At 50.6% G+C, this 121896-nt stretch overlaps 3 protein-coding genes across 6 annotated transcripts; 1 reads left to right on the top strand and 2 right to left on the bottom strand.

Moving 5' to 3' along the window:
• The first annotated feature begins 1266 nt into the window (after positions 1-1266).
• FAM184B (family with sequence similarity 184 member B) lies at positions 1267-80640 on the top strand. 4 transcript variants are annotated; one of them, XM_045834273.1, is made up of 18 exons: positions 1267-1306; positions 39605-40366; positions 41140-41275; positions 42662-42801; positions 43291-43497; positions 48708-48818; positions 50366-50473; positions 57797-57963; positions 62681-62810; positions 63584-63796; positions 65415-65568; positions 69155-69318; positions 69943-70118; positions 71980-72126; positions 74061-74178; positions 75781-75885; positions 76690-76889; positions 78473-80640. In XM_045834273.1, the coding sequence occupies exons 1-18, from the start codon at positions 1301-1303 to the stop codon at positions 78564-78566; spliced, it is 3138 nt and encodes a 1045-aa protein (XP_045690229.1). In that variant the 5' UTR covers positions 1267-1300; the 3' UTR covers positions 78567-80640. The 4 variants fall into 4 exon arrangements, with proteins under 4 accessions (XP_045690229.1, XP_045690228.1, XP_045690227.1 ...); XM_045834272.1 differs by lacking the exon at positions 1267-1306 and adding an exon at positions 9294-9907 and having other exon boundaries at positions 57797-57903; XM_045834271.1 differs by lacking the exon at positions 1267-1306 and adding an exon at positions 9294-9907.
• Positions 80641-84423: 3783 nt separating this feature from the next.
• On the bottom strand, positions 84424-90464 carry MED28 (mediator complex subunit 28). The gene is made up of 4 exons (XM_045834270.1): positions 90284-90464; positions 87069-87135; positions 86227-86339; positions 84424-84944 (listed from the first exon to the last, which is right to left on the bottom strand). Exons 1-4 carry the CDS (start codon positions 90440-90442, stop codon positions 84747-84749), a joined length of 537 nt encoding a protein of 178 aa, XP_045690226.1. The 5' UTR covers positions 90443-90464; the 3' UTR covers positions 84424-84746.
• A 6321-nt stretch (positions 90465-96785) lies between these two features.
• LAP3 (leucine aminopeptidase 3) lies at positions 96786-115608 on the bottom strand. The gene is made up of 13 exons (XM_045834269.1): positions 115414-115608; positions 112795-112910; positions 111770-111824; positions 111205-111310; positions 109709-109868; positions 108674-108838; positions 105827-105985; positions 105573-105697; positions 104334-104422; positions 103384-103486; positions 99724-99803; positions 97819-97928; positions 96786-97351 (listed from the first exon to the last, which is right to left on the bottom strand). The coding sequence occupies exons 1-13, from the start codon at positions 115513-115515 to the stop codon at positions 97162-97164; spliced, it is 1560 nt and encodes a 519-aa protein (XP_045690225.1). The 5' UTR covers positions 115516-115608; the 3' UTR covers positions 96786-97161.
• Positions 115609-121896: the final 6288 nt, after the last annotated feature.

The following is a 121896-nucleotide window of genomic DNA, read 5'->3' as shown; positions in this document are numbered from 1 at the left end:
GATTTGAAGCACAAGTTACCCTGGAAGGTGGAAATGAGGAGCAGAGTTGGAAACAAGGGTAATATTTGAAAGTTTATTTGTGCCCTCATTTTGTAGCTAGGTGTCTGTCCCTCTTTCTAGCCAAAGATTGGAGACTTAATATCTGGGGAAATTAAAGCAAAGTCCCAGTGAGACTTAGGACTGGGCTGGAGGAGAATGATAGTGAGGTGCTGTACTGAAGACAGGAAGATTGAGAGACTGAGTCGTCCAAACATTATGAGCCATCAGACCCTTTTGTCCACCCAGTTACATCATCTGACAGCCAGACTTACGCCCAACCCTGTCTACCCCATCCACAAAGATGAACAATTTAACATAAACAGCTGCCACTTGGTTATTTGTTACAGTGGAATCCAGAACCCACAAGGCCTGCTCATTCATAACAGCTTTCAGTCACCTGAACTCACCATAAACTGATAGCCAGGAATCATTAGGTATTTGAGGATAACTTCAACGAGGAAAGATGAATACTGAAATGAACCTGGAAAAAAAATTGGAACTAATGCAGGAAACAAAACTTCCAAAGAAGCTGTAATATGCTCAGAAACATAGGAGAATATATTGCATCCGTGATGTAACAGGATTCCATTAAAAAACAACAATCAGAAAATAAGAAGATTGGAAAAGTAGAAGAGCCAAAATTAAACAGTCAACAGATGAGTTGGAAGATAAGCAGGACAAAAAGGCAGAGATAAGGAAAGAACGAAAAGGAAAATGAGCAGATCAGAATTGGATACAACCAACATCTGATTAATAAGAGCCTCAAAATGAGAGAATAGAGAAAGGAGGTGAAGAGACAAAACAAAATTAAAGAACATTGCCCAAAAATACAAGACGTGAGTCTCCTAAAATGATCCACTGAGTGCCCGGCACAATGAATTAAGACAAAAAGCACATCACTATATTTCAGGATATACTAGGTTTAAAGATCCTAACAGTTTCCGAAGGGGAAAACAAGGTTTACATAAATGGATGTTTTCGGAATGGCATTTAGACCTTGGGAGCAGCACGGGATGTTAGAAGACTGAAAGCAAGACCTTCAAATGTAAGGGGAAAAATTAATTCTAACCTACAATTCTATATCCAGACAATCCAACCAAGTATGGGGCTAAAATAAATTTAGATTTGCATGGTCTCAAAATTTTACCTTACCATGTACCCTTTCTTAGGAGGCTACCGGAGGATGTGCGTCAACAAAACAAAGGAGTAATCCACATAAGAAGGCATGGGATCCTGAAAACATATCTCTCAAAGGAACACAATGAAGGTAGGTCCTGGGATGGCAACTGTGTCAAGTAAGTAGGGTGGGGTTTCAGGAAGTAAGTCTCTAGGAAACGTGGGACAAAGTGAGTATATGGAGAATGTGAAGAAGAATGAGACAGATGTTGGGAAATGAGGGGAAAAGAATAAGATAATTACATAGGGAACTAGGTTAATAAGACAACAAGAAGGACACCGAACACACATTTTTGGATGAGTGTCACTGTCACAAAAGTAAACCTGAAATTTTGTTTTTTAAATGTCATTACAGTTTTAGCAGTCAGATTTAGTAGTCAGATTAAGAATATAATACCATTGTAGTAATATCAGCAATTCGATCCTTCAGGCATCATACTCCACAATTGCAACAGGTAATCACTTTCCATAAGATGTGCGCTGTAGAAAATGTTTTCAGAAAACAAAATTATTCAATAATTTGTTTTATAAGAGAAACAATGTCTCTTGCTTAGGTGAATCTCAAAATCTTGGTCCCTGAATTTTTGTTGATAGAAATGATGCATAATTTACAGAGTAATTTCAACAAGGTTTTCATTTAAATTTTAGCCTTTGTGAGCTCAAAAGTATAAGGAATTATCTACTTCTTTAAAAACAGTATTTTGAAATTTTATAGTTTTTCATCCTCCATACTGTTTTGCTATCAAGACATAGTTATATATCCAGTGACAGAGCCATTAGACCAGGGGCGTCAAACTCATTTTCCCTGGGCGCCGCATCAGCCCCACGGTTCCTTCAAAGGGGCCGATGTAATTTCAACTCCTTAACATTTATACAGTCCTAAAATTATTTCGGCTCTTTGAAGGCAACCGTGGGGCTGATGTAGCCCCCAGGGAAAATGAGTTTGATGCCCCCGTATTATATACAATCCTACGTAACACGGTAGACTTTTTTTGTATGAGTTACAGTTGAGGGGTTTTTTCCCTACTTTGTTTCTGTTACTATTACGTATTCTCAGAATAAATTTTTATTTAATTGCAAACGATTGTGTGGTGATGTGTTTTTTCTTTGTCATCAAATCCATTGAGTAAACCATGCCAGACCAATTTTTTTAAAGTAAGGGATAACAACATACCTACATTGAAATACATAAAGTGCACTTGATGATTTTTGCATATGTGTACCCTTATATCAAGATGTACACACTCAGCCCTGGCTGGTGTGGCTCAGTGGACTCAGCATCGGACTGTGAACCAAAGGGTCACTGATTCGATTCCCAGTCAGGGCACACGCCTGGGTTGTGGGCCAGGTCCCCGGTAGGGGGCGCATGAGAGGCAATCACACATTGATGGGTCTCTCCCTGTCTTTCTCCCCCTCTCTAAAAATAAATAAATAAATTCTTTAAAAAAAAAGAGAGATGTATACACACAGATCAAAGAACAAAATTTCTGATTCCCTAGTGCCCTTTCCCAGTCTATTTATTCCTCCCCCCAGAAATATCCACTCTTTTACACATCAGTTAGTTCTGCTTGTTCTCAACTTCATGTGAATGGGGTCATGTATTGTTTTATGCTTGGCTCCTTTCATCAACATAATATATGTGATTCATCCAGGTCTTGGCATGTATCAGTGGTCCATTTTGTTATTGCTGTAGACTGCTCCATTGTGTGAATTCCATGCTGTAATTCATTTATCCCTTCAGCTGTTGGTGGCATTTGAGTTTTTCCAATTTAGGGCTGTTATACATAAAGCTGCCTTAACTACTCTTGTCCCTGTGTTTTGGTGGGTATGTGCACTCACTCCTCTTGGGTATAATACCTAGGAGTCAAATTGCTGTGTCATGGGGTAGGTTATAAAGCAAAAAGACATCAAGTGAACTGATGAAGCTTATTTGTGCCTTGCATCAATTTGGTGTCTGGTACCATCCACAACAGCATCACTGAAGGATTATTTCAAGTGCCTGACCCAGACCTGGCTGGTTTGGCTTAGTTGGTTGGAGTGTCATCCTACAGACCAAAAGGTCATGGTCATTTGATTCCTGGTCAGAGCGCACAACCCAGGTTGTGGGTTTGATCACCAGTTGGGGTGCAGATGAAAAGGCAGTCAATTGTTGTTTCTCTCTCTTTGATATTCTAGATGACACTTAGATTTGTATTGCAGAGACACCATAAATGATTTAAAATTTAAAGAAAAAAAAGCAGTGGTCAGTTCCAGAAAGGGAAATTAAGAAATGGCTTTGTTGAAATATTGATACTCATCCATACATAGATCATCCATATTACCAATACTTAAGTTAAAAACGTTTGAGTTTCCACTGAGTATAGAGCACTCTACTGCTTTGTAAAAAATGGAATTAAAAGCTTTAGTTCCTCCCATTCCTTTTTTGTGTGTTGGAGAGTTCTGTGGTTTAATTGACTAGGAACACCAGAAAAAGACAACAGTATCAAGCTGTCAGATTCATTGCCTGCCTGTTTACCCTAAGGTGAAGTCTAATGCTCTTTGCAGATGGGTCATTAAATTTTTCAGGTGTTGGGAGGAACTACTTACTAGTGCCATTGACTGCTCTTAGCCCTTGTACTCAACTCCCTGTTCCTGGTTTCCTACCTTTGTTACCACTAACGATTTTGGGTAGGAGTACCAAAAAAATGACTGTCAATGCTAGTATTCCTAGACTCGCATTGCCCCCAAACTGTTTTTCCACAAACAATTCGTGGAGCTCATGGTGATCATATTACTGTTTACTGTAAGCTGGCTATGGTTTTGCCACACAGCATTTTACTCCAGACCGTCATGTTCCATGGTGTTATGTCGATGTAGCATAGTCTCAGTGCAGATGCTGCTGTTTTGTTTTGTTTTCTTTTCTTTTGTTTTTCTCCTGTGGGGATGAGAAGAAGCCTTGATACCAGGCTGCCGTTAATGAAGCCCCAGGACTGGTTAATGTGGGTTAGGATTATAATAAAGCATAGTGCCAATTATAGCTATGTGTTTTCTTGAATTGTTCATTCAAAAAGGGAGATGTTTAACAGAAAACTGTAGCTTTCAAAAATAAAGGGATGTAAGCACTTGACAGGAATGCAGAACCGTAAGACCACGGGCCATGCACACTGGCCTGAAAGACGAGCAGGACTAAGGCAGAGAAGGGAAAGAGCCGCCCAGGTGCAAGGCTCAGAAAATACTCAAGAATGTGATCTTGTTTTCAGATTAGTAGAAGTTTATTACCAGTAATAACAGTGATGGAGTTACTCATGCTGCTTAACTGATGAGAGGAAAAAAATGACTAAGCAAAAGCTAAAAGATTACCTTAACAAATTTCTACTAAAGAAATCACCTAAGGCAGCACTTGGGCTATCAGTCTGGTAAAGATGAATTATTCAGTACCTGTTGGGACAAATGGTTAGCCATCTGGAAAAACATAAATCTGGATACGAGCCTCACTCCATAGATCAACCTAAATCCCAACTATATAAAAAATGTAAATACTGTGTTCTTAAAAATGAAACCATAAAAATGCTAGGAGAAATTGATCCTGAATGAAGAAAGCCTTTCTAAGTGTTGATGCAAAAGCCAGAAAATATAAGAAAAATGACAATACATAAATTTGTCTATGTAAAAATTTAAAATATCTATAGAACATAAGAGAGTTAAATTACTAACTGGGGGGAGGTCTGCTTGTATATTACAGGCAAAGTGCTAAAAGCCCCTACAAAGAAAGGGCCTGGATGCTTTAAAACATGATTAAACATAATTTAGGGCATAAAAACAAATTCTAGCCCTTCATGAAGGAGACAGTCTCCATTCAGAGAACTACAAAATGGAGCAGAAGGCAGGAAGCTTTTATAGGATAAAGAATAAACAAGGGAGAGACAGACAGCAAAAGACCTGGCTGTCTGGAGCCACAGTGTCAAGCTTGTTTGGGCTGAGACGAAACAAGGAAGTGTAAGGACAGAACCCAGAGTTGGCTTGGCGTTCGGGGATTGGCTGCCTGGATACGCAACATTTCTGGTCAAGCGGAACAGTTACAGGAACACAAAGTCATCTACGCTTCCATCTGCTGACCTGGCACCTTGGGCAGGAACAGCTGCATCTTAGGTCTGAAGTTATTTCAACAGAGAGAAGAAAGGCAGGTGAAAGCAGGATACAAAAGGTTTAATTCCCATAAGTGATCAATTTGTAGAAATGTGTTCCAGCAGCCCTGCTAGCAAACAGAGGGAGGCACTCTTCACCTATTGAAGATGTTTGAAGATCAGTAGTGGCTTGTTTGGGCAAGGAAATGGGAAAATGTACATTTTTGTGCGCCATTAATGAGTGTGAATTGGAACAACTTCTGGAGAATGGTATAGCAAAATATATCAACATTTAAAGTTTACTTATCTTTGAAATTGGTTTACTCTAGGATGGATTCCTATGGAAATACTTGCACATCTGTGCAAAGATCCATGTATCCTCTCAAATAGGAAGTTGTCTTGATGCAATAATAACCCCCAAACACACTCAGGCAGGTTATCCCCAATGTCTGAGACAGGAAACTTGACATCCCAAGTTAAGATGCTCCAGTCACTTGGTTTATTGAATCACTCTTAAGTTGAAGTCCATTGGAAAGGGTAGTGAAGGTTAAGACATGGAGGTGAGAGGTCCACGTTATTGCCTCAGTCCTGTGTTACGCAGTGACGTCCATTCTGGGGTACCTGCCTTCACTTCTGATGGTGTGGTTATGAGAACCGCCGCCGAAACTGCCGGGGGCTGGGCAGAGGGAGGATGCGCACATCAGCGGTACGTGCTGGCTCTGTCGGAAGTACACAGGGGCAAGCGTGCCTGCTTAGCGGCCGGCTGAGAGCCGCGTTTTCCACCTGTTTCTGGGCTGAACATGCATGGGGCCAGAATGGGTGTCCGCCATGAATGGGCGTCCGCAGTTTTAGGGGTGATGTAGCCGTCCACCTGAAGGTGGCATCATTTGCACCTTACAATTTATTCTTCCCATCTTTTTCAGTTAGTAACACTCGTGTCTCTTCCATCCTTTTTACATAAATTCCGTTCTGTCTTTATCATGTCTCCCAGTGTACTGTCTGTAGCTGACACATCTTAGGAACTGTTTCTCATGTGTGTCGTAGATCTCTTTTGTTTTCCCTGCTCTTTAAAGCAATTCAATATTCTCATAATACAGCAAACACAAACTATAAACACATGTTCAAATGTGCCTAAAAATAAAAAAAAAAAAAGAATTGTTCTACAGAGGATAGGCCAAATAAGTCATCATTGTGTGTAATAGAGTACCGGCTGTTGGAAATAGCAATGATCTTTATTGGCAAAAGAAAAAATTGTATGTCCATTTTTATTGAATGAATAGTGTTCAGAAACATTTACAGCGCCCTGTTTATGTGTTAAAGTACATATTCGTATATAAAATTTCCTAGGTTGTGCACTGAGATCCTTCCAGACATTTCTCTCAAAGTCTGGAGGATCTCAAAATATTAACAGTAATTTTCTTAGAGTTGGGGGTTTGGGGTGATTTTTGTTTATTTGCACTCATTCTTTATAACAGGTGAGATGAGGAGGTACTACAAAAAAAAAGCTTACATTTTTATAAGCTAAAGAAAAAACAAACCAGTGTTGGTTTTTAAAAGTTTCCCATGGCCAGCATTTTGCTCTGGGAAGAATAGCCTTTGCAGTTGGATAGACAGATCCATTTACCAGCTGCATGAGAGCGGTTTCGTAGCCTTCCTTAGCTTCGGTTTTCCAGTCTGTAGAATGAGATAAAGAATGCCTTAGTGGAGATGAGAACGTTTGCAAAGGGCATAGCACAATGTCAAGATGACCTTAGTGGGCTAATAAATGTTCTTCCACCCCTGTATTTGATAACATGCTGAATCCTCGTCTGCCCCTCTGTTTCATTCCTGGTGGTGTGAAAGGACCAACCAAACGTGGTGCTAGAAAATCCCAGCAGCTGCAGAAGACTCTTTCCAAGACAGGCTAGCTTGTGGCACCCAGATTACAGTAGCTGTGGCCCAATAAAGCTGGGAAGGGAATCTGGTTTCCCTACTGCCTTCTGGCTACCCCACTACGAAGCTGGAAGTATAATATAATATTTTCTATTGCAAAACACATTGGCCCCTGGATCTAATAACACTGCATTTAAGGGAGTAAAACTTGGGGTTGGACTGTAGTACTACTAAACTCTGGTGTGCACAGGGTCATCTGGAGCGGTGGTTCACGGTCCTGTGCAGACCCACCATCACCTTTTTTACAATGTTCATGTTGCTATCTTGAAATTCACGGATAATTTTTTAAATCATTGTGCACCCTTTTAAAATCAGTATAATTTCTTGACAGTAAATAAAGGAGAAATAAGAGGAAAGATTATAATCATGCATTTCAATATAGAAATTCTCCGGCGTGATTAACTTTATGACGTTGCACTGCTCACATGTTTCCACATTGAGGCAGACTCACCGTGAAACCAGCAGTTAAAATACAAATGTGTTGGATTCGCCACCAAATACCATGAGCCAAATGGCTGCTGATGGTACCTTCCAGAATGGCCAACAGGGTTCGGTCAAGTTCAGGACCAAAAAGGCAAATTTCCCTCCAGTTTATACACTGGTTGAATTCTCATAAACATTCAGTATGTGTAAACGCTCTGCAGAAAATACTCTAAATATGCGATGTGGAATTTACTAAGTAGAGAACTTGTGTGAAGTATAGATCCCTGAACACCCCACTCCAGGGAGTTTTGACTCGGGGAGTCCAGGATAGGACCCGGAATCCACATCAACCTGGTAGTGGTTCTCACTCGGGCATTCTGTTTTCTTTTCTTTCTTTCTTTTTTTAATGTTTGTTTATTTTTAGGGAGAGGGAGAAGGAGAGAGAGAGAAACATCTATCCATTTTTTGCATGCCCACAACCTGGCAGGCAGGGATCTGGCCCACACACCCAGGCCTGTGCCCTGACTGGGAATGGCATTTGCAGAGCAGTGCCCAGTCCACTGAGTCACACCAGTGCTGGCCAGGCATTCTGTTTGCTAAATGAACTGGGGGAAGGGGTGGCTGTTCTAGAGAGGGAACCTAAAACGATAAACTAGGAACCAAAAACTCAAGATTGGTCATTCCTATGTAGTGTAATGTACTGAGATGAAACTAGGAATTTAGAATATCTCAGTTTCGGACATAAGTCTGCTACTTGTAATTGCCTAACTTGGTACAACTTTTTTGTGTGTCTATTTACTCATCTGTAAAAAAATAGTTATTGTACCTGTAGAGTGGAGGGATGGGATTGTGGTTTCTGAGACTGAAGCTTGCTTGCTTTATTTGTCAAGATTATTAAAACTCGATGACGCTAACTCCACTTTCAGAAAATCTGGATGGGGTGCTGTCACTTTCCTAAAAGCCCACTGAAACCAGAAAAAGCAAGCCACCAAAAAAAAAGGGGGGGGGATTAGCCCACTCACCAAACAGACAGACACCAACTCACAATCTGGGAGTATGGATAAGGACGAGTCGCTTCACTTTCACTGGCTTTGGCTTACTCAGACTTGCAGCTCCATCTGCTACTCAGTTACTCCTCAGTTCCTCCTCCTCTCTCCCACACCTGCCACTGTCCTAGCCACCTATTTTCTTTGCGCCCCTTCCCCCTTCCCGGCACTGTGCGTCGTCGTCCCCGGTTTCAGTCACCAGCTCGTGGGCCACCCCTTTGGCTTTCCCCTTCGTTCGGTGATCGGGGCAATCCTCCCGCCCCATCTGGCTCCTCTCCAAGATGGGGAAAGTGGGGACTCCCCGTTGCAGACCCTACGGGGCCCACACTGCGCGCCCCGGTCCCCCTCACCTCCTCTCGTCCTCGACACTCGCTCTCACCTCCCTGCCCCCCTATCAGCATCCCACCCTCCCACCCCAAACTGGGGGTCCGAGGCTCCCGAGCTGCCTGCTGAATAAGCTGGTGAAGGTGCCGGGTTCCCCGTCACTGCGTTCACCCTGAAGCATATCCCAGGGGCTCCTCCCCAGATCTTGCGCACCGGCTGCGGGAGGCTGAGGCCAGCTCCTCTTCCTCCTTAGCCGGGATGTCCACCACGGGCGGGGGCCGTCGCCACTGAGTCTGGAGCCCGGCACCACCCACTTGTCGGAGAGCGCCGCGCGGGGCCAGCGCAAATCTCTCCACAGCCAGTGGCTCCTGCTCTCGTAAGCCCTATCATTTCAGGCAAACACACGCGCCGGCCGGGAGCAGGGCGTAGGTCACGAGCAGCACGTGCGGGTCCTCGGCGTCTCGCTGCAGGGTGAGGGTGCCCGCAGTGCCAGCGAGAGCGCCGGAGGGGGGAGAGTGGGCGCACGGGCGGCCGGGAGGCGGCAGTCCGGGGGAGCAGGGGCCACGCGGCAGTGCGGGCGGCGGGACTGCAGTGCCGCCTCTCCAGAGAAAGCCCACACGCTCACACGCCCGCGCGCGCGCGCACACACACACACGTGCACACTGTAAGCAGCGAGAACACGAGCAAGAGCCCATACGCTCTGGACACGTTTTAGCGATGGCTTCTGCCCTCAACAGCAAAATTCACGCGCCCGGGACTTGCCTGGGCTCCAAAGCTGAGGCCCACGGCGGCGCCAGCTGGAGAATGGACTGCGACCCCGAGATGCACGTGAAAATGTGCAAGAAGATAGCCCAGCTCACCAAGGTAAGGTGAGGTGCAGCGAGCAGGCTCGCTGCGCTCCCGGGGTTCCCGGGCCAGGGAGTGAGTGCGGACGCGCGCGGGGGGAGGCCCAGGCCAAAGCCAGGCTGAAACTTTGTCTCAGAGGCCAACCCAGAAGGAACGCGGTGCCGAGTCTTGGTGGCTTGACCTTCTGGATGCACCATGCTAACGCAGCTGAGCCAGAGGATCCTTGACAAGGAAACTGCTCCAGCCTGCGTGCTGAGCAGGTGGTCTGTGCTCCCCAGGTGGGGATGTGAATCCAATTGGAGCAGTGCTAGTGTGTGTGTGTGAGTGTGTTTTGCTGGCTCTGCTCAAGTGATCGTGCTTGGAATGTTGTGGTTTCATTCATCGAGGTACTTGACAGTCAGGGAGGTGGTGTGCGCTCTGTTTAAACACTTGATTCATTTATTCCTTCCTTGAACAAATATTTGAGTCATTTGTTCAGTGCCAGCAGCTTGCGTGGCACCGTACTAAACCTGGAAGGCAGCCCGGAGGACTTGCTAACACATCGGGTGTGGACGTGTGCGGGAGTGTAAATAAGCAAGCGCAGGCTTCACCGTTTAATTATGGGGTTTACAAAGGACCTTGGGAGGTCAGCCAGCCCGTCGCCTCGCCTCATCCCAGGGCCCAGACTGAACCTCCAGAGACTGTGGTATCTTCCTTAGGAGCATCAGCAAGGAGACACCACTCTGCCCTTTATTAGCCCTCTGTGGCTTCCCAGCTAGGCGCTCCCCGGGTTCGGTTCCCCGGTGTGCCTTGTGGGTAGAGGAAGAACAACAGCCTTCTGCGCCTGGATTGGGTGGTTTCCCCTGGGCTTTCCTTTGGATTTCATAATAAACTCCGGGTCCTGGCTTGGTCCAGTAGTGCACGAGACACGCTCTCTTCCCTGTTTCCCTCCAATTTCCCTGCCCTGGCTGGGTGGCTCTGTTGGTTGGAGCAGCATCCCATGCACCAGAGGTTGTGGGTTCAACTCCCGGTCAGGGTTTGATCCTGGGTCTGGGCACTGTGGGAGGCAATGAGTAGATGTTTCTCTTTTACCCTCTCTCTTCCTCTCTAAAAATCAATAAAAACATGTCCTGGGGTGAGGATTAATAAATAAAATAAGAAGGAACTCCTTAATTTATTCACAGTACTTTGTACCTGCTAAACAGCTAATGTATGTTAGTAGAGTAAATAAATATTTATTTACACAGTGGCCCAAAGTCCAGGATGCACATTAAATCCACCTGGAGAGCTTTTAAACACACACCAGTGAGAGGAATGTGGCGATAGAGAAAATACAAATATTTGTATCGATGTTAAATTCACAGGCATTGACAACTACACTGAGGCTATGCGAGAAAGTATCTTTATTCTGAACAAATGCATGTTGAAATGTGTCTTTTAAGAAAGTAAGAGTGATGTCTTACTCTCAGAGCATTTTCTTTTAGAAATAAAATAGAGAAAATAAAATAGAGAAGGAGAGCAAATGATGAAACAAATGGTACCAAATGTTAAGACTAGATGAATCTGGATAAACAGTTTGTGGATGTTCACTGTATCTCTTTTTTGGCATTTCCCCCACCCCTACACTTGAAATATTTCTAAATAAAAAGGTAAAAACAAAAGGCATACAAGGCCCCAGTCCCCGTCTTAGGCGGGGAGGGGAGAGTGGCGGCGGGCGTGGCTGTGTCCCCAAAGCCCCTCGAGACAAGAACGCGGGGTTAAGAACCCCGGTGTTAGAACAGCTGCGGCGCTGAACTGCAGAGCGGGCACAGAGGAGCTACTCGGGACCACAGGAGTCCCACCTCCATTCCCACCCATCAGCCGCTCGGGAGCCGTGGAGGTGTTCAGATCCACCGTGCCGGGGGTGCTGGTGTTCAAGTGACCCTCATTTTACTTCATAATGGCCCCAAAGCCATTCACATAACTCTCCTTACAGTATATTGTTGTTATTGTTCTATTTTATTATGGTACTGTCATCAGTCTCTTACTGTGTCTAATTTATTAATTCAAGTTTATCATAGGGTATGTCTGTATGTGTAGGAGAAAACATAGCTTCTATGGAGTTTGGTACTGTCCTCGGTCTCGGGCATTCATGGGAGGTGTTGGAACACCTTTCTGTGGATATGGGGGGACTCCTCTGTCTGTAGACACTTCCTTTGTTTCATGGGGCGTTCTGGAGGTCAAAGCCACTGTTTCCAGCCCAACCAGATCAAGGGAGCTGTTTCTCGTCACGTTCCAGAACCTGACCAAGGTCTGTCAAGACACACGAGCAGAAACAATGATGTCGGATGGGAGCGGGTGGGATCGGGGTGGGGAGGTGGCAGGGATGGGGGGGAGGGACGCTGTCCTGGAAAACAGACACTGGGGACAAAATTAGAAATATTAAGGAAAAAGAATTACACTTTCTACATGCTGTGATCTTTTAAATGAACTTGAACTTGATTTATTTCTAGAGGGATATTTCCTCCTCTTCTTTGCACTCACACGTGTAGATTTACAATGGACTGTGAGTAAAAGCGAAGACACCTGCAGAACACACGAACCACGTGGGGGTTACCCTTGGGATGCGCTTCCTCCCGCTAAGAGGCCATCTCTTCAGAGAGGCCTTTCCTGACCTTCCGGTGCAAAGGGACCCACTGTGCTCACCTTGTAATTGGGAAAGATAATTCCATCTTCCTTGGTGATTTGCTGTGAGGTTTCGCTAATTTAACTTACGTTCGTAAGTGGGGCACCTCACCCAGGGCCAGACACAAAGCGAGCTTGACAGATGTTGCTTTGCCGTTGCTTCCCGAGCTAGAAGACCTTCGGAGGGATAGAACTGCTGTCCAGTCGTCAAAACGAGCCCCCTAGGGCAAAGCCAGCCCTGCTCCGGGGCTAGAGGCCAGGGCGGTGTCTGAAGGCTGCGGCAGTGGTGGCTGTTGCCACAGGCGTCCTCAGCAACTGGCTGCCACGTGAGCCCCATGTTTACAAGGCTTAATGGTGTGGGAGTTTTAGTGCACCCACTGACTCCCTCGGCTTTTCTGGAAAACCCTGCTGCCTGCAGGAGCTCGTTCTGGGAGCCGGTTAAGCAGCCCCACACCAGTCTGCCTTAGGGTTCTAGATTTGAAAACGGCAGGTCTGTTTTAACAAGACCTCTCCGATGGAATCTTTTAATTTAATGATGTGATCCGTGATGTAAGGGCCGCTGTCTCACAAAAACCGTTTCGCCATACACAGCAGGAAGAACACCTTCAGTTGGGTGTCCTTGAACCCTACTGACATGACGCCACTTCTTCGTAACTGTTCAGGCCTCTGCGTGTCTCCCTGGCCTTCTTCCAATCCGCCCTCCACACAGCAGCCAGGACGACCTCAAAACTGACGCCGACCCTCCGACACGGCGGGTGGGAATGTGCACGCCGCAGCCACTTTGGCAAAACCGTCGGGCCGCTCCTCACGCGATAAACACAGTCGTCATATAAACCAGCAGTTCCGTGCCTGGGTATGTACCCAAGAGAAATTAAAACATACACCTACACAAAAGCTGCTGCAAAGTATTCACAGCAATGTTATCCACAATAGCCAAAATGCGAACAAACTAAATGTCCGTCCGTTGAAGAATGGGAACGTAAAATGTGGTACAGAGTGTGGTACAGTGGGGGGTAGTGGTTAAGGGGTGCGGGGCTTCTCGTGGGGTGATGAAAATACTCCAGAGTCCGGTGTAGTGATGGCTGTGTGACTCTGTGAAGACACTGCAACCCGCTGATTCGTGACTTTAAATGGACGAATTGTATGGCAGAGGAATCATAGCTCAATACATAAAATTTAAACACACCAAAACAAACAAGCTGAATCTTGTCTTTCTCCTGTTTAAAACCGGGTCTGAGGGCAGTTCTGGAGGTCGAACCGATCAGTGCACCCCCATTCTCCCTTTGCACGTCGCCCTGGTCCCGGCTGCCTGGCTCCACCCCCACCCTGCCGTGCCCTCCCAGCAGGCCCTGCAGTCGGTGCGCCCTTGCCTCTCCCGCACTGGCCAGAGTGAGCTTCTGAAATACAAACCAGAGCACCTCATTGTCCCGTCTAAGCCCACCAACGTTCCCCGTTTCACTCGGAAGAACATTGTTCACGTAGAATGAATTCTCTGTCGCAGTCCCTGGAGGTGGCTGCTGCGGGCTTCTCGGCGTCAGCTCCGCGGCTGCACCCGCCGTCCTTCAGGGCCTTCGTATGGGACCGGTCCTTGCTGCTTGGAACCTTGTCCTCCGGGTTCCTTCTGCCTGACCCTTGCTCGGATGTCCCTCCAGACAGGGCCCCTGCTCCTTGGACGCTGTGCCGCGCCCCTCCCTGAGACCCCCTCCGCCCCATCTGCCAGTCACACACTCTCCCTCCATCTGCTTCTTGCTTTCCCTTCCCCCCACGGGAAGGTCGGCAGGGGGCAGAGGGTTCTGCCTGCTTTGTCCTCTCCTGTAGCTCCAGTGTCTAGACAGTGCCTCGTGCGTGATGGGGGCCCAGTTCACACACAGACTAATGAACAAAACGCTCCCTGGACCTCCTACTCTCCTAGGGTAAAATGTCACGTTTGAGCATGGCCTGCACGTGGTCCTTTAGTGGGAGTGTGGGGAGGCCCCTCTTTCTCCCAAGGCCAGAGCTCGGGAAGCGCTGGCATCGAATTTCCGGTTTTCTGAGCGCGGTGGAAAGCTGGACTTCTGTGACAAGTGAGTGGGCTTCCCATCCGCTCCCAGGCTGACAGCTGCCTCAGTCGCTCCCAGCCCCTGACCCCAGACACAGGGTTTGACCGAACTCGGTGCTCCCATGGGGTCAGATGCAAATTCCTTCAGGACACCAGCACTGCAAGGAAGAATAAAAATAACAATGACCCATTATGCAAAGGAAATGCCTATTTTAGAAAAACCAAATATACAGAGAAGCAAAAGAAAAAGATTTAAAGACATCCCCCTCCAATTAGAACTATATTGATATAATAAACTTTCACGTATTCTGTATTTTTACATATTCTACTACACTGTTGCCCATACAAATATAGACACCTAGTTTTTAAAATAGAGTTATATCATAAATACTATTGTTACTTGTTTTTTTCCCCTTCACAATAAATCTTGAACTCTCTGGCATAATTTTTAGTGGCTGAGTTAGTACTCTGTCATAGGAATATTGCATAATTTCACTTCATTCATTTAAGAAACACGTATGGAGTGCCTATTCTGGGCCAATTTAAACCTTTGTCTCATGGACCTGACAAGCAAGAGAAGTCGAAAGAGTATGAACAAACAAAATAGAAGGCTCTTGCTCAATGTCATTTGCATTTTTGAATAATTAAAAACTAAAATCATAAAAGAAAAAAACCTAACATATATAATACATAATACACTGAGTCTGGCACAAATAATGCCCCCTTTTCTTACATACAAATCTTTTATTACAAAATCATAAGCATGTAATTCTGTAATATAACAATATCACACTCAAGCACACCAAATGACATTTTAGGTGAAACGTTCAAAGTGCTGTCCATCTCGTGCGAGACATCCGTGTACCCACCAGCCACGCTCAGTGGCAGTACTTCTGCCGGACCCTGTATTGTTTTTAACATAAAACAGTGTCAGCAAACTATTGCTCACAGGCCAAACCCAGCCCACAGCCCATCTTTGTATGGCTGTTAGTCAAGAACAGTTTATACAATTTTAAATGCTTGAACAATATCAAAAAGAAGAATATTTTGTCACATGTGAAAATTACATGTGATTCAAAACTGAGTTCCAAGTCCTAAACCTTTAAAAATGTTTCAGTTCCCTGTCACACCTAATTTGATACCAGGTTTTTTTTTTTCTTGAATAACTTGCCTTTATTCAGTCTTTGTAAGCATCTAGCCCAGTTTTCCTAGGAGCCACAACTTACTTTTGACATGCATATATAGTTGATTTAGTGTGGTGTTAAACTACATAGTTAGAATAGCAAATGCCACTGGCATTATCAGGGGACAATTAGCGTGAGCAGAAGTGTGGTGGATTTCCAGTGGAAGGATAGAAGGTAGTAAGTGATCCTCATGTTGCCTGAATGGAGACTGGTGTAAAGAGCTTCTACTGGTTTTATACAAAAAGTGAATTGCCATTTTGAGACCCTCCCAAGTGAGAAGTATGAAAACACTGAAGGATCTTAGGGACTGAGGGAGGTTCCCTGAGAGAGGCAGGAAATATTACTGGTGGACATTGATTGATTCCAGCCTTTCATTAGTATAATCGATACGGTGATGGGCGTTCTTGAGACTGCATCCCTGCACACTTGCTAGATTATTTCCTTGAGATAGATTTCTGGGAGCAGACCTCACCTGTTACAGGTAGACTCCCATGAAAAACACAGCAAGACCTGGAGAGAGGAATGTGTAGCAGTTGGTTGAAAGCGATCTCACAGACAAGATGTCCTGAGGTTCCGGCTTGTGAGCTGCACAGCTTGCCATTTTAAAAGCCATTTACTACAACTCGCTTCTCCCACAGTCCAAACACTGGCACGGTTTTGTGGGAGCGACACTCGTAGCTACAGAGACAATGGCATAATTATTTTCAAACTACAGTGACATAATCATGGGCTCGGGCTGTCAGCTCACATTATGACGGTTTAATGGGCCTATTGGAAGGTACACACTCTATTCTGAGCCTCCAGGGCAAAAGGATGTAGCTGGAAAAGGCTCCCACGTTGCTCAAGGCATCAGGGAAACCAGCAGCTCTCTCCCAGCCCAGGGTCCAGGGGAACAAATAGCATATGGGTGGTTCTCCCGGTCCTGTCCCCGTCCCACGAGAAGCCTTTTTCTTAGCTGTGGAAACTTCCTCACCCAGAGCAGAAAGGCCTACTGCAAACCTCTGATGTCATCATCAAAGGCTGTTGTTGTTCCCAGTCTTCTGCGGCAGAACGGGTATCCATTTTTCCTGAAAGGATGCGCCCCTGCCTGCAGAATCCCGGAGCAGCTACCGTAATAACTTGACTCCCTGCACTTCAGGCTCTTGTTCTGTTAAAATTGCAAAGCCCAAGAGACCGTTCCATCTTTTACTGCTTTGTACTAATTAGCAGATGCTGTCTTCTCTCGATAGTAGCTGTGCTAGACCAAAAATTGGCTCCCCAAAGGTATCAAGTCCCCGGAACCTGTAAATGCCGCCGTCTTTGGGAAAGGGGTCTTTGTGGATATGATTAAGTTCCGCGTGTTGCCATGAGAGTGCCTGGTGTTATCTGGGTGTGCCTGTAATAAACAGAGAAAGGCAGAGGGGGCTCTGAGACAGAAGAGGAGACGCAGGAGAGGCCAAGACCGTGGGAAGGCGGAGGCGGAGATTAGAGGGTCACCGTCAGGAGCTATGGACACCCGGAGCCACCAGAAGCGGGAAGAGGCACAGAACAGATTCTCCCCCCCGGGGCCTCCAGAGGGAATGTGGTGTCACAGTCACCTCGATTTTCAACTTCCGACCTCCAGGACTGTGAGGGGACCCAGTTCTATTGCTTTAAACCGCGAGTTTGCGGTGCATTGTTATGACAGCCACGGGAAACAAACACACTGACTTTCTATCACAACGCGCTCTTGATCATTACCGAAGTCCTCTTTCTTAGATCCCTACTGAGACTCTTTCCTGTCACGATTGACAGAATCAACTCAGGAGCATTTTTAACAAGAACTAAAACCAGTGAATTACAACCTTTCAGCGGAGCTCAAGCAATAATGCATTTTTAAAACTCCAGTGGTAGCTGTGGCTTTAGCCTAAAGCTACTGCAGCAGGCCCATGGCCTCCGGTCTGCGTGACAGGTCCCGACCTGTCGTCCTCTCCGCTGGGAGCGACTGTGTGTCTTACTTCCTCAGCTTCCCTAGGAGTCCTACAGGCCAGGTCCACCCACGTGTTAAACACGAGCGGCTAGGTCCACCTGCAGCGTCTGTCCTTTAGCCCCTCGAGGGTGAGGCCCGAGGATCTGCACCCTAAACGCGCTCAGGCAACGCCGCAGACAGACTGCAGCTTGTACGAGGCTTTAAGATAACCCAGACTCTGTCTTGCCTGCCTCATTTGGGAACTTCTCACGGCTCTTCCCATAGTGCCCTGCTCTCAATAACATTCCGTCATATGAGCTGGATTACTGTGAACTGTTAAACCCTTCAGGACAAGGACCTCATCGTATACCCAATTTATATATCTTTGGCACCTCCATTAGTGCCAGATCACAGGGGGGCGCTGCTGGCAGGAGACATACTAGAGGGCGGGAGCGCCCACAAACCTCCCATCTGTGAGGCTGCTAACACATCGCCGAGTGCCAGCTCATCCCAGGAAGCGCCAATGTGCTTCAGTGAGCCATTCGCAGTTGGAGGTGGGACTTGGAAGGGCCCCTCGGAGTAACGAGATGAGCAACAAAGTGCTTTGTGAAGGAGAGCACCGCTGGTTAGCCGGAGAGCTTCTGTTTTGCTGAGTTTGGGGCCAGAGCTGGACGGCTCCGGGAAATAAAAGAAAGAGTAACGTGAAGAGATCAGTCTTCATGCTCCCACCCATCCTCCGTGCATGCTCCTACTCTGCTGTTGTCTGCAAATGCTCCTCACCTCCCCCTGGGAACACAGGCATCAGCAGAGCGCACGCCACACCATGGCAAGCGGGTAAACGGGCGGGCTTCCACTGGCCGCCCGTCGAGCCTGCAGTTGGCCAGCGCCTGTTAAGAAACTTGAGTGTGACGTGAGGAAACCCGCTGTGGGAAGAGCAGTCTGTCTTTTAACATGCGTCTACATCACAGTTTCAGTTAAGCCAAACCCGTTCCAAGAAAGTGAAACAGAAGACCTGTTTCTGGTCTCTGTTCCTTCTCCTGCCACCGTGGTCTCCCCTTGAAAGGCAGGCCCCTCAAGTGTCCGCCGTTCCTTGCTCTTGCAAGCTCATTAATGGCATTTTCTAGGAGAACCAGAAATAGCAGATTCATTAAAGGGCTTATCCTTAAATACAATGCAGGCCTTTATGTGGGAGAAGGATGGCCTCTGAATAAAGAGTCCATTAGAGCTGTGGGCTGGAAAAAAAATGGGTCAGCTGCCTTTCCGAGGACGAATTAGTACAGCAGGCCAGCGCCAGCGACACTGCCGACATTCATGTCGCCACGCTCTTCCTCCTCGGGCTGCCAGGCCGCTCCGGTCCAGGCTTGCTATTCCTGTCCTCAGTCCCCTGGAGCAGGGCCCACTTGTCCCAAGGAAGCCTATCAAATTGTCCGGCGACAGCCTAAATAAACATGAGGGAGGAGTTTAGAGCCCAGTCTAGGGTTGTGCTTGTGCGGCGTGTGCGTGCCCTCTGCACGTAAATCTAAACCAGACCACAGGAAAGCAAGAGCTAATGAGTGACTCATTCGCTGACCTCTCTCTCCCCTTTGGCAGGTCGTAATGTCAGTCCCCAGAGAGGTGGCTCATGGCAGAGTCCGTGTGCCGTTGTCCCCAGAGAAGAGCCGACACAGAGAAGCTGGTTTCCAAAGTAGGAGCTGAGGGCTCAAAAGGACTGTCCGGTGTCGGTCTCCTCTTTGTGACCTAGGCACGCTGCAGCGAGGGGCATGGAGGGCCCTGGGGAGGGGGTTGGGAGTTGGGGAGAGAAGCAGAACCAGACCAGCAGGAACTGGGAAGTGGGTGTCCCCCAGAGAGTAGCCGGGACCCCGGGTGTGAAAAGCACAGACAACACGGGACTGAAGTAAGCACAGGTCTGCAACGGGAGAGAGCTCAGCTGTCTCCCGAGCAGCGCGCCTTCCAGGAGGTGGCTGATTCTGAATTCGAGAGAGTTGGCAGTTAGAAGTAGGTGCTCCGTCCGGTTCCAGTAAGATCCCCTGCTCGTGGGATGTGGACCAGAGGACCCAACTCCACAGAAAGAGGGAGTCGGCAGAGTGTCGGGCGCGTAGCAAACAGCGTGGAGAATTTAAGGAGTCTGTAAGACATTCAAGTGGGGGGTGTCTTATAGGAAATTTGAGGTACAGGTGTGCTGGCTTGGAGTTTGCATTGTTGTTCCGTGGACACTCGCTCACTGCTCTCCCCCTCCCCCACACCATGCGCAGAGAAGACCGCCTCATCCCACTGATGATGAGCAGCTGCTGGAGAGGTGCTTGGGTCTGTGCAGGGCTGGGGGATGGGAACAGGAGCGGGGGCCTTAACTGCATTGTGCAGTTGGGCGATCGCCACGAGAAAAGCACGGGCTGAGCGGCCCCTGCCCTACAGCCCGGCCCCAAGGGAGCAGACCCGAATCCAGCTCACGGCCTGGAGCCAGGCCCGGAAAACCTGAGCCCCGGACCCTGAGCAGATCTCAGCCCCGGGCAGCTGCCGCACAGTTAACCTGCAGGAGGATGCAGGTGCTTCTTGTTGCAAGTCCTCGAGTTCTGGGGGCAGCTTGCTATGCGCCATTATCGTGGGCAGTCCCTGACTCAGACAGTGGGGCTGGAACTCAGAAGAGACGTTTAGACCAGAGATTCAGTGCCAGGAATTCTCAACTCATAAAGGATAGTTTGTTTATTTGTTCACTCATTCATTCTCATTCATTCGGCAAATATTTACTACAAGCTGACTCTACCCTGGTGGGTACTTCCATTCATTGGTATGGAGGAGATTGTCCGAGATCTTCATGGAAATAAGTCTCTTGGCAACTAACTCTCCCAGGGAGGATGTGCAGAGGGAGGAGAGAAGGCTGTCAAAGCCCGGGCCTGTGGGGTTTCCGGCCCACGAGAAAGCCTTCAGAGGGGTGCCGGGAGACACAGGTGAAGGTGCCGTTCCAGAAACCGAGGGGGGAGAGCCTTCAAGAGTGAGCGTGGGCTGGTGGCAGGTGGTACAAAGAGGGGAGGAATGTCGCGCCCTGAAAAAAGTCATTACAATTGGTCATCGATGCCCTGGGTGCCGGTAGTGACGGGCCAGGGTAGGGAGCCGCAGGTGCTGGCATCTGATGAGTCAGCTCTGGCTGCCATAACAAAACACCACTGTTTTGGTGTCTGGATGGCTGAAGCAGCAGGATTTTGTTTTCTCACGGTTCTGGAGGCTGGGAGTTCAAGATCAAGGTGCTGGCAGTGCTGCTTTCTAGAGAAGGGCCTCTTCCTGGCTCATAGACACCGCCCTCTCGCTGTGTCTTCACGCAGCCTTTCCTCTGCATGCATGTGCAGGGAGAAAGATCCCTGGCGTCTCCTCGTCCCCTTATAAAGGACACCACTCCCATTTGATTAGAGGCCCATCCTTATGGCCCCATGTAGCCATCATTACCTCTTTAAAGGAGTCGCATGGTGGGAAGGCCTACAACGCATGAATTTGCGCAGGGGCCCAGTTCTGCCCTTAACAGCATCAGAAGCCTTAGTTTTGGTTCGGGCTTTACCACTGCCTAGATGACCCGTGAACTTGCCCCAGGGCTCCCTGTCCCGGTCTGTCCAGTAGGCACGGCACCCTCCCCGCCACCTGCCTGCCTCAGGGTGGCTGTAAGAAGAGAGTGTGTCCAGGGCACACCCACGAGTACAGCCACAGTTTACTTAGCTGGAGAAGCGATCCTGGGTCACCACCTCGCCAAACTCTGTCTCTCTTTCCCTGTGGGTCCCGGCTGGGGCAACTGCTCTCATACTGGCTTTCCACGCCACCGCGATGCTACTTCTGGTCGCCTTCTCCCCTCTCCCCCTCGGGAAGCGGGGCTCCTCAGCTGCCCCTGCCCTCTGCCACTCCCTCAGCTTGCTCTCCTGGAGTGGGGAGGAGTGGGGAGGCATCCCTCCCCTCTGGCTCTCAGCTGGCCTGTCAGGCCCTGCGGGCAACGCCACCCTTTCAGTGGGGGAAACAGTCCCTTCAGTGGGGGAAACAGCTACTCAGGTCTGAAATTTCAAGGTCAGAGGACATCGAGGGCTGCCACCCTCAGCTCGCTTCGTGCGGATGGTCGGCCAGGCGCAGGACGCAGCCCCGGCACCGCCTTCGGCTCAGGGCAGAGCCTCCACCTGGGCACTGCTGACACTTGGAGTCAAATAGTTGCTGTGAGCAGCTGCCGTGCATTGTGGGGTGATCACCAGCATCACCCTACTCACCCTACGGCCTCTACTCACTAGACACCAGGAGCCCTGGCCCGGTTGTGACAGCCAGCAATGTCTCCAGATGTTGCCAGATTTCCCCTGGAAGGAGAAGGGTGCCCGTCAGCCCTCGGTGAGAATCGGTGACTTAAAGTGAGGCCCTTGTTCATTTAAGGCTGGAGCAACATTTGGACCTTGACTTTGAAGAGCCTTCAGTTCACTATGTCAGGACTCCATGGGAAGTCCCAGAATCCTCTGGGGAAAAGACATTTCTCCCAGAAAGCCCAGCAGACTCTTACCTGGGCGTGCAACAGTGTGGTGGTGCTGGCTGGGGAGCTGGAGTCTCCTAGGGGGACCTAGGGATGAGGCCCCCACCCCATTTTCCAGAAATATTTTAAAACTCAGAAGTGCCCTGACAGTTGAAAGGACAACTCTCACATGACTAGCCATTCCTAATGATGTTACATGCATTGCCTTTGCTTGGGAGATGAGTCTTTATTTGTTTTTTTATTTGTTTGTTTGTCAAGACAGACAGACAAACTGGGGGCAGCCTAGAATGTCACGGTTGCTTTGAGTATCTGCTTGACCTTGAATTTTCACCTCTTTGGCGCTTTAGTTCCTCATCTGTAAAGTGAGCATTTTATTTTATTGTATTTTTATTTTTTATTTTTTTTTTTGTTGTTCAAGTACAGTTGTCTCCATTATCTCCCCACCACTCCCCCCCAACCCCAGCCATCCCCATCTCCCTCCCCTGATCCCACCCCCCCTTGGTTTTGTCCATGTGTCCTTTATAGTTGTTCCTGAAAACCCTTCCCCCTGAAAGAATATGAATTCTTTCTGAAAGAATATGAATTCTTTCTGAACTGGGCATGTCATGAAAATCTGAGATGTTTGCGGGACCCAACGTGATGCAGGGACGTGAAAGATCCGTTAGCAGTGCAGCCGGCCAGTCCCGGATTCACGCAACCAGCCGGTCCGCCGCAGACCCCCTGGAGCCCGAGGCGGTACCGTACTGATTGCTTAGCGTCCTTCCCTGATGCTTACTGGAAGCAGGACCCACGTCGGCCTGTAGAAACTGCGGCTAAATGACAGTGGATGTGAAACATTTGGAGAACGGCTGAGGATTTTCTTGAATTATCTTTAAGAACCTGCACGCCTACATCCAACTTTGAGCGCTTACTGGGCTGTGATGTTTTGCCGTGTAACCTCCCCCTCCGCCAATGGGACGCCGCAGGCAAGTCTGCCGCCCGCCCCTGCCGCCCCTGGCGAGGTGGTCCTTGGGAGAGTCAAGGACTCTGGGCAGTGACCACGGCTCGGTGACGTGTGCCCAGAAGCAGGACAGCACATCAGGACAGCGGGCCGGTCCCTGCGAGCACGAGTCCAGCGGAAGCAGGAACGTGGAGCTAGTGGGGACTGAAAACCCAACAGGTGGATGGCGGCGGGGTTCCCACTGCGTGTTTGATGCGGGTTCAAGTCCCATCGCCTTTGAACCTCAAGGGTAGGACAGGGTGCCCGAGCTGACGTCCGACTTGGACTGCCTCGGGGACAAGATCGACTGAATTTAACATGCGTGATCTTCAAAACAGTTATAAGTTCTGAACGGATCCAAAAAGGCTCACTCTCCTTTCGCCCACCTTTTCCCAATTACCTTTTATGCTCATTTAGATTAAGCTCACTCGACGTTTTCACCCCCTTAAATCAGGTACTCTAACTAGGCAGGAAGGGAAAGGGACGTCGGACCCCGCGGTCCGGGTGCCAGTGCAGAGCGCCGCGGGGCAGAGGAGAGTGCCGCCGTGACCCCGAGCAGCGTGCGCGTGTCACGCGGGCCTCCCTCTCCCTAGGTGCCACTCGGCGGCCTCCGAGGGTCATATTCATCACCCCTCCTGCTTCACCGTGGGAGCACCCTCACTTATGCAATAAAAGTGACAAGTCACCCTCCTGCAGATGCTTCCAGAGACACACGAGGTCAAAACCATCGCTTCCTCTTGCCGTGAAGAAAATTGCACCTGTCACATTTCTGAAACAGATACAAAAGCCCGGGCCCGGAAGAAACGGCCGTCTAAATTATCTTCGCAACAACAGACAGCTCCTTGGCGGTTGCTGCGGGGAGGCAGGTGCTTGGCTACTTGACCTGTTGGACTTAGGATGCTCAGTCCCAGACTGAACACAACTGCTGGCTATTTGAAATTTCACTGAAATATACTGCAATGGGCAGGACTGAATAAATAATCACTGAGGGCTAAACTCGTGCTAATATTCATCATGAAATGTTACTGCTTCTGAAAATATGTAGGCTAAGTCCCTTTTAAGGTAGCTAATTTTTATTTATTTAATTTTGTTCTTTTTTATTTTATTTTTTTAAGATTTTATTTATTTATTTTTAGAGAGGGAAGGGAGGGAGAAAGAGAGAGAGAGAGAAACATCAATGTGCGGTTGCTGGGGGCTTGGCCTGCAACCCAGGCATGTGCCCTGACTGGGAATTGAACCTGTGACACTTTGGTTCGCAGCCCGTACTCAATCCACTGAGCTATGCCAGCCAGGGCAATTTTGTTCTTTTTTTAAAAAAGATTTTACGTATTTTTAGAGAGAGGGGAAGGGAGGGAGGAAGAGAGGGAGAGAAACACCAATGTGTGGTTGCCTCTCTCACGCACCCTACTGGGGGCCGTGGCCTGCAACCCAGGCATGTGCCCTGACTGGGAATTGAACCGGTGACCCTTTGCTTCGCAGTCTGACACTCAATCCACTGAGTCACACCAGCCAGGGCTTAAGGTAACTACTTTTTTTTCAAAGATTTTATTTACTTATTTTTAGAGAGGGAAGGGAGGGAGAAAGAGAGAGAGAGAGACATCAATGTGCGGTTGCTGGGGGCTGTGGCCTGCAACCCAGGCATGTGCCCTGACTGGGAATCGAACCTGCGACACTCTGGTTCACAGCCCACACCCAATCCACTGAGCTATGCCAGCCAGGGTTAGGTAACTACTTTTTTTAAAAAACAATCCATAATTAACATGGACAGAAGCTGCAAGTTTTAGTCCCATGGGTTCCTTGAGCGGGAGGTCATCTAGAGAGAGTTTAAACATTCCTCCACTTCACAGCCCGGGGACTAGAGGAACAAAGAGGCTATTCTGAGGTCACCCCACTAGTTAGTAACAAGGCAGGTTCAGTGGGGGTGGGGCAGGGTGACGGGGTGAGGAGCATGATCAGTTTTGTTCGGGGCATGCTGAGTTTGGGACACCCAGTAATGGAGGTGAGACATCCAAGCCAAGATGTCAAAGAAGCAGTTGGATGTTTCTGATGACCCAGTAAGAGGGAGGTCAGGGTTGAGCTGTAGATTTCAGGGTAGACGTTATGGATCGTCTCAGTCACACATATTTCAAACCTGAATCTAGCATGCGCTGCACAGGCTACAAAGCTTAAAATTACATCTCTCAGAATGCCTCGTAGCTGCATTTCTCAATGTTACTCCAGTCATGCTCTCAAATAAGGTATTTGTTTGTTGTTTTTATGTGACTTTCTGCTGTACAGCAGGACCCCAAATAACATCATTTCGTTCAGTGTTTCATTTTAAAGTTAATGAGATACCTAGGAACTTAATTCTAGTTTATGTCAATTAGCCTGTAATAAAACTGGCTTTATTATGGGTTGTTTCGCTTACAGTCACAGAACCTGTCGATGATGTTAAGTGAGGATATACTGTATGTACAACATTACAGAGGACAATGCGATGTACCCCCATTGCCCAGCTTCAGAAATGACCAACGCTAATCTGGCCTCATTTAGACCCCTATCTACTCCCTACCTCTAGGTAGGAATCCCTCTAGGGATTCCTTTAAAGCAACCCATTAACATTTCAGTGTACATCTCTGAAAAATGAGCATTTTTACAGCATAGCCATAAGACCATTATCACACTGAAAAAAAAAAAGACAGTATATTCTAGTATCACAAAATATTTGGTTAGTGTTTACATTTGATCCATGTTTTCTTCTAGTGCTTGTATTGTTTCATAGTTGTGTCTCATAAAATTTCTACAGTTTTCTTTTCGAATCAAGATTCAAATAAGGATTCCTATATTGCAATGGATGGATATGTCTTTTTGGTTTCTCTCCTTTTTTTAAAGATTTTGTTTATTTATTTTTAGAGAGGGAAGGGAGGGAGAGAGTGAGAGAGAGAGAGAAACATCAATGTGCAGTTGCTGGGGGCCAAGGCCTGCAACCCAGGCATGTGCCCTGACTGGGAATCGAACCTGCAATGCTTTTTGGTTCGCAGCCCACACTCAATCCACTGAGCTACTCCAGCCAGGGCTTTTTGGTTTCTCTTAACCTGCAGTTTCACATAAACACACACACACACACACACTCACACACACACACACCTATTTTTGTACTTGTTTAAGAAATTGGGTTATTGCAGAGTTTCTAACAGTTTGGGTTTTGTTGATTGCATCCTACCGATGTCTTTAACGTGTTCCTCTGTCACTTGTGTGTCCTATACATAAGTAATTATGTCTGCAAGACTGATGCGAGTCAGGTTGCATTTTTTTTTTTTTGGTAAAGAAACTGCACAGAAAGTATGAGCTTGCATGAGGAGGAGTGTACTGTCTGATGTTCTCCTTTGGGGATGTTAGCAGTCCTTGATGGTTTCTTGATTCTTTCATTACGTCTCCGTTGCATAGTTAAAATACTCCTATACAGAGAAACTCTGCTCCTCACCCGTATGCAGCCAGTGCGGTCCTTACTGGAAGAGCAAAATAAATGCTTGATTGTATTCCTTAGATTACCTACCTTAAAAATAATGGTTCTTTTTCCCTAACACCATCCAAAGATGACTAATGTAGTTTTTTATTGCAGGAGGATACCATGATGGATTTAGTGGAATCTGTGTATTTAAACATAGTTAACATGTCTCAACCCATTGCCACTGTGAGTCCTACCGAGGAGCCCACATTGACCCATCTTTGGGCTCAGCACCCGCCGTGCAGGGGAGACCTGTCTGCGTGCCTGGCCCAGCCACCTCGGGGAGCTTTTTTCTCTGCTCATATAACGTGTAAAAAAATGTACTCACTTACCTAGAGCCTCCTTTTAAATTTTTAAGTGAGGCTGAGCATCTGTGGGTTTGATTGTTGGCTGCTTGCATTTATTTTTCTGTAAACTGTGTGAGTCCCATGCCCATGTTTCTATTGGGCTCTACGATCTTCTGGTAAGATTTATGCAGGCTTCTGCGGGGTCCCCAGTGGGTGGTGCCTGTGAGGGTCTCCCTCGCTCACTCTGTTCCAGCCCCACTGGCCTCAGGGCCCTGGCTGTGGCCCAGAACCCTTCGCCAGGTGTCTGCCTGGCTAGCCTCTCAGCTCCTTCTCACCTTTGCCCACATCTCTCTGTGAAGCCGACCTGAACTGTCCTGTTTTAACGAATGTCACCCTCTTCCATATTCCTGATCTCCCATCCCTGGTCTACATTTTGTTTTCCGCTTTTTAACATCCATAATGAACTCATGTATTGTATCTATTGTTTATCGTCTATCTCCCTGCTGCTGGAACTCAGTTCCAATGAGGGCAGATATTTCTGTACATTGTGTCTGCTGATGTACCTCAAGAAGCTAGAACGGTGCCCGGCACATATTAAGTGTTTACTAATGACAACCCGTTGAATTCACGAACTCCCGTGGAGATGTTGTGTGAGGGTCAGAAATGGTGGTCTTCTGCCCTGGACAGAGGTAGGAGCTGTGGAGGCAGAAGGTGACTTCTACCGCGGGGCAGTAGTCCTGGGGACGGGACCTGGGATTTCCCTGCCTGGAGGGAGGACTTCCACTCACGCTGGTCAAGGCAGGGAGGGCAGATTAGGGCAGAGACCCACCGGGAAGCCACATAAAGGAGAAGCCCTCCCCATGCTCAGTCCAGCCTGCAGGAGGGCCACGTGGTGTGACTACCTGAACCTCGTTCTGCGCAGGAGAGCGAGGCCACCTGCCTCAACGCGGAGCCTTGTGGGGCTCAGGGCTCCGTGTTGCAGGAGAAAGAAGTAAAATTTTAGAGTCGGACAATTTTGGGTCCGTGGGCTCTCTCTCTCTAGCTGTGTGACCTGTGGCAAATCATTTTTCCTCTTTGTTCCTTGGTTTACTCTTCTATAAAGGGAGGGTAATAATACCTTCACATTTTATGAATTACTATCCTTATCATTATTAAATAAGATGATGTCAAGCGCCTCGGTTTCACATAGGTTCCATTCCTGGCATAAGGTGAACACTAAAAACGTTAATTCTGATGACGCCTGAGGATGAGGAGGGTGGTGATGATGGTGATGATGGTGGTGGCGGTGGTGATAAGGATCTCTGCATGGTGACACAGCCTGTGAGGGTGTGGTGCCAGTAATGGTGATACAAGGACCTCGGTGTTTCTTGCTCTTGGACAGACCTCTTTACCTCTCTCGCCCGCGTGTATCTCCGCGTTGGTCTGTATGGCAGTGGCAGAGGCATTCATTCTTTCCCACTCATTGGGTTTTACCGTGTGATGGAGGGCAAGGTCACAGGTCACTCTGTGTTCACATCCTTCCAACCTGCAGACCCAATAGGCTGCAGAGATTCTCTCCTCACTCAGTGAGTGAAGTCCCAGGGAGGACTCCGTGTGGCCTGACTTGCATCTCATACCCACCATGTGCCACTCACTTTGGAGGGAGGGATGGGATCCTGAGCATCAGCCCCGCCAGGAATGCCTACTCACCCCGTGGATGGAGAGCAGCCCATCACAGATAGTATATGGGATATTGCTTCCTGAAAACCTAAATAAAGTAGCCATCATGCTATAGCCAGCCATTATGTCATGCTACACTACCTCATTGTGTATTGTTTGTATGTATTTGCCACCCAATGGTAAGCTCCCAGCAAGGACCATAACCTTTGTACCTTTGCATCCCTCTGCCCCTAGCATGGTGCCTGATGCAGGGAAGATCGAATGGAGATTGAATCCATTCCATGAATGGAGATTGTGGAATTGAAACTGGCTGGTTGAATGTGAGCCAGATCAGAGAACAGCATTCTGTAGCTAACGCCCAAGGAGTTAGAAGTGGGATTTCCTGGGAGTCTCGTGGGCGGCAACTGTGGCAGGTATTTTAAGGCCCTTTATCCTTTTCATGAGGGTCTTTGCGGTTCAGTGGAAGGAACACTGAAAATTAAGAGATGAAGGACCAATCGTGGCTCTTTCACACAAGCTGTGTGACCATGCAGAAATCAGTAGACTCCTGGGGCCCACGCTGCCTTATTTACAAAAAGAGGAAGATATGGTCTCGGTGATAGCATGCTTCCAGTCTTCAAATTCTATGAATATATTCACCTTTCCCTTTGACATTTATGGACTCCTTTTGAAACTCTGTTGCCTTATTTACGATGAGGGAGATGTAGTCTTAGTGATATAGTGCTTCCAATCTTCAAATTCTATGAATATATTCGCCTTTCTTTTTGACATTTATTGACTCCTTTTGGGCAATGTCACAATCGGGTATCATTTTTTAAAAGGTGTTGTGTTATTCTGGCACAAGTTAGAAATTTGATGGTAACCTTTCGGGTGTAATCTGAAGAGTCAATTTAGAAAAAAAAAAAGAACACTGGTCTAGAAATCAGGGAACAAGCGCTAGATTCCGTTCTGCCTCTGTGAGGAGAAGGATGTTGCTTAAACTCTCTGAGCCTTGGACACCTCATTTATACATAACTCAGCTGGTGCAAGTTGGGTGAACAGCAACATCTAACCTGAACTTTCTAAGTTACTAGAATGGGAGAAACAGCCTGTCTCCCTTTTTCCTTTCAGTAATAGAACCATCTGTGCCTTTATTTGTCACTTGGCAGCCCGGCCTGAAACTGCCTCTCCCAGCCTCCCTTGCAGCTATGGAATTGAGTGCAGGCCATTGGGGGGTGAGAGAGGTGATGTGTATACGCCAGTTCATTCCCAACCTAAATACAAGCTGCTTACCCTAGACCTCCTCTCTCTCCTCTTCTTACTGATGGGAATGGCAACAAATGTGGCAGTGGCCTTGGACCCAGATAACAGAAGCTGAAGTTTGAGTACTGATGAAGGTTGAAGGTGACAGAGCTGAGTGATCACAGACCAGAGCCTTCCACCCACTTCTGACCACCACCGGCCTTGAGACTGGTTATGAAAAAGAGAAAAATAAGTTCCACCATATTCAACCCTCTGTGTTTTGAGGAGTCTTTTGTAGTAACTTAGCCTGTACTCTACCAATCACAGAATTAGGTTTTACTTGAGACCCTACCAATCACAGAATTAGAGTTGACTTTTACCTAACTGGCATTTCTATTTTCCGTCAATGGTTTGCATGGTGGTAAGACCACAGGTGCTAGATCGAGAATGGAAAGAGTCCTGGTTTGCATGCTGTCCAGTCCCGTAACCTCCGTCACATTAGCCAGCCACTCCTTGACTTAGTTTGTCAATTGATAAAAGTAGACAATAATGAGACCTACCTGCTGTGGGATTATTATGAGAATCAGAGGAGAGAGGGTTTGCAAATCTATGACCCTAGCACCTAGCACCTTGTAAACTCCCAGGGAGTGTTTCTATTATCAGTGTTGTCAGGGTTACCTCACTGTTATCATCATCATCATCACCACCATCATCATCATCATCATCATCATCATCATCATCATCTGTGTCCTTTTAAAAGTGGCTTGCTGAGCACCCCAGATTGTGGAGACTGTATAAGAATAGTCAGGCATCCTGAATCCAGCCCTCTGGGACCCTCTGCACCCCTGTAGGACACACAGTAAGGTCAGCGCCATGCATGCGTGTGTGTCCTAAAGACACCTGCTGCTTTTGCATTTATGCTGCTTGTGATGTCATCCGCAGGCTGACTGAGCGTGGCATTCACTGTGCCCTTGGCTTTGTGAGTTCAGCATCCTCTCAGGGGCCAGAGTGCCTGAACTGAGATCAGGAGCAATGAGGAAAACTGAAATGTTGAATAGAGAATGGTTTATTTGTTGTGATTGTCATCCTTACGTTTGCTTTTTGATTATTAAAAAAAAATGCCAGTGACAGGTGTCTAAGGAAGAAGCCTTCAGAGTTATCATTCATGTGAATCACTTTCCCTTTGAATCAAATACAATATTAGATGTAGAAAAGTCACATGGTTAGTTGGTTCCTATCATTTGGGGTTTTACAAATATTTTATATTTTCCCTTTCCTTTGATCATCTTAATTTACCAAGCAATATGTATTTTGTAGAAAATGAGAAAATGCAAAAGAGCAAAAAAAATGTTAACAATTAAAATCCCCTCTAATCCCACCACCTAAAAATAACCAAGTCTTTCGTCGGCATTTCTCCCAGCTGTCCAGGGCAGCCCTTGCTCCCCCAGTGCACCCCAGCCCAGACTCCCTCCCCAGAGCTCTCGCTCGCACCGCCCCAGTGCGCATCCTCTGCACCCGTGGGTCCTGCCTGCCCTGGCTGTGCCCAGAGAGGGGGCTGCAAGCCCTGAGCTCTTCTTCATCATTTGTTCTCACATGCCTCTCACACTCTAACTCACAGGGGACAAAATCTGAAGACCGTCCGGCCTACCACATCCCAAAATCAGTGATGAGGGATATTAATTGGCATTATAATAAGAAAAAAAAGAAGCTCAGTGGCCAACTGTTGGAGTAAAACCAGTTAAACAAATGTTTTAATAACAAAGCTGCCGAAACACTCCACAAGCCCATTTGACCTTGACCTCCCTGGTTCACATCCATCCCCTTTGACAATATCAGTTTAGTTGGACCATTGCATTCCCAGGAGAGGATACTTAGTTTTCTCTGAGACATTAAAGGACTTCTTGACTGACTTAGGTCCCACTGCTTGGGAAGGGCTGGAATGGGCCTTGGAACTCAGGTCCCCGGTCATCGGCCCTGTGCTTCCTCCAGCTGTCCACTGGTCGTTCGTCCTGCGTCGTGTCTCCTCCTGAATGTCTTGTGTGTGTGCACAAGAGCTTCTTGTTTCTTCTGTGAGGGTCAGGACCAAGTCCTAACCTGTTGTTCTGTTTCCTCCGGTTCTGAAGTTGGTGCTCTGTGAACCTTATTGGGCTTCCTTGGAAGGGTCAGTGTAGCAGCTGTAGTGGACATCAGTTCTTGCTAACACAGCACCCGTTCTTCTGGTACCAGATTTCCCATCTCCACTGAGATGCTGCTGTTCACCCCACTCCATCCCTCTGTCCAAGTGGTTGAGGAAGGTCAACCCCATGATCCTGGACCCCACGTGACCTGAAATTAACCAGTCAGTGTATTCCACCCCATGGGCCGCAGGAATTAGCATTAGACCCATGACCCAGCTCAGGCGAGGAGAGTCAACATTGAGACTTTTGTTGGAACTGTTGAGAAAAGGCAGTTCTCTTTCTGGGGACACACTAAGCTGCTAAAATGTAATCTGGATGCTTGCTGTCAGTGGTTGCTTTGCCAAAAACTTGCTGAAGCACAGAGCGGACTCAGAGAAAAGCAAAACCGTGGAATGGAAAGAGATGGTCAAGGTGACATGATTTAAGAGCCGAAGCTGGCACTGGCCCTGGGCTTCTCAGGCACGTGAGCCAAAAAGTTGCTTTTTTTTCCCAGCCAATTGGCATTTGGGTTTCTGTTTTTGTATCTAGAAGAATCCTGATGAATAAATGTGTACATTTTTTTAGGATGTGGTTTCTAACAGATCTTCTATATTTTTACTAAACAAAAAGGATCGGTCCAAGAAATGCTGAATTCCATAACCCTTGGACTTTTGTTTTTTTAAGCAAAGAAGGGACTTCCAGGAGTATGAACTAAATACATCTTCTCCCCTCTAGAACTGGCAGATGTTAAAAGACTGGCTAAGGGAACCCGGCCAAGATAAAGGACAGTGTCACCATGAATGAAAATAGAGGTGACTTTATACGTGATTTTATTATCAGAAGCCACCTGGCAACCCCCCAGATTCTCACCTCCTGGATGTGCTGACAGGAGTTTAAGAGCCATTGGACTTGAATGGAGTGAAAAGAGATCTGGACTGAGTCCAGCACATATTAGGTGCTCACTAAATGTTTACTAATGAATAACTTCTAAAGAATAGTTTCTGGTGTTATTGCCTGGGATGAATAAAATCACCAAGTTGCATTTTTTTTTATCAGTTGGATGAGAATAATAATTGCATGCCGTGCTCCTGGGGCGGCCCTGCATCGTTTCACTTGCACTGAACACATCTGAATGGTATCCGTCTCCCCGCTGTCACATAAGTTCTTCGTTTGGGTTTTTTTTTCCATCACTCATGCATTCACCCTCTGTTGAATTCTGGACCAGGAGTTCCGCTAGATGGTGAGGATACAGTGGTGTGTAGCCAACAGTCCCTGCTCGTTCATTTCAACAGCCTCTCCCACAAGCCCTACTGTGTGCCTGCTAGTTTCCTGGCCCAGTGTTTCCTGTCTGGACACAAAGTTGAGCTGTATCCTGACTCTGTCCTCACAAAGCCAGCGGGTTCTGCAGTGGGGAGTCCCCCTAGACCGTGTCCTACCCTCAGGGACACTGGGGCAAAATAAGGTTGACGGCCACTGCTGTGGGTGATAAGGAGCCTCTGGGCAGTATTGAGCAGGATTGCTGTATAGTTGGCCCTTGGAATTGGAGCAGATGCACTAGTAGGCAGCGATAAAGGGACCCGAAAGTGGAGGAGTCATAGGCAGGGTGGTTGGAGGAAGAGATTCCAGGAACACAGAGAACAGGCTTCCCCTCAATTTTACGAAAGCCAGCTGCTCCTACTCTTGGCATTCCACAGAGGTTCCCGGGGGAGGCTTGTGAAGGGTGAGTTCGAGAGCTTCCTTCCGAAAGCAGAGCAGCTGTGCCCAACATGGGGTCTGTTGTTTGTCGGTGGTCTGTTCTTCCCGGCCTCCTGGACTGAAGCTTCAGGCAGCATCTTTCACACTTGATTCCCCACTCCACACCCACGGCAGCAGCGTGACTCTCTCAGACTCGCGCTCCCTGGAGAACCAAGGCCCTCGATGGAAAAGACAATACATGTGTCACTGGGCTGCTCAGACCATGACACACCAACTTCTGTTTCTCGCCAGCCCTGGGGGAGGCTGGACAGACGAACCCAGATCTCCCGGGGAGGCCTCCGGACTGGCCCTTCTGGTAAGAATCTGTGTCTCGGGCTGAAGTACTTGTGGATTAACTGATGCAGAACACTTAGATGGTATATCCCTATCCCCCCCAAAACTAGATTTTTTCTGATTACAATTGAGATATTTACTCATCATAGAAAAAAAATGGAGAATGCAAGAAAGCAAAAAAAAAAAAAAAGGAGAAGAATTGTCACCCTTCAGTTTTACCATCCAAAGATAACTCTGGGCACGTTTTGGTGTATTCTTGACCCTCCTCTTCGTTGATATGTCTTTATAATTTTAAAACAGAATTGGAACCATGTATCCTGAATTTTATATTGTTTTTATTTTAACTTAAAGTAATCGTCTCCTGACTTTCTGAGGTCCCCGATGTGGTGGGCGGGCATAGACTCTGTTCTTCCTGGTAGCACAAGTCAGAGACAAAAGATGGGCTGGCCCATGAACTTGACCCATGTGGCCCTTCCATTTCTGGTATAGAGATTAAATGAGCAACACCATCACCCATACATTGAGGATAGAACTCCCTTCTGCTTAATAAAGACCACATGTCACAGAAATTCAGCCCCCACTGGGAAGGCAGTTTGCAAAGATGAGCAGAGTATCATAAATGGATCTTTGGGTTTTGTTAAAGTGTTGCTTGGACAAGAATATTTAGCTTGAAACATACTGTTTATCTGAGGATTATGCAGAAGATACAATAAATGGATTGAAAAATGTTTAAAGAGATCCCTCCCCCACCCCCAGGGAACAGTGGAGAAAGCAAAAATTCATAATATGGGCATTCAATATATTTACCTTCTGTGCTGTGGGGTTTGCCTTGTAAAGCTGCTCTGTGAGCTGGGAAGAGACAGTAACAGCCCTCGTTATTCTGTCATTGATACAGAACAAGCGGATATGCGTGTCTACAGAGACCTGTCCACAAAACCTGCTTCCACAATTTAAATTTGTAAAATCACAATTTAAATAGGTAGACCTGAAGAGTGGCCATTTCTGCTTTTGAGTTCACACAATTTTGTTTGCATGCATGCTTGCAAGATTTGATGCTCCTACCTGGATTTCTCCTCTGTCAAAATATTTCCTGTGAGAGGTGTTAAGATTTCTTTCTACTGGCTTTATTCAGAGAAGTATCACGCATGCATACGCATATCTGCTGACCAGGCTGGCTGACCGAGGGAGCTATCCCTAGTGTTCGCTTTCCAAAAAGCTGTAAGCAAGTCATCGAGATTGGAAAGACAGACAGGATGGTCCCTTTCCTGGTCCCACATCTTATGCAGCTGGTGAAACTCCTTGGAAGGCAGGCAGGCCAGTTTCCATGTGAGTGTTCGCCTGGGCTGGTGAGAGCAGGGGCTGGAATTAAGAGCCTTCGGGGGAGGCTGCCCTTACCTTTCAGCTACGTCTCCCTCTAAATCGGTTTGGGAGACAGCTGGCCTTCAATTGCTCAGAAGCAGATGCCTAACAGCACAATGCCTGGTGCAGCGAGGTGCCTAGCAACAGCTCTCTGATGCATAAGGGTGAGATTTTAATTAGCGTCTTACACTCCATCTAGAAATCCATTCTCTGGAGCCCAGGAATGCCTAGCCTTGTTTGGGACCAGTTCTGAGCCATTTCCATAAAGGAAGGGACAGCAACTGCATGACCTTCTCACTTCCTGGGCATTTCCACACCCAAATTCAGGGCTCTGACTATTCCCGAGTGCACTGGGAAGTGACCAGAAGGTTTTGAGCAGTGAAGGGACATCATTTGACTGACTTCAAGCAGACTCTGGGTGGCAAGACAGAAACAAGGATTAAGAGGCCACTGTGGGGTCCAGGTGAGAGGTGCCCATGCCCCAGACGAAGGGGAATATGGAATGATGAGGAGCAAAGAGATTGGGGACGGGCTTTTGGGGTAAATGTGGGATGTGAGAGACAGGGTGACTCCAATAAATTTTTATTCCCTGTTTTCTTATGGTGCTAAAATATAAATAACAAGGTCTACCATCTTAAGCATATAGTTCTGTTATGCAACCATTGCCACCACCTCTAGAAGTTTTCATCTTTCCAAACTGAATACTTCCCATTCCCTCCTCCCTCTAGTCCCTGGCAAATCATCATTCTCCTTTCTGGCTCCGTGAATTTTCCTGCCCTAGGAACTTCGTATACGCGGAATCGTATGGAATTTGTCTGTTTGCAACTGGCTGCTTTCACTTAGCATAATGTCTTCAAGGTGCATCCATGCTGTGCCATGTGACAGGCTTCCTTTTTAAGGCTGAATAATATTCCTTCGTATGGGTATATATTACATTTAGTTTATCCATTCATTTGTTGATGGACACTTGGGTTGTTTCCACCTTTTGGCCAGCGTGAATAACGCTATGAGGGTGTCCCTTCTTTCAGTTGTTTTGGAACCAAAAATTCAGGAAGTGGAATCGCTGGATTGTTGGTAAATCCATGGTTACGTCTTTAAGGAACCACATGTCACTTTCACAGCAGCTGCACCATTTCACATTCCCAGCCAGCGGTGCCCAGGGTTCTAATATCTCTACATCCTCACCAGTGCTTCTTTCCTGGTTATTGTATGCAATAGCCATCCAAATGGATGTGAAGTGGTAACTCGCTGTAGTTTCGATTTGCATTTCCCTAATGATGAGTGATGCTGAGCATCTTTTCCTGTGCTTGTTGGTCCACTCTGAAATTTGATCTAAGCAACTGGAAGAAGTACGCTGCCATGCAGTGAGATGGGAAATATTGTAGGAAGAGCAGATTTTGAAAAGAAAACAACAACAACAACAGAATAACAGTTGACATGCATGTTAGATATCCAAGTGGAGATTTTGGTAAACCATAGGAGTTTGATGTTCCGGTGACAGGTGTAACTGGAGTCATGAGCAAATAAACCTTGTAGAAAATCCGGAGATGGGACAAGGCCCGCGGGGAATGTCTGCAGAGAAGAGAAGCAGTCTGAAGCCTAAACTCTGGGCACGCCCATCTGGAGGAAGAGGGATGAGGGGAACTAGCCCAGAGGATAAGAAGGATTGTTTGGTGATCAGTAGGAGGGTATTATGTCCTGGGGGCCAAGAGCAGACAGTGTTTCAGGGAGAAGGAATGATTTCTTGTGTCAAATGCTGCTGAAAAGGGGAGCAGATGAAGAGTGAGAAGGAGCTATTGTTTTAGCAGCAAGGAGGTGATCCGTGAAGCAGGCAGGAGCTGTTCTGGCGGATTATTGAGTTGGCTTGAAAGCCTGATTGGGAAGTGTCCCGGAGAGAAGAGGAGGTGAGGAATTAGTGATGATGGCTATAAACAAAGTGTTTGAGGAGTTTGCTCTAAAGGGTTACAGAAAAATGGGGGCATGGGACCAAAAGAAGGATTTTTGTTAGTGATAATGTTACAGAACATCTCTGTGTGTTGGTGGGAGTGATCTGTTAATGATGACGCAGGAAGAAGGGGGAGAATTACTGAGCAGTATGATCTTTCTACCACCTGCCTTTCTTTGCGCCCCTGCAGACTCCTGGCAGAGCAACGCAAATACCTCTAAAGGTACTAATTGGCTTCCTTCCTTCTCTCTCTCTCTCTCATAATGTGTATTACTCACTCAGTGTTATACTCTGGGTACTCAACACATATTGTTTGTTTGTTTGTTTTTCTGTTCCATTTCACCCCTGACTCCTGCTGCCAGATTGATAGGAAGTTTCCTCAGTATCTGGTGCTCAGAATCCATTAATTACAGCTTGGTTAAGCCTGCAATACTCAGCCCCTAGGACTTTAAAAGGCCCTCGGCTGAAATTGTCTCTGAAATCAAACCAGTGCATTTCTAAAACCCTCAGGAAGACTTACTGACTTGCTCAGTATTTCTCCTGGCTGCTGAATTATCCATGTCCCTTGATGGATTCTGAAGTCGGCCGCCTCCTGAGAAGGTGGATTTATAGACGAGTCAGGGGCACTTGCTTTGATGTTTCAGTTTAGTAGGTGGTGAGTAAAAGCAAGCAAAGAGGTGGCAGGAGAAGGGTTGCCAGGTAACCTGTGAGGCAGCAAACCCAGAAAAGGGTGCATCTGCTCAAAATCTGCTCAAAAACTTCAGACATGGTGTTTCCAAGAACAAGGGATGCTGCCTTTTGAGGGGATAATGTGAGAAGAGAGAAGGAAGAAACACTTAGTAAGTTCTTACCATGTAGAGTACCACGATGTAATGAGTACCTACTGTGTATGAGTACCTACTATGTAATGAGTACCTACTGTGTATGGTATCTAGATGTGGGAAGCCGCTCTGCATGGCGTGGGCCCAGCTCCCAATGGGAGATGCACAGGACCCACACCCACAGATAGGTTCTCCTGTGGGGATGCAGGCCTGCATTGTACCTAGGCCACTATGAGTCTTGCTTTTTGCTAAGACTCCCTCACCCTGAATTGAGGACATTTAATACAAAGCAACTCCCTAAAAACCATGCTAAACCTTCCAAGGTTGAGTGTAACTGGTCCAACTACTTTTGCCTTTTCATTTGCAAATATCCCTCTTCTGTGATGTGATTAGCGGCATTGGCTCCTTTGTTTTCTGTATAAGGTAACCAGCTAAAGCAAGCCTGTGCATAGTTAATGAGGACCTTCTTGTAATGTGCCCAGTAAGACAATAAAGGCTCATTGGAGCAAGGGCTGAGGCTTTTGCTCCCCTTGAGAGAAAAGCCATGCTGTCCCTTTTCCTCCACTGGACTCGGTAGCCCATGTGAATTGGTCTCAGATTTCATCTATAATGACATGGACCCCACGAGCCAGGGTCTGCATCATCTACTATGTAATGAGCACCTACTGTGTATGAGTACCTACTATGTAATGAGCACCTACTGTGTGTGAGTACCTTCTGTGTATGGTATCTACTATGTATGGGCCCCCCCATGCTCCTGCCTGCCTTCATTCTCTTCTCCACACAGTAACAACGCATCCCTGTCTTGTATCTGAAGTTATGGAGACGTACTCTGTCTTTCCCCATGGAGTACAATGTTAGCTGTGGGGTTTTCATAGATTCCCTCTATTAAGTTGAGGAAGTTCCCTTCTATTTCCAGTCTGGTGAGTGGTTTTTATCATGAAAGGGTGTTGGATTTTGTCAAATGCTTGCCCAGTGTCTACGGAGACCATCATGGGGCTTTTATCCTTTGTTCTATTCTACTGTCCTTTGTTCTCTTCCTGCAGTGCATTACAGGGAGTGATTTTCAGATGTTAAATCAACTCCACAGTTTCCCACTTGGTCATGGTGTGTAATTCAGCAATAGCCGAACTCCATTTGCTAGTGCTCTACATCCCAACCTGTTCTTTTTGAACAAATCAGAGCTGTAAACCCCTTGCTGGGCTCCCATGGCACCTTGCAGGGGTCCCCTGGGGAACGCTACCACAGACGCCCCCTGGGGGCCGTTATGCAATCTCACCCCTTCCCCGCTTCCACCCTGTGCTGCTTCCCTGTTCCCTTACTGGTTCCTCCTGGGACCATCCCTAATAAATCACTTCCACACAAGCCCTCTTCACAGGTGCCCCTTGTGGGGGTCGGCCTGAGTGGCCACCACTGAGGAGGAGCGTCTCTGGTCACATGGTCCCTCCCACGGGCCTGCACTCCTCACACTCACTCACTGTGGCTTTTCCTGCAGGTGATTTATTCCCTGAACACCCGCCAGGACGAGGCTGAGGCCAGCATGGAGGCGCTGCGGGAGGCCCACCAGGAGGAGCTCTGGAACGCGGTGGCGGAGACCAAGGCGAGGTTTCTGCAGGAGCAGGGACAGGGCCGAGCGGAGGAGGAGGAGGCCCTGCTCCAGCGCATTCAGGCCCTGGAGAGCGCGCTGGAGCTGCAGAAGAGGCTGACGCAGGAGGCCCTGGCCCAGTCGGCCAGCTGCAGGCTGGAGACCAAGGAGAGGGAGCTGAGGGTGGAGGCGGAGCACGCCGAGCGGGTCCTCACCCTCTCCAAGGAGATGCTGGAGCTCAAGGCTGACTATGAGAAGAGGCTCCGGCACCTGATGGGCCACGAGGCGCCCCAGTGGGGCCGGCTGCCCCAGGAGAGCCCCGACCCGAAGACGGAGCCGAGCGCCGGCCCCGAGATGCAAGAGGTCCTGCTGGAGGTGGAGCGGCTGCGAGTGGAGAACCAGCAGCTGAGCAAGGACTACGCCCAGAAGGCTGAGGAGCTGCAGGCCAGCTACGAGCGGGAGAACGAGGCCATCCGGCAGGCCATGCAGCAGTCGGTGAGTGAGGCCCTGTGGCAGTGGCAGGAGAAGGAGACCGACCTCCGCAAGAACTTCCAGGTCCAGGAGTCGGCCCTGCAGGCCCAGGTCCGGAAGCTGGAAGGGGACCTGGAGCACAGAGGCCGCAAGATAAGCGACCTGAAGAAGTACGCCCAGAAGCTGAAGGAAAGGATTCAGGTAACGTAGGATCCCTCCCTACCTAATCCATGGGATAAGCACGACCCCTAATATTGAACACCAGCTATGTGTCAGGCGCTGTGCAAAGCACTTGACTTCTACCAAAGTGAGCTTTATTATCTCCGTCGAGTTGAACCACATTTATTCAGCGTGTAGTTATTGAACGTCTACCGTGAGCCAGGCCAGGGCTAGGGGCAGGAGACACATGGTGAGCAGATCTTGGTCTCTGACCTCAGAGAGCTTAGACTTCTGTTTACAGATAGGAAAACAAGAGCGAATTGGAGAGGCGTAGGGACTGGCCTAGCGGGGCACACTGCTGGTAAGTTTGTGCACTCAGGTCAGCCTCATTCTAGAGACGCTGCTCATTCCGTAACAACTCGCCTGTCCTGAAAGACCTTGAGGCTCTGTATTCGTGGAGAGCCAGACCACCACGTCAGTATATGAGCCCCACGGACTTCCAGAGCCCCATCCCTAGAAGTAGCTGTGGGTGATGCTCCTAAGATTCCCTGAGCATCCTTTTCTATCCCAGGGATTTTATCTCATTTGATCCTCACCACAGAAGGGTTCCGTCACTTCCCGAAGGGCGTACGGCCAATCAGAGGATGAGTAGGGAATGTGATGGACCCTGAGCCACTGAATCGCAGAGACTTAAGGGCTTATGCTGGGCACTTCCCCACCGTTCCGACCTGATGGTAGTTCTGTGAACAGAGGGTGTCTCTGCCCAGAACCAGAACCAGAGACATGAGGCCCTGTCTGTCTGTCTTTGGATACAGGACCTGGATGTGCAGCTCAAGGAGGCTCGGCAGGAGAATTCGGAGTTGAAGAGCACTGCAAAAAAACTTGGGGAGAAGCTGGCCGTGGCCAAGGACAGGCTGATGCTGCAGGAGTGTCACGTGACCCAGAAAGCCGGTGAGATGCTCTAGAACAATTTCCTTACAGACAGAAGGTTAGTCGCCAGGTGGGAGGCCGTTGGGGCAGCAGAGTGGAGGGGCAGGGCTGTTTGGTCTGACCCACCCAGCGGCCCAGTCTGGTCCATGGAGCACACAGGGGGGCCAACACCTGGCACTGCTACAGGCCGGATATCTAGAAGGCGTGAGGGAGAAGGACCCCTTTGTCCCGGATGTTTCCCCATCGGGCCACCGTAGTGCCCGAAGCCCTCAGCACTGGCCTCTATCCCACACTTAGGCAACACCTCGTACTTTTTAAATATTTAACTTACTGAGATAACACTGGTTAATAACATTACATAAATTGCAATTGTACAACTTAATGAATGCATCTGTATACTTGCTCTGTTGCGTGTTCCCCACCTGGAGTCTAGTTTTCTTCTGTCACCATATATTTGACCCCCTGGCCCTCTTCGTTCCGCCCCCCCCCCCGCCGGCCCCTTCCCCTCTGATAACCACTGTGCACTTTATATTTTAACATCATTGCACACAGTGCTGTGATAGTAGGGTCTTCCCAATACTTTTGTGAGATTGGTGGTGTTGGAATCACAGGGTACAGATGAAGAAATAAGTCTGAGAAAGGCTAAATGGCTAGGTCAAGGCCAACCAACCTGGTTGTGGATGGAGCTGGTGATTGTATCTAAGAATATCTGACTCCAAAGTGCCTCCCACTAGGCTCCCTCGTCAGAAAGTTCTTGACGACCTACAGTGGGACCAGCTTGACACTGGGAGAGAGAGCAAAGGCACGCAGCCCGGGCTCTGCCTCCGGGAAGCATCTAGCACAGTTACAGTACAGCCCCCAGAGGGCTTTGGCATCCCGGACGGGGCCCGGCAGCAGGAGAGTGAGTGTCAGGGAGAGGAAGAGGCACCGAGGGCTGGACAGGTACAGAGGAGCCGAGGTTTGGATTGGAACAGAGGCGTGTGGAGCGTCAGAGCAGCGGGCTCAGAGGTAGGGAATGAGGACCTCGGGGAATATGGGAAGAGGGAACAATTTTGGTAATATTTATTTTTGTCTTATCTTTTCAATTCCCTTCACTTTAAACCCGTTGAATGTACATATCTCCAGGAACATGTTCAATGTTTTTTAACCTGTGGAGAACACAATCCCAGAATTAGAGGTGAGCCGTTTAAGAAGGGAGAGCTCTCTTTGAACTCAGGGTGCTGCTTGAGCAAAGACGACAATCACAGCCTTGACTGTGCCTGAGGCCCAGGAGGCCACAGAGCAGGGATACACAGGGGAGTGGTGGGCAAAATCATTCAAAGCAGAATGGGGACCTGGTTGCAGAAGCCCTCAGGCTGAGGGCAAGGCCAAGGGCATTCCCAGTGAAGTTGACACTTTTGCTTACAGATGACACGAAGACAGAGCGAATTGCAGAGAATGAAGTCTTGGGGAAAGCGAATGACTTGGAATCCCGCAGTCCCCGCGCTCAGCAGGATCAGAAGTTGCCCAAGGAATGTCCGTGCACGAAAGGAGGCCCGGATGCACAGGTAGCGTGTGACCCAGCCCTGGGGGCGGGGAAGGCACAGCAGGCTCCGCTGCAGTGCGCGCGGTTTGGGTAGAGCTCCACCTGCAACCACAGTGGCTTCACCTGGAAGCAGCAGGTGCCGTGGCTCCGGGGGTGGGTGCGTGGGGCTGAGCTCCAGCTGACGTCCCGCCAGCTTCATGTCATTTGAAACTGGGAGGCTGAGAATGTAGCAGAATTCTCCCAGCTCCTTCTCTTTGACTCCTGGCAAACTGGAAACTTGCTTAGGATTCCTACTGCACGTTCCCTGCCAAACCACTGCCGTATCTGATCCTGTGACAACAGACACGCTATTCCAAAGGGCCCTTTTCCGATGGTAAAGTCAAGTCTCCGACAAATATCAAATACGCAGTCTCATAAACTTGACTGCGCCTTGTGAAACAGGCTGTAAACCAGCACGCAAACGGTAAAGGTTGCACGGAGGAGAAGCGGTCGTTGCCTGCTCTTTTTATAGGCCAAGAAAGAGGCGCGTGTGGAGACGGAACACATGAAGCAACAGTACGAAGAGGACCTTCGTAAAATCAAACGCCAGACGGACGAGGAGAAGAAACACCTCAAAGAGCAGCTGGTGAAGCGCCTGGAAGACCTGGTGAAGACGCACACGGCGGAAATCAAGTCGGTCCGCTCGTCGGTGGAGGCCGAGAGGAGGCGGCTGCGGACGGTGAGATCCGCGCCTGCGCCCCTCCGCGTCCTGTTCTTTCCCTCGCGTCTTTCCTTTCTCTCCTTTCCTCCCTCAAACCCTTTGCTGAGCTCCTCCCGTGCACAGGGGCAAGCTAGTTCTCTGTCCAAAGGGAGTTCGGGGGCTTTGCAGGAGAGGGGGACACCCTCAGACCATGGGCTGGGGTCACGGACAGGGGGTGGAACTGTGGCATCTGAGCACCAACCTTAGGAACATGCACCTGCACTCAGCACAGTCGGAGAGAGAGGGCGTGAAGCCGTCACTCGGGCCTGGCTGACTGCCTGGACTCAGATCCCAGCTCCCCCCGCCTGCAGCTCTGTGTCCACGGCACTTATCTGCCCTAGGCCCTGAGAGAGAGCCTGTGCGAGCCTCAGTTCCTCGGGCATGAAACAGGGTGATAACAGCAGCTCTCTGCGTAGCTGCAGGGATTAAATGAGGTGATCCGGGTGAAAAAAGCAAAGCATGTAATAGTGCCTGGGGCTTTCCAAGCACTGCGTAGAGGCAGGTAGTCAGCCAGCTGCCTGGGGAGAAGGCGGGGAAGTTGGGGGGAAGATGTTCAGCTTCCAGCACTGTTCCGACCTCTCTCTGAAGCGGGGGCTCTCTGCTCAGGAGGAGTATGAAGCCTCATCTGTCCTGTTTGCCGGGGAAAGCCAGTAACCTATGTGAATGTTTCAGGAAAACAGCGAAGTGTAAATATTATTGTGAACATAGGTGATGCTTGAATCACAATCCTTTCCCCGCTTATTCAGGAGGGATACATCCCAGGACCCCCCAGGGGATGCCTGGGAGCGTGGATAGTCCTGAGCCCCAGATGCACTGTGTTTCTTCCTGTGCGTACAGACTGATGAGAAAATTTAGTTGATACATGAGGCATGGTAAGGGATTAACAACACTAACTAATGATATCATAGCACAGTATAGTTATATACTGTAGTTATCACACTATACTGTAATGGAAGTTATGTGAATGGCTTCAGGGGCCATTATTAAGTAAAATAAGCGTCACCTGAACACAAGCCCCGCGACACCGTGAGGGTGGATCTCCTACCCCAGACGGCTACCAGGGGACTGGCGGGCGGGGAGCGTGCACAGTGTGGAGACGCTGGACAAAAGGGTGGTGGTTCCCGTCCCAGCAGAGCAGAACGGGGTGGTGGGGATTTCCTTACACTACCCAGAAAGACGCACAACTTAAAACTGGAATGGTTTATTTCTGAGCGTTTTCATGTAGTGTTTTTGGAATGCAGTTGACTGTGGGTGACGGACACCCCAGAGAGCAAAACTGCAGATAATGGGGAGCCACGTCTTACAGGAAAGCCTCTTTGTAACCCAAGAGCCCACATCCTCAGCTCTGAGTGTTCCTGGGAGAGAATCACATGTCACGTGGCACTGCAGTGTTGTGTGATGGCTGAGAGTGGTAGGTACTCAATACACGTGTGTCGGGTAAATAAACGAACTCATGAAAGACCCAGGTTAGTCCTGGGTCCGAGTCCTGACTCTCCCACCAGCTGCATGACCAGGGACAGGTCACTTAACCTCCCTGAAACCTGGCTCTGGAATAAGGATACATGCTTTGAGGGCTTATTATGTGGACTGAGCATAGTATTATCTATAAACTCTTAGCCCAGTGCATGGGATGCAGTAAAAGTTCTATTAAATAGCGGCTGTGATTAGTTACCATGTGCACTGCATGACATCATGTCTGATAATATTTTTTAGTACCCAGTATACTTTGTACTTATAAAGCACTTTATTCTTAGGAACACATTTCATCCTCCCAGCAATATTAAAAAGAATGGGCATTTGTGTTGCCATGTTAGAGGTGAGAAAAAGGTTCTGTGTCAGCTCCCATAGACAGTGAGGGGTGGAGGCAGCGTGACGTCCGCACAGCCTGACTGCAGAGCCCCTGGTCTCCCGACCGTGTGCTGAGTGGGAAGCAGCTGGACTGAAAGCATCCTTCTCCCCGTGAGCTGTGGCTGGTCGCACAAATCCAGTTCCCGGACTCCAGCTGAACACTCTTTCCATCCCGAGCCACAGTCAGTGGGAGGTTCAGTAGCTCTCCCAGAGCTGCAGGTTGCCCTGGTAACCTATCAACCAAGCCTGACTCGGTGCAGAAATCCCACTTCAGCTTTAATCGGGGGGTATGAGTCTGCTTGGGAAATGAATCACGTGGAAATACGTTGTGTTTCCTCCTGGGTTTGGGGGTTGCAGCCGTGTGGTTTGGTTTTTACTTTTTGGTGATTTCTATAAACTGAAGAAATAAATTATATAAATTAAGCCCTTGAAGAGGCCCCAAATCCAGGGTCGTGGGCTAAAAATAGACAACACGTTCCCCTCTGGAGTTCAGAGGGCACTCTTGCTTTGAGTGCTTTGCTGTAGGTATATTGTGTATCCTACATGCTACCTTACCCTGAAGAAGACACTACGGGGGATGGGCTGGAGCTGACCCGGGAGGCCTGTCTGGGCTCCCTGTCCACGGAATTAGATGCTGTTATCACATAACCTTGACTGACAGAGCAGGTTACACATGCTACAGTAAGCACTTGCCTACACAGATTCCTAGGGAGAGCGTGGGAAAGTTTACTGAGTCCCCCCTGAGCTGTGCTCATACTGCTGTGTCCCCGTCTCATCTGTATCACTTAGGACCCTGGGTGGCAAGCATCACACACCCACCCTGGGCAGGTGAGGCAGGAAAGGAGTTTAGTGACAAGTAATAATGAGTGGTTTTCTGGAGGACCAGGGACCTGGGCAGCGACCCAGCCGGGAATGCCCCAAATCTACTGCAAGACTGATGGGGACACCCTGCTGCCCCCTCTGAGCCCAGACCTGCCGTTTTCACGGCTGACACCACCAATACCGGGCCCTGGACGCGGCCTGGAGAACCACGCTGTCTCATATGGTAGCCACGAGACGCACGTGGCTATTTACGATCGAATTAATCACAATTAAATAAAACATAAAATTCAGTGTCTCGGGGAGCTAGCTGCATTTCAAGCGCTCACAGCTGTGTGTTGCTAGAGACTCACGTGTTGGGCCGTGGCGCTGCGCGATTTCTCCGCATTAGCTGCAGTAGGTTTAGAACATTTCCAGCGTCGCGGATTTCGCTGGTCAGTGCTGCTCTGGCATGACCTGTCCTGCTGCGCCGGAAACTGCAGTTGCCAGATCTGCCTGCCTCCCACTTGCACGTATCCACGGCTTCTGATTCAAAATCTGGGATGGGAGCCTACGAGCGGTGGAGCCTCAGTCACACGCCCAGGCCTAGTTGCAAGGGAGTCTGGGAAAGTCGGTCTGGTGTTTTCAGGTTCTGTGGTGGAAGGAGGACTCGGATGTATCAGGGGGAGCATTTCCCAAACAGTTAGAAGAGGATCAGATGCTAGGAAGCCAAATGGAAGGACAACTTTCCACTCCATCATTCGATCCTTATCTCAGCCCTGTAGGCGGGGGTTTTCCTGTTTCTCAGAGGAGGAGCCTGGAAGGTGAAGTCACTTGAGGGTCACGCAGCGACGAGGGGGACACAGGTGGATGTGAATCAGGCCTGCCTGGCTCCCAAGCCACACACATTTGTCCTCTGTCTTTGTGGTGCAACAAAATCCGCAGCGCCCTGGGCCTCAGGGGGCAGCCTGCAGGTCCACACCCGCCTCTCTCCATTCCCTCTTTATGTACCATCTACTGGGGGTGCCCGGGGCGTTCTCAGCAGTGCAGAGACACAGGAATCGCGCATGCCTTCAAGGAACTCGAAGTCTCTCGTAGGAGCAACAAGACAGGCCCTCAAGCACCAGGCTGGAGCCAGTGTGTAAGAAGCGCTGTGTCTGGGGAAACAGACTCACTGTCAATCCTTAAAGAAGCCGCCCCAAACCAGTCTAGGCCTCTGCCTTCTACTTCAAATAATTATAAATGGGAATGATCTTCTGAAAAAAAAAAAATGTTCCCCACTTCTCATTTCCATCAACTCCGAAAGGACTCTTGGTTGTTTAGAAACATGTTGCTTCATATTGGGACCTTTTCAGATATCTCTCTGCTATTGATTTCTAATTCAGTTCCCTTGTGGTCAAAGAGTGGATTGTATACTTTCACTGCTTTTCAATTATTCATCCTGTTTTATGCCCACACATTGTCTAGCCCGAGGGCTGGTTCGTCTGCGCTTGACAAGAACGTGGGTCTGCTGCTGTCGGGCGGAGGGCTCTGTGGGCGAGGGCTGGTTGTGCTGGCTGGCGGCGCCGTTCAAGGCTTCCATGCCTCATTCACTCCTTCCTGCTTGTGCTGTTGATTCCTGAGAACGGAGGGCTGAAATCTCAAACTTGATATTTCTCCTTGGCTCTTGCTTGATATAAAGTCAGACTTGATCATTAGATTATACACGCTTAGGGTTATTATGTCTTTTTAATGAGCTGGGCCTTTAATCGTTTGTGAAAATTCCTGTCCTGAAGTCTACTTTGATAAAAACATCGACACTCCATTGTTTTTGTGGTTGGTCTTGCAGGTGCTTTAATCCATTTCTTTGCGTTTAATCTACCTGCGCCTTTCTAGTCAAAGTGCTCTTATGGGGTACCTGGGTCTTACCCTTTAATTCATTTCGACATTCTCTGATTATTGGAGGTCGTTTAGGCCATTGACATTTAACATAATTATCATTGTCTACCATCTTGCTGTGTTTTCACTTGCCGTTTCTGTTCTCCTTTGTGTTTACCTCTTTTTCCATTTGTTTTTGATTTATTTCATAGTTTTGGTATTCCCTTTCTTATCTCCACTAATGACTTATTAGCTTTTTCTTTAGGAGAATGTGTTAGTGGTTGCTCTAGGATTGGTCGATATAACATGCAGCTTTAGTTTATCACTGTCTGCCATCAAATACTATCATATTTCCTTCTGCCTTTCATGTTTCCCTGAATCTGAGAATGTAGTTGGCCTTCTGACTGATGGGACACAGAGGATTGTGTCAGCAACAAGCATTCTCTTTTCTTATCTGATGCTACAAAAACAGAAAGCCAGAGGTCTCCCCTGCCCTCCCCATGCGTACCAAACCTCACAGTATGGACTGAACCCCTCTTTGACCTTCTCCTGCTTCTCTAGTTCATGTTCACTTGCAGTATCGTGTGACTCTCGTCACCCTCTCTGAACCCCTTTGGGGACAAGGCAGCGTGTGCCCTGTCCGTGGCTTGTGCCTTGCGTGGGTAACTCTCCTCATCGTCGTTTAGGAAGTAGAGGCGCAGTTGGAGGAAGTGAAGAAGAAGTCGGAAAGTGAAATAAAGCAGCTGGAGGAGGAGAAAGCGGCCCTCAATGTGAAGCTGCAGAACTCTCTGCTCGAGGTGAGTCCCGAGTCAGCGTGGCGCTTGGGCGGCATGGCTCCAGGCCCCCAGGGTTGCTGGTTCGCTGAGATGCCAGCACTCAGGAACGGGCCCCAATATTAGTACACTCAGCACCCTGGGGCGAAACAAAAGGAAGGACTTCCGCAGGACGAGAGAGCTGTCTCAGGAGGCATCAGTGTAGCCGCAAGTAGCAGAGAGCCCGGTTTACAGAGGCTCATGGGAGAGGCACTGTCTCACCTGAGAGAGGCAGGCAGGAGGCTGCTGGTGTCGACCCTGGGGTTCAGTGGTATCGGGCCTGGTCACTCCGGATTCTCCCACTCTCCCCCTCCGCCTGGCTTCCCTATCACTTCTCTGGGCAGTAGATACATTTGTCCTGGCGGCCTCTTTCCTTTATCAAAAGAAAAAAATGAGAAATTATATATTATGACTGAATTCATATACACATGAAAAGAGCCAGGTTGTGTGTTTTTTTTTCTTTTGATTTTAAAATAAATTAAAACTTTCCACGGCCTCTAAAAGGATCGTGGGCCCTGGGCACTGTGCCCACTGCATCGAATGGAGAGGCCAGCTCCGTTCCAAGTGCCTGCTGCCGCTCCAGTTGTCAGGTCCAAGTTTAAACCAGGAACCAGGGGGCAGCAGGCATGACCGGGCCTGCCCACTTCGTCAGGCGTCCAAAGGCATTTGCGGAAGCTCAGCTGACTCCCATGCGCGTGGCTGACATCTCTGTTGCATGGCCAGCCTGGGAAGGCCAGGAGTCAGCTGTCAGGCCTCTGCGGCGGAGGCAGACAAGGGGCAGGCCTTGGAAGTAGACCAGAAGAATGAGAGTTTGCCTCACGAGCCCACCTGTCCAGGCCACCGAGAGAGCGAGGTCGAAGTTTAAAAGAGCTGTCGTGTGTGCGACTAGGGAGAAGGGGCTGGACACAGGGTTCACTCCTGAGCCTGAGCAGATGACAACGAAGGTGTGAAGAGATGTCCTTGCTCCCCGGCAATAGTGCCCTGGCGGGTGTGGCTCAGCGAACTGAGTGCTGGCCTGCAAACCAAAAAGTCGCTGGTTCAAGTCCCAGTCAGGGCACATGCCTGGGTTGTGGGCCAGGCCCCCAGGGGGTGGGTCTGTGAGAAGCAACCAATCCGTGTCTCCCTCATGTCTCTCTCACACACTGATGTTTCTTTCCCTGTCTCTCTCCCTCCCCTCCCTTCTCTTTAAAAACAAGTAAATAAAAAATATTTTTTTTAAAAAGAAAGAAGTAGTGTACAAATGGTGTGAAAGCCAATGAAAACGCCCCCACAGCTCTAGTGCAGACCCACATAGGTAAATAGTTGTAAGGGCAGTGTGGACTCCTGCAGACCGGCCAGGCTCCTCTTCCTCTGAAGAGACGATGCAACCAGCTCACCAGACTTGGCCTTTCTGGAAGCATGTTTGGAATTTGCCCACTGGGGCACTGCCCCCAGAACGGAGGGGCCCAGGAGAAGGGGTTCCCAGGTTAGCGAGCACACCCAGGAGACGTGCCTTGGTTCCATCGCTGAGCACTCCCATTCTTCTGTTCCAGGTTTTAAGGCTGGAAGAGTTTATCCAGCAGAACAAGGTGTGCCCCCAAAGAGACGAGGAGGGACCCCAGGAACGGAACTGCCCGCACCACCGCATTTTAGAGACCCAGGTAAGCCCTGGCTATTTCCGTTTTAATTAAGGGTATTTCTCTGTTTCAACACTCCGGCGTCCCCAGAGACACTCGCTGGTATTAATAGGCTTTTTATTTTCCACCTCAGAGCTGCCAATAGGCCTGGGAAAAAAATCACTGCAAAATCCTTCTGCAAAAGCCACGAACAGAACAGAGTTCTAAGTAGTAACTCATGTGGTCTGAAAAAGAGCAAGCCTTGTCAGATGCATCTGCCCCCCGCTCTCTGAGAGCAGCCGGCCTGGCAGATAAAGGGGCCCTGGGCTCCACGGGGGGCCCTTGGCTCTGTTCAGCGCAAAGCGTAACACCATCATAGCACCCCCTGCCACCTCCCTCCACATCCCTGGTCTCAGTCACTCCCACCCTGGTGCCCTGCACGCCGCCCTCCTGGGGACACTGCCCCGGGGTGGAAACCTGGGCCCGTGCGCTCCTCTGTCCAGCTCTGGTAGGCAATAGGGTCTTCCCAGGTGTGTCGTGATGAACCACCACACGTTTGGGGACTTACACCGCAGACGTGTGGTGTCTCACAGTCTTAGAGGCTGGAAGTCCAACATCAAGGTGCCGGCAGGGCTGGTTTCTTCGGGAGGCACTGCAGGAGGTCCCGCTTCCTGCCTCTGCCCAGCTCGTCCCTCACGGAGCTCGGTTTCCAGAGAGAAGCGCGGACCCTTGGCTGCACAGGGCAGTAGGGAGGACCTCAGTGAGCAGCAGTTTCATTGGATTCAACTTAACGTCCACGTTATTCATTCCTGCCACTGTCACTCACTCATGGAGTCCCAGGACGTGCTGGCCTCTGAGTGAGATGTTACAGGGAAGAAATACGCACAAACAAATAGCTTCCCAATGATGTGCACATGCAGTAACAGAATCAGTCATCTGGCGCTGTGAACTCTGTCAGGCAACTTGCATGCACTTTGCAGGTCTCGTTCTTTTAAATTAAACTTCCTTTCCAAACAGGCAATCTCCATACACGGTGCAGAAGTCAAGGGGTATAGCCAGCATACAACGAAAAGCATGCCTGTCACCCTGGTTTCCTACTGTTTGTTTGGTTCCGTTTTTATTTGTTCCTTGTTTTTATTTCTCCTTGCAGAGCCATACCTTGTGTAAACAGGCGCTTTTTCCACAAATGATAGTATTCGCTCCTGCATTCTGCTTTCTCTGACTTAAATTTTTATAGGTTAGAGATGTAACATATCAGTACACTTCCATGTCAACTTTATTATTACTTTTTAAAGAACAAGTGCCTGGTATTCTTTGAACAGAAAAACCATAATATATTTGGCCTTCCTTGTTGATGGCCATTGAGGTTGCTCTACTACAGATAATACTTCAGTGATAACAGATAATACAGAACTCTGGAGGGTTAGGGTGCAGTCCAGTGGCTGAGCAACCTCATTCCCAACTAGTTGCCTGCGTTCCCACTGGCGGGAGACTCGAGGACTTGGCTGACCTGGGGCTGGACACAGGGGTCTCAAAACAGGGCGTAAAAGGCCAGCTTCTCCAGTGACATTCTCCCTGGATTGGGCGCTATACATTTAAGCTTGTTCCAGACTCAGGAGTTTCAGTTTATCCCCTTAGCTGTTCTGCCAAAGCATTTCGGTGAGTCAAGGAAATATAAGTAACAATGCCAACTGAGAGCCAAATTCTCGCTCCACTCGCCCAGGGAAGGCTGCCAAAGCTCGGTGTCTCTCTCTGTCCGCACCCAAGTTTCAGGGACTTCCCTGAACCTTTTGTCCTGGTCTCCTCTGTCGGGTCTCCTTGAGCCCCGTAGCATCACAGCTTGATTCACCGGTTTCCAGAAAGCCGATTTCAGTGATTATGAAGGGAAACGTTTTTCTGGAAAACTCTTCTGGTACCCGGGTTGCACTGAACTGGGGGCAAAGAATATTGACATTTTCATAGATTTTTCTTGCTTGCATCTGCTCCCCCCAAAAAGAGAGTTGTTTGTGCTAATTATTCTCCAAGTCATTTCACCTCAACAAGTAGCTGAGGGCTGTTACCCCACAAGGCTCCGGGCTGAGTGCTGGGGTGAGTGGGGCCCAGGCCAGGTCCTTGGGGAACTCCATTTCAAATGGGAGAAATCACTGTGTACCTAACAACTGTCTGAGAAATGCTGTAATGATGACAAGAAGATGCCTGTGCAGCTGGTAGGGGAGAGGGAGGTTTCTGCCCAGACCAGTGACACCTGCTGCCACCTGCCTGGATACTGAGGTTGCATGTGACTTTACCAGGAAGGGACATGGCAGAGGGGAGGAGCACTGTGAAAGGTCCCAAGGCAAAAACCCCGAGGCCAGTGGGAAGGGAGACAGGTGTGTGTGGAAGCTCCCCCAGACCTGAGAAGTGTCCCCTGCTCTCAGGAGACCCGGTACGGTTTGCCGTGCAGCCGTCACCCTGTACCAAACCTGGAGGATCACATGAATCCTTGGGCGTCAACGCCTGGGGGTGAGCAGACAAATGATCGCTAAGCCCTTAAACACCTGATGTCCTGAGCGTCGTCAGGCCACACGGGCCTGCTGTGCTCCATGTGGTGGGAGCTGAGGGGTCTGGTTCCATCCAGCACGGAACAAGGTGGGCTGCCCTGGAGACCCGTTCCCTGGAGAGGGTCCAGGCTGAGACAGGCTGAGGTCTGCTGGAGCCCAGGGAGGCGGCACAGGAGGGCAGCCACTCCTACGGTTAGGACACGGATTCCACCCCAGCCGTACCGCACCCCTGCACGGGGACCTCAGGCAAGTCCAAGGCCCTCCCGGAGCGTGGCTTCCCGTGGCTCTTAGTGGCGACGCAGGTAAGGCCCTGCCCATGAGCCAGGCACACCGCGCTTTACGCAGTCCCACAGCACCCCTGTCCGGCAAGTGTTGTTATTATTCTCGTTTCACACACGGGGAAACCGAGGCCCAAAGAGCAGCGCCAGAGCCCGTGCCATCAGCCACGTCACTCTGGTGCATCTCATTAGTAAAGTGGCAGTGATAATCCCGCCCCCACGCCCCAGAGACTTGTGGCGATCGACGGAAGAAAGCACACAAAGGCACTTTTCAAAACTTAACTTAAACATTCTGTAAACGTAGGATGGCTTTATAGTATCTATCACAGTCCCCTGGAATCATTTCAGCACAACCCCCATTGCATTAGCTGTTCTGTCTTCAGATGTGCCTGAGGCGCCTTTGAAAGACTGAGAATGACTTGGACAATTCCCTTCCGGGAGGCGTCCTGGGTGCGGGTGCTCCTCTGAAAGGGAAACAATCCGGAAGAGGTTAACAGCCTCGAGGATGAAAGCCGGAGACTTAATGTGAACACGGGCTGAAAGTGATCAGCCGCGCGCTTGGGAGGAGTAGGGAGCAGGCTCTTGTGGTGGGTGGCTGGAAAGAAGGAGAATGATTTATTTTTCTGAGCACAGTGTATGCTCAGATCACTTTAGCACTAGAGAGAGTGCCGAGCTGAACCTGAGGAAATGCCCGATGGGGACCCCAGGAGTGTGAGTTAGGGGTGGACAACTCAGGGTACACCCTCGCGGGTCAGCGGCGCCGGGAGGAACTCGCTGGGGTGCATCCAAGTGGATAAGCAGAGAAGAGTGAAGCAAGTGTCAGTGGGCTTCAAAGCCTTCTTTCCGCCAGCTCTTGATCTCCATGGCCAAGTCCACTTGTGAAATATTTAAATGGCACCCTGGCTCCTTCTGAATGATGTACTTTGATCCACAACACAGGCACACAAAGTGTAGGAGAGAGGGGAGGGGACTGTTTTTGTCGTTTACAAGGCTTGTTGGCCTCCCTACTGACCCGTAAGTTTGTTGAAATTAAGAACCGTGTTTTATCAGTCCTTATCCTTCCTGCTCCTCACACACCTGCGTGTGGCTGCAGTTGAGCGCTTTCTGGTACTCAAACTGATGCAGGGCATGGCAAGTGAACAAGCAGACTGTGAGTACCATTTTGAGTCCTGGTAGTGAAAAGGTTAGATTAAGAGCTTCTTCAGCCCTGGCTGGCGTAGCTCAGTGGATTGAGTGTGGGCTGCAAACCAAAGCATTGCAGGTTCGATTCCCAGTCAGGGCACATGCCTGGGTTGCAGGCCACGGCCCCCAGCAACTGCACATTGATATTTCTCTCCCTCTCTCTTTCTCCCTCCCTTCCGTCTCTAAAAACTAAATAAATAAAATCTTAAAAAAAAAAAAAAAAGAACGTCTTCAAAACTTTGCCTTGGCTGGAGGATGATTTAGAAGAACACGGGGGCATTTAGTTACTTGTGGGAGACAGCGGGTGGTGACATTCATCTCCTTTGGGAAGGACGCCCCTGTCTCTGGCGTCCTGGGGCCTGGAAACCGTGACCAGACACAGGATCACGCAGTTCACGTCCCTGTCGGTGTGGGAAACAGCCTTCACCTCTCAGGCTGATTCCGAGTGTCTGTTGTGCAGACGCGTCTCGGCAGCGCGTTTGTGACAACACGGTTGGAAATGACAGCCAGTCAGGTCCTGATCCTGGCAGCTGGCGATCGTGCTCACACGGCACAGCCACGTGCCGGAGCGGTGACATGGAAGGACAAAGATGGGAGTCCCACAACCCAGGGGTCCAGTCCTCGTGCCACCTTCCCGTGGCCGTGAGACCCGAGACGAGCCGTTGACCTTTCCCCATCCTTGACCCCCAGCAGCAGCGCGGGAGCAGCGCAGTGTCTTCCCTGCCCCCTCAGAGAGCCACAGGCACCCACGCGTCACGGTGGGGAAACAGACCAGTGCACCGTAGCCGGGGGTCAGGGCCGTCGTCCAGGTGCATCGTCAGCTCTCCCAGCGTTTCTCATCCGCTCCCGCTGCTGGACTCCTGCCCAGGGGGCCTTTAAAGGTGGGCGATGAGGCGGCTCAGCAGTTACATCGCACCCCTGCCCTTCCGCAGTCCGCACAGTGGCCTGGAGTCCAGCTGAAAGCTTTTTCATTTCGTAATAACGGACAGGACATCCTTGTCCACGACTCATGTGGCTTCAAGTTCCTTCTCCCGTTTTCCCGGACCACCAGGCTTGCCAGCGGTTTGATGCGTTTTTCAAAAAGCCAGCTTCCCGATGTGTGGGTCAGGTCTGTTTTCTCTGCGTCCTTAATTGTATCTGTCATGTCTCTTTCCTTCTACGTTAGGTTTGTTCTGTTCTTCTTTTTCTGACTTCTTAAATGTTGTGTTTTTTCACATACACGTTTAAGGCTGTAAATCTCCCACGGAGTGTCTCTCTTTAGCTGTAGTTCAGAGTTTTGAACTTTACCTTTTTTATAACCTACTTTCTGTTGCTTTCTAATTTGGTTGCATTGTCACCAGATAACACGGTCTGCAGAATACCAGCACTTTGAACTATGTTGCGATTGCTTTGTAGCCTGCTGTGGGATCAGGTTTTTTTTTTTTTTTAATGTTCCCTACATAATAGAAAAAAGGCGTGTTCTCAGTTGGTAGTTAAAGTACACATATTTGGATTCTAGTTCTGTGATATGCTCACTATGAGACCTTGGGCAGGTTACGGATCCTCTCCTGCCTTTGTTGTCACCTTTGAAATGGGGTAACAGTGCCCCCCTCATACAGGGAGGACCTGGCACACCCTAAGCACTATTTAAATGTTAGCAGTGATTAGTAGGCTCTTTTTTTAGCTGTTTAGTTTTAGCTTTTTAATCATGTCCGAATCTTCCATTTGCTAGTGCATTGCCTCTGCCTAATGTATCAGTTTCTGAGAGGAGTATATTAAAATCTCCCCTTATACGTTTGCCCATTTTTTCCTACAGTTCTGCACATTTTGCTGTATGTTTTCAGGCTGTATTGTTAGATGCCTACAGGTTCATTATCAGAGTGCTTTTGCTAAACTTTATTTATTCATTTTTATTTTGAGAGGAGGGAAGGGAGGGAGAAAGAGAGGGAGAAGAAAAACATGAATACCAAAGGGAAACATCAATCAGTTGCCTTCTGTATTGCCCCAACCAGGGACCGAATCTGCAGCCTAGACGTGTGCCCCAACCAGGAATTGAACCGGCAACCTTTAGGTTTGCTGGACAATGTCCAACCAGCTGAGCCACCCAGCCAGGGCTATTAGAGTGTTTTAATGAACACTTTCTTTTATCAGGATAGCTATCCATGACCAAAGAAATTAGCCAGTTCATGTGTTTCATGATGACTGGTACAATTTTATTTTGACCAACATATTTTATGCTTTCTATTTACCAAAATTTCCTTATAACTTTCCGTCTTCCTTTGGAAACCTGAACCTGATTAACTTTAATCATCATCTGCTTACTGACATGGTAGCATTATGCTGTTCTGACTTTCGGCGGTGGTGGTTCCACGTATATGGTGCAATTTTTTTCTGTATTATGCCAAACCTATCTTTATAACTGTGTCTCCCAAAGCTGTTTTGCTTAGGCTATGATATTTGCTTCTGGGTTTTATAGGAATCAGAGATCTCTGACATACTTTTAACGCCCACCATGCCTTTTAGCCTCAGCTCCGCGTGACGGTTGTAAGCTGGTCAGGAGCGTCATTTCTGAGAGGGCGCAGCCCTGAACCAGACTCACTGGGCCCTGCCACTGGGGATGGGGGGGGGTGGCACTGAACAAAGAAATCTGTTCCTGGTCTGTCTTGCTCCACTGTTTTCGTGGTCAACAGTTACCCTGACACATGGAAAGATCAAATTAAGAAAGCCTTTCTCGCCTCCATATCTCTGTGCGAAGGGGAGAATGACGTGAACAGATTCAGTTCATAGAAAATCCCAGAGCCTCAGTGTTAACTCACAGTTCCCACATTCTTCTCTTCCCACCACACCCCGCTTCTCTCAGCGGGTGCCATGTTTCCTGATGTTTTCAGTGAGATGCCACAGACTGCCACCTGCGGACTGGGTGTGATCACCATGGGCCGTGGCTGTGGCCGGCACCCTTCTCTGATCCCCGCCACAGCCCAGAAGCAGGCCCAGCGAGGCCCCACGCTCTGTGGGCCATACACGGAGCGCGTCACGAGGGGGTCGGGCATCCAGGCCCCAGGGTCCAGTCGCCTGATGGCACATCCCATTTCTTCTACTCACAGATGGGGGGACCCTGGACGTGTTCCTTACACTCTCCGTGTCTTAGTTCCGTCAGCCTGTGAAATGCCCGGTCGCCTGGAAAGCAGGACGCGAGGACCTGATCCGGCTCCCAAGCCAAGCCGCTGAGCCGGGTGCTGATGCGTCACGGGCCTTGTCTTCCGGGCCTGCGAGCCGCGCTCCAGGGCTGGGTTGCTGGGGCTCTTTCTCCTCTGCTCTCTGCGTTGATAAGTCACAGCTTGGATCGGGGAACTGCACTCAGTCTCATCTTGCGACTGTCTTTGCCTTAGGATCCATGCTTGGTGCTGAATGAGCCTTCTCAGACCCTGCCCGGGGGAGAAGAGTATGAAGATAAGATCGCAGCTAAAGAAGGGGCCAGCAGTGACGAAGAGGACAGGTACAGGGGGACATGCACACGTCTGAGGGCGCCCACGAATGAGGACTCGGATTGGGAAGGGTTCGTTCGTTCATTCATTCATTCATTCATTCATTTTGTCCTCAAGGAATTATCACTGCCCTTTGCATCATGGTTAAGGAGGGAACAGGCAAATCTCATATGTCTTCAGCACAGCTGTGGGCTTTCTCTGAACTGTCACATGTAGTTGCCACACCAACCCTGAAAGGCCATTTTATAGGTTAAGAACCTGAAACTTAAAAATGTCAGTAAACCTGACCAAAACTCAAACATGGGCTGGCCCCAACCTCTGTTTCCTGTCCTTCCAAGCGTTCTTTAACTAGGGGAGACAAAGGAGCTTTGTCCCCAAGGAGGTATCTCCTGTCTGTATCAGCTGTATTAGTCACCTTTTGCTGCTGTAACAAGCATTCTCAAAATATCAGTAATTTTTAGTTCATAGGCCAGCCACCTTGATTCTTGGCTTTGCCAAGCTCTGCTGGGCTTATGCGGCTGAGGGTCAGGTGTCACTGCCTGCCTCGGACCGTGGGTAGAGTTTGTCTGCTCCACAGGCCTTCTCACTCTGGGATGGAGACTAGAGGGTTAGTCCCTGACCGGGGCATGTTGTTGTCGTGGCAACGGGAAGAAGCTCAAAGGGCTGGTGGAAATATGCATTACCTCTTGAAGCCTACACTCAGAATGCACTCTCTTGTTTCTCCCCACACTCCACTGGCCAAAGCAAGTCGCATGGCCAAAACTAATATCACTGGGCAGGGAAGAATATGCTCTTTTCATGTCTTGTCAGCTCGAGCTGCTGTCACAAAACACCATAGACTGGGTGGCCGAAATTGGCTTCTCACAGTTCCGGAGGCCAGAAAGCCCAAGGTCCAGTTGTGGGCCTATTCGCTTCCTGATGCAAGTTCTCTTCCTGCTCGCAGATGGCTGTCCTCTCTCTGTGTCCTCACATGGTGGGCGGGGGGAGAGCTGTGTCTCTCCCAGGTCTCTTCCTGTGAGCACACGAATCCCATCATGGGGGCTCCATTTCATGACCTAATCACTTGTTAAAGCCTCCGTCTCATTGGGCAATAGGTTAAAACATATAAAGGTTGAAGGACCACAGACATTCAGACCCTAGCCCTGGGGAGCAGAACCTGCGCCCATGAGCCCATCCGTGGTGGTGTCAGGCACCCTCTAGTCGAATGAACGCTCCAGCTAACGACCCTCCCGTAGCATCCTCCGGGTTCCGTGTCAGCGTCTGGGCGTTAAGGGCACCAGTTAAAGAGGGCAGGGAGGCCTCTGGAGTCCGGCCCCCCGGGGAAGTCCTAGAACCACCGCTTTACCAGGGGCAGCCACAAACGTTGTCCTGTTTAGAACTCATGATTCCAGAGGGAAAGATCTTTCTTTCCCTTTCTTTTTCCCTGGAAATACCAGCAGCAATGTCAAAGAGGTCTTTAAGGAGCCCAGCTTGGGTCACATGTCCATTCCTGAGCCAGTCATGCCGGTTTAGCAGATGGAGGGCTCTGATTGGCAGGCAGGTATCCCATGTCCTTCCCTGGGGCAAGCTGGGAATGGGGGCAGAGTTAGATGTGCCCAGACCCTGTGGACTAGATAGGATCTCTGTGGACAGACTCTCCCAGGGAGAGGATGCTGGGCAGGCCAGCAGAAGGTGGAGATTGCAGTAGCCTTGCTTTTCCTCCCATGGTGGCTATACTGGTGAGGGGGCGTCCTCAGTATAGAAGCAAATGAGGAGATGGGGCTCTGGAGGTTGCTCACGCAGGGTTTCGGTGGGAGTGGAAGAGCTAAGTAGTGAGGGGGAAGGGAGAGAAAGTCGTCTGAGATCTAAAGTCAGGGACTGCGGGACCACACCAGTGCAGCGGTTCCTTTGGGGGCGGGGTTGCACAGTCAGTGGTTGCCCCCGTGAAGGATGACGGTGATGAAACTGGGCTTCTTGTCCTGTTGGCTAAAAGGGAGGCGGCTTTCCCATTGGCTGTGACTTAAGGTAGGGGAGAGCAGGTCAGGATCGGTTGTTTTTTTTGCTTTTGTTTATTTTAATCCTCACCCAAGGGTGTGCTTATTGATTTTAGAGAGAGGGGAAGGGAGAGAAACATGAATGGGTTGCCTCTCGTATGCGCCCCAGCAGGGGACCAATCCTGCAACCGAGGCATGTGCCCTGACCAGGAATTGAACCTGCGACCTTTCAGATTATAGGAGGGTGTTCCAACCAAGTGAGCCACACTGGCTGGGCTAAAATGAATTTGAATGGGTGGGGGAAATCGGGAGGGTCGGCTGTGACTGGCTTTGTGATGGTGGGTGGCAGGATGGGATGGGCTCCTTGGGATGTGAGGGAATTGGGGGGCAATGAAAGGGGGTCATTGCAAATATCCTTCAAAACCAGGAGTGACATAGCAACATTTCCAGGTACACAAAAGCCAAGGTAACTTTTCACCAGCCAACCTGCAGCATGATAAATGGTGAAAGGAAATGACACCAGATTTGAACTTACATCTACAGGCAAGAGTTAAGAGTATCAGCAATGGTACATGTGTAAAAAAATATAAAAGATGACTGTTTCTCCTCTTAATTTCTTTGAAAGACACTGAGCTGCTTAAGGATGATAATAGTAACACTGACATCGTGTTCTGGGGCTCACAATGCATGCACAGTGGTTGGACAGTACATGACCGCCCTGGCCCAGGGCCAGTGGTGGGATCGAAGGAATTATACTTTGTAAGGGATTCACATTTTACACGAAGAGGTACCATGTTAACACTGCATAGATTGTGATAAGGTGAGGATACAAACTGCAGAAAAGGGAGAACAGAACAACAATAAGAAAAACTGGGGACCCTGGCTGGCGTAGCTCAGTGGATTGAGCATGCGCTGCGAACCAAAGTGTCGCAGGTTCGATTCCCGGTCAGGGTACATGCCTGGGTTGCAGGCCATGACCCCCAGCAACCACACACTGATGTTTCTCTCTATCTCCCTCTCTTCCCTCTCTAAAAATAAATAAATAAAATCTTTAAAAAAAAGAAAAAGAAAAAGGACTGGGCAAATGGGAAATAAATGGCCAGATTTAAGCCCAACCATCTCAATAATTAGAATGTAAATGAAATGAACACACCATCTCAAAGAGACTGTCAGGAGGAAACAGCAAGAGATTACTATCCACTACCCACAAAGAGACATTGAAATATTAAGACATTGTTACAAGCGGCATTGTGCCCCCGCCAAAATTCATATGTTGAGGCCCTAGCCCACAGCACCTCCGAATTCAACTGTGTGTAGAGATGGGGCCTTTAAAGAGGGGACTGGGTTAAAAATGGGGTCACTGGGGTGGCCCTCCTCCAATAGGACGGGTGTCCTTCCGTGGAGAGGAGGGCGGCACACAGGTAACACGAAGGGCCGCCGTGTGAGGACACGATGGGAAGGTGGCTCTCTGCAAGCCTCGAAGAAACCAAACCCTCGGACACCTTGATCTTGGACTTCTAGCCTCCAGAACTGGGAAAAAAAAATACACGTGTACTTTTTCAGCGCCCCAGCCTGAGGTGCCTTGCCGTGGCAGCCCCGATGCGGGCACACACACGGGCTCGAAGGCGAGAGGGTGGGAAGAGTTGTGCCAGGCTAACATCAAACGTGCGGAGGCTAATGTGGCTGGACTGTCACTGTAGGCTTCAGAACAAAGAGTAGTAGCAGGATTTTAAAGGGGATATTTCATGATGGTAAAGGGGCAACGCATCAAGAAGACGTAACTACCCTATAGAGGAGGAAACTTGGGCCCAGATAGCTTAAAGATCTTGCCCAAGGTCACATATGCAGTAAAGCTTGAACTTGAACTTGAGCAGTCTGGCTCTAGCATGCAAGCTTTTAACCACATTGCTGGGCGGCTCCTGGCATCCTTCCCTTCCTCTCAGAGGCCCCTCAACCCCCAGCCTGTGCCCGTGTGGCTGAGCCTTCTCACCTCTTTCAAGCCAGGCCCACCCCCCTCCCGTGGCCTTTCTTCATTATCCAGGGCCCTGCCTTCCTAGGCTCTGGCCCCCTGGCCGGTGTCCTTGCCAGAGGGAGCAAAGCACCATTCACATTTCAGCGACCTCTGCCCTGAGATGTCCTCCCTGTGGCATCCTTTTCCATTGTTAAACGGGATAAATACTTAACATTACAACCTCAGCCGGCTACATTTGAATTTCTCAGCTGGTTCACGAGTTCAGAATTGGGGATTGGAAGGTCTCTCCAAAGACATTTGGGGGCATCTGTTCTAGAATGCAGAAATCACTGCAGCTTTAAACCGGCATCTTCCTGTCCCTGCTACATTGTAAAGGCCTGTTTATTATCCCCCACATTTACTTGGGGGCAGCCAGGAAAAGTTAAGAGCATGCTTTGAAAGGCGTGAAGTACTGGATTCAAGTGAAGCATTATTGTTGCAGTTTTCTCCTAAGCAGGAAGAGCTGTGAAATTAGACCATGGAGACCTCTTCCTCCAGAGGGGGGCCCCCAAGGGCCCCGCAAAAGTGACTAAGCTTGGTCACCCTGTCGGGTGGTCATCATGTATCAAGTGCCCACTAAAACAGCTACCAGGAGGGTCCAGCTATATCCTGACTGTATCCCACGGGCAATGACACTTCAGGCTGTACGTCAGGCTATTTTTAATCCAAAGAAGATGCTTTTCATTCCACCACCTGCCGTGGGAGCTCCCCCAGCCTGAGTGGTCGAGATGTCACGGCGGGGGTGGGGACCATACCATCTCTAGCCTAGGACCTTTCGTGACTCTGGTTTCCATATCGTCGAAGGGTCCCGGTGCCCCTGGAGGAAGGAGGGGGCCCACAGTCTCCCCTGGGCTCCCTGCTGAAGGAGAAGGCCCCTGAAATCCGGTGTCTACGGGAGGAGTGGCAGGGCCAGAAGGCCAGACTGCAGGCCCAGGTAGGAGGGTGGCTGTGATGGGGATGTGCCCCCGTGCCCAGTGAGACCCACCTCCTCCTCCTCGTCCTTCCTGACACATGTGGGGCCCGACTCACGCCCGTGCTGTGCCGGGCGTTCTAGGCCCAGGGCCAGGTGGGGTTCTTAGTTCTATTTATTCATCCCTTCCACACCTGTGTGGCTCGTGAGCCCCCACCGTGAGCCAGGAACACCTCCAGGTGCTTGGGGTTTATCTGTGAGCAAGCCAGGAAAAAGTCCTACATGAAAGTGCTTATATTTTAGCAGGGCAGGTGGGTGCAAACCATCAAGAATAGACGCAAGAAATAAGTAAAGCCCATACATAATACACAAGCAGATGAGGAGGGCTCAGGAAGAAGGACAAATGGCAGCGTGGAACAGCAGGGACCGGGGGCTGGCTGGTGATGAGGGAGGGGGTACAGCACCACATGGCCTCGCCTGGGAGGCCTCAGCAAGAAGCAGGGCTGAGCGAGCAGCTGAAGGAGGGGAGGGAGGCCTCGTGGGCCTCTGGGGGGGCACTCTGCTGCCCTCTTGATCTCTCTGGGGTGGTCTGTGCCCCAGTCCTGCTCTGCTCCTGCCCAGCATCCATGGCCCCAGGAGGCCTGACAGTCCCCAATTCTTGCAGCTTGAGGTTCCCACCCCTCAGAGCTCCCACAGGCAGAGGAGGCCCAGCTGGGTCAAAGCCTCTTTCAAGGCCCTCAGGCGGGAGGTGGGAGGGGACTCAGCTGAGGGCAGGCTGCCCGCCCGCCCGCCGGCAGGTGTCTCAGATGCAGCAGGCCCTGGAGCAGTGCGCCAGCAGCTACAGGCAGGACCTGCAGGAGCTCCGGCGGCTCTCGGACCAGGAGAGGGAGAAGCTGCAGCGCGAGCTCCAGGAGACCGTCCAGCAGAACCAGGCCGGGAGGGCCCAGCTGGAGGCGTCCCACCAGCGAGCCCTCCGCCTGCTTGAGAAAGCCAAAAACCAGGAGCTCAAGGTAAGGGAGCTGATCGTGAAGCCCGCCAGCGACCGAGCCCCAGCCACGCAGCTTGCGGGGGGCCTCTCGTACGTCATCCCAACCCCCCCAACCCCTACAATCGTCTTTCAAGGTCATTATTATCATATTCCCTTTTCCAGCTGAGGACAGAGGCTCAGGTTCAGTCGTTTCTCTGGGTCCCACAGCTAGGAAGTGGCGAAGCAAGGATTCAGGCTTAGGTCTGTTGGGTTTCTGGTGCTGTCTTCCCGACCTGCGTGTGACCTGGGTAACATAAGATTAGTTTTCTTTCCTAACTTGGGCTGGACACAATGCATGCTGGGGGTTCAGGCTCAGCCCAGCAGCTAAAAAGGGGGAGGGCAGCCCAGAGTTGAGAAAGGCCAGCTCAGCAGCAAAGACCTTCCAGAAGGCCTGGAGAGCTGTGGTGAGGGTCAGGCCCTCCACAGGGAGGTTCGAACACAGTTCATCTGTCGCCTCCTACCTTCTACTTTCTCAGAGGGCGGGGCAAGGCGCTGCTGCATTCACGCAGCTGCCCCAGGCCCCAGGATGTCTCTGTCCACCCCAAGGGAGGCCTCGTGCATTTGGTGAAAGGCCTTTCTCACTGTTCCCAGAGGTTGCACGGGGGAGTGGAAAGGCCTGTGCCCCGGACAGCGCAGCCCCAGGGTCACCGTGCGACCTCCACAGTGACTGTCTTCAGTCAGCAGGTCACTTCTCCTTTCTGAGCCCAGCTCCTCCTCTGTTTAAGGAAAAAAGGGGGAGGAGGGAAGGGTTGATGATTTCTGCATCTTTTCTGGGTGACCTTGGAAAAGTAAATTGATCTCTCCCAGCCTCAGTTTGCTGATTTCAAAAGTGGGGCTATATATTAACTGGAACTCTCTTCTGGGGGAAAAAAAAAGAAAGGAAGGAAAAGAAAGAAGCCCTGGCTGGTGTGGCTCAGTGGATTGAGCACCAGCCTGAGAACCAAAGGGTTGATGGTTCGATTCCCAGTCAAGGCCCATGCCTGGGTTGCAAGCCAGGTCTCCAGTAGGGGGCATGTGAGAGTCAACCACATATTGATGTTTCTCTCTTTCTCTCTCCCTTCCTTTCTCTATAAAAATAAATAAATAAACTCTTTAAGAAGGAAGGAATGAAGGAAGGAAGGAAGGAACTCTATTAGTTTCTTATTGCTGCTGTAACAAATGACCATGACATTGGTGGTTTAACACAACACAGTTAAACTACAGTCCTGAAGGTCAGAAGCCCTAATATCAAGGTACCAGCAGGGCTGTTTTCCTGAACGTGTTAAACTGGAGGACATGTAGTCAGTGTCTGTCTGTTTCTCCCTCTTTCTTGTTCTCTCTCTTCCCATCTCCTAACACCAAATCCCCAGTGATGGTCCAGCTTGGAAGAGGGGTCCACTCTGGTCCAGTCAGCTGTGGACCAGGGTCATGTTCTCATGGTACAAAACGGCTGCTGTGGCCATGCCATCACTGCCATCCCAGAGAGTTTGGGGAGGAGGCTGATAAGCCCTCCACCAGGGAGTGGCAAGTGCTCACAGCGTGGAAGAGGAGCTTGGCAGAGGGGATAGGTCTCCCCTCTGTGCCCACTTTTATGCCTCCTTCCTTCCACTTTTTTCCCACAGGCCACAGAAGAGCTCTTGAAAAAGGAATCCAGCCACAGCCTCCAGATGCAGCACCAGGCACACCAGCTAGAGCTCCAGGCCTTGGAGGAGAAGGTCCGGCAAGAGCTCCAGGGGGAGCAGGAGAGGACGCAGGCTCAGCAGGCTCTGCTGCTAGGTATGTGACCAGCCGCAGCCGGCAGGGTCCTCAGGGTGGCCGGGGCAGCGGCGTGGGGCCCGGAGATCTGGAGGCCCACAGGCCAGGGTGACTCTCCTGGTTCTGCCACCAACTAGCTGTGAGACCTGGGGTGGGTCACTCTCAGCCTCGTTTCCCTTTCTTATAAAATGGAGTTGTAATTGCCCCTACCTCGTAGGGGCGTACTGTAGATTTGATGAGATATTAAATATAGAACACCTAGCTTATAACATGAGCCCAGTGAATGTAGATAATTTTATCATCATCATTACTTACTGAACATAAACCACACCTGTGGACCTTTGTAAGCGTTTCATAGGGTTGCCACAACCTCTCGTTTCCATTCTGAAGATTTTTGCAAGTTCAGGGCGACCGAGGCCTCCAGGCTCCTGCATGTTCCCTGCTCCCTTCACCTGCTGCCTCACAGTCCCCAGCACGAAACTCGCCTCCCCTCCAGTCCCCACACCAAGAGCCAGTCCCACGGAGGTGGGCAGAGCCAAAGTGCCTTGGCCGGAAGCCCAGCTCCGACACTCACTGGCTGGTGACCGTGGGCGGGTTGCGCCGCGGCTCTGTGCCTCCGTTGCTCAGCTGTCAGGTGGGAATAATAACAGACTCTGCCCCACTGGGCTGCCGTTAGATTTCCGCCAGTAAGTGCACGGCACACGGACTGTGCAAATGCTCCCTGTTCCTCTTGCTGCACATGCCAGCGCTGCCAGCCCACCCCGGGGGCCTCTCCCCATTTGGCAGACCGTCTTTCTTCCTCATTGCAGGCTCCACTCTCACCTTCCTTCTCTCCGCTCAGGGCGGCACAGCTGCCTCTCCTTACGCCGTGCCTGCTGGTAAAACCACGCTGGCCTCCTTAGGGGGTTCTTCACACCCAGGCAGGGCTCCTCCCGTGAGAGAATTGTGGAGAAGGGCAATGCCTTTACCTGCACAAGTGACTAAGATCTACCTGCTGCGGGTTGGGTTTTCACTGGACAGCGTGTCCTGCTGGGGGAGGTGATGCGGGGGAGGGAGGGAGGAGAGCCCCACAGATTTCCCCGTCAACAGCACCCCGGGGTGGAGGTAGCCATGTTGGAAATGCAACCGTTAGCAGAATCTGAAGAACTCATAAAAGACAAAACTTGGGTTGTGCCACATGTCTCAGGTCGAAGACCCCCCAAGGTTAGGTCAGGACACCTGGCAGCTGTTGGCACAGATGTCCCTGCCACCCGTTCTCGGACCCTTCGGATCGCACAGCAGTTCGGTCCTTTCCTGATAAAACAATTAGGAGAGGCCCTAGGGACGGGCTGGGATTCTCAGCATCTGTCCCAAGAAGAAAGGGCTTTGTGGGGCCATAAAGAAAATAGCAAATCATAGGCATCCTGAGTGGTACTGGGTGGGTGGGAGCACCTCCTGTACAACAGAGTGATATTACGTGTCCCCGGGCCCAGTGACTCCTGCTCCACTGTCTGCATGAGACACGCCTGACCTGCAGTGCAGGTTCGTGTGTGGGGGCGAGAGGGTGAGAGTCCTGGAGATGCTGTGATACGCTGGGGTGGGGACCCAGACATGCTGGATGGATGGGTGGGTGGGTGGGTGGATGGATGAGTGGATGTATGGGTGGATGGATGGATGAGTGGATGGATGGATGGATGGATGGATGGATGGATGAGTGGATGTATGGGTGGATGGATGGATGAGTGGATGGATGGATGGATGGATGGATGGATGGATGAGTGGATGGATGGATGGATGAGTGGATGGATGGATGAATGGATGGATGGATGAGTGGATGGATGGATGGATGGATGGATGGATGGATGAGTGGATGGATGGATGGATGGATGGATGGATGGATGGATGAGTGGATGGATGGATGGATGGATGGATGAGTGGATGGATGGATGGATGGATGGATGAGTGGATGGATGGATGGATGGATGGATGAATGGATGGACGAGTGGACGGATGGATAGATGGATGGGTGGGTGGGTAGATAGGTGGATGGATGGGTGGGTGGGTAGATAGGTGGATGGATGGATGAGTGTATGGATGAGAGGATGGATGGATGGGTGGGTGGATGGATGAATGGATGGATGGGTGGGTGGATGGATGGATGAGTGGGTGGGTGGATGGATGAGTGGGTGGGTGGATGGATGGATGAGTGGGTGGGTGGATGGGTGGGTGGATAGGTGGATGGATGGATGGATAGGTGGTGGGAGAAAAGGGGAGGATAATGAATACACTACAGATCATGCTTTGCTAAAGGGTTTTATTGCAACTTTGTGATAAAGGATATCAAAAAATGGGGTTGTGTCTGCATTTTTTTAAAGGAAAAAAGCTTTTGAAGTTACTTTATTATAATTCTATTGGGGACAAAAAATGACCAAATAAATTTTTCAACACAACGTCATCAGAATATATTAAGCACTCACATGTGTTTGATATACTACGCCTTGGAGAGCAGCACAGTAGGCATATGGGAAATCTTTCACAACGAATACACTTTTACTATATCATTGATCTCCCCTCTAAACATCATTCATGTATTTCACAAATATATACTGAGCACTTGCTATGTACTGAGGCCCATATCGGGTACTTATTTTATGGCTTATGGAATTACTGAAACAATATTTCAAGTTACTTGCAATAACTAAAATACAGTCTCAAAAGTCCCTCACAGAAAAGCATTGAATTTGCTAGCTCTTAAAAAAATATCTTCTTTAAAAAAAAATATCCCAGTGAATAGCATGCACTCTATCAGAAAATGCTCATTTTGAAACGACTGCTTTCTTTGCCTTTCCATTGTGCGAGGGCACGACTGGAAACCACCCGCCACCCTCCGAGGAGAAGAAGTCGGAGTTTCCGGCTGCACTCCTCCCGGAGCTAAGGGGGCGGGGCGGGGGCGGGCTGGTACCTTTCTCCCGGAGGATTCTGGTTTTAATCCTCCCTCTGTTCGGAGGACGTGCCATCATCTCCTGCTCCCACGACCCCACCAACCTCACACCCAGGGAAAGGAGAACCTGTAAATGTTTTGTCTCCTTAAGAGTTGGCATAAATGTCAAAATTCCCGACTTGAGACTTGCAGCCCCAGGAGACCAGCCCCTGGTCACTCGATAATTCCCTGTTCTCTTGGTTTCTGGACTTGGTGCGGAGGCCCACACCGCCTCAGGGTTCCGACCTGACTCAAGGCCGTCCCACTGAAACCCACGACCTTCCCTGTTCACCAGGAAAAGGCTAAGGGGTGCTTCCGAGTGGAGAGGAACCACTGGACGTGTTGAATCCTGACTCCACAACTCACTAGCTGTGTGTCTCTGGGCTACTTACTCAGCCTCTCTGAGCTCAGGTTCCGCATCATCAAATGGGCTGTGGCGACACTGGGTAGGATGGTTGTAGGGCTTCAGTAAACAGTTTTCCAGGGTTTTAAGCACATTTAGTGTGCTGTGCATAGAGCTCTTGTTACTGTTACCTTGAAACACGTTTGGAGACCTCGACCCCAAGCCTTCAGCACCACCCACACCAGGACAGACTTCAGCCTTCACCTTGACCCTTTGCCTGAACCTCGCTGCCCTTCCTTCCGCAGAGTCCCTCCGGCAGGAGCTGTGGCAGCAGCGGGCCGCCTGCTCGGAGCACCAGAAGGACCTGGAGGCGCTGCAGGCTGAGCTGAGGACTCTGGGCAGCTCTGACCGGCCGCGGGCCCTCGCCCAGGGTGCAGGCGACAGCGAGGACCACGTGGACACCACCAAGGTGTGCGCCCCGGGCCGCCCACACGACACCCCTCTGGGAGCAGGCAGGGCTGCAGCCAGCTCTGAGAGGGGAGGCCCTGGGTACTGGAGCCCAAACGGGGGACACCCTTCTCCTTTGCGAGGGGGCACCTGGCGGGCCTGCAGGCTGACCTTCTTGTAAAGAAAACCCAGGTTTTAAGTTCTACGTGTTCTTTTTAATTTGGACACAGCAGCATCGCAGGGTGTTGGCACCAGACAGGGCTCAGAGACCGCCCGCTCGGGTCACTGCTTCAGGTCTGCAGGGAGTGTCTGCGCCCTCCCCTGTCTCGGCCTCCCTGTTCCCCTGAGCGGGAGCAGCCCCGTCACCCGAGGTCAAGGCCTCTCTCCTTGAACTTCCGGGTCAGACTCGGCCCCTTGGCCCCTCCCTTGCACATCCAGAATTCCCACCTAGCGGGGCAGCACCCGGACCTCACAGCCCGGACCTCTGTGCCCCGGCCCACTGCCCTGCCTCAGGTCTTCCTCTGAAGTGCGCCTGCACACAGCCTTCGGTGGCTCCCTACTGCCCCTGCAGCTCCGGGGTGGGCGGCGCTCACCGGGGGCCCTTTGCGCCTTCTGGAAACACCCTTCCCGGCTACCCTCTTCCCAGGAGGGGCGCGGCCCAGGCGCGGCCGGCTCCCCCAAGGGCACCGCCCAGCATTCTCCCAGCGGCGGCGAGGAGGGCCTCCTGCAGGAGAACTCGCAGCTCAAGGACGCCTTGCGGCAGCTGCGGGAGGAAGTGGAACAGCACCAGCAGGAGGCGCTGCGGCTCCGCGACCAGAGCAGGTGGGAATGCGGGACCCCAGACCTTTCCTCCCTCCTTCCTTCCCTCCCCTTGCTGCACTGCCGCGTGATGAGCCTCGGAGATCTAAAACCTGTTACCCGTCTCGGCACCTTCCCAAGGAAAAGACTCCCTAACATGCTAGCACTTCACTGAGGTTACTCCCTGGTAGCAGGAAAAGTGTCTAGGAAGTCGAGGTCACAACTGCAGAGGATTGGCCATGAAACAGAAGCAGAAACCCAGTTTCAATGCAAATCAGGGAATTTATGGAATCAGATCAAATGACACCATAAGTATCCTCAAACTGGCCTTGGAAAGACAATGCTCTGTGCCTTTAGCCAGTGAGCTGGGGCGACAGCTACCCTCTGCAAGACTGTCCTCCTCTGTAGAGTGGGGATGCTCCCCACCCCCCCCCCCACCCCCCCACCAGGGCTGCGTTAGGACGCAGGGAAGTGCGGCCTGGAGGAAGCACTGGGCCAACCGTGGGGTCACTAGTACCTAATCCAGGCCAGACAGCTCATGGTCAGTCCTGAATTCACGGCCTTCCCCCTTCCCCCCACTTCTTAGAAAGGTCACAACTACAACTTTAATTTCATTAATAGGTACAGGACTTTTTGGGTTATAGGTTTCTCGTTGAGTGAACTTTGGTAGTCCCTCTCTCCCAAGGACTTTGTCGGTTTTCTCTCAGCTGTCCGAGTGGGAGTAGTTGCTCCAGGGAGAGGCTCACGCAAGCAGCAGCAGCAGCGAGCCCGCCTGGCCGAGGTGCAGACCTCAGACTCCGTCAGGGACTCGCCGCGTGACACTGCAATGAGGAGGTGGGCCGGGGTGGGGGCTCCTAACCATTTTGGGTTACAGCCCCTTCCAGTCCGGAACAGCAACGGTCCCTCTCCAGGGAGAAGGAAACAATCACACAGAAATATGCACGTACTTGCCCTGGCTGGGCGGTTCTGTGGGCTGGAGCGTCGCCCCGAACACCAAAAAGGTTGCAGATTGCACCCCCAGTGCAGATGCATTCGGGGGGCAACCAATCGTGTCTCTCTCTCCCTCCCTCCCCCTTCCTTTCTCTCTAAAATCAATGAACACGTCCTCGGGTGAGGAGCTCTCTCTCTCTCTCTCTCTCTCTATCTATCTATATGGCTAATTTCTGAGGGTGACATGCCCTGATGCTTGTCTGTGGATCCCTGAGGCCCCTCACCTAGTGGGTTCAGACAAGTGACAGCTGACGGTTGAACATAGACTGTGTGCTGTGGGCTGTTCTGGACACGTATGGACACGAGCTTCCTGGCAGTAGCGGTGTGAGGCAGACACTGTTGTCGCCTCCGCCGAACAGATGAAGAGGCTGAGCAGGACATCCCTTGCCCAAGGTCACATGGCTGGGAAGTGATGGAGGCGGCCGGAGATGGACGTGGACGGACGTAGCAGCCTGGCTCAGACGCTGGTCCCCAGACCCGTCGTCCCACCTTGCCTGGTCTCAGAGTCCCCGCCTTCAGTAACCCTGATACAGAACCTGTCTCCACCTCTCCCACCTGGCCCAGGTGAAGGGAGCACGGTCCAGACTCCCCTCCAGAGCTTCTTCTGTTCCTCCCCGCAGGGAACTCTTCTTCAAGCAAGGAAGAGTATTCTCCCTCCTGGAAGGCTGGGGTGAGGGGTGCTGAGAAGAGGTCCCGCAGGCAAGGCTTATCTGGGACCTCGCAACTCAGACACCCCAGGTCTCCTTCCTGTGGTGTCCTGACCTCTGACTCATAACCTTCCCCCACCCACTGGCTCCCTACACGGCCCCCCAGCAGAGTGGGCAGACATCCCAGTGCCCGGGAGGTGGGTCCCCAGAGCCCAGCCCAGCCGAGCTGTGCTGCTGTCCCCCCACAGGCAGCTGGAGGAGGACCAGCAAGCGCAGCGGGCCCGGGAGGTGGAGCTTCTGCGCCAGGAGCACCGGAAGGAGATGCAGGCCCTGGTGGCGGACTTCAGCAGCGCCCAGGCCCGGCTCCAGGCCCGGCTGGCGGCCCTGGAAACCGAGTGAGTGAGGCCCGGGCCCCAGGTTAGGAGGGACGAGCCGATGTACCGCTTTCTGAGGTGACCAACTCGTCTGTGTTCCTGGGCCCCTCCCAGTCTTATAACCAGAAGACCTGAGTCCCAGGAAGCCCCTCAGTCCCACGCAAACTGGGATGGTTGGTCACCTGTCATACTATGACACTGCTGATACAGAATGTATCCTGTCCCCTTTCATGCAGGCCCTGGGAATCTGTAAGGAATGTGGCTGCCTCTTGGGCATGGTTTGCCCCTCCCAGGGGGAAGAAATCAGAAGGGTCAAGGCTACGCTTTTTATTAGCATTGGCCCTCTTCTAGCGTGCAGCATCTCATTTAACCTTCAGCTGCCCTCTAAGGTGGACATCGTCACTGCTGTGGGCAGTCAGCACCACCAAGGGTCCCTTGTGCATGCGTGCATGCGTCCACCTGTTCATTCAGCAAATGTTTACTGAGGGCTTACTGCTTTAGGCTCTGGGTTGCCGCAGGGAACAAAACAAAGACTGCGCTCTCATGGAACTCACAAATTCTCCTGGAGATTCTGACAAGAAATAAGGAAACAAATACTTCATTTCATGTCAGGCAGTGAAAGTGTGCAGGAAGGAAAATAGGGTCCATTTCTGGAGAGTGGCGAGGGTGGGCAAGGAAGGCTTCTTGGTGACATTCACGCACCAGGAGCCAAGGGCACGAGAGGGCCGTCTGGAGAGAGGGCACCTGGAACAGAACAGCAAGTGCAAAGGCCCTGGGGCCTGCTCCGTAAGACTGAACGGCCTGAAGGCTCATGTGGGTTATGTGGAACGTGCGAGAGAGTGAGTGCTAGAAACCGAGGCCGGTGGGGTGCCTCGGAGGGAGGAAGGAGATCTTACAGTGAACGGGCAGCAGTTGGGGTGTAGTCGGACAGCACTGGGAAGTCATCACAAGGCTCTGAGCTGAAGTGACACCATCTGATTTACTTTTTGACAGGGTCCCTCTGGCTGCTACGAGACTGGAGGATTGGGGTTAGCATCAGGGAGGCCAGGTTAAAGCAGAACTAAGTGAATTTAAGTGTCACCTGTCTGACCCTTAGCTCGAGCTCTTAAAAAGTGTCCACTCTCTCTAACACAAAGCGAATCATCCAAAATCTGGAGCGGAAGCCTTTACCATCTCCTCTTTCATGCATACTTACCACGCGCCAGGCACCCATTATCTCATTGAATCTTCACAACCACTATTTTCACGCCCATTTTAAAGGTGCTACAGAGGGTCACAGGTGGAACGCCATGCCCGAGGTCACAGCTAGAAAAAGGCAGAGTTGGGATTAGAGCCCAACTCATCTGACCCCAAAGTCCTAGCCTCCTATCAGCGACTGTCTGGCAGTCCATAGGTCATCTGCAGTCCTAACCCTCCCTCTCACCCGCCGCCCCGGGATTCTTTCTCCAGCTGCTCGCTGCAAGGGCCCTGGGTACCACCTGCCCTCCATGCTCAGCCCTCGCTGATCTGGCCAGGAACTACCGCCTGCCACACGCCGTGTCGGCCAGCAGATGGCGCCAGTGCCGCGCCGTCACCAGCAGAGCCTGTGGGCACTGGAGGGGTGGGCCTGGTTCCCGCTGAGGCCCCTTCTTCCAAACATCCCTGGTTCTTGACGCCACTGGGTGCAGCCTCTGCGTGCACACACGAGCCATTGTTTCCTGGGCCGTGCACCCTCGGGGGAACTGACAAAGGTCACGCTGGGAGGTGGGGTTCTGGGCTCCGCCCCAAGCTCTGCTGCCAATTCTCTGGGAGGCCTTGGACAGGCTCTCTGGGCCTCAGTTTCCCCTTTTGTGAGCTGAGAGAGTGGCTGGCCAGGCGGACCACGCAGGGGCGTCTCTCCCCCGTCATCACGTCGTCTCCCTGCTCGTGGCTGAGTGCCGGCGGCGAGGGGCTAACGGCTTGTCCGCTTGCAACAGGCTGAAAGAGTCTGGAGAGAAGCCGGGGAAGGGGGCGTCCAGGCCGGAGGACGCGCAGCTCATAGGCCGCCTGCAGACCCGCCTGAAGGAGCGAGAGGAGATCATCAAGCAGCTCACGGTGGGGCTGGCGGGGCGGCCAGCGTGGGGAGGGCCAGGGCGAGGTGGGGGGGCGCCCACTCGGCACCTGACATTTTACTGGGTCCTCAAGTTCTAATCCTCATAAGCATAAAACCACCTTACAAAAGACCCTGGGTTATTTTTTCTATTGTATAAAAAATACATACGCACTGAAAAAATTAACAGAGGGACAAAGAAAGCAAAAACGTCCCTCTACTCCCAAGCCCCACAGCATCTGCCCGGTACTGATACCGGCTTGGTTGGTTTAGCCAACGGAATTTAGGAAGACCTAGAATGGCTCGCCTTATGACGGAACTTTAATGGATTCAGGCAAGACCATTTTTCTTTAGTGATCTTCCTTCCGTAAACATGACCACCTGTTTTCCGGTTGGCAAAGCCACCCCTGGGCGCCCCCTCCCCCAGTCTATTCTTTGAAATGCCCCCCAACCCCACTCCTGCCAGCGCACACGGTCCATGGACCGCACGCCGAGGTCTGCTTATACTCTGACCACTGCTTCAGCTCTAACCCAGCCTCGCCGTGCTCCGTGCCGCGGTGTCAGGTCCCTCACATCGCCCCATTGGACAGCTCCTAATGCCTCACAGTCAACTCTGAGGACAGGGGCCATAGGGTCACTCCTGTCGGTATGGCCCATGGGAGAGCGCGCCTCGGCCACATCAGACGTCCAGGCGCTTCCCGCCGTCTACCCCCGCAGCCCTGACCCAGGCCGCACAGCTTCCCACATGCACTGTGGAGAGCCCATTATGGGCCTCCCCCTCACTTGAGCCTCACCCCCCTGTGCTGACCTCACCGCTACCAGAGGGCTGCTGGGAAAATATAAGTCAGGTCACGGCCGGCTCTGTCCAGCACCTGCCGAAGGCTTCCATCCTCGTCAGAGTAGAGCCCACGGCCTCTCGGCCGCTGGCAGGGCCTCGCCCGGGCCTCATCTCCCAGCCCTGCCCCCTGCTCCCCGGCCACACTCTTCCCTGTCCAGACGTCAATGAGACCATCGGGGAAACTTGACCACCCACTGAAAATTACGTGATACAAATAAGGCATCCTCGTTTGCCAAGTGTGACGAAGATATTGTGGCTTTATTTTTAAAGAGTCCTTATCTTTTTACAGATGAAATTGTACAATGACCGGAATTTCCTTTAAAAACAATACAGAAGGCGAGAAAAGCATGGGGGATGGCACATAGTAACCAGATTGGCCATGTAGTGACTGTCCCTGCAGGTCTTCTTTCTTTGCCTCAATCGTTAACTTTCCGCACCTTAACTAGTAACTTTCTGCAGTAGCCTCTTCTCAGATGCTGAGTACCAGGATTTCTAACATCCCTTAAGGCATTCCAAATAAGCTTGTCCTTTGCTTTGTTGCAAAAGGGGCTGGGGACACCAAGACCCCAGGAGAAAAAGTGCTTCCTCAAAGCTTCAGTTGGCAGCTTGATTCCCACTGGCTGCCCCTCCCCCACCCACCTCGCCCCATGCCCCGCTGCCCAGGGCCCAACCCCTGGAATTTCCCTGTCTTTGTGTTTCACCCTTCAGCTGCAGCCACTCCAGTGCGGTGTGGTTGGGCTCATCAGACTCTGCTGGGTTGTTGTTCCAGGAGGAGAGAAGGTTTCACTACGCAGCGCTCCCCAGCGCCATGTCCCATCGGAATCGGTCCTTCTCGTTCCATCCTCACCCGGGGTATTTGACCCCGTCCATGAAGGTAACTTGGTTCTTCCGGTTCCAGTGCATTACACAGTTCTACTGCTTTCATGTTCCCTAAGGTCACGGCAGCCTATTCATCAATGGCTGGGAAACTCATGGAAAATAAGACCCACAAAAAATAGTCCAAATGATTAAACAGTGTTTTTATCTGGTTAGGAAGATGATGTATAATTTTTTAAATTTTGTATGGGTTTTTATATTCCCCTAGTTTTCTATAAATAAACATGTCACTATTAATAGTGGCTACAATAAAAATTGGTGGCAGGAAGGAGAGAGAGAAGAGCAGGGATCTTCCACTTCTTAACATGCTTCCCTAGATATTTTGGAATTTGTTACAATGAGAATATTCACATACAAATCTCTCACCTGCTCTCACAAATCCTAAAAGCACTTAAAAAGTTGTATTTTTTTATAGCTCACAGAATAATAAACCTAAATTGAACTGATGAGAGCTTACTTATCATCTTTACGTATCCCTCCTAGTATGACAAAATGTAAGTTTCATCTCAGAAATACGCGTGTGTGGACAGGGTGGGCCCCGGGGTGCTCCGTGGCCTTGTACAACCTACACAGAGATTTTGAATCACAAAACAGGAAGTTTAGAGAAGAGACGGTGACCATCTGTGTTTTTTAAAACACACAATAGGTCAGAGGGAAAAGTGCTTTAAAAAAAGAATAAGGACGTCTATAAACAAAAGTGCCGCCTCCCCCCTCACACAGTTCTAGGTGGTGGGTGTGGTTGGCTGTTACAGCGATGCCCTTTTGCGGTGACTCTCAGAGGCCTTTCCTTGAATACGAGCAGAAAAAGAAGATGGAGGAAGTGCCCAGCCGAGTGGTCAGCGTGCCCAACCTCGCCTCCTACGCCAAGAACTTTCTGAGTGGGGATCTGAGCTCCAGGATCCACGCCCCGCCAATCACCAAGTCACCCAGCTTGGACCCGGGCCCCAGCGGGGGCCGGCCTTACAAGCCCATGCAGTCTCCAGACGTGAAAACTGCCACAAGGTAGGGAGCAGAAGCTGCGATCCCGTTTTCCCATAATGGGGCGGGGTGGGAGTGGGTGGAATTGGGATTCCGGTCTGGCACTTGTTCCACGCCCGGCGTCGGGGCCAATGTAAAGAGCTGCACATCAGGCCCTGCCTTGGAAACATTACAGCCCAGCCAAATGGGAAGATTGTGGAAGAGGAGAGAAATGTGCCATTCTTTAGAAGAGGGACTATTCCTGGTACCGAATTCCAGAAAGCCTTTTTTTTTTTGTCATGGATGATTAAACAAGGGACACTGAATCACCTAGTTGACAACTTCAGTGTGGGTTCCACAGAAGATGGACTCTCACAGCACACTTGGAGCTGTGTGGCCTTGGGCAGGTTGCTTGACCTCTCTGGGTCTCCACTCCCTCACCAAGTAGGTGTTGTATCAGCTTCACTTTAGAGGCAAGAGACAGGTGAACTGACCCATAGGATGTGCTTGCCACGGGACCTGGCATAGAAGCATTTAGTATATTTCCCCTATTACCATTAAGGCTGTTTTTCAAGATTTATTGTATCCTCTTGGCATTTTGAGGCCTCTTAATGGGGGCGTTGTTTGGTCACGCATGATGATCTCATATGCCGCCTTCTTATTCCTCCAGAAAGCCTTGCAGCCTGCTCCCCCTCCACAAAAGTGCGTTCCCCTTTTATTCGTTCTCCCTCTTACCCAGTCTTCATTTAGAGGGAAAAGTTTAGATTTGGGGCTTTGAGTTTGCATTTCCGAGAGGGCCACCCCTAACGTATTCCTTTCCCCGAGGCCCTGCCTAGCCGTGGCTCTCTGGACAGCTGGGGCGGCACAGATCTTAAGGAGTGCTGAGCTGCAGGGACCCCCTGGCAGTCAGCCGCTGAAGGAGCCCGGCCCTTTGCTTCCCAGCTGAGGAGTCTGAGGCCGGGGCGCCCAGCCCGTCCCCGAGTTAGCTGCTAGAGCCGGCTCACCGGTTCGTCTGTACTCATGTTCCTCTGTTTAAGGCTGTGTTCCCCTTGTTTTCCATGAAACTCCGAGGTTGCAGACGAGAGACCACTCAGCCCGGTGCACACCATACTTTCTCGCTTACGGTTTCCCTTTTTCGGTTCATTTCGCTGATTTTATAGGCTCGCTGTGATGCTAGCACACAGTACAGAACTTTTACATTGTAATGCTGTGTTGATCATTTCTTTCACCTTTTTTTTTGTTGTTGTTGTTGGTCCTTGTAAGAGTTTATTTGAGCCAAACTGACAACGTATGCTGGAGAGCAAGATCTCAGAAGCTCCTGTTTTACCTTTTTTATGGATTTCGTTTATCGTTCAATTTGTGCCTGAAATAAATTTTGCAAATACACCTCATTGTCTTAAGTGCAACAATAGAGAAACTTCCATTCTCAAAGCAGGAAGTAGACATCCCCTCCCCAGCCCTGTCCCCTTCACCCCTGGTTCCCAGATCCTGACGCCAGCCGCTCATTGTCCAGTGTGTTCTGAAGAGGAAAGAGACAGTTATTGTTTTCCCTGAAAAGATGGTGGGGCATGAAATCGTTTATTAACTGATTTCCAAAACCACGTGAACCTTTTTGTTGGTGTTTTTAGGACCCAGGATGAGGAGGCGGCCCAACCCAAAGAAGTCCCACAGAAGCAGGGCTCCGCCCACCAGGAATGGTTCACCAAGTACTTTTCCTTCTAAATCGATCCTTGGGATCCACCACAAAGGGGACGTTTGAAAAACATTGAAAACTTCTAATTGAGGGAATGAACTAGAAAACCAACCAACCAAAAATACCTTGCTCTGTAACGTGGTTTGCGAACAACAGCTACAGCAGATTTTGGCCTTGACATTTCATTGTTTCATTGTGACACCAGATCATTAAAAAATTCTCGACCTTAGGATAAAACGAACTAGTGTGGTCCCAAAGCATCGTAGGAAGGTGTTATTAATGTCACTACGGCCTACCCACTGTAGGCCGGTGTCCCTCAGACCACCCTCCCCTCGGCGGTGTCCATGGTCCACTTTGGAAGCGACTTCATTTTCCCTTAGGATGCAAGTCAGCCTGAAAACTGTCTTTATGTAAGTGACACAGTTCAAGATGCACATCCAACCTCAGTAAGAAGATGAATAAAACAGTTCCACATAACCAGGAAAGCCAACTTAAACAACAAAACAAGCAAAATCAAGACCTTGACGTACTTGGATTAAGTCCTTGGACTTTCTAATCCAGGGCACGGAGTTCATAATAGAGGGGATAACACCTACCTCAGCGCGGGGCTTTAGGAGGATTCAGCCGGACTACGTGGTGGGCAGCGACCCCCACCAGGCCCCGGGACTCAGCACTGCCAGGGCTGAAGGACCAGCCCTGCCCCCGTCCAACACCTCAGTCTCAGTGACCGCAGCATCCGCTTGCCGTCTGCGAAGGTTTCGAGATTGTCTGTTCTTTCGAGTCAAAGATCCGCTGACCCTCTGGGAAGGGGGAGGGGTCCTGCGCGGTGCCGACCTCACCGACAGGCCACCCGCACTGCCTGACCCTCTGAGGGAGCAGCGTGATTGGACGTAGCTCCGTAGGTCTCTGGACGGGCAGACGAACGGTGCTCTCGGTCCTCTCGGTCCTCTGGTGCTGGCCCGGCCAGGTGGCCCACGACCCGCCGTGTCCTCTGTGCACTGTCAGGTCTTTGCTCTCTGAATAAAAACCTTTAAACAACTGGGCGGGAGAAGCGGTTGTGACTCGTGTTGATTTTCCAGAGAAGGGTGAAATGAGATGACGGCTGAACGTGGAGATAGGGAGTGCACACCCGCCTCGCTCAGACCGTCTTCACGTGGGAAGTGGCTGTTCACGGGCTCTTGTGTCCTTTTGAGGGAAATGCAGGTGTAGCTCGGAACGCGTAACTGAAAGGTAAGTTGTCCAGTCAAAACACACGGCCCCAATACGATACATTTTGAGGTGCAAATACTTGTTACCGTACATGTAGTATGTCGTATTGTTTTCCAGTATCGAGTATTTCTTAGTTGTCCTTTGTTTCCTGCTTAGAGCGAGCCTTGTAGGGTTGTGTTGGCATTGTGTGTTTTAAAGCCTGCGGACAGGCAGTTCTGTGTGCTTTTGTTCGTGGAGACATCTCCCCAGGGCCTCGACTCCGGACGCCTGGCAGGGCAGGCCTGGCCGCGCCCCGCCGTCCTGCAGCTCCTGCAGCTCACGCAGCTCACAGGAACGCCTGCTGCTGCTGCTGCAGAGTGGGATGGACACTCCGCGTCTGTTCGCACCCCTTTCCTGTGGCAGGTGAGCGAAAGACCTTGTCAGTGTCTAGATTCTACCTAATTGTTGCGTGTTTGTTAACTGAGTCTTTGTATGCATCTATCATTTCTTCTTTAGGATGTATTATTATGTGAGCATTGGAGTAGAGCATGAAAGGACACACACTTGAGTTTTTTGTTTGGTAACAACAAATTTCCCATCCAGAGGGTTTCTAGCAATTTACACCTTGAACAGTGAAGGACATCCTCGCTCTGTACCCTAGAGAGAAGATTAAGAAACCCACTTTGATATGAGCACTCTCCTTGGTTTCCTTTGCATAACGTACTCCATCAGTCTCCCAAGAGCAGAGTGGTCTAGGGAGGGTGGTGGCGGTGCAGAGGGAACAGCAGCGGTGAAGGGAGATGAACGGCTCGGGACGGAGTTGGGAGGGAGAAACAACAGGATTTGATGGTAAGCCTCTAGGTTACACTATGCAGAAGTATGGAGTTATCGCATCCCTGCACCTGGAGCAAACCTGGGAAGGAATACTGCTGCCGATGGTTTTCAACTGGGGCGGAAAAGAACCCCCCCATCAGTTGCTGCATGCCGTGCACCTGAGTCCTCGTTAACTGTTCTGCCACTGACGCAAATTCCTGCAGAGCCGCGGTGTCTGCAGCTACTTGGTCTCCACTCCGTCTCCAGGATCCGCCTGGGTTCTGCAGATGGAGCTAGGATAGGAATGAATGGCCTTCCCCCCAACTTTTGGATTTCCAAGGGCAACACTAATTGACCCCCACCGTCTCCGCCAGGACGCAATATTATTTTGATCAACTCCCTCCTAGGAGCTCCTCAGCGGTCTGCTCTCCCCCTGCAGGGGATGACTGAAGGGGCCCAGGCACTGAGTGGCCTCGACTACGAAGCCCCGTTAGTTTGCCATCATCCCTCTACTGGAAGTCAAGGCGGCGTAGAAATAACCAGTGAATGCTACCGTTCTTGTACGCGGTATTCCCCTCACCTTCTAGACGTCTGAGTCCTCGCACGAGGGACCGCTCCCTTCCACCGGAGCACTTCCCCGGGGCACCACTGCTGGCATCGGCAGCAGCTGGGCCACCCTGTGCCGCTGACTGTCTGTGCTTCACATACCGCTCAGAGTGGGTCCTTTGCCAGTAGTCCCCAAAGCTCACCCGACTGCCTGCCCGCTCACACCACGTCTGCAATGGCCACGTCAGCCGGGTCCTCTGGAGACAAGCCCCACGACCCAATGGGAGGTGCGAGGAAAGTACAGGGGGTACCCAGGCCGTCTGGCCAGAGACCACCGGAAACACACCTGTCGTGGAAGACGCTGCGTGTATCAGTTGCTGCGTAGAGGGAAAACGTTCATCCCAGTGGGGCTTCTCGGAAAGGTCTCAGAACCTACTGTAAGATTGTGGCACTGGGTCACTTCAGGGCGTCTAAGGAAGCAGGGATTCACTCCCGAGTGGATGCTGTCGGAAGGTGGGGGAAATTCTGACTGGGTTTCTTAACTCTCATCTGCAGGCAGGGTAGGCGAGGGTGAGGAAAACGCTGTAAATAGTTAAAGAAAAAGAGGAACCCATTTCAGCCACAAGGATACGTGGTTGTTTGGGGACAGCACAGCCACTTGGGTTTTCGGTGTAGACACAACTACAAAGTGCTCTCGCACTGCTTCGCCTGGACTCAGAGCGACCGAGGTTGGCGTGGGGGACCGTTTGTGCCCACCAGGGCCGAGCCGTGCTGGGCAGGTGTCCAGAAGCCCGGACAGGCTCCCTTCCCACCCCCGTCTCAGGGGGAGCACCTGCGTGAGGGAAGCAGGAGAGGAAGCAGAGGCCAGGAAGAGCCTGGGGACTAGGAAGCAGGGTTGACGGTTGTGGAAGGAGGGCCGAGGAAGGTTTGGGCCAAAAGCACAGCTCCGAGGAAGTCTTGGCCAGGCTGGTGGAGCTCCAGGGCAAGGACCGCCCCCCAGGGGAGACCTGTGTCGGGCAGACGGGTCCCGCCAGGGAGAGCATGGCTGCAGCGGGTCCCTGAAGGCGGGAACTTTGGTAACTGCACCCCCCGCCACGGGTCTCTGGAGAGGACTGGGCAGCACTCCTGTGGCCCCCAGAGCCCGGGACCAAACAGGAAGGCTGACACTCAGGGGTCGTGCAGGAGAGGAAACAGAAACGGGAAGGTGTTTTCAAGAGAATGAGTTCAAGTAAAGAAGGTGAAGTGTCCATTTGATACGGCCACAGTGAAGTGGCTGGCAACTGTCACCAGCACAGGGGTGGTCACACGGGAGGGACAGATGGCAGCCTGGAGTGGAAAGGAGAGGGGAGAGGCTGGAGACTGCGGGTGAGGGGCAGGGAGGGGAGGAGCTGGAGGCTGGATGAGGGGCAGGGAGGGGAGGAGCTGGAGACTGTGGGTGTGGGGCAGGGAGGGGAGGAGCTGGAGGCTGGATGAGGGGCAGCTGCTGGAGCCTGGAGGGCACCGTAGAAGCCGGGAGGTCAAGAACTCTGTGCGCAGCACAGGACGCTCCAGGCTCCAGTAGGTGGATGGCGCAGGGGCTGAGGGGTTAAGACCCCGAGAAGGCAACCGGCTGGGGCGGGCGGAACCGCTGGCCTTATTTTACACAGGGCGGGGGTGGCACCTCAGCAGGTGGAGCAGCAGGGGAGAGATGCCCTGCAGTGGGGGTAGGTTTCCCACAATGCCATTAAGAGGAGGGAAATCCCAGATGTTTTCTCGTAATTTTCTCACTGAAGGAAGGTTTTCTACGATCTCCAACCAGCAAGATGTCATTAAAAGTTAAGAGATATTTACATACAGACAAGATTAAAAATTTATTTTCCAGATTTTTTTAAACAAACAATGGCAGTAACTGATATATGCATTAATTCAAAATATTTTCACTAAGCACCCAGTGAAACACCAACGACCTGATTATTGAGAGATGCCTAAAACTTAATCAGTTTATTTAGGTTTTTAATGAATAAACCTAAGGCTGCCAATCGAGCTTCTAATTAGTGTGAGATGACCAGGCTAACAACCTTGAAATCGCGTGTGGGAAAAAACAATGCTTAGAAGTTTAAGAACTGAGGGAGTCCGGAGGCTTCCACCTGTGCACCACACACACACAGCGGGTAACAGTCTACGTGGAAAACGTCAATAACACACGATCCCGATAGGTTCAGGGGAAAATAATGCCTAATCCCCGTGAGGGGCACAGAGACCAATGCAAATCACTAACCCTGGGGGGGCACCAAGCCAGGCTGGTAGGAGACAGGAGGCCTGTGTCTGGGGGGCCGCAGAGAGCACCTAGGAGCGTCAGCGGCCAGGGGGCAGCCAGGCCAGACCGGCACCGGGGGTGGGAGGGGTGGGAGGAGTGGGAGTCGAGAGGGTGGGGAGGGGCCTCCAAGGCTGGAGAAAACAAAGGGAGTCAGGAATCCAAGCCCCAGAGGCACTGCTTGTCCAAAAGGCAGTGGCGCGTACAGGCGTGTAAGTCAGTCAGGGACCAAAGCCGGTTCAGGGAGAGCCACACACAGCAGCAGGTCAATGAAGAATCGTGTTGCCCTGCGTGACCAGCAAGAAGCTAACACACCTTCCCAGACATGCTCTCTGTGGACAGTGAGTCACCCAGGGCCAGCCTGCAGGCCACTCCCCACCCCGAGGCCCTGGCCCTTGGAATCAGTGCCATCCATTAGCAAGAACCTTCCTTAGTGGGAAATTTCTGCTCCTGAAAAGCAAAACACAAAGAACACCAGCTAACAGAACTCCAACAGAAAGAGACTATATCACAGTGAGCTCTAACCCGCACACTTCCCCGCTGCCCGAGTCGCGTTACTGAGAGCAGGTTGGGTGTGTTATGTAAACGGGTTCATGACTGCAGAACAGAAAAACAATCAGCATGTCACAGCTCCTACTACAGCTCCCCCCCCCAAAGTAAACAAGCAAGACACAAAATATAAACTCATCCCAAAGAGAAGTCAACATCAACTCAAAGATCCCACTGCAGTGCTGCTGCCCTAACCTAGGCCCCTGCAGTAGGACCCGCCCCCCCCACCCCCACCCCCCCGTTTACAAACACCCCCATTCCAGCAGCTCTGGAAGCGTTACAAACATCACTGCATTAGATTCCTCTTCTTGAGGTAGTTCAAAGCCTTGAAACACACACAGCAAACTCACACAGTTTTACAAACTAGCACAAGGGGAGAGAGTGATGATTAACATGAAAGACTTATAACCCAAATCCTCACCCTCTGATTCCTAGATCATCATACATACTGTTTTTCCCTCAGATGATACAAATTCATCTAAAACTGGAAACAGAGATTAAAAGTTAAACACAAAAATTATTTTTAAAAAACACAGAAAAAAGGAACAAAAAGGAATGTTGGTAGCATCATACCAACTTTTGCTAAAAACAAAAACATTCACTTGGTTTACAAACGCTATGGGCATTTTCTAGAGTAATAAAAAATAAGAGCTTATAAAAATACGGGGAAAATCTTACCGATGGCACGCGACCAAAGTCATCTATCTCGCCCTCTGGCAGAGTTCTTGCAAAACGCCACACCACCCAGACGTGACGCCCAGCACGAACAACCGTGTGTGCGCGGACTCACGCGCCCGCTCACTCTGCAGCCGGCTCTGCCTCAGGTCTGCTTCATGGGCGCGGGGATGTTGGCAGACGCCTGCTCCAGGTAGGCCAAGGAGCCCTGGGGGATGTCGGGTGGCTTCTTGTGCTGCCCGTGGATGTCCTCCAGCACCTGCTGCCAGTGCCGCAGCTTGGTCAAGTGCTTCTGGACCAGAGCATCCTTGCGCTGCAATTCGTTCCTCAGCTCCGAGACGTCCTGCAGACGGAGGCGGTCAAGTCAGAGCAAACTCGTGGAAAGTGAATGCAGCTCCTGAATAACTAAGGACACTAAGAAGTAATTCAAAACAAAAATCGACTACACCATTTTAAGCCCATTATTCTGCTCGGCTCCACCATGTGAATAACCCAATGCGACTCCTCCAGTGGCAGACGTCTGCCTCACAATAACAGCTTTCATTTTTAATTCATTTTCTCTTAGTAAGTACTCAAGTTCCGATATTCCAAAGTACCCAAGAGCAGCCAAAAGAAACCCATCTCCCTCCCACCCCACCCCAGGCACTCAGCACCTCCCCCAAGACAACTGCTGAGGAACCAAACCACAGCGAATCTGAAACACACGCGACAACTACTTACAAGAACCCACACCCACAGTTCTAACGGTTCTAACTGTTCTGGCCTCATTTTCAAGAGCTTTTGCAATGAACACCAGCACTGTAATTCTTTACCAAGCCCTGCCCTGAGCACACCTATGTTACTACTCAGGCATTCACACCAGGACATGATCTGGCAGGATGAACCGTATGGATATCACCTTTCCACCCTCCATTCTCCGTCTCCATAGTTGATATCAACGAGTAAGAACCACCTTTTAAATTGGTCAGCTTGTGGGAGCAGTTACTGCAAAAACTGCCCCCCAAACAACCATCTCAATTTAGTGTTTCTCAGTGGCTGCACCGCCGGCCTTCCGGGCAGGATGCTCCTCCCCTCTCCCCCACGCAGGCACAGGCCTGGCCCCACGTGCTAAATGCCCCGAAGCCTCCAGTCACCCTGGCAACCCCAACACAAGTCCGAACGCCCTGGTTTCGAACGAGTGAGGGAGATGAAATCCTGAGCTTCAAGGAGCCTGGGATAGAACGTGAACTCCTAATTCTTGAACGAAGTCTGACGAAGCCCTTCCTGTGTACAGAGCACTGTGCAAGGCAACTGGGAGACGCAGGTCCTGGTTCCCGTCCAGAGTGAGCTTATCGTCTACACTAATGGCTCTTAACACTTTTCACGCAGCAGAACCTTTCCTTTAAGAAAAACCTTCCGTGAAAGCCAGTGCGTGAAACTGCAGTTTGGAGCCCTGCTTTGGCCACCACCCGCTCCTCCACCACTTGTCCAGGTCGTCGTGAACGCTGACACCTAGCAACACCCTTTCCCAACCTGCACAGCCAGACCTTAGCAGAAGGGCTTTCACTGAAAACCATCTAAAGCATAGACGGAATCCTGCCAATAGGGACTCTTCCTGAAAAGTGAGGAGAAAAGGGAGTTCGTACCTCTTTGATAACCTGCTCCGGTTTCTGGACAGATAACTGCAACCTTTTTTGCAGGAAAAAACATTCTGTCTGTCTTGCAATGTCCAGAAATTTCTGGATACACTGATCAACACCTTAAAAAAAAAAAAACATTAAATCAAGAAAAATACTAGGCATGAATATCTCCCTCATACACGAACAGTCAGAACATCACAACCCCACTCTCTCACAGATGTGACCTGGGACTTTAATCCCGGCCACCGCAGTAACACTGGCCCCCAGCCCTCCACACTGCTGCACCGAACAGCAGATAATCTGTGCTTTTATCAGGTGAACAGCAGATAATCTGCGTTTTTATCAGGTGAACAGCAAATAATCTGCGTTTTTATCAGGCGAATAAGAGACCTTACTACACCACCAAGTTCTTCTGAAAAAAGACAATCAAGTTCCAGCGAGTAGCATGATCCCAGGTAAAATGTAACACTGAAAATACAGGACAACGAAATCAGGAGTGCTGGTCACCTCCAGGGAGAGAACTTGGGCAAGGAGGAGGAAGTATAGAAAACTTACACCTATTCAAGACACAATCAAAGCTTGTTTTGAAAAGCAGTGCACCCTATTGGTCTTCCTCGTCCCAACACCACTATGAAAGGTCCACCAGAAGTGGTTCATCCTGACTGACGCAGGATGTCAATGAACCACCGAACAGAGAAGCAGCAGTGTGGAGACCGGATCTGCACGGATGTTACCCCCAGCACAGCTCTCTCAGGATACAAGCAGGACTGAAACGGGTCAGGGGTCAAATTAGCAATCGGGAATCTTGCTCAAGGCAAGAACATTGTCCAAAAAGAGGAAATTCTTACCAGTTCGAATTTCTTCCTGATCCGTGCCATTCACATAGTCCTGACTCACCAGAGAAGCGAAGCAAGCCTGTTTGATCAAGAGAGATCACACACACACAAAAAATTGTCACTCGCACGTCAAAATCTTACTTCGGGGTAAGAAATAACCTCGCTTGAAGTCATTCAGTGCACTGACAGGATCTGGGTCTGCACCCCAGACATCACGCCAGTGAGGAAACTCGGCGACTGACTCCATGAGGCCCTCGGAGGGAGAGCGGGGAGTGAGGCAGCCGGGACTGCCAGCACCCCCACCGGCCTCGCTCCCGCCACTCCATCCTTCCCCCACTCTCTCACTGCACGCCAGGGCTGGCCCCCTATTCCAGTCCTACCCACGGCCCCGCCCTCCCCTGCTCACGTGACTTGTGCCACCCGGTCAGGGCTCAGGTCGGTCATCACCCACTGGGAGAGACTGTGGCTCTCAGCTCCTTTGAGATGGCACCCCTCCTGCTCATGCACTGTCCCCACACCAAGCTTTGTGGTTCTGCACGCAGCTAACTGACACCATTCCCCTCTTTCAGTCCCTGGTCAGCTGCCCCTACTGGCAGGTGGGGGGTCTGCCTGCTCCCTCGGCGCCGTGTGCAGTGCTCGGTAAACACACACTGGGGACTGACTGGGCGGCCCTAGAGAACCAGGCAGGTGTCACATGGACAAACAAGTCCCAGAGAGAGAGTTCTGTCTACAGGGATGACGATCCAGGTGTGTATGTGACTCAGCCAGGGAGTCCTACAAACAACGAAGGCCTAACAAAGGGCAGTGGGGCCAGAGAGAGGGCGGGAGGGGAGCTGGGGGAGCGGGCCAGAGAGGAAGCCTCACACCTCGGGGAAAGTGAGCTGGGCTGGCAGTGGGTAGTGGGCACTGGGCGTGAGGCAAGCAGATCTGGGCCCCAGTCAGGCCATCGCCTAGAGGTGAGGGCCCTCCTGCCTACAGCTGCTACCATCTGATTTACAGAGAAAAATCACAGGGTTCCCCTAGGCCAATCCTGCAACTGCTTCGTGCATCAGGAAACACGGACTTCCCATTCTGTGTAACACTCCGAGAGATGGCTGCTGTTGGATGTGCGGTATGAGGAGGGTGGCCCTGCTCCGTGCATCCTGTGGCTGCTGGACAACATCCCACCCAGGAGGCCCACCAGCCAGGGTGGGAGGAGACCTGGTCTCAGGAATTTTAGTATCCTCATCTCCCCCTTAAAAAAAATTTAAACACATACACCTTTGTAGAGAGTTGGGTGGGTGAACAGAGAAGAAAATGTGTGGTGGTCTACGGAAAGAATAAGACTTTTAGAAGTATGCCGAAGACAGAGTCTTTGCCCAGAAAGTCAGGAGGCCCGAACGGTGGGCTCATTTCCACACACTGAGGGTCTGGCAAGCTATCCCCCTCTCTGAGCCTCCATCTGTAAAAGGACGGGATGCTCTTCAAGGTTCCCTCCCACAACAAGAGTACACGACTGTGATAAACTCATTGCACCAAGGAGCACTTATTTACAAAGCAACTAGAACGACCAAGTCAGAGACCTCGTGGGCGGCACCAAAAGAGAAATGAAGAGTGGGCGGGCAGGTGCCACCAGAGGCAATGGAGCAGAGGTCCGGGTGGATGGAAGAACGGGAACGGGACAGGAACACGTGGCCTGTGAGTTGAGTCTCGACAGAGGACTAGGGGATGCTCACCCGACGCCAGAGGAGGTCCGAGCGGCACCTCCCACCCCCATTCGGCTACTAGGTCCCAATGCCCGTTTGGCTTTCATTTCTCTAGACGGCCTTCTTTGACAGCCACACCCTGACCGAGTCCCAGGCTGCTTCCATCACAGCACTGATCCGACAGCACGGCAACTGCCTGCCATTTTTATCTGCTCCCCACACTGTGCAGAAACAAAGACTGCTGTCCCTAGCTCTTTGGAAACAAAGACTGGTCTCTGTGTCCTTAGCACCCAGGGCAGGGCCTGACACACAACAGGCTCCTTTATAGTTTAACATGCATGCATAAACATCTGCTACATGCTAGGTTGTGTTAGTACTACCAATAAACTGGGAGAAAAAGGTGGGGTTCAGGGGGCTGCATGGCCTCTGACTTCAGAGCCTGGTGAGCAATGTGTGAGCTGGGAGGTGGGGCCTGGAAGCCCGCAGGAAATCAAAAGGCCCGGGTGGAAAAGGCTTGTGTGGCCAGAGGGAGACCACGGGGTTGTTTAAGCACCAGGGTGCTGGGGGTCAGCTTTGGCCACGGCTTCTTCAGGGCCAGTGTTGCAGCAAGCCCCTCAGTGAGAGTGAGAGCCGCCTCGCCTCAATGCTAGACGCTGCTCTAAAGCCTACCTGTCCCTCTCCTTTGTGACTCACTACCTTTAAATCAGCTACCTCCAAACTTCTGAACGTACACTCCATCAGCAAAGGAACCCTGCCCACGCGTCCCCAGTAATACATTCATTTACAAACCGACCCATGCGCTGCTGTGCTACTATACGGGCACAGCACAAAACTCATGTGACCAGGATTTAAGAAGTTGAAAAGGTTCCTCGTTTCCACACACTAATGGCTCGTCTTCCCCTTTAGACAGACCACGGGAAGCAACCAGTGCCCTCATTTTTACCTCTCTTCTGTCTGCTATCATTCCCCATCTTCCCAGCTGCAGGGTACACTCCTTGGGGCAAACTCTTTATTTTGGGCCCGCTCTGCCTCTCTTCCCCTCCGACCCCAGACTCTCCTCCTCCCTCGGCCCTTTCGGCCCTTCGTATCAAGGCCCGCACAACTTTTAAGAACATTTCGGCTCCAAGTCCCACGACTTCAGGACCCCGTAAGAGCGGAGTCCAGCGGAAAGGTGAGCTCTGGAGGGGAGGCCGGACTCAACACGCTGAGACGCCGCAAAAGGTGGTCAGGGACGGGAAAAGAACGAGCCGGGACGCGCTCAGGTGGCTGGGAACCTGGAACGGTCCCAAAGTTGAGGGTGTGCAAACTGCAAGCCCACGTGCCACCAGAAACGTCAAGTTGACGCGTCTCCGCCGGCAGACCGGAGCGGACTGCTGGCCACCACTCACGGCGGAGACTACAGCAAGGCATTCTCTCATTCTCGGAGCCAGTCTCCCCGTTTGTAAACCGGGAGCGGGATCACGGCGAGAGAGAACCTGCGCGTGCGCAGCTTACACTTCAGGAAAGAAGGGAGGCTGGATGAGACGCCGCCTCTCCTTTTACCTCGAAAGATGACTCCAACTCATCCACCAAGGTGCTCGGAGAAGATCTCGGAGCTCCCGGCGCGGCCTGAAGAAGTGAAGCCTGGCCCGGCATTCCCGGCGGCGGTGGCGGGGGTCCGGGAGGCTGCCCGGAGAACATACCGCCCAGCGGAGCCGCCATTTCTGAAATGGCGAGTAAAAGCTCATTGCGCTTGCGTAGCAGCTGAGGCCCCGCCCCGCCACGTGACGCTCGTGATCACGTGACGGTCCGAAAGTACGGAGTTTGTCTATTGGGCGCCAGGGAAACCGAGTGTTTGGTACGTAGGCCTCCCCTTTCCCGGCGCGCTGGGTTCCTGGCTTTTTCTTTTACTCTTCTTGAGACTTGAGGGCTTTGGGCGGGTTGGACACAGTCTTGTGGAAGAAAAATCAGTAAATGCGTTTGGACCGAGCTCTCCCTCGGGAGGCAGGATACTGTTGTGCGGGGCCGGATTGTTCCCCTGACTCTCGGAGTGAGTTTGGCTGAGCCTTTCTCCGGGTGCAGTGTACCCGCTGCACCGGGATGGAGGCCCGGTTCATTCCACCAACGTTAACTGACAGCTCACGGTGCACCGATTACTAATCCAGTCACTGTGCGTATAATTCCCTCTGGGGAGAGAGGTAACAAAAACGCTAACATCGTTGAGGCTCTCTAGCTGTGTGCCTGGCACTGTGTCTGTTAGATGATTATTCTATCCGATCGAGAGTCACTACGCTAATATATATTATTTTTTTTAAAAATTATTGTTCAAGTACGGTTGTCTGCATTTACCTCCCCACCAGACCCTCCCTCCCCAGCCATCCCCACCTCCCTCCCCTGCTTCCCCCCACCCTTGGTTTTGTCCAGGTGTCCTTTATAGTTGTTCCTGAAAACCCTTCCCCTCTCCCAGCCCCCATTATCACCTCCCACTTTCCCTCTGGTTAAATTGTTATTAATTTCAACATCTCTGGCTATATTTTTGCTTGCTATTTGTTTTGTTGATTAGGTTCCACTTAAAGGTGAGATCATATGGGATTTGTCCCTTAATGCCTGGCTTATTTCACTTAGCAAAATGCTCTCCAGTTCCATCCATGCTGTCCTGAAGGGTAGGAGCTCCTTCTTTCTTTCTGCTGCATAGAATTCCATTGTGTAAATGTACCATAGTTTTTTTTATCCATTCATTTACTGATGGGCACTTAGGTTGCTTCCAGCAATTGACTATTGTGAATTGTGCTGCTATGACCATTGGGGTGCAAAGGTTCTTTTGAATTGATGTTTTGGGGTTCTTAGGATGTAATCCCAGCAGTGGAATTGCTGGGTCAAAAGGCAGTTCCATTTAGTTTTCTGAAAAAATTCCATACTGTGTTCCACAGTGGCTGCATCACTCTACAATCCCACCAACAGTGCGCTAGGGTTCCCTTTTCTCCACATCCTCGCCAGCACTTGTTTGTTGCTTTGTTTATGATCGCCATTCTGACCGGTGTAAAGTGGTATCTCATTGTGGTTTTAATCTGCATCTCTCTGAATGGCTAGTGATGCTGAGCATCTTTTCATATGTCTCTGGGCACTCTTATGTCCTCCTTGGAGAAGTGTCTGTTCAAGTCTTTAGCCCATTTTTTTTTAATTGGGTTGTTTGTCTTCCTGCAGTGGAGTCAAGTGAGTTCTTTATATATTCTAGAGATCAAACCCTTGTCTGAGGTATCATTGGAAAATATGTTTTCCCATACAGTTGATTCTCTTTTCATTTTAATGCTGTTTTCTTTAGCCGTGCAGAAGCTTTTTAATTTGATAAGGTCCCATTTGTTTATTCTTTCCTTTATGTTCCTTGCTCTAGGGGACATATGGGTGAAAATATTGCTGCATGGAAAGTGTGAGATTTTCCTGTTTTTTCCTCTAGGACTTTTATGGTGTCGCGACTTATATTTAAATCTTTTATCCACATTGAATTTGTTTTTTGTGTATGGTGTAAATTGGTGATTGAGTCATTCTTTTTGCATGTAGCTGTCCAGATCTCCCAACACCATTTGTTGAAGAGGCTATTTTTACTCCATTTTATGCTTCTTCCCCCTTTGTCAAATATTAATTGGCCATAGAGACTTGGGTTTGTTTCTGGGCTCCATTGTTCCATTGGTCTATGTGTCTGTTCTTATGCCAATACCAGGCTGTTTTGATTACAGTGGCCTTGTAGTACACTGGTAGTTTGATATAGGGTATTGTAATCCCTCCTACTATGCTAATATTTCAATAACTTGCTCTTTAACAGCTGATTATTCATCTTCTCACAAGGTAAATGTAGTTCTACTATATTTAATTTCCCAGGTACATGTGTGACAATGCAAGTACTGTTTAATGATCTGCGTGTTGTAGCGATCACTCCAAGTCTCTGCCCTCTGCCCTCGTGTGTGTGTGTGTGTATATATATATATATATATATCTCACGTAGAGATATGTGCTAAGACCAAAAAAATGTATCCCCATCAGGGGACTGCTAGTGATAGGTTTGAGATAGGTGGTTGGAAAAGGCCTTTCCAGGGAGATGTGCCCTGGAGTGACAGGAGAGAAAATTTAACTCGGAAAGAGTTCTAGGCAGAGGGCCCCCTGAAGAAAGAGCCTGCCTGATGTGTTTAAGGAACCACGGGAAAGCCGGCGGGGCCAGAGTGCGGGAGGCAGGGCAGGAGTGGTCAGGGGAAAAGCCGGGGCTTCCCTTTGCCTGTCAGTCTCAGATCAGATCAAAGCTCCTCTTCCTAGCTTCGGTCTTAGCCCCACACTCTCAGCCACTACAGTGTTTTGTTTTGTTTTGTTTTTTTAAAGATTTTATTTATTTACTTTTAGAGAGGAGAAAGAGGGAAAGATTGATCAGTTGCCTCTCAGCTGGCTCTCACACCCCCCAACTGGGGACCACCACCCAGGCATGTGCCCTGACTGGGAACCAAACTGGTGACTTTTCGGTCCGCAGGCCAGCATGCAATCCACTGAGCCACACCAGCCAGGGCTACCCTGTGGAATTTTCCTCAGAGCATCGCAACATCGTCTGCAGTTATTTTGTTGGTGTTATTCTTCATCGACTGGGTTGCCTTACGCACTTGCACACAGCAGCTGGAACGCGAGCTCCGCGAGAGTGAGGCCTGTCTCCTTCACGGGTATTCCCAGCATGCAGCACTGCGCCCGGCAGAAAACAGACGTAGTACATACAGCTTGCCAGGAGGGAGCTAGTCTACATCCGCAGTTCTCAAACATTTGGGTCTCAGGATCCTTTACTTGACATTCCAAAAACTGGGGACTCCGAATGTTTTTGTCTATGTGGATTATATCAGCCAATATTTACCTACTCAAATTGACAACAGGTCAAATATTTACCTACTGAAACTGAATTTAAAAATGTATTTAAAAACTTCCTATGTTAACATAAATATTGTTTTAATTAAAAATAACAATTTTCCCAAACCAAAAATAAATTAGTGAGAAGAGTGGCAGCTTTTTACTTTTTTTTGCAAATCCCTTTAATGTCTGGCTTAAAAGGTCACACATCTCTCATGTTTACCTAACCATAAGTTGCCAGAGAGTCGTTAGTGGCGCTTCTCTTGGATTCATCCCAGAGTAGAGCACATTTGGGTCTTGCTGAAAACCCCATTTCCCCATTTAAAAATGGGAGAACACTGCCTTGCAAAGACCACTGAGAAGAGGTGTGTATGTAGGGAAGTTGAATAGTGTCTGGCACGGACTGAGTACCGCTGAGAGAAGACAAGGGGCGTGGTGTAATTTATTTAAAAATAATCTTCCCCCAGGTAGAGACACTGAAGGTAAGCAAGCGAAGGCAGGGCCGGTAAGGCAGTAATGTAGGAGAAATCTGCCGAGCCCCACACACAGAGAGGGCTGTGATCTGTACAGTACTAGGGCAGTGGAGGCGGAGGGCAGAGGTGGTGAGATGTGGTCGAATAAACTCCATGACTTGCTTAGGAAAAAAGCCAGCTGTTTGGGAATGGAATATGTAAAGGCATTTACTGATTCTGACTTATTTGAAGGATTTAGGTGACCCTTTCCCCAGGATTATGATGAAAGGGAGTAGTAGCTCAAAGTTCAAGAGTGGCCAAGCTGCGGCCCTAGAATGTGGCAGGCGGCAGAGAAAGGGCCCAAGGAAGTGGTCAGGCCAGCACTGTCTGATCGACGACCAAGTGACTGGGCGTGGCTTCAGCACTCTTCTTCCTCCAGTCCTAGACTGTGAGGTTTCAAGGGCAGGGACTGCATCTTGTCTGCTGGGCCATCCCAACCACCTTCTGCGGTGCCTGGCACAGGTTAAATGTGGAATAAACGTTTGCCGGGTCAAATTCTTCTCTCCAAAACAGCAACACTCCCTGTGTCTGTGACCCTACAGGATAGGAGGGCATTTTTGGATTTAATCTACCGTAATCTTCATGTTTTAACTGCCAAGATTTGATCAAGTTCACTTTCTACCCCATGGTCTCCTTTCTCAACCGTTCATTCAACCAAGGTTGACATTCTGTGCAATGAGCAGACACACGGCAGCAGAGACACGGTACCTCCCCTCACCGCACCTGGAGTACGCACAGCCCCTTTACAGCCAGAGCTCAGACACTGCACTACGTCCAGTAACGTGTCTTCAGCTCGAGGCCACATGTTGGGTTGCAGGTTGGGGCTCTGCAGATCCACTGATCTGGGTTCTCGCCTTTTTTCCTTCTTTCCCGTTCACATTTTCCTACTTTCCAGTTCACGAACACTAGCGATTTACTTCTCTTGAGCTTTAGTTTCCTCATCTGTATAACGTGTTACAGAGATTGCCAATCTCCTGTCCTTCTTCCTTTTTTCATCAGGGTGACAGGTGCGCCCGGTTACTCTTCATCTCCCCAAATCACTGGTGCTAACGTGGCTTATGCTGGTTGATGATACAAGCACATTATGTGGGACTGCAGTGAAAGGTCTTTAAAATGTGTTCATGGTGGCCTGGGCTGGTGTGGCTCAGTGGACTGAGTGCCGGCCTGTGATCTGAAAGGTTGCTTGTTCAATTCCCTGTCAGGGCACATGCCTGGGCTGTGGGCCAGGTCCCCAGTAGAGGGCTCACAAGAGGCAACTGATAATGTGTCTCTCATGCATTGATGTTCCTCTTTCTCCCCGCTTCCTCTAAAAATAAGTAAAATATTAAAAATAAATAAAATGTGTTCATGGCAAATGTACCCCCTCTGCCTGGCTCCCTTTCCTCATCCTCATGTGGTCTTCAACCCCACAGCCACCTGGGACCAAGGGGGCCTGAGGCCATGGTAGGGACGCTGAGCCTGCGGGGCTGCTTGAGTTTTGGATTCCTCACTTCAGCTACCTTTTAACACTATCGTTCAAAAGCACTGCTGCCTTGGATTCGCAGCTCTGTGCAGCCATGCCTAGTCCTCACTGAGACACAGTCAGACGAGACCACCTGCCTCAGGCCAGGGCTCCGAGACCAGCCAAGGGTCTGTGAGACACCCAGCAGCCAGAGGCGCGGGCGGCAGCCAGATTGGACCAGCACGCGGAGCAAGGGCTGTGCCCGGCCTTTTGCAGCTCACACTCCAGACACACAGGAGTGCTGCTGTTCTTTCCGTTGTGAGAGGCCTCGGACAGAAAGCCTCCCGTCGCGTCCCTGCCTGGCCTTCCGAGTTACCCAGAAGGAATCTGAATGATGCTCGTTTCCTTTCAGAAGCTGGTACTCCCACCTTCCAGTTTCACCTTTTCTGGACACAGAGACCTGGAAGAACATGTTTACTCAACTCACTGTTCCTGCCTGATTTTAACTCTCATAACGTGAACACACACAGCTGTTTCCATCCCCTCTCCATAAACCAGCTTATAAACACAAACAGTATCTTCTTAGATGTCAAGTTTTTAAAATACTGAAAATAACTCCATAAAGAGCTTTTCCCGTCAAACTTTTCAGAGTCTTAAAAACCCAGGCATCCACCCTGCTCATATGTACTCTGACTCACTGCATGCAGAGAGAAAACACGACAGCTGTCTGGGAGATCTGCACCAGTGGAACTTTGCTGGCTGGTTGTACTACCAGGTGGTGAGCAAACAGTTTACCCACTGACAGTCCCTTCTGTGGTCTTACGTCAGAACCTCAAATAAATTCCACGTTCGCTCAAGCCACTGACCTGAGAGAAAGCATCACAGTGTGGCAAGCGCGCCAGCTCTGGAGGCGAGGCTGCCTGGGCTTCAATCTCTGCTTCCCACTTACTCGTCTGTGACATTGTTGGCGTGTTAATACCGTCTCTGTGCCTCACTTTCCTCATCTGTTGTGCGGAGATGACAGTGCCCACGTCACAAACTGATGAGCTCGTCGCTGGGTGATCATTAACATTGAGATAATATCTGTATTGCTGTGCTTCAACTTACGTAGTTCACACAACAAGGCCGAAGGAGGTGAGTTGGGTTACAGCAGTTGCTGGGTTTACAGTAACTGGGTTTACAGCAGTTGCTGGGTTTACAGTGCATACCATATAAGGAATACCAGAGCCACACCAAGGAGCACAAAAAGCTGGGTTTATTGTTTCTGACAACTGCACAACAACTTTTAATTTGTTTCTAGTTCCTGGGATCACAAATCTGAAATACAATCTTGCTACTCAATTAAAAACATACTCTGAAAAGTGATTAGGTAGTTTTAAAAAATGTAATCCATATATAGGATATCTTAAAAATCTTTGCCAAGCAAGACACTAGATTTATATTTTAAAGTTGCATAAAAATGAAAAAACAAATCAAGACATACAAATTTCACTTCGTTCTACATTCTTAAACACCATCCTTTGTTTCCTCTAGAAGATTCCTATCCCTTGCAGAGTATTCTGGAGCTCCACCGCCCATCCGAGACAGGACGGAGGAACCTCAGGGCACCCGCACTACTCACTGTCCTGACTGAACCGGACCAGGAACTCAATCAGGGTCCGTGTGGGCCTCCCGCTCATGCCTTTGCCCAGACACGACACGTCGTCCTTGTTGGTCATCACGCCTGCTATGTCCAAGTGCGCCCACTTCGGGTGCGTCACGAACTCTCTGAGGAACGCCGCGGCAGTGCACGCACCCGCGGACCTGAGAAGACAGAAGTCGTCGTTGACCTCCCGTGAACACGCGTGGAACATTCTGTTAAGGCCCTCCACTCTTGCTAAGTGGGCTCCACGGCCAGGGAGCAAAAGGCAAGCTCACGACACCTATTAAGAAGTTAACCCAGAAATCACTTCCAGATACTTATCTTCGGACATAGCTTTAAGTAGTAAAGGATAATTCCCCTTTTCCCGAGGTGCTGAATTTCTGTATTATCTGTCTCGTCCACTCATTGTTTGTCTACAATGACCTTTAGACTTGAAAACATGTAAAATTTTGAGAATCATTTAAGAAATACTTAAAACTTACAGGCATTAGAAACTAATGCTTACAAGCACCACACCAAAAGGAAACTGGACAGTTCAGCCTTCTGCAAACGGGGCTAAAACTGACAATGGTCGTTCTGGCAACCAACGATGACTGCAAAAATGCGCTTCGTAGCTCGTGTTCCGTACCTGTATTTCCCGATGTTGTTCACGTCAGCAAGCTGGCAGTCGACCACCTGTCTGGTGTAATGTTCAAAGAGAGGCATCCTCCAGACGCGGTCCCCTGTGTCGACACTGGCCTACGGGGGAATGAGGCACGGCGGTCGGAAGGCTGGAGGAGGGGGGTTTGGGGCAGACTCTCGGCACTGCTGTGGGGTATTCAGCGCAAGTAGGAGAGAGCTGTTCTGACCTAGTACTCCAAAACGTTAAGCTACCAGTGGATTCCAGAATCATTTTGTTACTAATGAAAACACTTAAGAATTATAAAAGAAACCAAGCGTGTAGTAAAACAATCCCACAAATTTGTAGGGTATTTGCTCAGAATGTCCAATTACTATGAAGGGTCTCCGTTTAAATTATGGAGCTGGTGTCCTGCAGTATGTGCAAGCTGTGACGCCTGTCACCTCGGCCTGCTGGGGAAACGCATGCCTGGAACCAGGCCACTGGGGCCCAGGGTCCAAGGCGAGGTGACCTCACTCATTGGTGTAATGGTCTACAGGTCGTTGCTCCTTCCACACTGACTGAACTCTTCCTGAGCACCACCGTCAGAGTAAAGAATTCACTATCCATACCATCCAAGGGACCCGTGTTTTCATACACTGTGGCCTAAGACGAGGCTGAAGAGGGAAAAGCCAGAAAGCAGCCATACAAGCTGAGGAACTGTCAGGGGAATCGGCCAAGAGTTGAAGGTGGCCGCCTCCCAGAAAACAGACACTCAACTGTTGTAGACAGCGGGCGGTTTTTTAAATAATGTTTCTGCATGTATCACTTTGCTTTTTTCAAAGAAGCTGACATTTTTTAAAAAACCGACAGTGTGGTGGGTGCTGAGAGAGACACGGGCGCACACGAGGCTCAAGGAGAGGCCCGTGGCCCAGCCTGGGGGAGACGCTGAGCTGGCGCCGCCAGGGCAGGGAGAGGAAGGCCTCACAAAAGGTGAGAAGACACAGATGAAGGGGAAGCGGTTTAGGGTGAAAAGAAGTTTAGCACCTGAAACCCACGTGAAAAACTGTTCCGGGACACCCTGCGTTTGTCCCCGCTGGCACACAGCGGGCTCCCACTAACTGCTTGTTGAAGGAACGAGGTGCCACGTGGAGCTGTCCCGGAGTCCCAGGGGTGCACAGGGCCTGGGGCTCAGGGGAGAGGTGGGACTCGGCAGCGCTTGGGGGGCTAGCTGAAGCCTTGCGAGGAAGTGGGCTCCCTGGTGGGGACCAGGAACAGTGGGACCGGCATGTGGCCCAAGGCTGAACACCCACCAAAGGGGCAGACGAAGGAAAAAGCTGGCAAAGGAGGCTGGAACAGCAGTCAGCAAAGACGGGAGCCAGAGGAGATTTTCACTGAAGCCAAGATCAGGGCGTCACCAAAAGGTCAATGAGTTACACGCCGCCTCTAGATGGCCTCAAGGAGGCTGGGAGTGAGGGGCTGGGGTGGGGGGTGGGGGGGAGGCTGGCAGCAGTGAGGGAAAGCAGGGGGCTGGGCCGGGTGTGGTAACAGGAGACTGCTGTTTGCGGAGGCCACCTTATCACCCTCTAGGAATGGACCAGTGGTGGTGTTCTTTGAAGGCCACTCCTTCCTTTAGAGAGCTGTCCTCTCGACCTTTTCAACCTCAGCGACCCTACAGTATGGCCACAGTGTTTGAGAGTCATTGTTACATCACAAGGTTACTGGAGGAGAGGAAGAAGGTGGAATCATACCCGGAATTTTGAGACATTTATAGAAAACCCAAAGCACACTGAATTAAGTGTATTACATTTTCAATTCAGAGGCAGATCTATAGCATAAAAATCCCTTTACCGCGGGGGTTCAAGAAGTAGGTCATTCTAAGACCAGGATAATCGCCCCCCCCCCCCAACTTGGGTCTCCGAGCGTCGTCCCTACCTCAGACAGTCTGTTCCACAGCCAGGACGAGTTGGTGAAGACGCCGGTGGCACCGGACCCCAGCGCTACATCCATGGCGCCTGCAGGACACAAGGCCTCGGGTCAGCGCTCCGTCTCCCCCCGCCCGGGGCACTCCCACGAAAGCGCGGCTTAAACAGTTCCCTCGTTTTCAACACCAGGAAAGCCTGTTGGCAAATCCTCACCGGGTACATCTTTCTAATTTCCCAAGCTGGAGTTCACCTCCCATTATGAGGGAAAGTGCAAAAAAGAAAGGAACACTAAATATCACCAGTGCTCTCATCATAGGGAGAACCACCACGTGTTTTCAAATATTTCCTTCTAGACTTTTCCTAAACTTAAAAAAAAAAAATTAAGACCATACTGTGTATGTCCAAGTATGTGTTCTTCCTTTCATGCTTTAAACATTTTCCCTCTTTTAAAACAAATGTTTGAAAGTAGTTTTGATGATGTGAAACGTCCTTTGGGTAGAAATAACATAATTTACTTACTATCAGGTATTTAGGCATCTCAAATTTTTCAGTATTTTAAATCAGTCTCAGTAAGTATCCACTAAAAGAGTATGATGGCTTTTTAAAAAAAAGCCTACTATTATTTTACCCTATTTGTTTGTTTCACGTTTGTTTCTGTCTCCAACAAAGCCGCCTCTCACCGGCTGACTTCAGAGATGCAGGTTAGACCCACCCCTTCATCTGGCCACTCTGGCGAACTCGCGGGCCACACACGGCGCCAAGTGATCAAACCGACCGTCCCCGGGAGGGGGCGCCCTCCGCTGTCAGCCAGCTCTGTGCCTTTGGGACATTGGATTGTGTATTTGTTCCAAGAAATCACAAGTAAACGGCATTAATAATCAGTCCGCAGTAAGAAACTGCAAACCATCAACAACTGACAACAAATCACTATTTTGGCGTGGTGGCTACATGCCAAAACCTGTGATGCTGCGTGGCGCTGGGGCAACTCGGGTCTGTTTGGGTCACCTGTTCCTTTGGGATTTGCTACTTTCCACCTCCCAATGATCTCTGAAACCTACACACACTTCCGTCCACCACAACTGCCACCATCCCCTACCCCTCGATTATGGTAATAGTCTTTCCTTAAAAACTTACTGTGGAAAATTTCAAATATGCACACAGCAAAGAGAATTTAACATAATGAATGCACAGGTGCCCATTAGCCGGCAGCAACAGTATCAACTCATCGACATCCCACACCCAACAGGTGAGGCTGAAGCCAAGCGCAGATACTGTCACATTCACCCCTAACGCACACACCTGAAAAGTCACCAAGTACACACCGCTCACCAGTCCCTGGCCTGCCAGTGTCTCCTCTGGCCCTTCCCCAGCCCAGTGCACACTGCCAGCCAGGGTCCCTTTTGCGGCGCACACTCCTGTCACTGTCTCCGTGCCCAACACTCTGCAGCAGCTTCCTGCGGCACTGGCTCAGGGCGGAACCCCGCGGCACGCCACGGCCAGCCAGGGTCTGGTGCCTGCCAGCGCCTCAGCCGCATGGGGCCCTGCTGCTCCCTCCTAGCCACACCGTGCCCTTCCCCATCCCACTCACCGCTGCCCCTGGGGGCCCCCACGTGTCTGGCCCCTTGGCTGCTGGGGTGTTCCTGCTCCCCTCCTCCTCCACCCAGTGATGCCTCCTGCTTCAGATCCCAGCGCTTCCCAGACAGGGCGCCCGACGCCCCAGCCCGTCGAGCCCCCACTGCACGGGCACCCACACGCCTTTTACCTCGCCTTTTACCTTGGCTTCCTGGCTTATCGCCGGCAGCTGCAGACCTGCCAGCGGGAGGGGCTGCTGACAGCCGCTGTCCCCTGGGTGCCTCGCATCTGTTCTCACCCAGCTCAGTCACCCCAGCCACTAACCGAGTCAAACACGCGCTGGCTGTGCGCACGGCCACGCATCCGGCACCCATCATATATATACTGGAGACTGTGACAGGTGACGGTCATCCTCTCTGCCTGCAGTCCACCCACATGCCTGTGGGCAAGGAACACACGCCGTGTTGTACGGACACACTCATTAATACCTGTCCTCAAAACAGTCCTATCAACCCCAAAAGTCTTGTTTCAGTAAATTTCTCAGAGAAAAGATGAGCACTATGCTCAAACAAGAATGTGACACGTTTTCTTAAAGGGACAGAAAGTGACAGGTATTTTATATGGGCCAACCGGGACCACGGCTCTAAAGGTGACTTCAGCGCATACTTCAGAACCGCTGCTACGAAGGGGGCGCTATCAGACCCCTTCCACGGGGGAAGAAGCTGAGGCCTTGTCCAGTTACCTGCTACTAAGGAGGAGGGCAAGTTTTAAAATCAGGTTCTCTCTCGAAAGACCATGTGCTTCCTCCTGCATTGAACTCAGGGTTGGAAACGTGCTTGTTCTCCCCTTTGACCCCAGCTCAAACTCAGAAGGGGCTCCATGAGTGTGTGGGGCTCTGAAGAGAACTATCTACAGCCTTCGGCCAACGCAGCAGCAGGGGGATCTGAAGGCTTGCCATTAGGTTGCCCTTGGCAACCTGGAGCCAACTTCCACACCTTGTCAAACCCTGACACGGGAAGAAAAGGGTGGGGCTGTGACCGCTCATTTATAGAAGGTGTGCTACCGCCCACCTCGTCACCGCCCCAAACACCTGCGCCTTGCACCTGCACGGTTCAGCCAGACGGGCCTGCTGAACTGGAAAGGGAAACACAGGCCCACGAAAACACTGTAATGCAACACCAGCTTAAAAAAGCGTTCTGCCAACACACCTGGGGACTGCTGCCCAGCCCACACACACAGGTGTGAAGGGAGAGCTCTGCCAAAGACCGGCGGAAGGGTTAAGAACGAAGGATGAAAAGATAGATTTGAATGTAGATCTTACCAGAGGCACAGACAGAAGGAATCCCCAGACGGAGAACTGCTGGATGCAGGATGACGAGCACAGGGTTTCTGCAGTGACGCAGCGCCCGCGCTCGCCCCCGCCCCCTCAGGAAGTTATCCCTCACACGCTGCACAGCTGGTGGTGGTCCGGCCGCCCCCGCCCCAGGGCCCACCGCACGGCACGCACTGGGTTAAAGGGGCCTGCCAGAATGTCCCCCAGGCTTCATGGCTCTGCCAGCAGACTTGCCCCCCGGTAGTGAGGCGCCAGGGGGTCCTGTACGTCGCCCCAGGCTGACAGACTAGGAAGTGGCAGAGCCGTGCGCCACCCCTGGGCTGGCCTAACGCCAGTGTGCGTCCCATGACACGTGACTCTGGCCTGTCCCTCTTAAGTGAGAATCCTGCCCAAGTACAAAAAGCTCAGAAAACTCAGTGGGTATCCGATATATCATGATTAAAAAAAAGATTGATTTTGGGGTTTATCACTAATCTTTTCACAGCTGTATCCAAAGGTCATCGTAACAAACACCTCCTAGTGTCATTTTAGATGTCACTCTGGAAGGGCCGATCTGACCCACTTGTCATTTCTTGTTGTGAAGCTACCGCCTGGCATGTTTCCAAACAACAAACCTAACCCTCAGAGCAGTTCACAACGGCAGCACCATCCCAGGCACAGGGAGCAGGTCAGCCTTCAGCTCGACCCCGCCCTGAGTGCAGTGCGCGAGCTCACACCGGCACGGAGACTCTCTCCCCACAGAGGCAGGAAACCCGTCCGTCTGACCTGTGAGGGTGGCGGCATCGATGATGACCTTGGGGTTAAAGGTGTGCGCATAGAAGAGCGCGTCGGCCAGGATGAGTCTCCCCTCTGCATCCGTATTGTCCACCTGCCAGGGGGAGAGTGGAAGAGAGAAGGAGGTCAGCTGGCCCAGCTCACGAATGTCAAAACAAGGCGCACCAGTGGTCAATTCAACAGTGAGAAAAAGATGGTGGGCCGCTCGTCACTGCGCATCGAAAACGTGTGATACTCCAGTTAGAATGGGAGTGCAGTTAATCTGAAGAGCAAATACAATTTAATACAATTTAATAACCCCTGTACCAGGGCTGATGACTTTGGAAGCTGAAATCATCAGAGAATGTCTGGTCCATTTCACCAACAAGTTTCTAACAAGGGGAAAAACTTCAAGATTTCTGAAAACAAATAAGCTGAAGAGCTTAAGGAAATCAAAGCGGGGTGGCAGCCTGGCCCTCCAAACACGAGAACTCGGCCACTTCAGCCACTTTATATAGAAGATGTCCCCTCTTATCAAACAGAGGCCCGGTCCTCACGGGCAGCCTGTGCACACGCGCGCCCCAGCAGTGCAGCGCCCATGACTCAGGACGGTGCTTCCCCTGAACACCTGCGTGGGGAGAGCCCATCACGGCACAGGTGCATGCAGAAGGCTGCCTGCACCTCCCTGCTTTGCCGTGCTCCGCAGGGCTCGCTGCAAATCCATGCTGGTCTGTGTGCACGGCACACAGGGTGCAGGGGGGACAATAAAGTAGGAAAAAATTCCTAAAGTTCCCCATGAAGAAATACTTTTGACTTGGCACGAAAACCCACTTGAGATAAAGACACCGCCCTCGCTCCACGGAGCCTGCGCTCTGCGCCTGTGCAGGCAGGTGTGTCTGTGCGGCTACTGGGGTCCCTTTAGGAACGCCAGACGGGGAGGGCTGCCTCCTCTGCTCACAAACCTGGATGGTCTTCCCATTCTTGGCTCTGACGACATCCCCAGGCTTGTTGGCCTTACCGCTGGGCATGTTTTCACAAAGAGGGGCCAACCCTATTGGAAGAAAAATAAATGAAGGAATACAGAATGTGTGGGCCCAACGATGCCACCCACAGCCGGGATGCCACTGGTGGGCCATCAAAGCGTGCCACGCACAGATGTCACCTTAACCTAGCGATCAAATTTAGCATCACCCACGGCCCCGCTGACATTATACGCATCTGCAACAGAAGCACACATCTGAACTGTCATGAAGAAACAACCAAATAAACCAAATCCTGCAACACCACGGGCAAGCCTGGGCCCTTCAAAACCACCGGTGTCAGGAAAGGGAAAATAGGTTCTGGATTGAAGAAAACCAAAGAGATGTGGGAGCCACATGCAACATGTGTTCCTTTACTGGCTCCTAGATTTAAAAAGTAGAAATAAATAGGTGTGTACACACACACACACAATGTACATTTTTTAGACACCTGGGAAGTGTGAATTAGGTCACTGTGTCAGTCCTGTCCTTGTTCTTAAGAGACATGTGCTAAAGCATTCAGGGGTGACACATCATGATGTGTGCTGCTTGTAATTTAGCAAAAAAAGAAGAAGAAGGACTAGGATATTCAATGGGGTGGGGGGATGCCGGACAGACCTGGATCCCCATGCCAACCTCCTGTGCTACGGATGTGACACACTGGGCAAGTCACTTCCTGGCCGTCTCCCCTCCTCCCCCACCCCATCTCTGAAACGGGGCAAGCACCCAGGGCTGTCTGCAGCCCGTATCGCACAAAGAGCCGCCATGCACAGAGCACTTGTTCAGCTCCCCCCGTACTTTCTGTGCATCATGGTGTTTAATCAGCCACAGCCCTGCGTGCTGACCACTGAGTGATCGGCAATGTCCTCCCACCCCGGTGACGGGGCGCCTTCCGCTGGAGGAAACCAACTCAACTTCACGTGCCCCTGGCTACCAGCCACTTTTTGCAGAAGTAAAACAAATCAATCCTCGTGACAACCCACGATTGCAAAATGCTTTTAACTCAATCAGGTCAGAGAAGAAAAAGAACTATCCCGGCCAAACAGCTTCCACTTAACGAAGAGCTATTTCAAAACCGTGTCTTGACGGGTTCAGGTCAGAGGAAACCACAGGCGTCACCTCACTCCCACGTCCGCCTGGGCTGCAGCTCCCCACGACACCCCCCCACCCCCGCCCACTCACCGACGATGTTGAGGGGCAGGCCGAGCTTGGCAGCCGTCACGATGGCCGAGCAGATAGTGGCGGCTCCTCCCATGTCCGCCCGCATGAGGTCCATGTTTGCGGCCGGCTTGATGGAGATGCCACCGCTACGGGGGGAGGACAAGGTGCGATGAGCACGCAGAGAAGGGGGCCCCCGCACACCCTCACACCCCAACAATGCAAACACACACACAGCGTTCACCAAACCACAATGCACAGGTGCAGCGGACACCTACCTATCAAAGGTGATCCCCTTCCCGACGAACACCAGGGGCGCGTCACTTGCGTCGGGGCTGCCTCTGTAGTGAATTTCCAGGAAGACGGGCGGCTCGTCGGACCCCTTGGCCACACTGAGGAACGATCCCATCTCCTGTTCCTCAATCCAAGACTTGGGTCTACGGGGCAGAAAAGGAAAAAAGCCAATGCATTTTGTCATCTCTGTTTCAAAGTAACCCGGAACATGCTCATCCATGGAAAAAAGAGCGTAACATATAAGCTCTTAAAATACACTCGCATCAGTGCTTTAGGGAACACGTCCTGTTTGCTTTCAGTTTTGGGCCAGCTACTTGTCCCTGTTTCCTCGGCTGTAGAACCAGGTCGCCCACGCTGCCGTCAGGACCGTCTATGGGATTCCTAAGAGAATTCACGCCTGGTACATAGAATGATGTCAAGTGATAACACGTAGTCAACAAATAATTGATGCTTGATTTTCTTCCCCTGACCTGCTCATGTATTTTTTGAAGTTGTAGTGTCAAGATAAGGCTCTGAGATCACAAAGGATGCACAGAGACAGTGAGGGCGTCTACTGCTTTCCTTTCTGGTATTTCAAAACACAAAAAAACAATGAACAAACCAAAAAGCCCACAAGGCCACAATTCCCAAGTGAACAAAAAACATCCTGACTCCTTGCTTTTACGGAATTGCTGGAATCCAGTCTTTTCAATGTTATCACACTATTTCTCACGGCCTCAATCCCAGTTTGAGATATTTATTAACTGAATAAACACAGGGTCAGCAGGGTCAATGCAGTGGGAACAGCCCTGGGTGCCGACCAGACAGCGGAGGCCGTATCCTCACTCCTCCTGCGCTGGGGTATGAAAGGGTTCGGTACTGCCTCCTGGCCCCTGTACCCGGGCCAAGAGAAACCCCACCCTCCGCAGAGAGCCCAGCAACGACCAGATCCAAGGCCTGCTTCTCCTACCTTGCCTCTTCATTTGTTGAAACTATTAAACTAAAATTGCATTATGGGGAGATGGCCACCGAGCTTCAGAGGGAGATGAATATAAAAATGGAAGGTATGACAATAAAAAAAAAAATCACTTCAAAAGACGCAAGCCTGTACCATGTGGATACATTGGATCACAAACTCAGCCCTCAGTGTTTCGGGCAAGCCCCGCCCTCAGGGAACACTGTGTGCTTCTTTGATCTGTGCACACCCACACTCGAGTGGGGCTGGCGCCCTGCCTCAGTTTAATGGGTTACACTGTGCCCACCTGCCCCTCCCTGGTTCTGGCTGACCTCCCTTCACTCTGTCACAAGCCTGGAGGTTCCCAAAGGGTCCCTGCGTGTGCTCCCCACCTGAACCACCCTTCCCGCTCTCTGTTAACTTCTGCGCAAACCTCCCGAGTCTGCGTGGGCACCACCTTTGTCGGTGAGCCTCCCTGGCTCTCCCCCAACCTCCCTCGCCTCTCTGCTCCCGCGGCCCTGCAGGGCCCCTTTACTGCCCCGTTCCTTCCCACCCGGTCTTCGGTCTTCACTGCTTTGAGGACAAGGATCCCCGGCATCCACCTCTGGGTGCCAAATCCCCGGGCGCGCGGGAGATGCCCCCACTGGTGTGGAACCACACGGCCCCCGTCTGCAGACACAAACCAGCCCTGCTGTCCCCTCAAAGGGACAAGACGCTGGTCCAGAGGCTGAACGCCGCTGCCCAGTAAGTGCACGCCAACCACACAAAACATTTACTGAGCGCTGAGTACTGTGTCTTCTACACATCTCACTGTCTGTCTGCACTCCTTCCGGACCAGGGGGGGTTTCCTGGAAAATGTGACCTCTAAACACAATTAAGTACTGAAGAATTCTCAAGTGCCCTTGAGAAACAACCTTGACAGTGAAGAATTCTTTATGTAAAGCAAATACCCCTCAGTTTATTTTCATCATAAATCACCAAATGTTCAGACGCGGTCTGACGGAAGGGTCAGGAGGAGGTTATGGGTAGGGTCAGGGGTAGGTCACGGGCACCAAGAGGGTAATGGGGCCTGGAGGGGCAGCCTTGTGGGGCTGAGGAGCCCCCGGGACAGCCCGAGAATGTCAGCACTGGTGCCTAACTAGGTCAGAGAACCTACAAGGCCTCGTGAGGTACTCTGTGCTCTTTGCTTGTGTCCAAAAGAGAAAAGATAGGAGGAAGTCACCCAAACAAAAAAATGGCAGCTCCTCAAAAAGTTAAACAGAGTTACCCTTGGATCCAACAATTCATCTCCTAGGTACATACATCCCCAAGAGATGCCCAAGAGACAGGAAAACATCTGTCCACATAAAAACGTGTAACTAACACACACAGCAGCATTACTCACAGCATCCAAAAGGCAGACACAACCCACACGTCCGCGACCTGACTGACGGCTGGGGCAGGGAGGGAGAGGAGGAGTGGCTGTCGGCGGGCACAGGATTCCTTTCTGGGTGATGAGAACGTCCTAACACTGACTGTGGTGACAGCAGCACAGCTCCGGACGCAAAGCCACTGGACGGCACAGTTTACATGGGCAGACTACATGGTACGTGAATAACATCTCAGGACAGTGATTTTCTCTCTCTCTCTCACACACACACACACACACACACACACACACACACACACACAGCACGCAGTCTGACATCATGACAGCCTCTCAAAGGTAAGGAAAGCCCTCATAGAAAAACCTCAAACAACCCTCCTCTCACTTGTGTGTGGCCACTGGCGGCCACCTCACCTCTCTGGTCTCCAGTTACAAGCCGCTCCTCGGAGCGGCCCAGGGAGCTGCGTTTTAGGGCCCCCCAGGCTCCCCCTGGCTGCACCGGCCCGAGTCTAAGGCGTAACCCTGAGTTACCTGATGTGGACTTCCGTCTTACTGCTGGCACTTTTGAGATTCTTCTCAATTAGTTCGGCAAACTTGGTTGGCGTCATCTCGTTGGCAGGAGTCTCCATCAGCTGGCGAGCCAAGTTCTGCCCGGAAGCGAAGAGGACCCCTCTCTGCCAGGCCTCCTGGTCCCCGCTGGCAGAAGGAACACGGGGTCACAGTCAGACCACCTCTCCAGACACTGAGCACATCGCAGTGGCCAAGACGATGGACACACGGGGCCTGGACTCCCTGCCTGGGGTCTGGCTCAGAGTGGAACACGGTGCCCACTGCGTGAGCTGGGGGACCCAGGCGAGCCTGTCACCTCGCAATGCTCATCTACGGACAAAAGGGGTTGAGCCGATGGGTCTCGGCGGCCCTAAATCTCCCACACAAAGTGGCGACAGAGGCTTCCACGGAGAGGCCCACCCTGCCCTCCTGCCCTGCGTCAGGAACAGCGCAGCCCCGAGTGCCAGCTGCAGAGGGGCGCTGCCAGTGCCCACGGGGAGCTGCAGGCCTTCCACCCAACTGCTGCCTGGGACGGGCTCTGCACACCCACCAGGGGGCGAGGTTCCGCTTTCACGGAGAAAAGCCACGGACGTGGGTTTCCAGCCTGGCTCTTCCCGTGCACGGCGGGAACCGGTGTGAGTGGCCCGGAGACGGGTGAGGCGAGAGTCACCGTCTGGGGCCAAGGGAACTGTCTGGGGGGAAGCCTGCCGGGACCCGGCATCTTGTTCCCCCACCTCCAGGGAGCCAGCTGGGCGTGGCCCCTGGTCACCAGAGAGCATGAAGGGGCCCAGGGACTCACGGGGGACACGCACATGACGACAGTCAGGGGCCGAACGTGGGGACAGGTGCCACACTCTTAAAATGGCGAAGCTGATGGGGGAGGCCGCAGGCAGGCCTCGCCGAGAGCAGCACCCGCTGCTCGCAGACAGGCAGCTGGTGCGCGCGAGGCCCCGCTGTCGCCACACCAGGGAAGGCAACCCAGAGCCCAGAGCCCGGAGCCCGGTTCCGGCCCCTCACCTTCCGTGGAGCTTCGCCGACACGGCCACCTTCTTCTTCTGCTTCAGGCTGTCATACTCATAGAGCCCCAGCACTGCCCCTTCCGCGGCCGCCTGGGCGTCTCCACAGGGGTCCACCTCCACAGACGCGATCTCCAGGTCTTGAACCTGCCTGCACCCCGCTTCAAGAGGACAGAGGAACCGGGAAAACTGGAGTCATTTGGAGGCAATTCCAATAGCAGAAGGCCGAGGCACGATGTGGTGTGCTGGGAAAGCAGCAGGACTGGGGTTCGAATCCCAGCTCTGCCACTTGACCTTTCTGAGCCCACCTGACCTTTCCGAGCCCCCGTTTCCTCTTACGTAAAAGGAGGATGTGCACACACCTCGCAGGGCACAGGGGGACAGGCTGGCAGATCAAAGGACTGGTCTGGCTCCTCACAGAGTGGCCACGGTTACTAACGAGTATTACTTCTGAAACACTAGAATTTCCTGATGATGTTGGCCTGATCACCAGGTACTTGCCAGATTAAAAAGGACAAAGTGACTGGACTGAAATTATGCCCAACCAATTGAGCGAAGGCCATGATTAACCCAGCATTTTATTAGGATCGGGTCAGCAAAAACTCCCAAATTAAAGTGATGAAACAGTCCCTCACCGCGAACTTTGAGAGTCAATTTAACAAGCGTATATGATACACACGGGGCCAAGGATCACTTGGCCCAGCTCTCACTGCCTCCGCGTCGCCAGCCAGTCTCCGCGGTGAAGGCCTCGCCCTGTGCTGAGCCCTGCAGGGACTCGGCGGTGCTCACATCACCCTTTACACCAGCCACCTGGCAAATGGGGACCGTTGGTACTAGCGACAAACAAGCACCCCACTCTTTGCATCTGTTTTCTCCGATTTGTAAACGTGACGACTCCATTGGCTGAAAGGGCAGGCACTACAAAAGGGGAAAAAAATCCACGCCCACAACTTTCTAGTAAATTCGAGCCTCGGTCAACACTGTGAGAGTGAACAAACGGCCGTGAAACCTCCAGACACAAGCTAAGGAAATGTAAGAACAAAACCCCACGAGCAAACCATCTGTGTCTGATACGAATCCAAGCACGCCGGGCGGGGGAAACTGCGCATTCGGATGAGTCTCTTCTCTGTGAATGTGGTCGGGGTGCGGGTGGTCAGCAGACCAAAGCAAGGGAGACAGAGTAATCTTGAAGAGTAGACCCTTAGAAATCTCCATTGATATTTAACCTCAAAGATAAACTCACCCTCCCTGGCTGGTGTGTGTGGCTCAGTTTAGCTGGAGCGTCATCCCATAAACCAAAAGGTCAAGGGTTCAATTCCTGGAGGGGGCACGTACCCAGGTTGTGGGTTCCATCCCTGGTCAGGGTATCGGGGCATGTACTGGAGGTATCCCATTGATGTTTCTCTCTCACATAGATGTTCTTTCCCCCACTCCCTTCTCCTTTCTCTAAAATCAATAAGCATGTCCTCACGTGAGGATAAAAAATAGTAAACTAACCTGCAACGGCCACTCTGATGTTTTCTTTGCCTTCGTGCCAGTTTTCCAGGTCGTCCACTCCAGCCCCCTTCCTGCCGAGGCCCACCACCACCACGCTGGGGAAGTCCTGTTCCAGAAACACGGACGTCAGCCACCTCGTAACTTGAAAGTGTTCATTTCTAGCCGAGAACGGTATCTGAGCTCAACTGCCTTAACCTCAGCACGTGGCAAAATGAGCATCAAATCTGGTTGCTGGGTTTTCTGAGCCCTGTGTTTTGCTAAAATTTTACAACATGTGTGTTTAAAAGGTAGAGAGTGAGGAGAACCCTGCAAATAATTGACTATGTAAAAGTGCTCCAGCTCCAGCAACCGAACAAAGAAAGCCTACAGTTTAAGCAATACGAGAGAGGCAGTACTTTCTGACAGCAACCCCCCTTATGATCTTATACAATACGTACGGCTTCTCACTAGGACAGACTACACACACAACACAACCCAGGTTGTTCTGCACGACTGTGCATTCACAGTCCTCGGCACAAAGTAGGTGCTCACTAAGGGTCTGCCAAATCTTATCTTCATCTCATACCTCATGCAGACCATAAAAGGTTCGGGTTTTGCCTGCCTTCAGGGGTGGTCCAGATCTGAAAACAAGGAGAAACAGTTGTTTAAATTGTTCGATTGCTCTGTTCCTTTGACAAGTGACATGTACCTACCTCCACCATTATTAAAATCCTCTGCTGCTTCTGTGAATTTCCTGCACTTACGTTTTTATCAAAAGACGAAATTTTTCTCAGGCCAGATTTCTCAGATGCCCCGCTGCTAATTCTAGCTCAAAAACTACTTAGTGTGCTTCCAGATTAGATTTAATGCAAACGTATCGGAAAACCAACACAGACAGCAACACCCAGGATGGACAACGTGTGGCCACAGAGGAGGGCTGAGCACTGATGAAGGCTGCCCGGGACCTTCATTCCTCTGAATATACGCTGTCAGATAGCAGCCTAGGGCTCCCCGCACTGCCGGGTGTGTGGCATGGAGTCCATTTCGGCTTATCTGGCTTATCTGCAAATGGGATACCGGGCAATTTCCAATCAAACCAAGTGGCAAGGCAAGATTGTGGCCAAGGACTGGATGTGCTGGTGCTGCTCGGTTATCAGTCAGGAAGGCCAGATTGTTCCACACTCGAACAGATTAGCTTTTGAGTTAACAAATTAATTAAGGCACGCGAGAAGGTGGTCCACTGGAGAATGACTGCTAATTAAGAGGGATTCTGCAAATTCTGTTACCCACTGATTCGACAGTCACTATCACTATTAGACTACTCGTATTAGATCCAAGACATTATCTATGATCCAAATAAGATGTGGCTGCAGAGGCTTATGGTGACACTTCTATTTCTGCCAAATGGGGCCTGACTTCCCAGAACGGCAGACCCACCTATAAAGAAACCCCAAGTGCCAAAGTGCATTCCAGAGACACGAACTTTCACTTTCACTGAGCGGGGTCTAGAGGGCTTCCGAGAATTTACATCTACTAACAATAAAGCATAGAAAAAATACTGCTTTCTGTTCAAGGCACTTGGAAACTGGAACCCACAGAGGAAATGCTTACATGTTCAAAATTTCCCTCAGCTTTCCACACACCAATTTATCGAAATTCTCTCCTGCACTTGTAAACTGTGGGATGTCATCTTCTTTTTCTCTGGAATAGATTCCTAAAACAAGGCCCTGAAAACAAGCAAAAAATAAATAAATAAATATAATCTGGGTCCCCAAATTCCAGAAGGAGCAAATAATTCCACCCAAACCATGTCCCCATCAGGGCACACACCAAAAAACCAGAAGAACAAAGCCAAAAAAGCAGGTGCTGGGGAGTCGGCTACACTTACATCCTGCCTAATGTTTCAAACTCCTGCCAAGACAAGACTGTAATCACTACCTGTCCTGGGTCTTCACGGTCCCTTCCCATGGAAGGGTTCTCACAAGTGAACACTTTCAAGTAAGAGCAGAACAGTGTTTTGTGTCAGAAAACAATCTTACTTGTAACCAGGTCAGAAGGGGTTCAGAATATGCCACTCAAGAATAGGCCGAATATGTCATACTGATTACTCTGAGCTGCAAGTACTGGCGATAAGATTTGGTACGTGCAGGAAAGGCTCTCTGACCTCCTGCTTTCTACCGAAAAGCAGGTCATAAAATTCCCCACCAGAAAGAGGCTGTCCTGGTACCGGGAGGAGAACATTCTTATTACCAGAATATGGGAGTTGACACCAAAACGGACCTGTACAAACGCACCTCCTAAAATATCCCTTATCTCTCATCAGTTTCCTCTCCCCCATACTTCCTAGTCCTTGTGTCATGATTTGCTGCCCCTGGCTCAAGCCTGTTTGTCTGATCACCTCCCTACCATTTTTCTTTCTCTGTTTAAAAAGGTTTGTACCCTGGCTGGCGTAGCTCAGTGGATTGAACGCGGGCTGCAAACCAAAGTGTCGCAGGTTCGATTCCCAGTCAGGGTACATGCCTGGGTTGTAGGCCATAACCCCCAGCAACCACACATTGATGTTTCTTTCTCTCTCTCTCTCTCTCTCTCTCTCTCTCTTTCCCTCCCTTTCCTCTCTAAAAATAAATAAATAAAATCTTAAAAAAAAAAAAGGTTTGTAAATTTTGGGACCTAAAGGCTTTTGGGTCTTTATCTTCCTTTTGAAGACTCCCACGTCCACTAAAATACCAAATAAAGCTTGTACACTTTTCTCCTGTTAATCTTTTGTCTGTTTCATTCTTAGGTCCGGCCATAGAACCTAGGAAAGTAGAAGGACGTTCTCCCTCCCCTACAACCTTCAGATGCAAATCTCAGGTATTCTGGAATGCTACCCCCGTCGTGCCGATGCCTGCACTTGCCACCACTGGAACAAACTCCGGGCAGCTCACAGGCTGAAAAGAAAAAGGAGGCAACCTCTCCAAGAGAGGCAGGGGCAGAGCATTCTGCCCAACACTCAGTGACTGACGCCCTCGGGCTTTGAATAACCGAAATAAGGAAGTAAACCTAGAAATCACTATTTGCTTTTGCCCGGCAATTTGTGACTTTAAAAATGTCTACTGCCTCAAGGCGACTCTGTGGGGCGGAAAGAGCTGTGGTCTTCTCATCTGACAGAACAGGAAACTGAAACCTGACCCGGCACAGACTAGCCCGGGTGCCACTGACCTGCGGGAGAACCCTGAGGCCTTCCTCATGGTCCTCCGTCCTTTCCACGAAATCACACTGGTACTTGGACCAAATCGTGTCTTTCCATCAGAGAAAATGGGCTTCCTTGGCGTTGGTAACCTTTCCAGGTTCTACCTTTCCTAGGGTTCATGCCCTGAATTCCAAGAAACCAGGGGCAGAACTGAGAAGAGAGGACCCGGATGTTACCTGGGTGGGGTGTCGGATAGCACTGAAAAGCGCTAGGATACAACCTGAGACCCGAGCTCAAGCCCTGTCTAGAACATTCCGCCCCAGGGACCCTCATTTCTTTCTGGTCCTCCAGCCTGAGTCCCAGTCTTGTGCACCTTCCACCACCCATTCTCCTTTCCAGATCCTTCCCATCCCAACAGTGGTGATCTTCATCATTTTGGGGAGTTCAATTAGGTGAAGAAGGCTTTTCTTCTGGGAGACACTCTCCTTTTAATTTCACGAAGAAAGAGGTCTCTTTGCAAAACCCTTTTCCCTAGAGAGGTATTGTTCTCCCGGCCTTCCACTCCAGGGAGGAAGGACCGGAGGTGTGCAGACTTCGTGACCGACTTTGGGACGGGAGATGACATTCCACCTCAGCAAACGGGCTCCTTCCTAGCTAAAGGGGGAACGATACTGGCACCGTCCTTTCCGGGGTTACTGCGAGGACTAAACAAAATAATGAATACGGGCATGGAACAGGGTGGCAGCTCAGGAAATGGCAGCTCCGGCTATTCTCTCTCGCCCAGAGTTCGGGTCCTAGGACTCTTCCAGGCAAGGAGAGGGAGGAGGGCGCACCCTCGGCAAAGATAAGGCTGGAGAGGGCTCAGGGTACTCAGCAGCCCCGAACCCACAGCTGATGCCCAGGATGAGCTTTGCAAAGGGAAAGAACTTTCCTTTTGAGCCCATTTTTTTCAACCTGGGGCAAACCAAGGGTCACCACGGCTTCGACCCGCCCCGCAGCCCCGGTCGCCCGTGCGCACGGCTCCCGGGGCGGCCTCGGACCCAGCCACGGTCTCTCACCTTCGTCATGTCTGCGGCGAAGGAACCTCGACTCCAGAAACGTTTCACTCCAAGACGTCGGATGGCAAATAGTCCCGCTGCCGGAAGAGGCAGCAAGAACATCTTGTCGGCTCGGCCCCTAGCACCGCCCTTCAGCGAGCACGTGGCGCCGTGAGGCTGGGCGCGCGTCACCGGCCGGACCGGGCTTTCGGGGACACCGGCGCGCGCCTAGCGGGCGGGGCAGGTACCCTGGAACGTTAGCGGGGCGGGCGCCAGGGGCGTGGTGGGAGGGGGTCTAGGGGCGGGGCTTTTCGGTAGGTGCGGCTAGCGCGAGCCTGCTGGTGCCTTGGGGGCGGGGCGTATGCGTTGGGGGCGGGGCTTGGCGTTAATCTCCAGAAGACCGGGTGGTGCTGGCAAGGAAGTGACTGGGGCTGAGGGGCAGAGCTCTCCTGCGAGTGCTTGCGCGGTCAGAGGACCAGAGTCGGGACTCTAGAACCGGCGCGCTGGAAAGGGGCGGGACCTAGCTATGACGTAAACCGGGCCGGTGAGGAGGCGGGGTTCAGGAACACTGGGAAACCAGGAGGTGCACGGGGTTTCACCGCTGAGGAGTAATGTAGGACTGGAGCTCCTATTGGGTGTTATAAAAAATACCAACCCTTTTTCTCCAACTTTTTAAAACTTACATATGATCCAAGGGTGTAACGTTGTAGGACGGTTAACCCAAATACGGTTTTTGAAGTTAGGAGCTTTGTGTGCAGTGCTCAATGTTTTAATATATTTTTCTTTTTAAAAGGGGGTTTGAAATACTTGGTTATGAAAAAGTGCATGGTTAAAGAAAAAGGAAAATTACACGGTTGACTCCTACCTAGAGGACATGCGGATGCTCGAGGAGGGACGCACGAAAGCCATGCTAGATGTTATACCTGATCCTAGTTGTAGCTGTATCTTTGATTTCAGCTCGGGGCGTGGGGGTGGACGGGATACGGAACCCAAGCGTGCAAAGTCTCCACCCTGGTCTCAGTCGCAGACGGGGGAGACTATTTCATTCTACAACGGTTGGACACAGCAGAGAGTTCCACGATTTTTTCCGTATGGTTTTCTTTTGGGGGGGGGCGGGGCGCAAAAAATCTTTATTTTTACATTGGGGAGAGGGAGTAGAAAAGAAAGCCCCTATAGTGGGCCCTACGCAGGGGCAGCTTCTTGTTCCATAGGGTTAAGGAAGACTTTGAGGATATAAAAGTTTGGAAAAATCCAGGTGTCGTTGCTTTACACGTTGTGATGGGTAGAAGGGACGAAGTGAAGTGTGAAGGCCTCTCACACCCTCCATCTTGCCCCAGACTATTTCCTGGAACCCTGGGGCGGAGAAACCGCCATTTTTATTCCTGCTTCTTGGGATTGTTCGCGGACACGTAGTGACGGGGAACGCCCAGCAGGAAGCGCCACACGCCCTGCACGTTGGCGAAAATGGCGACCCCCGTGTCTGTAATCTTCCGGACCAGCGGGACTTGGTCCCGCGCACTAGCTCGGGGAAGGGGCTGACTGTTCCTGAAGGCTGGACGAGTTGGGGAAGATGGGTCCTCCTTGGCCTGTACCTCCTTCAGATAGTTAAAGCGAAGTTGCATCAGAAACTCAATAAATTCTCCAAAATGCATTTATAGTCACTTCAAAAAGAGCGGAATCTTTGTATTTACTTTATTGTTCTCTTCTTGTTTCAACAAGATCAAGCTGCCGTGTCCACAACCAAAAATTAAGTGCTGAGACCTGTCCCCCAAGCTTGTGTGTGAACAAAGGGGGCGCACTGCACGCTTCAGAGGCAGCTGCGAAGCAAAGCTGTCGCCCCTGCTTCTGTGTGCCTGCGCTGGTTTCCTGCGTTTAGTCTGCTGCTCCTGCAAGGAGTACCGTGCTTCCTGGCTTATTCTCGTTTACTTCTTCCGTTCAGTTTCCGTTTCCATTTTCCATTTTCATGTGCCTAATAGGAGATGGGAGGAATACATTTCACAGCCCCCCCAAAAAAAACTGTTGTCCTTACTGAGCGGGGTTATTGACCACTTGAAGATGTAAGATTTAATCATCCATCACACTCAAAATGAAAAATGTTTACTATGTTTTTCTGTTAGAAACTGTGAAATATGACAGAATTTGTGTTCCTGGCCTCAAAGACTGATCTAGTAGAGATCAGATGTATAGTAACTGTGTTACAGAACAGACCCAAGGGGAGTATGATATACTTACTATTACTGAAAGGAACCCCTCACTAGGCTCGCTATGCCCTCTGCCAGAGTCTTTCAATGCCAGAGATTTGTGAAAAGGAAAGGAAATGGGTTTTTTAAAAGGTTTTATTTATTTATTTTTAGAGAGGGAAGGGAGGGAGAAAGAGAGAGAGAGAGAAACATCCATGTACAGTTGCCTGTGGCCTGCAACCCAGGTATGTGGCCTGACTGGGAATCGAACCTGTGACACTTTGGTTCCCAGCCCGCGCTCAATCCACTGAGCTACGCCAGCCAGGGAAGAAATGCTTATTTAAAGCTATACAGACTTAGAGTAATGACTTAATGTCTTCATTAAAATATTAAAGTCTTTTAGGATACCCACAGATGCACACAGTCCTTCCTTCTCCCTCTGCCCTAATCTGGGGTACCATACCTCAGGAAAAGAAGCAGAAGTCTGTGATTCAGGCTCCCAGCACCATCAGCTGTGTTGCCTCCATAATCTCCAGTTAATCCAAAGCCATGTGGCACCTTCCCATGGCCCACCAGCAAGAGTCCTTTCACCCCTTTTCTTCCAGGCAAAGTATCTCCTGCTTCCTAAGCCATGTGGTTCTCACTCTTGCCAAAGCTGCAGAGTCCCCACTCTGCCAAAGCCCTGTGGTTCTCCCTCCAACATGGCTGCTACGTCTGGGTTTAAATCCCCGGGCCAATCTCCCTCTGCAGCCCCATTTCTGATTCCTCCTACAATCTGTTACATCTGCCAACACTCCTGTATTCTTTCAGCTTTACTGGGCTGCCATCGTAAGTCTGGGCACTTGTGGCCCCATGTCATGGAGCCAATCTTCTCCAGGCTCTCTCGCAGGCCCTGTAACCAGGGGGAGATGCCCCCCAGTTACATCTTGGGTGGAAGTCACTTCCATCCCCCTAGGTCAAAGCATGGCCACAGCTATTTAACATATCTATGAAACCAGTTAAAGGTTACAGATATGTTAAATGACCATGCTGAAGGTTAGCTACAAAATAGCTCTGCATGTTCCTACTCCATGTGTCCCTTCCCCTAACTCAAATCTGTGTGTGTGGGGGGTGGGGAGGGGGAAGGGGTGAGGACATCCTATATATCTTTCTAATATTCCCTGGACACCTTGAGTTCTGGACCCCATTCCAAATCCCTATTTGGAGCCCCCCTCTTGGCTGCACCCTGTTACAACTGTAAAGAGATGTAAATCTCTTTACAGTGTTCATCCAGTTATATGCGCACATGTTTCAGTTCCCCCTGCCCCCTTCTCTGCTTGACTGAGACTTGGGTCTGATGCCATGTCCTCCAGGAAACCTTTGCTGACATTCCACATCTGGGTAATGTGCCCTCCCTTTGCTCCCAAAGCAGCTCGTCTCGCAGGGCTAAACGCCTGTGTGCTCCCTCTTTGTTGCCCTGAAGCATCTTGGGAGCCATGGCTTTCGTCTCTGGGTTTCTAGTGCCTAAATCTAGAGTCTAGACTGTGGCTGGCACGTACACTGTTGTTCATAAAATGTTTGAATGGATGCGTGACCAAGGTCTAGTGGATGTAACATTGCTAACTAAAGCACAGGATAGGTCCCACTTGTGTCCTTTAGATAATAAATGCAAAATGTTAAGAAGCATGAAGTGCAGCAGTAGAAGGGGAAGGATGCAGATCATCGAGGAGGGCCTCGGGATATGGAGGTGTGTGTGTGAGGGTGCTGGCTTGGCTTGGGCTGGAGGGATCGGGGATAAACAGTAGTTATAAAAAGACAGTGATGCTGGATTAAAGAGGATTTTGAAAGGCTGGAAGAGTTTATTACTGACGTGGGAGCCGAAACACAGACTCAAGGATGTTCTTTGTAGAAGCCGGGAGGACATAAAAGCTCTGTTTTAACATGATTGATAGAGATTGGAGTCAAGGGTGGAGAAAGACTGGTGAGTATAGGAGAAAGCCATGTTTCCGTGGAAACGTATGCATTGTCCAGAGGGATTGCGAGGAGACTCTCTGGGTTACCTGATTCAGATTCCAGGGGAAATCTTTCACCACTCTGTAAATTGGTGCGCAGTGCAGTAAGTGCAGTACAAGCCTAATCCATAGATAAGGAAATTATGTCCTGTCCAGTAGAAGTTTGATTGACAGCTCTCTACTGTGCAAAAGACAATTTGTCTCCATTTGCACATTCATGTTAGTGTGCCTGACTTATAACTATATGGGTTCTCAGAATTCCCTTCTGAACCAGTTGTAACAACTATCTGTTTCAGGAGTTAAGGGAAATCTCTAACATGTATTCATGTTTACGTCTGTAGGAAAGTCATGATTTTAACTTTTGGGGTAAATTCTCCTTTAGCAGCAGGTGAGCTGGCTGGAGGCACGCGTTTCTGATGGAACTGGCTATGTGACTCCGTCTGGGGAATGCAAAGCGGAATCAGTGAGATACAACTTGTGAATGTGGAAGAACACACATCACTACCTTGTTTAGGGCGCTGGCACTCTCCCTTCTTGCTTAGGGAAGGAGAAGCTGTGAAGGTGATGGGTGACGGGGAGTTTAATTAGAAATGTCGACTCTGAAGTAACAAGGGACCATCGCAGGGAAAGCGGGTGGGGAAAACGTCCAGGGAGAGCTTCGGGTGATGATGCAGAGGCAGACCCCACAGGGCGAGTTCTACAGCCGGGAGTCTGATGCGTCCCTCAAGGGGCCATTGCAGAGCAAGAGGAGCAAAGGGAAGGGAACAGAGCCTGTGCAAGACACTCCCTGCCAGGAGATGGAAGCGCCTGAGAAAGAGGCAACGTACGGGGCGGTCAGAGAGGCAGGAAGAGACCTAATCATATGAACACTGAGGAGTAACAGTCATTTAGCACTTCCCGGGTCACCAGTATTTCCTAAAAGTTTTCTCTCAGGGCTATCAAAATCAACCAGTTCCATAAGCTGAAAATTATAGTGCATTGATTTCGTCATCAAATATTATAAAGCGCCTATTACACTGTATGCACTGTCCTAGGTTCCGCGGACACGTGAGGGCACAAAATCTCTTCCCTCATAGAACTTACGTTTGAAGGAGGACGGGGTGACAGACAATAAAGTAAGGACATGAAAGAGATAGTATGTCAATGGTGACAGAGGCTGTGAAGAAAAATAAAGAAAGAGGGAGAAGGCTTGAGTGGGAACAAAAGTGACTTCGATTGAGGGTCAGGTAAGGCCGCACTGAAAGGTACCTCTTGAGCAAAGACCTGAAGGCAGCGAAGGGGTGAGTTTGACAGAAATCTGGGAGCATCGTTTCTGGCAGAGCGAACAGCGGGTGCAAAGGCCCTGTGGCAGGGGCCTTCCTGGCTTTTTAAAGGCACAGTAAGGAGGCAAGTGTGAAAGGAGCAGAGAGGTGTAGGACGGGAGTTCCAGGAGATGGAGGGCCCAGGGCACTTGGCTGATGTTGTAGACCTGAACAGCGAGCGATGGGAAGACCGTGGGGAGGACAGAAAAGACCTCTGAAACTGCTCTCGCCAAGGCGAATAATGTCCCTTGACGGGAGGGTGTGCCGCAGGAACAGAAGGGAAGGGGTGAGGTCAGAGGCGGCTGACTTTACAGGTTTGGGGCAGGAACACAGCAGCGTCTCTCCTCCCCATTGAACAGGGAATGCAGGCCACGCTGAGAGAAGTGCTCAGACATCAAAGGCCTTTGCAGTCAGACAAAGTTGGGAAATGCTGCTGCTTCTTTTTTTAAAATTCTATTTCTTCATTTGGGGGGGAGAAAGAGAGAGAGAAACATCAATTTGTTCCACTTCTTTATGCATTCATTGGCTGATGCATTCTTGTATGTCTCCTGAGTGGGGATCGAACCTCAACCTTGGCGTATTCGGACAATGCTCTAACTAACTGAACTACCCAGCCAGGGCCGGGAAATGCTTCTTCTTAATGCAGCTCCCTGGGTATTAGACCTGAACAAATAAATTTATACGGTGAAGGGTTAATATTTTTCCTCTCCACATTTGTTTCTGAACCTTCCCTTATCCCATGCCCCCAGAGAACAATTTTCTTTTCACACAACTTTGGAAATCTCTGGGATAGAATATAGCCGCTGTTCAACTCCATGAATAGCACATTCATGGAATTTCACCCTTGGAGGCATATATCATAATTTAAATATGTGTGGAATTAGAGTATTGTGATCAGATTTTTGGTAAAGTCTCCTAATATTGAAAAAATATTCTGATATAATTTATTTTAAGCACTAGTTATGCTAAACTGATACTGAGAAATGAGTTAGCATTCTTTTTTTTATTTTTTATTTTTTTTAAATATTTTAT

The sequence above is a fragment of the Phyllostomus hastatus genome, unplaced genomic scaffold (genome assembly GCF_019186645.2).
Source record: "Phyllostomus hastatus isolate PE091 unplaced genomic scaffold, TTU_PhHast_1.1 phas_contig_196, whole genome shotgun sequence".
Classification (NCBI taxonomy): domain Eukaryota; kingdom Metazoa; phylum Chordata; class Mammalia; order Chiroptera; family Phyllostomidae; genus Phyllostomus; species Phyllostomus hastatus.
Note: the sequence above shows the minus strand (reverse complement) of the source record. Positions and strands in the feature narration are given on the sequence as shown.

Excerpts from the sequence above, each read along its gene's own strand:
- FAM184B (XM_045834271.1), top strand. The coding sequence starts at position 9,761 with ATGGCTTCTGCCCTCAACAGCAAAATTCACGCGCCCGGGACTTGCCTG. Across the intron at positions 65,569-69,154 it reads TCAGCAGGCTCTGCTGCTAG|AGTCCCTCCGGCAGGAGCTG; the intron begins GTATGTGACCAG and ends TTCCTTCCGCAG. Across the intron at positions 75,886-76,689 it reads ATTTGACCCCGTCCATGAAG|AAAAAGAAGATGGAGGAAGT; the intron begins GTAACTTGGTTC and ends GAATACGAGCAG.
- MED28 (XM_045834270.1), bottom strand. The coding sequence starts at position 90,442 with ATGGCGGCTCCGCTGGGCGGTATGTTCTCCGGGCAGCCTCCCGGACCC. Across the intron at positions 87,136-90,283 it reads AGTTGGAGTCATCTTTCGAG|GCTTGCTTCGCTTCTCTGGT; the intron begins GTAAAAGGAGAG and ends TTGATCAAACAG. Across the intron at positions 86,340-87,068 it reads TCAGGAAGAAATTCGAACTG|GTGTTGATCAGTGTATCCAG; the intron begins GTAAGAATTTCC and ends TTTTTTTTTAAG.
- LAP3 (XM_045834269.1), bottom strand. The coding sequence starts at position 115,515 with ATGTTCTTGCTGCCTCTTCCGGCAGCGGGACTATTTGCCATCCGACGT. Across the intron at positions 108,839-109,708 it reads TCGGCGAAGCTCCACGGAAG|CGGGGACCAGGAGGCCTGGC; the intron begins GTGAGGGGCCGG and ends TCCTTCTGCCAG. Across the intron at positions 104,423-105,572 it reads CCTGCCCCTCAACATCGTCG|GGTTGGCCCCTCTTTGTGAA; the intron begins GTGAGTGGGCGG and ends TTCTTCCAATAG.